Raw genomic sequence first — 108,031 nt, 5'->3', positions numbered from 1 at the left:
GATAGATAGATAGATAGATAGATAGATAGATAGATAGATAGATAGATAGATAGATACATACATACATACATACATACATACATGCATACATACATACATACATACATACATACATACATACATACATACATACATACATACATACATACATACATACATACATACATACATACATACATACATACATACATACATACATACATACATACATACATACATAGATGAAAAGACTGACTTGTTTGCTTTTGTGCAGGGCAAGAAGAGAAAAAGGATCAGGAACAAGGCTCCCAAAGAGACTGAAGGTACAGTAATATATCTTTAGTTCACAGTATGTACATGTGAAACTTGATGGAAACTGCATAAAACTTTTATCCAGAAAGGAATGACCACTACAAAATATAAGCAATCGCATGTCTGATCACAAATGTGAGGTACACAAAACAACAGAAAGAGAACATTAACATTGAGGTTAAAAAGTCCCTATAATCTTCAACAAAATACTTATTTGTGTATATTTTACAAAAAAGGGACAGGTATTGGGATATTTAATGGGTTAAAGGTGCAATATTTGATATTTGTTTCAAAAACTTAACTCCATGTCAGCTTATTAAGCAGCCTCCTATTTGAATGTATTGAGTTAGTCTCAGTGGACTGATCAGCATTATTCTGTGCGTGTGTTGCAGCATCTGCATATGGAGCCACGGAGGTTCCAAAGGAAACAATGAATCCGCAGTTGATGGTGCCTCCAGTCCCTCCAGTGACTGCCTCCCACATTTTCTCTCTGAACCCTCCATCGTTCAACCTTGTCCCTCCCCAACACCATCTCCAACCGTCTACTCACACTCATGATCCAGTGGTTCCCAAGCCATAGAAGATAACTTTTTGGCTAGGTTTCCTTGATGATAGAGCATTGAAGCACATTTCCAAACTATGCACCTGTATTTGCATTGATGTTATCTGAGTATTAAAGGCTTATCACTTTTGGAACTTATTTCAGATCTCAACAATGTTATTCCAAAGACATCCCCCGGCAAATCCTTTTTGTTTCTAATGTAACAAGGAAGACTACTGATGTAGATCAGGTGGTTGTACGTCCAGTACAGATCATGTAGGGGGAGGGAGAAGGGGGTGAAATGGAATTGGACCTTTTTTTAACATGCATGGAAACCACGAAATTAAAGGACCTTTATTCAATATTCTAGATAATCAACATTTTTTTTTGCTTAACACGTATATTGTTTTAGTTTTCATGTGCTTACTTTATGAACAAACATACAGCTGTAAATCTGAAATGATTCTGACCAGCCATATTAACACTAAAACTAAAAGCACAGCAACATTTTCAAATGCACATGATCCGACTGTATATTTTGTATTTCGAGTTTTATTTAATTGATCTAGCTCTTGTTAGCTAACTCGAATATGTCCACAGTTAGTATAGTACATATTTCTCTTTCTAACTAATAATGGATTGTAAAATGAGACTTACATATATTAAATGTGCATTTTTAAAGGTCATAATTGACCCAGGGAAAATAAATATTTGTGGTCAAAGACAAGATATTTAATGATTACCTGGAATATTAATAATAAAATTATAAAATATATATTTTTGAAGAGGTCGCATGAAACTCTCAGCCATACATGAAACAACATGAGTTTCTCAATTTGTATGTTTCAAATAATGTTTAAAAATGTCCATGTGGTTCATGAAAAAAAAATAAAAGAACAAAATACTCGTTTCCCTTTTTCCCCATTAATTTTAGTAATAAGGACGATCTATCTTTACACCTGTAAGAGTTGGTATGGGGGTTACATTTGAATAGTTAACAACTGATTCCATGAGGGAGCTAATAACAGTCTGCTTCTCATCCGCCAAATGAGAAGCAGATGTTCTGGTCAGAGCATAGTAGAACGTGGATAGCGTCGCCCAGGTAGGAAACTGTTATTTAGATTATGGACTGAAAAGACTTTCAAATAAATTAAAACTGAGGAAGAATGAAACCTGAAGGGGGCGGTAATGTAACACGTTGGATGCCAGCTGCCCTCAAAACCTCATAGAAGAAGAATGACAGCAGAGCTGCGGGTTCAGGGTTGACCATACATTCTGTAGGGAAGACAGATTCTCGAGACCTTCCGTTAACTGTCCGGTGCCACAGAACGGTAGGGGACACTGAAGAAGACGGGACCTGTCCTGTCTCTTTTCAGCTAATGTGAGACAAGTAAGACACAGTTCCCAGCAAACCGTACAGCTGACGTCGTCCTCCCGAAGCCGAAGGGGCCGGTTTAGTTTTGTGTTAGCAAAGGGCTAAAGGCTAGTTACACTAACAACAAGCAAATGAAACGAGCAGTTGAGGGTTTGTTTAAGCTGAGGTGTAGCAGAGCCTCCTGCTGCTGTCCTGGGCTATGCGCCTCCGCAGGTTGACTTCATGCTAATGTGAACAGCAGCTGCAGCAGTTATTGTTATTGTTGTTGTTGTATTGAGAATCATCATCACTATTTTGTTTCTGTAGTTAAACGTTGGAATACAGACAAAAATGAAGGACCTTTAAACTTCAACCGCTAGTGTATGTTGAGTTTAGTTCTCACTGATGTTTAATACTGTTTTTGATATTGATTTGATCAGTAAGGCCCACAATTATATCACGATATTATATTATGTTATCACAATAAATGTTAAGGCTATTGTTTATTTTTCCTTGATTTTAAACTCCTTTGTAGAAGCAGAGAGCATTTGATAAGCACCAACACATTTTACTCATCTGAAATAGATAAATTATATATTATAAGCACCATTTCGATATATTGAACTTTTGAAACTTTGATACAGATGTCATTATAATGTGTAATTGATATTGTTTTATTGCCCAGCCCTAATTCACTGGTTATGTAAGTCTTTTTTTTACCCCTCCACAGTCTTTTGATCAACTGTGGGTGGGACCTGTGCTCAAAATGATGGGCACTGATAAAAGGTAAGATATAAGTCATCCATTGTTTTTGCACAAACTCAAGGTGTTCTACAAATTTATGTCACTGGCGTTTTGATTCTAAGCGTCCGCACTGGCGGCATTAGGCATTATGCTTTCTGGCTTTTTCTGTGCCATTCTTAGACTCACAGACTAAGTGATTCGATTTTGATCGCCTCTCAAAGCCTGATATCCTCGAGTCTCTCCTTAGGGTACTATATTTCAGCAGACAAATGTCACAGTGACCACATATAAGTCTCGAAAAATAAATGTTTGTAGAATGAACCTGCACTGGGTGGTGGATGCATACAATCACATTGTGGTAATTATAGTTTTTTTCTTTTCCAGGCTGAGTCGGGGCGAACGAAGTGGTAGATATGGTCCAGATAATATGAGAGAAGACATGGATTGGAACGAAAGACGAAGCAGATACATGGAGAGGGATAATGATCGACGCAGAGTTGATGATAGACACAGAAAACACCTTGATGACTGCCAAGACAGTTCAGAGGTAATGAATTGGTACATTTTTGCCCCTGTTCAGACCTGGTATGAAAACTCGTCCTACGTGGGCTGATCACAAGTGGTCAGCCCTACATGCATGTCTGATCCCATCACTCCGACCCCATTCAGTCGTGGTTTGGGACGCATGTGGCCTCATTGTTTGAAAAGTGTGAACACGAATTCGTCCTGGGCCCCACATGAAGGACCGCCTACTCAGCTGAGGTGCTCTGAACCTCAACAATTTCACAAGGAATCAAACTTATTTTTGACCAGACGTTTATATTTTCCACTGCCACAATATCAACACCGACCAACACATCACGATTGATACTTTTCTTAAATTGGTCAAATAACTCTTCAAAGCAGAACTATACAGTACTTAAATAATTCAGTGCCTCTTGACAAGAGCTCGCCTTTTGTTTCTCTCTCTTTCTCTCACTTGTGCCACACACACAAAACCTTGTCATAGGACATATTTCCAAACTCAGACTGGGTAAAACCAACATAATTTGCTCTTCACGAACGTTAATAATGGACATGATTATTTGCATATAAAGTGGGGTAATGAGATCCAATCACAAGTGATCACAGGAGACTCATTCAGGACACATGTTAGTGCTAGGTATGAACAGGCAAACATAGAGCTGTCCACTTGTGAATGGATCTTTTTGGGCCGACGTCAATACCATGTCTGAACAGGGTCTCTTGATGTCATCTAACTTTCTCACCAGTAGCAGAATAAGGCAAAACTTCTTGCCTCTAAAGTCAATACTAACCGCTTTACTTTTTTGTTTTTTGTCTGCAACAGAAGGGCCAAAAACGACGCCACTGTGACAGTTCTGATGATGAATATGACAGGGATCGTCCAGACCAGAACCACAAAACACTGCCGAGTGAGAGGAACAGGCCTATTGTGCTAAGAGATCTACCTCCTAATATCACAGAGGAGGAAGTAAGCTCAAACTTTTCATTCAGTCTCATTCAGTCTTCTTCAGGGTAAAGACGCACTGAATGTTGTTATGGTGCATTCCCACCAAATGCAACGCAAATCTTTCGCCCCTTAACGCAAAATCAGCCCCACGGGGTCGACAAAGTTCATTTGAGTTAATAATTAACTCAAACAGTGAGTATTCTCCTGAGGACAATTCAAGAGTTTATTGTGATGTGCATACCGATTGCATTTAGCAGTCGCTGGCAATGAAGTGCTTGGATCACAGGCTCCCTTCTAGAAATGCTCAAAATATTACACAAGCAATACACTACAATGGTGTAGTCCTGTTGATGGAGAAGAGGTTGTGTTCTACTCCCTTATCTTCCTGCAGTCCACGATCCGCTCCTGGCACAAAGATGTCAGGGCTCTGACCTCCTCTCTGGAGGCCTTCTCATCGTCGCAGGTGATCAGGACTCTGATAGTCGTGTTTTCAGCAAATTTGATGATGGTGTTAGAGCTGTGGGTGGCCACGCAGTCATGCGTGAACAAGTAGTAAAGGAGAAGACTGAGCTTGCAGCCCTGGTAGGCATCGCTGTTGAGAGTCAGGGTGGAGGATGGGTGGCTGCCTATCCACACAGCTTGGGGGCTTCGCTTTCAGGAAGTTCAAGATCCAATCACAGAGGGCAATGCTGAGCCCAAGGTCTCTGAGCTTGGTGACAAGCTTCAGGGGCACGGTGGTATTGAACACTGAACTGTAGTCAATGAATAGCATTCTCACATATGTGTCCCTCTTGTCCAGGTGGGAGAGGGCAGTGTGTAGGGTGAGGGAGATGGTATCTGTAGTTGACTTATTTGCCTTTGGGCAATAACTAAAACTGCTGCAGTTAACATGTTGTGGAAATGCAGAAGAAGTCAGTGACATGTACTGAAGGCATAAACTTCGGGTTGATGTTCCGTTTTTGGTGTACGAGACTCTTAAATGGAAAGTTCTCAGAAAAATGAGAATTAAATCATTACCACTCACCACTATGCCGATGGAGGGGTGGGTGAAGAGTCCACAAAACGCTACCAGTCTCGGGGGCCAACATTCACAGTCACGTGAATTTGAACATCGCTATCTCTCTTCCAGATCCGCGCAGCACTCGAACAGTTGCAGGGGCCGCAGCCTGCGGGCATACATGTGTTCGGACCAAAGACAGGTGAGTTCTGCATTCCAGAAGTGTGTCTGCGTGCTTAAAGCCCACTTAACCTGCCTTATGGCTACTCCTAGAAAACATGCTTCATATCACAACCTTCCGAGTATCGTTTGTGTCTGATTTGATGACATGGTCAGGTACCATTTAAGTGGACATGATAAGCTATGCTAACGAAAATGCACTACCAGTGCACTACCATAGTCTACAAACCCATTTTAAGTTGGAATGTTGCATAAAAGCATTCTAACTAACACACCTCCAATCTATATTTGAATGCTGTCTCTAGGTAAAACCCAAGATTTCGCCCTCATGGAGTTTTATCACCGGCAAGATGCTACCCGATGGATGGAGACCAATCAGGTTGCCTCAACAATCACCAAGTTTTCGAATTATTCATTGAGATTAGAGCATTGATACCAGTTTAGAGCTGATATCTGTTTGTATTTAATTAGGGCATTCAAAACTATGATATCAGATGAAATGTTTTTTATGTCACAAGTGGTTGTTAACTTCGACTTTTTCAGCTGCTTTGTTACATAGTTTTACTTTGGATTAATAATTATAAATAGAGACATTATGAGGGCTATATTCAAGATATAAAACTCAGAATGTGTGTTGGGCCTCTTAATCATGATTAGACATTTTCTGTTGACTGAATGGCCCAAATGGTCTTTTTGAGTTCTGTCTGCCTTGTGGCTTCATAGCACCTTCTGCTCCAGCTCAGTCACTTGGATATTTTATCATCTCCATTTAAAACCTGAACAATTGGTGTTGCGAAGCAATGAGCTGGCAGCACTCCGGTCCCTAACACTTGGAACCATTTTTTTTTTTTTATGAGGACACGTTTTCCTCGTACACGGTACTGCATCTCTCGCTCTCTGAACTTCTCCTTCTGCCTCTGCTCCTTGAGACACTCAACACTAAGCTGCAAGTGTAAGCCTAGCCACTCTCTCCCATTCCAGCTGTTCTAACTCATGTGGTGGAGTGGTGGCAGGACCTCACCTGCTTATTTGGCTGAAACATGGCACAAATGACTGATGGCTTTTTTGATCTTTACAGAAGAAGTTGGTGATCCAGGGGAAATGCATTTCAGTGGAATACAGCCACAAAAGGGCCATGTATGAAAACTGGCTTTGCAATTCGGTGAGTGTTTTTTCCAACTACTCCTTGATACTTTGTTTATTTATTTTCTTAGACTATTGTAACTCACGATACACCTGTGGGAATCAGCAGAATGTACATATGTAAATAAAAGCCTATCCAGAACCCTCACCAAATGAAAAGAGAGAGCACATTAACCAAATTTGGGTGTCACTTCATTGGTTCCTGGTAAACCTGATTTTATTTTGTCCATAACATTTAAGGCCCATTCTGGAATCATACCCAATTACGTTTTTCTCTATAAATATAGTTTATTATATTAATTATTCCTATAATAGAAATAAGATATGGTCATTGTTTCTTTACAGTGTGGCCTGTGCAATTTTAAGAGAAGGCCCAGGTGTTTCAAATGTGGAGTTGGTGAGTTGTTTCCTCAGCAGACTTCTGGTTTTTTCTTCTCTACCAGAATCTTCTGTTTTCTTGTACTGACTCACATAGATTCTGTCACTGTGTCATTGCTGAGTATAGACGGAGGGTTCCCTGCAGGAGATAGTATTAATGTGGAACCTCAACAGGAAAGCAATGAAAATTCCGACAGTGAGTGTGTTTTTTACCATGTATTGAAATATTTCCACCATCTTGTACATGTTCTACACTTAGTCATGCCTCCTCGTTTTTTTTTGTCAACAGCATTAATTATGAGAAATCTGGCCCCGATTTCATCTATCGATGGGATTTTGAACATGTTGTCCCCCTATGCTAACGTGTCTGCGAGAAATGTCCGCCTCCTCAATCACTGGCAGACGGGAAATAACAAAAGCCTTGGCTTTGTCCAACTTTCAACTCCCTTGGTATGTATGTAGTCAGTATGTAAGTCACTGTGCTTTTTTGTGCGTGTGGTGGGGGGTGGGGGTTACATACGTGTGACAATGTTGTGTCTTCACTTCTGAAGGAGGCTTCTGAGCTGCTCACCATCCTCCAAGGCCTTCAGCCGCCTCTAAAACTGGATGGAAAAACAGTAGCTGTGGATTATGCCAAGACTGCTACTAAGTGAGTCATCACAAACATACGCACAAGCACACACAGAAGCACACACACACAGGGTTAGACTTCTTAGCTCTCTTTGAATAGAATATTGTACAAAAAAGCTCTTTGGGTCTATCTAGTGCACACATTTCAGGGAATTCTGTCTCCCACATCCTGCGCATATGGTTTATAAACCTGTTTTAGTTATATATCTAAAATAATGGAATATTTTCTTTCCGTGTTTGTTGCTAAATGATAGTTTTGCTACAATCACTCCGTGTCTTCTCCAGAAATGGAGCACAGCCTTGTGGTAAGCAAGCCCCTCATATCTCAGTTGCCAGCACAGCCATCGCTGCCGCCCATGGGTCATCCAGCCAGGTATTAGTTTTCCTCCATTTCACACCGGATAAGCAGAGTACAGTTGTATTTGTTATTTATGGATTTATACAGTGGCCAGAGAGAAAAACACATGGACAATATGGGATGGATCTTCTGTATTAGAAAGTGTTGACATTACTGTTATTTGTTTCATTCTCAATTTAAAAATACTTATTATTGGAACTTAATGAATTTTAATATTAGATTACATTTCGTTTAGTTGACACTTTTATCCAAAGCAACTTACAAGAAGTGCATTCAACCCTGAGGGTACAGACCCAGGACGACAAGAATCAAGAAAGTACAATTCCTTCAAAATAAAGCAAAACTACAAAGTGCTATATTCTGTATTTAAGCTACAGAGATAGTTTACTGAGTTATATTTGCAAATACATACAAGCATGTTTTAAGGAGGTTTTCTGTGTGTTGTCACTGACTTGCCTCACATGCCTGTCTTATCTGTTTAGTTACAACCAGGTTCAGATGCCACCTCTGATTATGTTACTCTTCCAACGGGCTCTTTGCAGCAGTCACAGGTCAGTTCACACTCGCACACTTTATGGTGACAAAGACATAGATTAGTTAAAGCGATTTACCAAACACTTTTTCTTGTAATATAGGAACAGCATTATCAGGTGTGGCAGCAGCAGCATCCGAAAGGATTGTCTCTTGTCAATGGAGATGGCTTCCCTGGAGGTAATATGAGGGTTCGATCTATCACTGATATTTTTGGATGTTTTTATACTTATTCTGAAACTGAACTAAAATCATCACTTGTTCAAGCTGCCCCAGGAACGAAGACTTCGCTACCTGCAGCCACGGGTGTGGTCATATACCAGACTGCTCAAATTTACCAACCTGTCGTTTTCAGCCAGACTGCCATACAGGTAGACAGTCTTGCAACATGGCGTCTACATACTGCAAACAGATCTAACAAATTGACTATTCAACTCTGTTTGTGATTCATTCAGAAGCTTATTATCCTGATCCCCCCTCTCTTCTCAGTCAAATCATGTAGCGAGGGCTGTCGATGCAGAGCAGCAGCAGCATCATCCTCAGCTGCATCAGCTGCATCAGCTGCATCAGCTGCATCAGCCGCATCAGCCGCATCAGCTGCATCAGCTGCATCAGCCGCATCAGCCGCATCAGCCGCATCAGCTGCATCAGCCGCATCAGCAGCATCAGCTGCATCAGCCGCATCAGCCGCATCAGCCGCATCAGCCGCATCAGCTGCATCAGCTGCATCAGCCGCATCAGCTGCATCAGCTGCATCAGCCGCATCAGCTGCATCAGCTGCATCAGCTGCATCAGCTGCATCAGCTGCATCAGCCGCATCAGCCGCATCAGCCGCATCAGCCGCATCAGCCGCAGCAGCAGAATCAGCAACAGCATCATCATCAGCTGCATCAGCCGCATCAGCCGCAGCAGCAGCATCAGCCGCATCAGCCGCATCAGCCGCATCAGCCGCATCAGCAGAATCAGCAACAGCATCATCATCAGCTGCATCAGCCGCATCAGCCGCAGCAGCATCATCAGCAGCATCAGCAGCAGCATCAGCCGCAGCAGCATCAACCGCAGCAGCATCAGCAGCAGAAGCAGCAGAAGCAGCAGCAGCCTGCAAGTGTTTCCACAGCACCACCAGTAACACCAGCTGCTTCTTCTGTTTCAACTACAGTTTCTACCTCCCCAACTATTAAAACATCAGGTGAGATGAGTGAGCCTCAGAACAAACTCAGAGCCCATCGGCTATTGTCTCACAACAAATTGCCCTCTGGGGGCAACGGACAATATTTTAGGGCTTCTGGTGTGACTGTCCAAGCTCCCCTGTATTTAATTATTCTCCACACAAAACTCAAAACAGCAATAAATTGTGTTGGTGTTTTAGCTCCTTGACAGTTTGGCTCATCTCTATTAAAAGGTATCTGAATATGAATGCACATACATTTGAAAGCCACCTGTGGGTCAATCTTTTCCACCTCTTTTGCAGTCTAAACTGATAGTTTACTTTCGGGCAACCGAAGTCTACTCAAAAGGGAGTAGACTTTGTCAAACTTGAAAAGGAAACCAATAAGACTTCCAGCCCCCAAATCTCGTCCCTTGCGTACATGTTCTACATATTCTTTTGCAGAACCTGTTTATAGAGATTAACAGAATATCTCCAATCTCTGTGTGTTTAAATGTGGTTAAGAACATGCTTTGTTTGACATTTGCTTCTCTTGGTGTATATAGCTGGCCCAGATATGTCCACATACCAGTATGACGAGGATTCAGGTTACTATTATGATCCTCAGACTCGTCTCTACTATGATCCCAGCAGCCAAGTATGTACACTTATTTTAGTTCAGTTATTACTTACAGGTATACAGATCAGTTATTTTAACCAGAATCGTTATTTAAAGCAGTGCTTCTTTTGTCATAAATAGTACTACTACAACTCAGGGACTCAGCAGTACCTCTACTGGGACAGTGAGAAACAGACGTACGTCCAGGCGACAGAAGACATGATGGCCGAACAAAGTTCAAGCAGTGAAGAGCCAAAAGGAAAGAAGAAACCAAAGACGAGGTCTTCACAGCAGGTAAATGTGACTAAATCATCTCTTCTAGTTATTAGCTATTATCTTTCCCTTGAACTTAAAAGTGATATCAGTCAAATTGCAGATTGCAGAGAACATGGAACGATGGGCAAAAAGCTTGAAGAGGCGAAAAGGGAGTACTAAGAGCAGTGTCCCAGATTTGGGACCGTCGAAGAAGGAAGATAAGAAATGCTCTGCAGCTGCTGATGCAGGTTTCTCCCTCTTCAAAGAGAAGGTAGTGTAGAAGTCATTGTAAGACCCATTAAATCAGTGTAGAAGAAACTGCTGATACAGACTTGAAGAAACAGATACACATGACTGAGAAAGTAGGAACACACTAACGTGATGCAGTTTCAGATACATATTTGATAATAACAAAATGTCAAGTAATTAGCTGTCACCACGACTGGGATCATCCTTTCCATAGCTACCCAAAACGAGGGACTGGCTTTCTCTTCTGGATGATTTAAAAATGATTGTTAATTATATGTTAATGAGATTATTGTCCTTTCAGCAAAGCAGAGATTTTGAGATGCCGTCACTCACGAATGAACAATTCAAGAGCCTGGAGCAGGAAACAGAGGTTTTCCTTTTGTCTTTCATTAAATTCTTAACAATTATTACTAAATACAACAGGAAGACACCTCCCAGAACACTCCAGTTTTATCTGCTTTCATTTTGCAGAGTGACCCGTTTGTTTCTTACAATGGCGACAATGAGCCAGAGGAGGGCGGCATGGATGGAACAGCGAACGTGGAGGGCAGAATAACAGACTGGAGGACGGGGGTTTGCCTGCTGTGTCAGCGGCGCTTCCCCACCAAAGACACTCTGCTGCGTCACCAGCAGTTCTCTGACCTCCACAAGGTGAGGATGATAAACCAGCAGGTGTTGAATCTGCGAGTGGCAAATATTCAGGGAGCTGCCATCTGTTCGATAATAAATATAAAGCTTCAATTCAAAGTGCAAATGATGTGATATATCTTAAACCTGTCTTGAATATAGATGTCAACTGGATATATTGTTGTTTGATTGGGATTCGTCATCTGACAACGTTTTTATGTTTTCCAACTGTTGAAGCAAAATTTGGAGATTCAGAGAAGATCAAGGATTTCAGTAGCCGATAAGGGGAAGAGAGACTCCGAGGTAATGTGAATCATTTCCACTTTTCTCCTCCTGTAGCTTCATGAATGTGCACACGATCACTACTGTTTCTTTGTCATTTTAACAGCTGGATTACAGAGACAGAGCTGCAGAGAGGAGGGAGAGATCTGATGCTTATCCACACAATAAGGGATTTTATCAACCGCCAGCGTATGTTCTGAAAGTTAAACTCACCCTGCAAAGCATTTTATCAGCATCTTTTTACATTTCCTTCCATCCACCTTTAACAGAAACTATGGCAAACCCACCAACAATGGCCTGACAAGCAATAACATTGGGAACAACATGTTTCAAGCTATGGGCTGGCAGAAGGGCAGTGATCTGGGGCACCACCAATAGGACATCACCTCTCCAATCTCGGTAACAATAATTCACATAACCTTTTTATTTAAAAAACAAACAAATACTCATCTCTATCCAAGACACGGTATTAAGGCCGTACTGAAGAAATATAGTTGTTATAGTGCAAGAATAGAGTCTTAATATTTAGAGAGAAAGAAAACCTTTTTCAGCAGGAAGGTGAACCCATGCTTATTCCACATCCTTCTGGATCCAAGACCTCGAAATGAAAATGAAAATCTCATTGTTTCTTGAGAAACTACGAAACCTCTTTGAGAGTCACATAGATGTATTGACAACTTTTTCCCCTTTAAGTAATCCTTATACTCCGTCATATCCTAGCAGCTCCCAACAGATGGAGTATGAATGTCTGTCTATTTCACTCTCAAAGTAATTAGCATCGTTACCTGCGGGGCACCTGTCTCCAATCTGTCTCCTCTAATAACTCGTCTTCTTTTCTTCCTCTTCTTTTCCCCGCAGGCTTCCTTTAGGACTCAGGGTACCTGCCTGGGTATTCAATCATACGAACTCTCACCATACGACAGCTACTGGGACACTGCTCATGGGGCCATGTTTGCACGCCTCAATGAGTTTGAGTGAACTGGAGAGAGTAAGGACATCACACTGAACTTTGAGTGCCCAATTTTGTGGCCAAATGTTCTCAATTTGAATAACTTCTTTCCCTGTACATATTTTTATATTTTTATGTTGTTTATGTATATAAAAAGTAGTTTTGTTTAAAATGTGTGTTCTGATGAACATGTCCAAGTGTTTGAATGGAAGTACATACGTTTACGTGGATCAGCTTTGGTTTTCTGTTTTTCGTGAGAATCTAAAATAATTGATAATTAAAACGGATCTTTGTGCTTACAAATACATCTGTGAAGTTTTCCTCACTTTGAAATAAATGTCCTATTATGAAGATCAATAACAGGACACAAGCAGTCAGGCAAAAATACAAGCTTAATAAGAGCATTAAAAAAAGAGTAGACCAAAATTACCTCATGATAATCAACACTGTGGCAAGAGGTGATGGGATCTGTCCTTATATCCTGCGGCGGGTGATCGCCTGGACGAGTAGGTGAGAGGAGCAGGAACCCAGGGTCACACTCAGACATCAGCACACACTAACAGGAAGAAGAAGCAGAGGAGAGGAGGTAAAAAAAAAACAAATCCTGCAATAACCAGGAGTCGTACCGGAAAATGGACAAAAAGCAACGGCAAGGTGTCTGACTGAATCTGACAATTTGAGTTTTAAGTTTTGGTAACTTTAGGAAAATAGAATAGAAAAGTGAAAGGACATTCGGTAGAATCCATACCTCCACCAAGGCCCCACATTTCCCTAATATAACCACATTCAATTTCACTAGATCCAGATTCATATTTTTCTCTGCACCAACTTCTCTCTTAGAAATCAATAAAATAATACATTGAAACAGTCCAATCTCCCAATGTTAGAGAAAGTGAAAACAACATATGTACACGTCTGTTATTCATTCACCCATACCACATCCTTCAATCAATTTTCATGGTATCTGTCCAGTCTTTAGTGTGTAATGCTCCTAATTCCCAGTCAGACAAAGGTTAAGCCTGGTTCCTCAGGGACTCAGAGGATTGACTCCTCTTCTTTAGAATGCCGTTTCAGTTTCACACTGTGCAGCTTCTGACTCCTCTGTTGATACCATTCATTTGATATTATCAGTGGAAGGTTTTTACCACACTGACAAATCAGCAGTGGTGCGGTGCTATTGAAAAATCCAAACTGTAAGTAAAAGGTGCAGGATATAACATTTAGTTTATCAACTACCAGTGGACATGTTGTCCGCCTTTCCTGCCAGACTCTCTCTGGCTGCCTTCATATCCTCTGTCCTGGGGCTCCGTGTTTGGCATATTTCACTAGCTCTCTCTTCAGTGGGAACGCCAGTGTTTTTTAGTTTTTTTGAAGATGCCCCAACAAAATGTTGCATTCCGTTCTCTTGCTATTTCCGTGAACTGAGAGAGAGTTTGAAGACAAAGTGTGAAACCACAAAGACACACACCACAGAGATGGAGCTGCTCTGACCGACCCTCAGCTGTTCCAGGATAAGCACCAGGAATGGGGTCGTTTAATCGATGTAGGGGAATTTATAATCATTTATGGTTTATTTTATACTTTCCAGAATTGGTTTTCATTGGAGGCTTATACAGACTTAATCTCCTTTTATTTAAAGTATTATGTAAATGCCTTTGTTGTTTGTTCAAAATATTGTAAGTGGAAAAATGTATTCTTATTTTGAACAATAGGGGGCAGTGTCATCTTTAGATCGTTCTTTTATCCTTCCTTGGCTATTTTAGAATTTGCCTTGTCTTTTTTTGATTGTTTGTTTTTACAACAAACATGCTCAATGAAGCTTATTTTACCGAATTAAATTCAAATAAATTGAGTGAATACAATTTGAGTTGTATCATCAAAATTACTCTATTAAATAAACCAATCACAAGTGAAAATTAAATTACAATGAAATTCACAAACCCTTAAAACTTCATCCTTTAACTTTTGAATCTCAATTAGACAATAAATATCTTAAATTTCTATGTTGTATATCAGTGATTTTGAATTAGTTTTTTCTGATTTGATGATTTATCTGTTATTTGTAACTAACTACTTGTCAGATGAATTAGTTTTTGTCTGCTGCGGTTAGGGTCTGTGCTGCTGCTTACATCAGCAGCCGTCCTCACGCTCACTGTCCCACAATGACATGATGATGTCCTCGCTGCTGCTACAGCACAGGGTGGGATTGGGATGGGTGAGGGATTAACCTCACTGGCATTGGGATCACGATTTAACACGCACAATGTTTCAGTGAGGTGTGAATTTGAATCGTTAAAATGTATTGTTTTACCCTGAAGAATTTCCCTCCCCGCCATCGCTTCTAGCAGGATCGCATGTGTCTCTCCAGGTGGCTTGGAGGGGAAGGATGCCAGAGTTTACCCAGGTCTCCTCTTGAGTGACAGGTTTACTGACCCTGTCGTAGCAGAATGACAGCTTTGATGTCCCCGTTGATTAACACAGCAGCACAAAGTGAACCACGCTCACTGTCACACAGGGACACTTGTGAATGCCTCCTCAGTTTTCAGCATGGCACCTGCTCAGCTTACCAGAATCTGTGTCAGTTGACTAAGCCGTTTTGCATAACGCTGTCAGAGGCCACACTTGGGCTGAATAATACTATCAGAGGATGAGGTTGACATATGTACATTATGTCCCCAATGTATCAAGAATATGTTGCAAATAGGATTTCAGCTCACAATCCCTTTATGGCCCAGAAACGGCGAATGTTTATTACTCTATATTCTATATTCTACACGCCATAGTTTATATTCCACATTCTATATTCAGGGTTCCTACGGTCAAGAAAAACCTGGAAAAGTCATGGAATTGTTAAATGTTTAGTTTCCAGGCGTGGAAAAGTGCTTGAAAAAAGTTTGGAGGGGAAGCAGGCGGGATAATGCACTATGCCAGGGAAGTGTAGATTTAACTGATTTAATAGAAAAGTACATGCCATGGGTTAAAACAGACAAATACCTCAATCAAACTATTGTCGCATTCATTTGTGTAATTTAAGGTATACTGTATGCTTTGAAATTCTCATTATTGGCTTAAATACTACATTTTGTAACTTTTTCATGTATTCACAGAGATCTCTCAAAATGTTTGGTCATGGACATTTTTTAGTTAGTTTAAAGTTATTGAAAAGTCATGAAAATCCATTGGTCAAAATGTGTATGAACCCTGTACTATGATACATGTATAGAAGTGTCCTAAATAATAAGTGCCTAGAAGTGTCTGGCTCATTCTGATTGGTCGGGACATTTCTAAGCATTTTGCTACTATAAGTGCCTTTAAGTGTCCCAAGTATTGCACTTCCGTAACCACTAGTGTGGGACATTTCTATCCATTTTGCTTTAATGTAAAGTGCCTACAAGTGTCCCACGTATTGTACTTCTCTAACACCAAGAGTGGGACACTTCTAGGCATTTTGCCTCAGTGATAAGTGCATAGAAGTGTCTGGCTCTTTCTGATTGTTCGGGACATTTCTAGGCATTTTGCCTCAATGATAGGCGCCAAGAAGTGTCTGGCTCATTCTGACTGGTCGGGACTTTTCTAGGCATTTTGCCTCAATGATAAGTATATTCTATATTCCATATTTGATAACCCCTATTCTTTAATAAATCGTATGTTCTACATTATACATATTTTCTCTTTTGCAATGTTTTACTGCAGTTTTTTATATTTTATCTCAGTAACAGTCTCCAATGCAACAAAGTAACAGACAGGATGGTTTTAATTAAAAAGAAACATAGATAACCTATAAAGGCATGAAGGCCCAACAGTCCTCTTATGAAATCAACTAAAAATTCAGTGGATTCCCCTAAACATGCCTGATTTCTTTGTATGTAGATTCAACTACAAACATGTAGTTTGCACATAAGTGTAATAGTACATGATAATGTAGTAACATGAGAATTGACCCTTTTGGGAGCTGCAGGAACTACATCTTCAAATTCTATTTCAATTTGAGTGGTTTTCATTGTTCTGTTGCATTATCACTTTGTAATGGTTTTACAGACTGCACACATTCACATGCGCGCGCCCGCGCGCACACTTACATCAGCACAAGCACACCAATCTTAATTCTTAATTTTTCCTTAAAACAAAATCACTCAAAAAACACTAGAGTTAACAGTATCTTCTCTCACCCGGGATGTAGGAAAATAATGACAAGTGGAAATAAACATAACAATAATAATGTCTGTGACCACAGAAGTATGAGGGAGACGGGAGGGGTTGAAAAGAAAATTAATATTTGAGCACAAACTTCTCTCCTCCCGTTATCTGATGCAAAGCTGGTGCTCAAGTCGTTCTTTTCATTTATCTGAGAGAATCTCTGCTGTGACCTTCTGACCCTCAGCTCATAACAACCAAATCTCCACATTTGTTATGTTGGTGTGAGCGCTCCTCTTTGTGACTTACAATCGATGGAAACACAACTATCTGTCGTGTTTGTACACAAACAGTTAGGGAGACTGAAGCAGGTGTTGTCCCTTTACACAGGGACCTGTGTGTGTCAGGTAGAGCGGGGTGACGCCGCATCCATCCATGGAGAAACAGTTAGGGAGACTGAAGCAGGTGTTGTCCCTTTACACAGGGACCTGTGTGTGTCAGGTAGAGCGGGGTGACGCCGCATCCATCCATGGAGGACATACCGTACAGTGTCGTGTTTGTCTACATCCGGCGTGTTTGTGTTTCTTACCGCAGGGATCAGAGAGGAAATACGTTTAAGACTACACTTGAAACAAGTCCACGACAACCAGAAGAAACCACACTGGTAAAAACACTTGTCTCATGCAGGCAAGTCGGGGCCAGCTGTCCAAACACAAGAGATGTGAATTCAATAACTGAGGAACTTGGGATCCGCACATTCATTTAGAGGGAGTTCTGCTGTATTATTACGTCTTAGCATTCATAAAATCAGGTATTTCTACTTTATTATTTACTTGTTATTCCCAAAAAAATGTTTGGATATTTCTCCCACGAGGCCTTAAATACAGCTCTCTGCTCAAAACTGTGGAGATTTGAGGTTTAGCTTCTGCATTGCCCCATTAGCCAGAATAGACCAGTATTATTCACAGGAAAATGATTGCATTACAAGTCAAACTTTTAACAATTATGTTTTCTCTCTCTCTCTCAAACTTACATTGCAAATTAACATTTATCTTTAAATGTTGTATATCTGTTGCATGAGCGTGTGCACTTTCAAACAAATTGAGTGGCCGATCGGGGGAGGTCATGCAGAGTTCATTACTGCAGCAGGAGACTGGGACTTATTTTTTTACATGAGCCCGCCTGCGCTCTCCTGCAGGTGCAGCCGGTTTGCGATGCATGTTTTCAATGTGGTGCAGCTTCATTAATTGAAGGGGACTGTTGAGCCTTGGCAGCGGAACATGCTCATGGTAAATTCTAGTTTGTGTAAGTTATTAAATAAAGCCAAGTATTTAAGCTATAGACATGATTGAGAACCCAAAGAGTCTGCAGCCATGCTTGCAGCTCTGTGAGGATGTGCTTCCAATAGATATAGTGGATAAAGTGTTCAGTTTACCATGTCATCATTTACTAAGTAGCATAATGCTGAGCAGAATAAAAAAATGTGTTTCAGGAATCATCTGTTAAAGTGACTGTTGAGACATTTTCCTTAAAACCACCAAAGGGAAAGTGGTGGAAGGAGAGAGAGGAGATGTTAGGGGCAGACAAGGATATATCATCTGGGGACCATGAATGCTTCTGTAAAAACATTTTGCCACTGCATTTAGATGTTAAGATATTTTACGGAATAGCTAAATGAAAATAACGTAACCTGTTGGTGGCTCATGACAAAAAATCTAATGTCAATCCATCCGATATGGTTGATAGAGACAAAGATTAAGCTTGGACCAAAATATAGAATTGACTAACACCATGACTATTTCGATCCATAAAGCCAAACAACCAGCATGAACTCAAAACACATGACACGATAGTGATCAGTAACTAATTTGTCGTCACTGACAAGTTCACATCATCAATTAACCGACCAAGGTCCAGATTGAGCAGAGATCTACAGGCAAACCTTCAAAGCACAATATCGTACAAAAGAACTTTTAAAAATGTTTTTTAACATACGTCGAGTTGTCTGAACACAGCAAAGTAGAAAACAAAGCATTAGCGCAAGTAATCTTGTAATGTAAAAATTGTTCCAGGACAATTACAAGCCAAATCAGAGAAGGATTTTTTGAAGCATTTATCCTAGATTATGATTCTGTTACCTCGTTGGGCCTCTGTGTTTCAGCTCCCTGCCGGAATGGCAAAGACTTCTCCTTCAGGGAATTCCTCCCACAGAGAGGAATAATGCTCAGGATACTCTGTGTCCTACAGAGTGTGCATGTGTGCGGGCGTGTGTGTGTCTTTGATGGTAAAAGAGAGGCATGGGCAGGTGGCCCAGCCATGTGTTTGTGTGAGTAGGAGAGGGGACACTTTGTGAACTTCTTCTGTAAAAACTTTCTCAGATGATTGAAGTCTGCAGAGAATAACAAACAGCGTCCTCTTGGTATGACAGATGTCTCCTCCTGATAAAAGCTTCAGAAACTCCCTGATTACTTGAGCTTGAGCTGCATTACGCAACATGTACAGTTGCTTACAATATGGCAGGGGGGGCTGTTTTGCTAATGTTCATCTTAAATCTTCTATTACATGAAATGGGACGTTCTCCTAATTGATTTTATATAAATCGATTTAATCTGTCTTGATCTTGATGACAGCTGCAGCCGATGTAACTTCTATCCATTAGTGAAGAGTGTAAGAAAACCTCCAGGAAAAGTGATCGCTGTCAACGATTGTCAACTACTGGGGATTGTGGAAGTGGCACTTTCTGTGTATTTGATTCTTTATCTATGTTAGGTTGTGATCAAATGTGAGTAATGTGTTCTTTTTAACTCTTATCATTTCTATCAAAGCGGTTATGTTTTCATTTAATGTGCTGGTCAGCAGGGTTATGCAAAAACTACAGGATGGTTTACCGTGAAAGTTGGTGGAATACTGTGGGTCAGGGGAGAACCTATTCAATTTTAGTCTTTCCTTAAGACCTTTTTTGACCATTCTAATGATTTAATTGTCGTTTGTTTGTTTGTTAGCAAGATTACGCCAAAACTACTGGATTGATTTCCAGGGGTAGAACATGCACCAAGGAAAAAGCCATTACATTTTTTTTTCTCAAGATGGTGTTAGCCTTGGTGGAGGAATGCCCTTTCGAAATGCACCTCTAGTTTGACTTAATTTGATTGTATAGTGACTAAAGTGACAATAAAAACTTTTAATTCAAACTGAAAGCTCAACTTAAAGGAATGAAGAAAAGAATCCTACTTCCATTTTTGCAATTCTGAAACTCAAAAGTTTCATTCAATTTAAGGCTACGTTTGAATTAGTTGATTTAAAAAGAATTGCGTTAGAATGCAATGAAATATTCTATCCTCTAGTGAAGCCACTGCTGACGTTTTCGGGTTAAAAAAACAAAACAATTGGTTAAAAGACTGTTAGGACATATATGTTGATGATGTAGATATATATATATATTCCTCTCTTCCTTATTGGTTATAATTTAAAAACACCTGATGGACTGAGCTGGTGCGTAGTTTTCTGTAACACCTACATGGTGACTCATGCGTGCGGCCCCCCCCCCGGGACACCACGTCCAGTATTGTCAGTGTTAACCGATGTTCACACAGCATGAATATGAGTCACCAGCACTCTCGATTCACAGGGCATTACCAAACTGCCTATAGTGTGACATAAAGCCCCAGCTCACTCAAACCGTCAGGCCTGTTGCGTAACCACCTAACTTCGACAACATGGCTGCATTACCTGCTCGTCCGTGAGTGGACCATGCTGCTTTGCATAATCACACAGTGTGACCGGCATCTCTTCCACAAGTGGAGGATTCACTGTGAGATCGACCTTAATTGAGTCTGATTACAGCCTCATCCAGCAGGGCTCAGCGAAACCAACTGAATGGGTTTGGTGGTCTGTGATGAGATCTTTTCTTCCTGTTCCCTGCTAATGATGTGCACGTCGGGGCTGTGGGGCTGCAGAGGGCGGACAGGAGGCAGCGCAGCTCTGTAGATGTGAGGTCATCTGTATTCAAAACTAGAAGGTTACTCCGAGAGCATACACCTCCGCCAAGGCCCTACAGTCCTCTCATCAAATAGCATTAAAATTCAAAAGATCCGGATTTTTATTTGGATCTGAACAGTCCCCGCAACATGACAGATGTTTTAATCAAGATCCATACATGATTCTCTGAGAAATCAAGGAAAATGTGGAATGAAATGTGGAATGAAATGCTCTTCTCTCTCACCTCTTTGGCGGTGTTGGAAACATTGGATTGCTAAAGTGAAGATTTCCCAGATTTTTGGTACAGGACAGTAACAGCCTCTGGAAAAATATAGGATATTTGAACAGATTGAAAATAATTGGCCTTTTTTTAATTCTTTCTTTTAGGTCTTTGATACGACTAAATCCACTTATGTATTTGCGAAGTCAGAGGTATTGAGCTTCACTCTGGTTTGCATGACCTCCCAGAAGTCACAGGCCCCCATTGTTTTCAAATACCCATTCAAAGCTGTTCAGAGGGCCGGACTGCTCTGATGATATAATACCTCAGGTTCAATTGTGCTCGAAGTGCAGTTGACTTGCAGCTTTCTTTTTCCAGGAATGTGCAGTAGTACATTCTTCTGGTGAGAGTAATCAAAGATTTAAACTATTTTAGATCGATAAATGATCAGATTTCAACCTGCGCCTAGGAAAGCGAACACTCTGTAGCTTGCTCAAGAAACAAACACCTTATAGCTGTGTCTTGATTCCGGGGTTTGCATCCCCCAGAAGACATATTACATCCCAGCGGGGAAACCGGGCAGTCCCATATCAAAGGGTCCTTCAACTTCAAATTCACTTCCACTCAACTGAACAGGTAAGTACAGGAGGTAAAAGTGGCATTCAAACGTTTGTCTTATGTCCAACTTCAGCCTGTTGCTAGGCAACAGCAACAAGGGTTGGACGAGCTGCTGACACTGATCACGGAAAGCCTCTGTGGACCAGACCATCTCCTTTCAGTTTGGCCTTCTGATCACAGAAAGCCAGTGTGGACCAGACCATCTCCTTTCGGTTTGGCCTTCTGATCACGGAAAGCCAGTGTGGACCAGACCATCTCCTTTCGGTTTGGCCTTCTGATCACTTAAAGCCTCTGTGGACCAGACCATCTCCTTTCGGTTTTGCCTTCTGATCACGGAAAGCCTCTATGGACCAGACCATCTCCTTTCGGTTTGGCCTTCTGATCACAGAAAGCCAGTGTGGACCAGACCATCTCCTTTCGGTTCGGCCTTCTGATCACGGAAAGCCTCTGTGGACCAGACCATCTCCTTTCGGTTTGGCCTTCTGATCACGGAAAGCCTCTATGGACCAGACCATCTCCTTTCGGTTTGGCCTTCTGATCACAGAAAGCCAGTGTGGACCAGACCATCTCCTTTCGGTTCGGCCTTCTGATCACGGAAAGCCTCTGTGGACCAGACCATCTCCTTTCGGTTCGGCCTTCTGATCACAGAAAGCCTCTTTGGACCAGACCATCTCCTTTCAGTTCGGCCCTCTGAGTTTAGGTGGCCCACGAAGGCTGTGTCCTTTGGAGGACGAGGTCTACCCAGCCCCTGAATTGGTACAAAGCTCTTGTGTATCCTTTGGAAAACACAGACCATCTTCTGTAACTTGCTGAAGAGTAAAAATATTGAAGTAGATGGTTTAAATGAATACTGGGGGTCTGCTAGGGCTTTTATTATTATTATTAGGGCCCGAGCAGCGAAATCGGTGTGAGGCCCTATTGTTTTTGTAATTGTTATTATTATATTTGCATATGTCTCATATATGAACATCTATGCATATGACATGTGGTAAGGATTTCGGTCATAACTACTATTACTACTATTGATTACTGTATATTCTATATTGTGCCTTCCTGTTCTGTGTTTGCTAAAATTTCTTAAGTTTATGACTTGCTTTTGTGTCTTAATTTTGAAATGAGTGTCCTAACCGGTTAAACTAGCCGGTTAACAGATGGTGAACACAGACCAGAGAAGGGGCCTTTCATTGAATGCTGCTGCAGACCTGTGCTACACCCAGTTTCTATGGATACACCTTGCAGTGCACGTGCTCCTGGCAGGCGTGAAGTCATCTGGAGCACTTCACACATGAATCACCACTTTGAAACTGACAGAGGTGAGGCTCATGCACACCATTAAAAGAAAAGGGAAAAGGGGGAGCTTTTCGCAGCTGAGTGAATATACTCTACCTCCAAAACCAGATGTCCCTCTGTCCTCGTCATTAGTTGATATGATGGCGGCTTAAATTAGCACACCGGCATGTTATCAACAACCAGGGGCCTGTGAATCAAAAGACAGATTGAAGCACACGGCTTCTTTCTGCCTTTGAACTGCATCTGTTGAGCTCCTCCACTGACCTGTGGCGTGCTCAAGCCACTTTCTCAGCATCTCTGGCCCTCTCTCCTCTCTGGGTAGCCATTCCCCACTGGCTCAGCCTCAGAGAAGATTCTGAGTTTATGGTTAAGCCAGAGGTTGAAGGTCCTCCTGCTTTCCACAAGGTCAGGTTTGCTGTGACAGCTTTAAAGGAAACTGTGGTTGGGAGGCCAATGCTTGTGTGTGTGTGTGTGTGACTATCTTATCCCTAAGAATATATAGGCCTACAGTACTGTAGGTGTGTGCGTGCGTGCGTGCGTGCGTGCGTGTCTTCCTTGGTGAACATGAGCTGCAGGAGAGAGAGACAAATGACGATACCAGGGGCGGTGTGACATCACAATGCTGATGACCTAGAAATAGAGCGTGTATATCCTGTGTGCGTAAGCACGTTAAGAAGAATTGGAAAAGCTTTCTTAAAGATATATTTTTGATATTTCTTATGCTTCTTTTATCTTTTTCTTTTGCTATTTATTTCAAAGGATGCGTCCTTAGTTCTCCTGCCTCTGATTCGAGATTTCTTGATGCTTTGTATTCTTGTTTTTGGCTGTTGTCCTATTAAGGTGCTGTATGACTGTAATATTATTATTATTATTTGTGGAGACAATTGTGCACGATGGTGAGTATGAGTGCGTGTGTGGTCTCCTCACATTCATTCAGTCTCTTTGTCTCATAACGCACGCACATACGACGGCGAATCCATAAACACGATGAGACACGCCGCACCATCAACCAGGCATCACACACGACACTTTAACAAACCGATCGCACCAATCCACCATTTCAACGCGATTAACGAAGGCGCGTGTCAGATACAGAGGGCTCTCTTGTGCCCCGCGCGCCAACGAACACACCAACAGTAATTTGATTGGGGGGGGGTCGCCGCGTGTGCGTCCGTGTGTGCGTGCGTGTGTGCGCGACGGTAGGCGGAACCCGGTCGCTCTTACTGTTTTTTTCAAAACATCCCACTTCACGGGAGATTACGAGGACGATTCAGTCCGTCAGCGGAGGGAACGCACGACATTGAACCCGTGCGCAGGGAAGGAGGACGGACGCATAGTGGGGCAGAGGCAGGACGACGGCAGCCGAGCACCGAGCGCAGGAACCAAGAGTGTGTGTGTGTGTGTGTGCGTGTGGAGATATTTGGAGTTGGAGGAGGACGTTGGTACTTTTTATGGTAAGACACCGACTCGCAGCTGTCTGTATGTCACCGTGCACCCTCATGTGCAGCCCCGGAGCATGTGCATGTTTTAACACTGAGAAATCCGATGGTATAGTTGAGGGCGCTCTTTGTGCGTGCAGCATCAGTATGCTCACCATGTGCAAAACCTTTCGCGTTTGCCATTGAAACTCAGCTCGAGATATTCTGTCCCTCAGGTTGTGTGATTCGTGCAACACGCACGGTCCCTGGCGCAGCTGTCGAGAGGTGACATTCCAAACGTGCACAGAGATTTCAGTTTGATAGATCACACAGATTCCTCACGTCCTTTCTTGGGCTTTGGGAGCAACAGATAGATGTTTGCGCTGCACCTCGGAGGATCGCTGAGTGACACCGTCTGATTAAAACTGCAGGATCGTGGTGGAGTGTGGCTTAGTGGGATCAAACTTGACCACTGGAGGGATCATGACCCTGTGGATTCCTGAACACTGAACGCTGAGAGCCCAAACCAGCTCTACACTGAACAGTCTTCACTGCATTTAGGATGTTTCAGGCGTAGTCATGTCTGTGAGATACATTGATGCTTAGATTATGCATATTCTCTATATCCTACATCTTACATTTCGGATGGCTTGTCATTTTTAAAAGGTTGCCTGTGTACGATTTAGGTTAAATGGATCCATTGGCAGAAATAGTAAAACTGGACCAGTTAAACACCTTTTGAGTTGTTATGTCAATTGAGGGCTACCACAGGTTCTCTTTCATGTTTGGGTGAGGGGTGTTCAGATGCAACATGCAGCTTCACCACTAGATCAACTCTAAACTCTACACACTGAACCTTTAAGTCGTGCTGCATGGCGAAGCATCCACAGCTGGTCTCAGCTCAGCGAAGCAGGTGCCATCTGATCTTCATGTTTGGTCTTGCTGATAGTCTGAGGGACATTTGCCAACAGACGGATTGCCAACTCTGAAATCCTAAATTACACTCATCTATATCTGGTCTTTATCTGATGTTGTTGGCAGATAATAATGCTTCTCCTTATACCAATTGATGTCCAATTAGTTTGAGTAGGATGCATAGGTCGACATTCAACAGATACATACTCCCAAAATGTCCTCGCATCTCTCCGAGTCCCCCGCAGCACTGATTCCCTCCTCCAAGATGAGTCACGTCAAGAGCTGGTGGGCAGAAGGGGAGACTGTGACCGCTGCACTTGACAGGCTGGAGCAGACGCGAGCTCCTGTCGGCCCCCGCTTGGCCTCTACTGTTAGAATGGACTGCCTCCCCCCCTCTCTCTCCGACTGGTCACTGGCCCACGTGCCGCCTCGCTCTCATACCCCGTCCCAGGACGAAATCACAGTGGGAGCAGACTGATCCAGCCTCAGCCGGTTTTCTGCGTGCTGTGTGATTAATCCCTGCACTTGTGTGTTTCGCGTTGTATTGAGATAGAACAAGCATGTGCAAATACAGTGTCTGTACACAGCTCATCAATTGGAATGGAGAGTGAAAGGACAGTGGGATATAAATGTCATCACTGTTTAGATTGGTCGGAGTATCGATTGACAGCAAAAGTGGGAAAGAGTGAGGAGTGCCATGAATTAAAGGTCGCAGCCCTCATTTAGTATAAATGCTTCTCTGTTCCAACAGGTAAATTGATAACACCACAGCAACACATCTCAGCCTGTAGCTATCAAATAGTCGCCTTTAAAACTCCTGTCAAGATTTGTTTTCTTCCTTTTTTTGGGTGGATGAGAAATGTCATCTTCTTTCCTTCACTTTGGGATCAGAGATTCACTGAGTTCCTATTTAAGTGGATCAAAGCCGTGTGTCTTGGTTTACACCTGCAGGAATGAAAAGGAAAACATGAAGGGCATGTTCAGTCTCATGAATACAATGCGGTTCGCTGGGAGAATAAAGCAACACCACGCTGTGACTTTGTTGACGGTACTAAACCAGGAAAGGACACAAGCCCCGGTCTGACCTCGGGGTATTGCAGGGGTTGGATTTTGGTCTTTTAAAATGTAAACTGAAGTGTTTGCTTAACCTCGTTCCCTCTCTGGAGTTACAAAAAGACAATGCCCTTTATTTACAGAGTCATAAATACAAAGTTTGGGATGATGTGATGTGTTTTGGGTGCATGTGCACTGCAGCTTCAGCTCGCATTTCAGACAATATCTGTTATAGGAGGAACTTCCTCTCTCAATGTACGCGTCGTGGAGGGTGCTATCAATTTGTATTCCAAAATGAATGGAGGCTTACGGAGCAGTAGCCCCCAATACGTTATGTTTGAAACAACTTTATGTTTTTTTAAATAACGCATGGGAACAATATAGATATAAATTCAGTATATTGGATACCTTTCTGTAAATATTTGTCATCCTACGCACAACTTGACACTTAATGCCATTTGCCAGTTCCTTCTTCTTCAGGTACTTGAGTTTTTGCTCATCACATTGCAGCACCTTCTTAGTGCAGTCTGGTTTAATGAAGGACCTGTGGTGTCTGAGGGCGTACAGAGGGGTCATACAAACTCCAGCTAGTAGAAGGTCATACCACTTAGGAGGAATGCAAGCCTATTGGTTAGATGAGCTCTGGGAGAAAAGTATCATACCCTGAACAGTATGCTGTCTAGTAATCAGCAGTAGGTTGAGAAGAGAGTGAAATCCTTTATGTCTTATGGGAACTGCTGTGGGATTAATTGAATTTTTACGCAGGCTGAAATCCTTGTCCTATGTTATCTGGGAAAGACAACTATTGCAATGTAAAATGTTGCAATACTCTCTGTTTTTTTGATGACTGATTAATACAAAGCAGCGTCGACATATACAGTTTGACGTAGAGGAGGTTTAACATATATAAATAATAAATATAAATAAATATGAAAACAAATATCACAGCAAACTAGAAATTGTTATGTGTGGCCCGGTGTTTATTTATAATCCAGACATGTCAGTACAAATTCTGATGGCAAAATAACAGGCTGTGTGAAAAAGCACTCACTATTTAGTAGCTATTTTGTTGTACTGTCCGAATGTATAGTGACATTTCTTGTACTCATATGCTGGACTCATTGTCTCCCACAATGCATCTTGAAAAGTAGTGCCCAACAGATCACTAGCTGAGCAATACATACCATCATGCATTGTGCTCAGGCGGAGAGGAGAGATAGGCTGCAGAAACACCCAGACCTGCCGTGATCTTGTTGTTCTCGTATGTCCTGCAATCCACTGTTGCATGTTTGAAATTGTCATGCTGACTTCTCACGTGGGCTCACTGAGACATTTTCAAGACAAAAATTCTGGAAAATGTCCAGTGCAACTTGGAAAACTTACGTTCTCACATTCAGCCTCTCTGAAATGTTTCAGGAGAAGCGTCCAGACTTCAGTGCTTGTCCGAGAGCAGCTTTGGTGACACTTGAGCAGGACAGACTGGAGAAAGTCTCTTAGGCCACCTCATGCCAAGTCAGAATACATTGCTTCTGATCTTCATGGAGAGCTGTATTTCTGCTCATTATCCATCACTGGCCTATTGTACTCAGTGCAATTCTTAGTTGTATGAGGGATTTTTTACTTAAGCCCTACATTGATCTGCTTATAGTGGGTGCCTGCTGTGCTCTGGAGTTCTGTCAGTGGATTGGGGATTTGGGCTTGTGTGGTGCTGTGGTATGTGACAGAGTCAGCAGAGCAGCATCCACCATGGTGGTCACACACTGCGTGAGTTGTACTTCAGGCTGAATGAATGCATTCGCCCCGATGATGCTCTCTTTCTTTTTCTCTGCTGCCATGTGATGAGGAGGAAACAGGAGGGAGTCTGGAGGTCGATGCCAGGAGAGGCTGGTCCTTTGTTGTGGGGCACATGATGGAGAGAGGACAGAGCTGGCTTTGAACAGTGGACTGTATGGGTGGACGAGCAGTTAGCTGATTGAACTCTGTACTATTGTTCAAACTAGTGTACAACTTGCGTAGTTTCCTCAAATTTTTGAAATCAATGCATTGTTTAAGTCATTTTAATGAACAATAATGTGAATATTTATTTTCTGCTTTTCTCACTTAAAAGTAAAAGTTTTGATGGTTTGAACTGTTAGAAAAAGGACACCTGCCCCTGATTATGTGATGTTCTGTAGTTTCGGTCCTTTCCATTAAAGTTACGTCAGTAGTGGATTTCAAGGAAGGAAAGTGCTGGTGTGTGTGTTGCTGTGTTCCTGTGCTGTGTTTGACATCACTGTGCGAGATCAGACAAGATTTTATTCAGTTTGAAGAATGTCAGCATTAGGTTAATATCCATGTCAGCCCTCATAATCCTGACTTGTTTCATAGTTATGTCCCAATGATGTCTATCAAATCTTATCAAGCAATGTAGTTATATACTATTTCATCTCTGTCTCAGTACTTTATACAAATATATGTATTTAGAAAATAGGCGTTTGTTAGTGTTGTTTTTATACTTTAATTATTTATCTTTCTGGCTTTGACCTTTCAGACATGATTCCCATCTGCAAATGGCAGCACCCAATCTGCTGTCTTTTACTTTGTTTTACCAGTTTCCAGTGTATATAAAATATGTGATGCAGTCAGCATTGCTTGTTAACAGTTCATTTGCAGTCTGTAGCATTGCACAGTGTCACTGTGTTGTGCACAGGGGTGATGAAGGCAGCTCATGAGCCACGGAGCCACATAATTTGTTATGAATATGCAGCAAGTCACTGAAACAGGTGTGGAGCTGTACAGCATCCAAAAAAGAATCTGTCCACTGTTTGAAGCAGCTCCTCATAAGAGCATCAGTGCACTTTGCATCCTTGCTGTAAAAAAGATTAGTATCCATGCTTGTGGCTTCATGAATTCGATTGAATGTTTCTATTTCTGATAGTATCTCAAGTAAACAAGTGATTCAAATCTATTACCTTCTCAAATACCCTAATTATATCCCTACCCTAATTATACTGTAAGTGCATGCTGCACCTGGATAAGCGTGAGTCAGATGTTGTGCATCAAACGTGCACGGCCGCCTGTGGACGAGGCAGATGCTGATGCAGTTAATGGAAGGGCTGTGCAAACGAGAGGAAGTCTGCTTGATTTAAAAACCCTCGGTGTATTCAATTAAAAAACAACATAAACCGAATCAACCAAATTTATAAAATATATAAATAGAGAACATGAACAGACAGCAGAGGAGTCGTAGTAATAATAAACCAGTTTTTGAGCGCCACACAAACAGGGGATGGAAAGTTTTGACTTTTTTAACTTGAACTGTCAACCGTTGCTACCAGGACGTCCTCTGAATCGTTTACTCTGCCTGCATCAACATCACTTGTTCCACCTTTTGCTTTCGATTACACTGGTAACACAATCCGAATGATAACATAAACAATCAAGTGAGAAGTTACTGAGGAGAAAGTGAGGATAACAATCAGGAAGGACTTCATTATTTGTTCATCATTATTGATTAGTCCTGTATTATATTTAACTGAGGACCATATTGGATAATGGTGCATTACTAGAGAACCAACTGGAAGATACCATATAATTTAAATAGATAATGAGTAGTTCATAATTATCTTTTTCATGTGTTTGAATTTGACCTTAAATATCATATTGATAACCTCATGATATTACCAATTACTAAGGGCGTATGGAGGGTCTTTTTGGGCTTGGATGATTCTATACAGTTGTTGTTGCCGTGGAGACAAACATAGTCAGCCGTTCTGGGGTGCGCCCCCCCACTCACCTCGGGAGCCCGGGCAATTGCCTCTTGTTTTGTCATCTGAAGCCACTGCTTTTTTTATTTTGATATGGAATGGATGAAATGAAGTGAAACAGAGGATCAGATGTGTGTCTTCAAATTCAGCAGAACATTGTTGGGGTTCATCCAATCTGGGAGCTTAACCCGAGACCTGACCTTCTTCCACACTCACCCCTGTATCATCTCAAACAGCCTGGGTGATACAAACTGTGTGACACATGGAAAACCAATCAACCAGTTTAATGAGACCAACTCTTGAACTGTTAAAATCCTAAACAAATCTATATGAAAACCCATCTAAAAACCTCCATTATACTTTCTGGAATGGTCCTAAATATATTGGGAAAAGTAAATAATCAGCGACCCTGTCAATAAGAGTTTTTTAAAATCAGGTCTGACTCACTGAGCACTCACATGTATTCTCAAATGTATGTGTTGACTGACTGCACATGAATGTGATTTGATTGGCTTCCATACTGAGTATTTGCTTAGACACAATTTGATTGGCTGGTGCAGTGGAAGCAACCACTAAGCAGTGTGTCAGAACATGAGGTGACCCAGTTCAAATGCATACAAGTTAGTGCTCGATTCTATGTGGCACATCATAAGGTTTTATGTGATGATGTTGTGAAGCCAGATAATCATTACAGTTACACACTGTCATTCCCTGGCCACTACAGTTGGCTACTTGTACCAGTCAGCATCCATTTGTAAAGATATGGGTTATCAAATGATCTGAGGAGATTTAAAGTCAAAACATTTTCAATCTTTTTTACCGCTGCATTGATTGTACAGAATAATCCAGATTAGATCCTCGGCCTGTAACACCTGACTCTCTGTGCGATAATACCTCCCACCTGATGGTGGATATTTAAACTGCTCTGCCGAGCACAGACCACCTCCTGCGCCACGTTAGAGTCTCTGACGTGTGCATCTCACAGCAGCTTATAGGAACCTTGAGATGAGGAGCATCTCAGAAGCTGAAATTAATCTCCTGTTTTTTCAATGTCGGCTGATTCTCAGGGCCTGTAGCACAGGGAGGGAGGGAGGATGATGGCAGGACACTGTAAGGAAAGAGAGGCAGAGGAAACACTGGTCTGTTGGGCAAAAATAATCTGCGATTACGAGGAGGAAGTAATAATTGTAGGTGTGTATGTGTTACAGGGGGAACATCAGAAACTCTGCTTGTTGCTTGTGTAAACTAAGGAATGTGGAGCATCTTGTTAAATTCTGTTTTAGTAGAGGAAAGATTGTTCAAGAAACTGGGTTTATTCTGAAGTGAGAAGCTCACAGACTTGGTGATGGAGGAAACAGTTGGTAGAGGTCGACTTTAAGACAACTGCTGGTTATATCTTTGTGATATTCAAAGAGGTTTTCCCTTATTCTCATGAGGTTATGACATGACTTTATGCTCAAAATCTCAGAATTATTTTCTTCATTATGGTCCTAATACAAAACAAAAAAGCAACTATCACTCTACCTATGAGAGAATCCTGTATTTTTCCCTCAGTTAATGAATTGCAGTTTCATTTGAGGGTCCCACACATCTTTGTAGGAACAGAAACCTTCAACCAGAGAATAACTGCAAACTCCTGTGTGGGTGAATAAGACCTTTGGTTAATCTCCTTAGAGTTCTCACTCACTGCTGGACAGTTTTGACTCTGTCTCTTTCAGGAACAAGCAGCAGTGTAAAGGGATTACAGTTTGAAATTGAGATACCGATCCCACTAATGCTCTGCTACTTTATCATATTGGGGCTCATTCACTGTCTATACACCTCTAATATCTACAAGGATCTCATTTCTACTCTGTGGGATTCTGCCCACTTTGAGGGTTTTATATGTTCTGCCCGCAGCTATATGGGATGTTTCCTTCTTTCAACAACATCATGGCAGCCTCATGGCATTTTCTCATTATAACACTTCATACGTGTGTGCACTGTGCAGTGTCTGTGTGTGTGTGTGTGATATAACAGGGTGTATTTACGTGCGTGTTCCCTCATGTGTGAAAAAAACACAATAGAGACAGATGGTTGTGGGATGTGTTGGCTGACTGTTTACAGCTTATTTAAGGCAGCCGCTGTTTCAGTGGCACATGCAGCAGCAGCCGCAGCAGCACTTAAAGGCAGCAGCTTCATGTGTGACATGATGTGGGGTTACAGCACGGCCGGCTCTTCACTCCTCTGCAGCTATTTTTATACAGGAGCAGGAGCAGTGTACGTGGTGACCTGAGCGGTTCGATCCTGACTTCCTGCCTGAGCGAGATGGGCCCTAATCGGGTCCACTCCATCTTCCTGACTGTCGGAGGTTTTAACGATGAAACCTTCACTGATAGATCTATTAGCTGCTCATCAGGGGGATAGTGGGCATATGTAATCTCTTAATCTGCAGGAAATCTCTTCCTGCTTATGAACACAGGGAGGATGAATTACATATTTAAGATGATTTTCTGTATATTTGTCCCCGACAGTGACTTTTAAAGTGACATCACACGTTTTGCAGCTGTGAAAACATACTAAATCTATAAGTAAGAGGTTTATGTAATAGTCACCTCTGTCCATTGTTTGGCCTGTTTGTTTGTTTGTCAAAGGGATTATGCTAAACTACTGGATTGATTTCTATCAAACTGGAATGTGGAAGGATGTGGTCTAATTCAGGGAATAACCAAATATATTTTGGTGCGGATGCGGACAAAGGGGTGGATCTGGGAATTTGGTCTCTTTCTTTAACATTGCAAGATATCTTCAGTTTTTTTTTTTTGACTCATGGTAATGCTTACGGTATATAATCTATAATCTAATCTATTAGTCAATGCAACGTTGTTCAGATCAAAAACAAACAGATAGCGTTTTTTGAATCTGGTTTCATATAAGGGTAAATCATCTCCTCGAACACTTTTGATCAAGGTGGCTAATCCAGGATAGTTTTTCCACTTAAAAAAGGTGAGAAAGGGAGTTGGCCTCGGGGAGTTCTGCACTCTCAGGGTGTTCTTCTAGTTAGGATAAGATTCGATTGAGATGACTTCACTATCTTTCAAATGACCTGCATGGACATGATGATGCTGCAGAAAATGTTAAGGGAAATTCATTTGAGGACAACAAGGTTCTTGTTGACATTAAAACGATTTCAGTTCTTCTTTTGCTGCACAGACGTGGACGTGGATGTGAGAGAGAGGAGAGTGAGAAACATCTAATGATTGTCCACAGATTAAGCATCTGTGAAAATGACACTGGAGACCCAATCAAGACAAGCTTATGCAGCCAGAGGCCTGGGAGGATGTCATTAAGTAGTCAGAGAGGAGGATGTGTCACAGCATAAACCGCACACGTTTGATTATTCACCAAAATGAACCACAAACCCAGATGCACGCATGCATAGCAATAGGTGAAGATGAATCAGCATGCACAGCCATATTTGGTTCAGGTCTCGGTTGCGGTTTAACAATCAGGGAAACGGCCTCCCTCTCTTTCTCGTCCTCCATGGCGTGACGTCTCTCGGCAGAGCGGCTCGCGTCAGAGGCGGCGGACTGAAGCCCATACGCTCGCTGTGTGTTGGCAAACTGAGGTGATGTTTTGGATGAGGGCTTGAATAAACATGGCCTCTGTTGTCACTGTGAAAAAAGACTCATTTACTCGCTCCAGGAGCATCACAAGCTGCCATTCACTCATTCTTAGGATTCAGATTGTTTGAATGTGAATGGAGAGACAGTGGATTTCTTAAGATAATCCCTTTTTTCCCATGCAGTGCTGCTGATCTGTTTCTCCAGCTGACTGGTTTATTTTCTGATAGAGGAAGCAGTGGTAGTAGTACAGTAGTGTTTAGCAGCAGTTGCAGTGTCTGCTCTGAGAATAATTAATTAAGTCAATTGATCTTTGTTGTACTGAGATGAAAAACCATTCAGAAAACAGAACTTCATTAGTGTGAAAATCCGAATATAACTAAAATATATCAAAATATCTATATGTCTCTCACACAAATGTTTTGGGAAATTAAATGCTGGAACCCATGCTGTTGTGAGATCAGGGTAAACTGTAAGTCGTCATGCAGACGGATGCACATGTGTGTTTTTTTGCGGTGACATCATGTCTGCAGATTACATCACATTTTTATTTCACTACAGAGCAGTTCAGTCTTGTTGCCTTGGCTTTCCCGGAACATGTTCTTATGTAAACACAGCACTGCCTCTGTTTCATACCACAATGGAGCTGTGGTAAGTGGGGGTTCAGTCTGTGGGGAATGGGGATGATGAATGCTTTTGTTTGTTATGCTCGTCCAAATTTTTATTCATTTTCATGATTGTGATGGCTGGCAGTGGATTGTTACTTTGATATAAACCAATTCTACTGTACCACTACTACTACAGTAGTACTATGGCGCTGTAACAAAAGATAGGGTTAGACATTTAGTCTGACCGTCCATCCATCCATCGGCCATACCGTTTATGCTCATTAATCCCAGCTGACTTTGGGAGAGGCAGGGTACAGCACTGTGCAGCCTGTCTTGAATTAGTTAATAATGGTTCATAACATAAATCTTTATAAAGCATATACCTGACATCAGAATCACTGTTTCTGCTGGAAAATCCATTGAAGGAGTAGTTTCCCTTAAGCATTTCAGCTTCCTTCAGTTGATTTAAACCTGTGGGGCAGGAAAACATGCTCTGAGTGAGTGTGTTTTCACTCAACTGTTTTCAAGGATGTGATTTCTTTTGTGATTAAACATCACGATTGTAGGAGCCACAACTGTCCACTCAGCTCTGCTGTATCAAGCTCCGCTGCTCTGGGCCATTCAAGAGGCACCGCTGTGGCCGCATGGCCCCTCGTGTATTGTCCACGGATGGCACCCCCAGCCTCCTCGTGATTTGTAGACGATCTGATTGGCAGCTCGGTTCTGTGCAGTGATTTGTCCCATGTGAGGGGCTCTGCCTCTGCCATTGCTACCGTCGCTGCAACTGTGCATGAATACAGAATCTTGGCATTTGCTGAATTTAAGGTAGCATCTTTTCAATTAGAGCCCAGTGAAATACCTTTTCAGCCTCTCGAGTGGCCTGGCGAACTGCAGCCAAGAGGGCCCCGGCGGTATAATGATCCCTGGCACAATAGTAGCACTGTTCTCAAACCCGTTCTCAGGAAACCGCACAACATGTGCCATTGTGCAGTGTGCTTTGCTGCCCAACCACGTTGCCTGGCTTTAGCCAGAGACACCGAGAGTCCAGGCTGCGCAGTGGGGCTCGCAGAGGACTGCTCGGTGTAGAACAGGCTTTATTCACCTCACACTACGTTTGATGTGTTAAAATAATATTACAAAAACAAAAAACACTACATTTAAAAGGGAAGAATGTGGAGCGGAAGGAGCCTTGGGGGAACAAAGAGAGTTGAGTGGTTGCCAGGAACGGACCTACAGACAACCCTAACCATTGTTGCCACGTTGAACCCTCCTTAATTAAAGAGGAAACGGAGGGTAAGTGACAAGCAGAAAAATGGAGGCACAAAGACTGCTAGATGGTTCCTAGCTGGTTATAGCTGGTTCTTCTCTTTTTGTCTTGGTGCTGCGGGTTCAACCATTTGTGTGTGTTCCTCCTCTGTGGCCTCCAACGGGCTCTCTATTATAGCCTCCGCTGCCGTTTATGCAGCAGAGCAAAGGACAGCATTCAGGACCGGCCAGAGAGGGGCCTCTGGTCAACAGCATCTAGGAGAAACAAGTCACAGGGGCCTTTTTAGGGACCCCACAAGCCAGCTGGTCAGCTGAGACACCACAGCAGGAAACCCAGGAAATAAAGGCTTGAAGCGAAGCCCAGTGTGTCACCGTCAACTGAAGGCTCTGCTTCCTCTGTACGTAGACCTGTCAGCTGATGTATCAATTATTCCTGAGATTTGCAAAAACATCTATTTAAACCACAAATATAATTATTATTTTAAGATGCTTAGTCTCGTAGTCACTTTGAGCTTGCTTATGTCATCTACTCAAAGTTGCGACAATTCTGCCAATCACAACAATGTAATTCCATCCATTCAACCACAGCAAACACCAACTCCAAAAATAAAACAATATTATCACGATACAATTTTGATCTCTAGCAATGTGACAAATGTTCAATGATAGATTTCGTCCCACATTAGCTGGTAGAACCAAAGTGTGAGGGAGATATTAGTCTTCACACAGAACCCTGGTCTCCATCAGTTGCTAAAATAGTGTGATTCAGCCTTAATGAATACAAATCACCTGTGTGGGTGTCAAAGAGTTTGCAGAGTCTCTAAGAGATGACACATTATAAAAAAAACTGTGAAAACATTTTAACATAATTTCTGTATTAAATAAGATCTGAGTAGTTTATATAAGGTTGGTATTTATAGTGGATGTTTGTGTTGTCACAGTGATCCATTGATTTAGTAACAAAAGGGAATGGAACCATCATATGAAGTGTTCAGATACACTGTATCTTTAAGACAAACATTTCTGAATAAAACCTTAAAATCCTCCTGATGTTTGGGCAAAAAAATGGTTTGAATTGTTAGGCGGAATTAATTATATACTTTTAATGTTGGAAGTTTAGTAGATGTTGGACAGGTATGAGATTTTTAGAAATGATGGTCAGATCCTGATAGCTGAATATGCAGCTCGACTGATTTCAGTCTCATACCCTCGTCTCTCTCCTCTTGTTTCCTGGCCTTGTACTTCCTGTTTTACAATGACATCAAGAAGAACATCCCTTAATCCAGCTCTGATATTGCAAAATATTTGAGTCCACATGGAGTCATGAAATGAAATGAGTGGTTGATGGAAGTGTCACTGCTCCTGTCTTATACTAGCACCATTAGTGAAAGGACATCGATCTTCCTGATTCATAACAAGGTGTCTGTTTTTTCTCTCTACCACAGATCCCTGGTGGAAAATATAAACCTCCCTCCCAACGCATTACAAAATATCGGATTATTACACACACGCAGATATGAGTGAAGATAAACCAACCGAGACTGTGGAAACGGCTCCTGCGGAGGGGAACGCTATTCCTAATGGGAAAGGCCATGACCCCGGTGAGGAGATCACCGCATCGGCCAAAAGCCAAGCAGCAGAGGACAGTGAAAAGTGAGTATATTCCTTCATAACACAGTGTCTCTGAATAAGGTTTTGAAATGAACTGCTATGAGATATCATTTTATTCTATTTTGTTGAGAAAAATCTGAGATATAGGCAGTGGAACCAAAATAATATGGCTACTTGGTCTCCAATTCCTAAATGCAACAGGGGGACGCATCAAATCTGTGCTAAACAACCTCTTTTCAATCAAATTCCATCCATTTCTCCTTTTTGGAATTGCTACTATTAAAGCCAGGCGGTTGGATTCGTGATTACTTGTCTTATCTGCCATCTACTGAAGACGTCGTTTCTCATACATCACGTCCCATTACAAGCTGTATGTCGTGAGCACAACAACAAATGTCATCGGGGTCGTGTGTTGCATGCGCCTGTTTCATTACTAATCGAGAGGTTGCTTTGACCAGCATGAGGAGGAACTGACCCTCACCTATAGGATTTGACTGTTGTTCTATACATGAGCTCCATGGATTAGTTAAATATCTGAATGAATCAGCGCTCACGATACATCAGTGACAGAGACACCACACGGCAGCTAATGGTGTGTGTGTAGTGATGATAGTGATCGTGTCATCCTGCTGCCTCCGGGCGGCAGCTCGGCCTCGTCACTTGTCACATAATTGCAGGGTTGCGGGGACAATTTGTGTAGCAGCAAATACTTAACGTCCATTCACTGCCTGTCGGAGTGCCTTTGAGCCAATTCTTAACCTCCTACCTGCTTATTCACTGTGAATTATAATTACTGAGGGACAATGGGATAAACTCGGTGTCTGACGATCATGTCACTGGTCATTTTGCAGTATTTTTTGTCTCATGATTGTCTGTATTGGGTGGGCGTGGCTCGTGAGGTAGAGCGGGTTGTCCACTAACCAGGAGGTTGGCGGGTCGATCGCAAAGTGTCCCTGGACAAGACACTGAACACCAAATTGCTCCTGTGTGATAGGTCTTGAGAGAGTGCTGCACATAGATGGACCTCATGAGTGTGTGTGAATGGTTGAAAGGCAAATCTCTACTTCAACGCCCTTTGTCATCTGGACTGGAGAAGTGCTCTATGTATTCAGACCGTTAACCATGTAATAGATGGTTTAATTAAAATGTCTCTCTCCACAACACAGATTTTAATTCATTGGTCCCTTCACTGTAATACTTGCCTCATTATATTATGACTGAGGGTGTTGTTTTTCCACTTTGTGCTCTCGTTGGGTGATGGATGGCCTCTCTACGCTGTGCCTGTAGAGAGACTGTACCCAATAGTACCATGAATGACAGGTATGTATGTTACAATAATAATAATGTGTCCAGTCTGTTTCTCTTGTATGGAAATTTGCACACCGATGAACAAAAAGGAACATTGTTGTGAAAGCGGAGCTGGCATGTTCTGTAACAAAGAAATGACATTGTTGGCTATGAGTATCTGTGTTTTTGTGAGTCGATGGTGACTCGATGTTCATGTGACCTTTTTTCTTCTCATCAGTCCTCCCAGAACTGAGAACAGTGCGGTCAACCTCCCCGAGAGCCAGGAGTTCTTATCCGAGGTGGAGGACAAAAATACCATACGCTTCACGGATGTAAGCTCCAACACAGCCAGCACGCCATTTTCATATTCTCCCTCATATACTGTATTTATATAGCAATGATTCCCAAGATGTTATAATCAAAGCCATAAGACCAAGAAACTCAAGCTAACTGAAGCTTTATATTTTACAGTTAAACCACAAACCTTATTACAGACACCTTCACACATCTAGGTACAAACAGGCCTTCATCAACAGTTCCCTTATGAAAACATTAAAATTCACTAGACCCAGATTTTTATTTTGATCTGCACCAAATTGCTCAGTCTTAACGAGGATCATTATGCTCATATGTCTCCTCTCTCTTGCTTTCGGTTGTAGTTTGAAGGAAAAACCTCGTTCGGGATGTCCGTCTTCAACCTGGGCAACGCCATCATGGGAAGTGGAATCCTGGGTCTGGCGTTCGCCATGGCCAACACAGGGGTCGTGCTGTTTCTGTAAGTTAGCCCGTGCATGTCTCTTCATGATGTCAGACTGTGTGCAAACTTACATCCCACTGATGCCGTGTGACTCATCCTCTTCCCACTGAGCTCTTCCCACTTGCCGGCCACATCACACAGAATAGCACCTAATTGTATTGTAATTGGCTCGTCAGCAGATCCTGTTTATAACACTGAAGACACATTCATCTGATTATAAAGGATCAGATCAACAGTCTAAGGGAAATAATTAGCTTGTGACATAAATGTGTGCAGCTGCAATTACTAATGCAGAAAATAACCACGTGTCTGTATGGTTGATTCTGTATGGATCTGAAGGGCTTATAGTTTGAAAGCCTCCGCAGCAGCGTTGTCTGTCAAGATTATGACGCAGAGGACTGCAGCTTGTAGCATTGATTATTTATGTTCATCCGTGTTTATAACTTTGAGTGTTTGTCAATATGGAATGATGAAGGAGAGAACCAGAGCTGTCAAGACACTTTGTTTATCCCCGGTTGAGGTAAACATATTGTAGCCTCGTTTCTGGCTCTACTCTGACATCGTTCATTAAGGTCTGTTCTCTACCAATGGGATCAGTCGACGTCAAACCGATCACTTTAAAATGTACCTCTGACAAACATGATTCATTTTTTTTTTACATGCTGTACTTTCTCGTTGTCGACAAATCCCATGATGAGACGAAAAGTCATCGTCGCAGAACAATTTTCGACCACTGAAGATGACAATTATTACAATCATATGTAATAATATGTAATCATATGTAGTTCCATTTGTTTTTCATTCTTTTTAAAAGGCTACGTTAAAAGAGTGCTTGCTAAGGCAGCTGGGCTCCGAAGCAAAGGCACTAGGGCTGACTCTTTTTTACATGATATTCAAACATTCATTCGATCAGGGGGGGGATACGTTCATGTTCAAACTTCAACAAACCGTTTGAATTCAAAAATCTCCGTCTCATTAGTTTTTAGATGTAAGGGCGTTCTACTAAAACACAACAGCAAAAAGACAGCGGTGTAATACTGGACCGATGTCTGTTTTGGTGTTTGGCAAAAGCCATCAGATTCGCTCGAGGGTTCTCTCAGCACATATCACGGACAGCATCAACACTTCCCCTCCTCGGCTTCCTCCTGCTGTTTTGACACCTCCTCCAGATGGTGCTAGCCTGTGACTGGCTGGTGCTAAAGTCAGTTTCATTTCGTGAAAATTGTTTTTTTAGGGCACTGCAGAAGAACATCGCTGGCAAAATCCAGGCAGTGCAGATTATTTGCAATATAACGTTGTTTTTCCCCCACTCTGTTTTTTTATTGAAGCTTTCTTGTGAAAAGTCAAAATCCACAAAAAAGGGACTTTTCATTTCCCACAGAAAACACTTACTGTGGTTCTAACAGGACATTGACTACATCCACCGTCCACCAGCTAGTTTGGCTTTGAATGGAATGTCAGAGCCGACGCCAATGTTACCCGGGCTACAGCAGAGCTCATGGCTGGTCAGGAATCCTCTGGGTTAGAGGCGGGATCTTCACCACACACGCTTGAAGAAGTTGACCAATCACAGGAGAGTGGACCTGCTGGCCAATCAGAACAGATTTGGTTTTACTGGGAGGTTGGCCAAATGGAAAAACTAAGAATTTCAGACAGAGGGCAAACAGAGGTGCTGCTGTAACGTACATTATGAGACAACTGCGTATTTTGAATATTACAGCATGTAAACCTATTCTATTAGACCCCAGAATAAACACCACTTTAAATAATTGCAATATGGGCACTCAGAATAAGTATCCCTGAATACAGAGCTCCATGGAGACCTGAAACAATGTGACCGCAAATTCATAATTCGTTAGCATTTAAGATTTAAACTCAGCGCTGCTTTTGAAGTCCATCTCTAAAATGGCAAGCAAGGACGTCATTTAAACTCGCTCCCTAGGCGGTCATGACCCAAAGGATTGTCCCTCGTGTTCAAGAAAGCTCCTTATTTTTGAGCTAAGTTCTTTTTTTCTTCAAGCTGTCTGATGTCTGGACCTGCTGAGCCTTGTGTCACTTAGACGGCTCAGAAATGAACTCTGTCGCTGATTTATTGCAAATTTTCACACTGATGAATTAATTTAATTGTGTGCAAATTAATGGTACGTGACCGAATGGAGCAGATGGGCGTATATATTAATCGGTCCATGCAGTAGTTGAAACACTGTGTCTTTTGTGTGTGTGTCTGTATGATCTTTTTATCAAACAATAGAGGAGCTACTGAGAAACACAGGCTGGGTCAGTGACATATTTGGCAAAGGGATACAGGCATGTTTTCCATGCTCCACATTTGACTCCAGGCTGACGATTGCCTCAAAAAACACGTCATCCCTTTCTGCCCGTCTGCCATGTAATGCTGAACCTTAAAGGTCCTTCTCCAAACGGGTACAGAGGAAAACATGTTTGCTCAAACTCAGACAGGGAAACAAAGGCTAAATATAGATCAAAGGCAAAAAATAGGCCTGTTGCACAATATTCGCATCACATAGGTTGTTTTCACGCTTGCAGGCAGATTCCGTACATTGAGCCTTAAACCTTCCATTCATCCGCTAATCTGAGGGAAAATGCGTCAGTTCACTCATTATACATATGAACATGTGTGCCTATTATAGCTGTAGCTATATAAATACCATGCACATATTATCAAAAGATAGAATGGCCTATATGGGCTGCATATATCCACCAGGTCCCAGCAGTCCTGTTTACCTGCACCAAATTTCAAAAATTGAGGAGTTGAGAAACGCTGCTGCAGACTTTTACAGCCACTTGCCAATTGGGTCTTTTTGGTCACGACATAGCCTTGGTCCATTCGTCAGACACTTATCACATTACGATCATGTGACATGTGTGTTCTGGTGTGTTAGTAAGGATGGGGGGAGACAAAATGTGCACAGATATTTTGAGTTTGAAAATGCTATTCACTAATGAAAACATGAATGTAGCTATATGGAATCAGTCCCCTAGATGTAACTGATTATTTTCCAGCGCGATTCAGGAATTATTGCAAAACTGTTGAGAAACGCCCTCTTAAGATTTGCCCCCTGAACCAACCAAGCAACAAAGGGACAGGGGTGAAAGCATAACCTCCCTGGTGGAGGTGATGCAAGTCAAGAGCTTGGCTTATTGTCAGGGATTAGCTGCACAGATTGTTCAATCCTATTTGCAGCTATAATATTTGAAGAATTCAGATGAAAGTGACGATAAAGTTGAGGTGAGGACAGCAGTGATGGCCACAACGTGACTCATAGACTTGCTGACCGTACTCCATTACTTATCATATCCACTGCATGATTGGGAAAGTCCTTTTTCTCCGTTTCCCTTGTGGCTCAGTGTTTCATATAACACAAGCTTTAGTTAGGGAGTCCTCAGTTGGTCAGTGGCCCCAGGCCTGGTAGGAATGCAACAGGGTGGAAAGCTGCGAGCAGGGCCACAGTGGCCCAAGCGTGTCAGTCCGTCTGACTGTCAGCAGATCTGTCCTCCCACTGCCACTCGACTGAAATCCTCAACGGCCAGTCTGCCCAGCATTCTTCCACACAGCCCGGAGAAAAGAGAAGCCAACCAATCAAAAAAAAACTATTAACTGGCCAAGAGTTGGAGTCGAGGTGAAAGACGGGATGTTTGGACTTTCCAAAAAGAAAGAGAGTGTGTGAGAGAAAGTTAATGTTGCCAACAGTAACGACAAAGTAGAGAGAAAATAGAAAATAGTTGGAATGAGGTGGACTGGGCCAGACAAATTGAGTGGATCAAGGCTCCATTCACAAAACTTCCTCATGCCAAGGATTCGTTCTGCTGGGGAATTCTGAATTCTAGCTTTAAAGTCAAAGGTTTTAACACATTCACCTCGTTAACCCGTAACACAGCATTAATGGAGAGTGTACACCCCCAGTGTCAAAGTGCATCAGTAGCAGTGTATCTAAACATAAATATACAGAGCTGCAGATACAGTGGAGAAGTCACTCATCAGACAAGTAGTCGATGTCTCGAGTGTCGTTTTTAATGTCTGTCTGTCCTCTTTCTTGTGAACATGTTATCTATCAGACATCCTGAGGGAAATTTTCAGTTTGACTAAAAAATGAAGTGATTCCATTTGGATTGATTTGTTGTTTATTCAGAACTTATTTAAAGAGGTTTTAGAACCAAAGCTTTATAATTTAAAATGCTGTTCAGACACAAAAAGATGTACAATAATGTTTCCTTAATAAAATACATTGTAAACATTTTGATTTGAATCAGGGACAACCTGATTAAGATTAAGATAATTTGTTACCCTTTTAAATTAATACAGAAATCTCCGATCCAAACTGACAGACATCACGTTTTGCCTCTTGGCCTCGTGTTTCTCAGCACATTCCATTCTGGAAGATTGGATACTTTTGAAATATAAACCTTGTTATAAATACAAGCACATACTTCAGAGGGATTCTAATGATAATAACAGTACAACAAGATTTAAGAGTAAATTGCTCATCTACATCTAAATAACATTGAGATTGTCTTGCTGCAAACTGAGGCACAGGCTGTCGTTGTGACTGAGTTGGATTATTCCCTCCGCTGACAAACTAAGAAGAACCAGATTAATGTTTGCCGAGGATCTCGACTCGCTGTGCCAATCTCAGCGCTGCATTGTAAATGTCTCTGTTGAAACCGTCCATCTGGAGCGTGTGTGTAGCGACTGGGGCCGAGGGCAGAGGGGCCGTGGGGGCAGCTGGAGTAACAGTCCAGTGTAAAGAGGATCCACAGGGATTCTCATCTTCCAACACAATCTATGTACATGGCATCCAGAAAATGTATGTCGGTGCTGCAGCTGTGTAAATGGCCCTCAGTGAAATGCGTGGTAATGTAACATATGAAGATGTGATACGTTGTGATAAATGTCGATGATGTGTGTGTTGTTCGTTGCAGGGTCCTTCTTACAGTGGTGGCCGGCCTTTCAGCATATTCCATCCATTTGCTGCTGAAGTGTTCTGGTATCGTGGGTACGTTACCGATTAGCAAACCTTTAAAATACATAAGGGATAAGATACATGTACACAATACAACAATTTGTCATGTATTATTAATTAGATTTGAAGTCTGTTTAAAGTCCAAGCCCTGGTTTGTGTGGATACTTCATTGTTTTTAATCTGGTGTGTGCTGCTCAGGTATTCGTGCGTATGAGCAGCTTGGCCAAAGAGCCTTCGGGACCCCGGGGAAAATGGCGGCAGGTATTGCCATCACACTGCAGAACATTGGAGGTGAGTCACACACCATCTGCCCTCCCACATGCACACGGCTTTCTTTTATTTTCCCTGACGTTTCTGGGATAATACTCACAAAATTCTGTTATTTTCTTTCCAGGGAATTTCATGTGCTCTGTGTGTGTATGTACATATATTCATATGTTAGAAATAACCCACTGGTATGTCTGTGTGTATATATCCTCTCCACAGCCATGTCCAGTTACCTGTACATAGTCAAGTCCGAGTTTCCTCTGGTCATCCAGGCCTTTCTGAATGTGGATAAACCTGCAGGGTGAGTAGTCAGTGATCTTATGTACGAAAACATTTGACTTCAGATCTATAAGGAACACTCCACCTTCTGACATTATCCAGAGATGAAGCTAAAACTTTCCAGAGTTTGCGCTGTAGGGGGAAGGATGGAGTCTGTCATTCATGATGTTTCACCTCATTTTTACATCTTCAATGAAATGAACACTACAACACACACCGGTGATCAGAACTAGCTAAAATGACGGAACCCATCTTTGAGAAAATGTGTGTTCGACATTTAGTTTGACTTTAAATTCGTCCCACGTCCCTTCCATTAATAGGGAGATGGTGGTATTAATGATTTATTCCGTAGCCCTCCATCAGGGGGCGATCAACATGCTTTGGCCTCACTTCTGGGGAGCTGTCTTGTCGCACACATCTTTAAAAACAGTCGATGCTATATACAGATATAAAGACCCAATTACAAGAAAAACTATGATTTTTTAGTTCTGTCTTCTATAGCTATCAAGTGTGCTATTGTGTGCTATAATGCTAAACAAGTGTGTGTGTGTGTGTGTGTGTGTGTGTGTGTGTGTGTGTGTGTGTATGGCAGTGTGGCCTGCGTTCAAACCTTTGTAATGTCACTTTATGAAATGCTGCAGAATCAGAAATGGATGAAGCATCATGACATAAAACTCTAAATATTGATCTCTACCGAAGTGTAGAGATCATATTGCAAGGGTCGAAATTCAGTAAATTCTGGAAAGACACTGTATTTGAAAAGATTCAATATTCATTTCCTCATAATGAGGAAAGAAACAGGCAGCGTGATGTTCTCTCACTCCTTCTTCGGGCTTCGTGTCAGCCTGTGCCAGTTATTGGCGAACCTGGCGCTGCAGCTCATGTGCTGAGCAGCTGGCCTGAGAACAGCTGTGATAGTGACCCCGGAGGAGCGGAGCAGCGCGGCCACCAGGAGAAATGTTCATATCAAAACACAGCGGCAGAAAACGTAAACCATGGGATATCACTGGCCGGTGCAGGTGGCCCCTTAGACAAACAACACATGTGTCCTTGGATGAGATTTCAGCGTGTGATGTCACCCCCCTTTACACGTTCACCCTTACCCCAGTTAGAGACTCTCCTCTCATGCACAGTGGTGAGAGAGGTGGGTGTAGGATGGAGGGGAGAAAATTGAGCATTTGCATGTTGGGTCTGCAACCTCAATATATTTGTGCCGAGTCTCATCGCAATTGCTGCAACCGAGGGGAATGTCCCCTCTTGTTAAAATATAGGGTGATGACATTTTACTCGATAAAACCACAAAGGAGAAAAGTGAGAAAACAAGTTCATGCACCTGCAGTGGTCACTATGACAACATAGTTTTCTCTTGCCAGCCCTGTTGTCTCCGTGCAGCGGGGCTCGACGCTGAGGGCCACGGCCAACAATCACTGTTTATCTGAAATGACGGACTAGATTGTCCTGGTGGCATCTTATCCTGTCAGAGGGTCGGTGTTTATATTGTACAAGGAGTAGGAGAAATACCAGGGCCACCTCGAAGTCCAATTCACCCAAGTACAACAACTCTGCAACATAGAGTGCTGCGTCAATGCTGCGTTTACTGGTTATATTTGTTTAGAATATTATGAGAGCGTTTCTAGATTTATTTAGGGTTAAGGTCCGGTGTGCTGGGCGATTGATTGGCCGAATGTCATTATGATATTTGTAATGTTAGTTTATAATATAAAATAACTTCTCTTTAATCACTTGACAGTGAGACCTTTAGTGAGACAGTGGCTCCTCCTCTTCCACAGAGTCCAGGATGTTGCACCGCCATGTTTCTACTGTAGGAAACTGTATCCCTTTATTTCAAAATATAGCTGTGTTTATTTATACAAAATTTTAAAGGAAATTAGATGAAGAACCTGTAAAATTGAAACTCCAAAATCAAATCATACGATCACTTTTTACAGAGGAAACACAGTGACTTGTTATGTTATCAATTTGAGGGACTCTTGACCATTATCAGAAGCTGATATAAATTTTCTCCTGTTCTTTTCTTCAATCTGTTACTGGATATTCAATGTGTATATGTGGTCTCCTCAGAGCACAAGAACGTTTGGTTCCATATTGGAACCCAAAAAATACAAGGATATCATCTCTATTGAAACTGATCTTCCTCTCCACAAAGGTCTGCACATTCTCTCCAAAAATCAGTAAAAAATGAAAAAGATAATTTGTGTAAACAGTGTCGGAGGTTTTAAATAGACTCTGGCGTAATTTCTCAGTCTGTATAAGCTGCTGTTGCACTGACACACTGTCAACATGTATTGTATTGTATTGTGTGTGTCAGGGGGTTTGGTTGTTTTGTCCACATTCTGCATTTGTCAATGCATGGATGTCTGGCTGTGGGTTTATTTTAATCTTATCGTAAACATGACCCTGGTCAGCCCTCACGTACAACCAATCGCAAGCGGGGTGTCTGTCTTTGTGTGTCTGTTGTTCTCTTTGTTAGATTATTGGTGATTGTGTATCTGTGTGTTTGAATATCTTTGGCCAAACGTCTGTATCAATGAGAGATCACGCTCGCGGTCCTCATGAGCCTCTTCTTGTTTGAGACGTGTGAAAGTAGAGTTGAGCCGCAACAGATGTTGAATCTCCGCAGACTAGAAATTAATCACTCCTACTGTGTTGGTCTAAATATAGCTCACAGATGTTTGTTTCCTGGATGTGTTTGTCGAGGTTATGACATGTGGTCGCTGGCGTCTGTTTGTCATTGGTTCTGCCAAACGTCCAGTTAGAGCCAGTGTTTACCCTCAACAATGGTTTCCACTTCACTCTGTGTCAGATTCCATGTGACTGTGAGTTCACAATAGATCAGATTATCCCAACAGTTTATGTATAGTAGTGTATGAATTGTTAGGACATTTGTTATCATGCGTGAAGAGGAAGAATGACAAATAATATGTTAATGTTTTAGGGTTTACAATATAAACTTTTAATCATCATGTTTACAATCTCTGAAATATCACTGATTGTATTAGACCAATGCATATGTGTGACTGCTCTTTGGACTTTATATAAACATAAAACATATTTCAATTTTCAATTATTTCATTTTTAGAATCAGCCAAACACAGTAATCACTATTTGGTTAATCAACTTATTTTACAGATACTCTCTAAAATACTCACATAATTTACTGTACTTCTATTTCTTAAAGAATGTCACTCTTTTTCTTGACAACCACAGAGTTCAATCTGTGTTTGAACTGCATCTGTTTAGCTGTGAATAAAAATAACATCTGCTTGACTAAGTTATCGAGAAATGAAATAACTTTTTCCTTTTCTCCTGTGTCTACTCTATCGATACTTGACTCAGTGCGAGCGCTCTGAGCCGATTAATTCACAATCAATACGTTTAATTCCCTCTTTGTGTTTTTGTCTCTTTGCAGTGAATGGTACATGAATGGAAACTACCTGGTCATCATTGTATCTATTGCCGTAATATTACCACTGGCTCTAATGAAACAGCTCGGTGAGTGTGTACTGTCATGTCCTTCTTACAGTGGGATACTCATCTCATCTGTGATTCAGTCTATTGTTCAGTTTTCTGTATGATGAAGTTAAAGTGAGAATCCTGAACAGTGGCCACTGCAAATGACAGTTATGGGATAAACTAGCATTAAGCTCAAATGTTAAGCAATTGTGAAAGAATGACAAGTGGCTATAAGTTACAAAATCTGTGACGTCTGTAATTCAGCAACATTAACTTTAACACTAGGCACCATAAACTAACGGTCACACCAGACCAAGTAAGGCTGTGACAGCAGAGGGTCTGTGTGTGTTGGACGGAACAATTGTTTGTGCTATTGCTAAAGAGTTCCACTTTTCATTTCAAATGAAGCATGTGTTGTTTTTCCTCTCCTTTAAACAACGGGTTCTTTAAGGCTATCCTTACAACTACAAGTACCCTGTAAGCCTCTGTGGCCTTCCTGTCACCTGCTATATAACAACCGTTGCCGTATCTCATATTAAAATATATTCAGTTGGAGTCTACACAGGTTTCAGACACATAGAGGGTTTTTTGTACCCTGAGGGGCTGATATTTATGATTGTGTGCAGTTTGGTGAAGGTTCAAGTGAAAATCTGGTTCCAGTGAATTTAATTGTGGTTTCATAAGGGGACTGTCCTTGCCGGAGGTATACGCTCTGTGTGCCATTCTAGTTTTGTAAATATTTTTTCCCTGACAGAGAGTATTTTTCAGAGCAAAGTGAAGCTGCTGTGCTTTTCCCGTCCTCTCTTCGTCTTTCACGAGCATTTCCCTTGCTGTCCTCTTAAAACGCCCCATGTTGCACTGCTTACGCCTCTGCTTGTTCAAATGCTGCCATGCCTGATAATTCTCAACTCACATAGATTGACAAAAGCAACATCCCTCTGTTGACACAAACACACACCCAGTGTGTTTTGGGCGGTTGGAGTGTGTCACGCAGTCTCTCTGCATCACAGCTCTCCGTGAAAAGAGGCAAAAGGCAGGAAAAGCCAGTCTGGAAGTCAGTATCTGGGGCATATCGGCCGACCTCTTGTTAGAAGTCCATCTCCTGCCGAGACATGGAGGACAAACAGAGCCAGGCAGTGCAGGGACGTCACTAATAAGCTCTCCCTCTGTGCACATTAATCAATTTGTGCACCTCAAAGGCATTAAGAAGAACAGGCGGTAGAGAAACACAGGTCACCCAACAGGAAAATTCTGCTTTACCTCACTAGTGATTAGTTATTAGGGTTAAGCGTTAAACAAACTAGCATTATCCATGGGCTCTTTTTGTGTAACATATGTCATATTAAGTGTGACTTTGCAGACAAATACCAATCATCCTTCTTCCTCAGGATACCTGGGATACACGAGCGGCTTCTCCCTGGGCTGCATGGTTTTCTTCCTCGTTTCGGTGAGTTCCTCTGATTGTACGTGGGAGCTCGATATCGTGCGTCATGCTTCTTGTTTCTTGCCTTTTGGCAGCGACATCAAGGCTGCATATTTCAGATGCACTGGGATCAGCTTGTAATATTTCTTCTTTTCACCTTCCCACCACCTCTTTGATATTCCCCACTGTCTCTACTCATTGCCACGCTGTAGTGTTTGCATGCTGCAGTTCCAGGCCGTGTTGGTTCTCTGTCTTTGTCTGACCTAGTTTTTGGTGTGCGAGCTGTAATCCACGCACGTCTCTCTCTCTCTCTCTCTCTCTCTCTCTCTCCCTCAGGGTCGTGTTTTCCCCCACCCTGTACGCTAACTGTGATCCAGAGCCTTTGTTCCTGGTTAATGGCGCCCTCTTCTCCCCTGCACAGGTCATCTACAAGAAGTTCAACATCCCTTGTCCGTTTGTGGACTTTGTATTCAACGGAACCGCCAGCGTCCTGAACATCACTGCTATGGACCCTGGCGGGGAGGAAAACCCTGCTTGTATTCCCAAAATGGCCAACCTCAACTCGCAAGTAGGTGTCACGCATGGCACTCAGTCTGAACATCCACCTTCACTGCAATGGCCACTGACAAGCACCCACTGACATCTAAAGCATGTTGCTAGTGCCGGATCATAATCCAAGCATGGAAGTCACCCTTGGTTTGAAGCACTTGGATGCACCCAGGAGCAGATCAGGCCCTTTTTCTTTTCTTTTTTAATCAAGCTGTTAATTGTGAGACAAAAGTCTGTGATTAGTTCAAGGCTCAGAGATGGAGAGCAACCGCTCCCAGCTCCCGTCATCTCAGGAGTAAAAACGGCTTTGGCATTCGCCCGCACCTCAAGTCTGCCCTTTGTCGGACAAAAAGAAAAGTAATGAGTGAAATGGGAAAGACCTAACATTTCTCTGAGTGTGTTTACCTTTTACCCAGAGTACATACCTTCACAGCAGGAGTAGATTCTTGAAAGACTCCCAGGTTACATCCACACTTTAATGCTTTTAATTGAACACGCATCAACTCTGCTATGGACAGGCCAGGCGTCCAATCTACTCTGGAGCTTTAGATCTGCTAAAACGCAAACGTTTGACAACTCTGAAATGTTTGAAACGATGACTATAACACACCGCTTACTAATTAACCTCGGCTACCAGTGTACGGTCTACTATGTATAATCAGTTACTCAATTGTATTATAATAGTAATTCAATGAAGCATTGCTGACCCTGTTGTCTTTGCTAACAACTGTTGCAGTCAAATTCTGCATTTTACAATAATACAACTGTTTACATGTGTAGGAGATGAGCTGTTTTCGGAGCGATCTGTGTCTATTGGGACACACAAGCTTGTTAACACCAGCTCGTGTATATAATCAGCGTATGTGACTGGGCATGTTATTAGTTTTATCCCGGGGTGTTTTAGTATGAACAGGTATTCAAACTGATACAGAGTCAAAAAGGCCTGTTTGAGATGTTTTGTTTAAAAAGCCGTAAAATGGATGCAGTCTTAATCACCTTAATTAGTTTGGTTTTGACATTACATTGCCTTACTTTATCAAAACCACGTAAATACTGACTATTTATTCTGGATTATTATTATTAATCATCTCCTCATTTCCAACATCTAAATATCTATGAGTCTTACTAACCCAGTCTAGCCCGATTCCTCCTGCTTAGCAACTCACATGTTGGCATTCTTAAACAGGCTGAAGCTGGTCTGTGGCCAGGCCCTAGTTAATCACAGGAAAACAATTAGCTCTCTGTGATGTGTCGAGGGAGTAATGGGCAGTAAAGCACAAGGTTGGTGGTAAGACGTCTGGGATGGCGTGGCTGTATCTATGGTGATTTGTTGGGATTCATTTTCAGACGGCCTACACCATCCCCATCCTGGCGTTCGCCTTTGTGTGCCACCCTGAGGTCCTGCCCATCTACACCGAGCTGCGCAAGTATGTTCTTACCACGGAAAACTCCTGCTAAGTTCTGGACAAAGAAAGAGATTCAGCTGCATAACAAAGAGGAAAAGCTACAGTCTGCTTTGTGCTTGGCTGATCATAACCCAGTCACATGCACTGCTTTCACTTTTTTTTTAAATGACTTGGCACTGCTTGTGTTATGTAGCATGATGTAGATTGAATTTGTCATCCTGCTTTGAGCCACTGTTGCTTGCTCTGATTAGTTTGAATGTATTTCATATTTTGGTAGCTCCACAGTTTCAGATATAATTTACAGTAACTGAGCAAAATGCTTCATGTTTGTCGTTTGATGGTGGATGTCCTGATGCTATGAGTGTGTTTGCTTGTGTGTGTGCGTGTGTGACATCACATGGCTATATCTTCTAATTCCAGTGCCACCAAGAAAAAGATGCAGCATGTGGCCAACATCTCCATTGCAGTCATGTACATCATGTACTTCCTGGCTGCTCTATTTGGATACCTAACTTTCTATGGTGAGGCCTGGTCCTCTGTCTGTCTGTCTGTCTGTCTATCTCTCTATATATCTATCTATCTATCTATCTATCTATCTATCTATCTATCTATCTATCTATCTATCTATCTATCTATCTATCTATCTATCTATCTATCTATCTATCTATCTATCTATCTATCTATCCATCTATCCATCTATCTATCTATCTATCGATCATCTGTCTGTCTGTCTGTCTGTCTGTCTGTCTGTCTGTCTGTCTGTCTGTCTGTCTGTCTGTCTGTCTGTCTGTCTGTCTGTCTGTCTGTCTATCTATCTATCTATCTATCTATCTATCTATCTATCTATCCATCCATCCATCCATCCATCCATCCATCTATCTAGCTATCCAATTATCGATCTATCTTATAAATACAAAATATTATATTCTGTTATAACAACAGGAGGGGCTGAAAACCATAATGCAATCCCGCCCTCTAGTGGTCATACTATAAAATATTCATTGCACTGTTCCTGTTAACAACTTTATTAGTTAAAGTAGCATGATTGTGTTTTTTTTCCTACCGATTATGTAATGTATTGAAATTAATACTATGAAGTCTTTTCATGTATTCATATTTGTAATACAGTTGATGTTTAGTTATTTGGTTTGGGAGGAGTTCATCACCCTTAGATCTATTTTCCTCTCTTTGCTTGTTTTCCAGGTGAGGTGGAGTCTGAGCTGCTTCACACCTACAGCCGCATCGACCCGTACGACAATCTGATTCTGTGTGTGCGTGTGGCCGTGCTCACTGCTGTCACACTCACTGTACCCATCGTCCTCTTCCCTGTGTGTAACGTTTTAGCACCTATATTTCACACCTAGATACATCGTGCAGCCACTCGACATAGTGAAATGACTGAAAATGGCCTTTTCATCTGATAATGCACAGGTCCGGAGAGCCCTTCAGCAGATGATGTTTCCCAACAAGACCTTCAACTGGCCTCGCCACATCGTCATCGCCATCATTCTGCTCACGTGCATCAACCTGCTTGTCATCTTTGCCCCGAGCATCCTGGGCATCTTTGGGATCATTGGTAGGTTTGAGCAACCCTGGAACAGGAATGAACACTTGGAAGGTTGGAAAGAAAAATAATGTGTCAGATGAGAACCACCATCACATTTGTAGTTTCACCATTTACTTAAGATAAGAGGGAATCCAACAGGCTCACTCAAGTTTAAAACATTGAATCCCAAAGCTTGATATCATCTTTTGATGATCAAAATGAATGCGAGCTCTTTCTTTTCCCCCTCTCTGTATTTTCCTACAGTGCTGTCAGACCTGCAGCAGCTGTGTAATGAAAAGTGAAGGGGCAGAGAATTTATGGAGAGTTGGTTTCATGAATGATTTTGTTTGTGTCTGCTCTCCAGGTGCCACATCTGCCCCCTGTCTCATCTTCATCTTCCCTGCTGTCTTCTACATCCGTATTGTTCCCAAAGAAGAGGAGCCGCTGAGCTCGTGGCCCAAAATCCTGGTGAGAACATTATATTCAGAATACATTCATTTTCGGTTAGGTTAAGTTAAGTTAAATTAGCTCAGGTCAAGTTGGGTTTGGGTTTTGTTATCCCTCTCAGGATAGGTGTGTGTGTGTGTGTGTGTGTGTGTGTGTGTGTGTGTGTGTGTGTGTGTGTGTGTGTGTGTGTGTGTGTGTGTCTATATCTATAGTTAACCCCGTTAACGTCATTTTAATGTTGTGAGGTTCTTTTTGCTGGTCCTTACATATTCAATGGGCTGTTTGAGGGTAAACACTTGGTTTTAGGGTTAGGTTTAGGTTAGGGTGAGGCATTTATTTGTATTGCTTAGGGTTGGGGTACGGGGCTAGAGGAGTTATTATTTTTTTTATGTTAAATATCATACTTAGTATAAATGTTGGAACACCAGACTAAAAATTGCAGTCTGTTGCTGTTTTCTCAGGTTTACCTCCGGATGATATCGTGAAAGAATAAGAAGCACTTATTGGTCGATAACTTCACAGTAATTCTCAAATACTGATTCCAGTATAAACCTTAAAATAGTCCAGTAATGTGTGGTTGCCGGAGGTAGAATAACACGAAAAATGTTAACCCTACTAGTGAAGTTACAATGTTCTTTCTGTCTCCTGTTTCCTGACACTCTCATTACTCCCCCTCTCTTCCAGGCTTTCATTTTCGCTGGGATCGGCTTCCTGTTTATGATAATGAGCCTCAGCTCTATCATCATTGATTGGACATCGGGTTCCAGTAATGCCAGCAGTGGCCACTAGGCAGCACATTCCCTCCTCCTTTTTTTCAGGTTTTATATTGTTGATTTAGACCTGTGTTGTAATGTTACCGTGTTTTCTCTGGATCATGTGTGGTGTTGAAGATGCCCTCTGTGTTTTCCGTCAGAGACGTTTAGAGTCGTGAGCTCAGGGACGAATCTCTGTCCCTCCGCAAACGCTCCGGCTCTGATTACGTTGAGTCGTACTGTAACATCCTGCCAAACAGTGCACCTCCAGGCTGGTAAACTTTCTCGGAAAGCTGAAGGTGAATTCACTGAGAGGCCGGGTGCGGAGTGATTGGTGTTGACACATTGGAGGCTGTGCCTTGTGAAATGGATGTAAAAACAAAAAACAAAAAAAAAGCTCAGTAATAATGTAGAATGCTGCTGTCTGTATACACCTCCCCTTGCTGTCCGTGCATCATTGATTTGTTAACTGCTCCTCAGATCAGAAAACAATTGAATAATAGAAAATTCATATATGATTGCTATGTCTATTAATAGTTTTTTGAATAACTGTATATTTGCCATTCTCTGCAACTGCCGAGGGAAGTGATACTAAAAGCTGATGCACAGATTAAAAGATGAATTAAAGGAATAGTTCAAAATGTCTGCTTTATCAGCTTGACACCAGGCTTCCTTAGCTTAGTATGAAAACGGGAAAATGTTTGAACTATTCCTTTAATGTCTGCAGCCCTCATCTCCAGCTCCACTAACTTGTGCTGTTGTTGTTTATTTAAAAGCATTTAAGAGTCTCACGTCTTACAGAGCAGGGTGCAGAACCACTGAGAGCCCATGGTGTGGCGCTGCAAGCACATTTATCAACACATTCCTAAACAATATATATCTACATATATATTTTTTTTAATAATACCAGTCTCTACTTGATTGAAACCTCAGACGATGCAGTATGGACTGATCAATGTAGGAGAGGCAGGTTTCAGGTGACAGATCTCCATATACAATAAGGCTTGTAGTGTGCAGAGAGATTCTTCTTTTTCAGTATAACTGCACTAATGACAGTAATAAACGGTACCAGAGACCAAAGGTGGATTATAAACTGATGAATTAAATGAAAAGAAGAAAGTTCCTCTTCATCCTCAGGCGGGACGAGGAGGAACTGGAAGATCGGTTTGGCTTGTTCCTGAAAATGCACTGGAGGTAGTCAGAGATAAAACAACAACAGGGTCACTTCATGAAGTGGTTAACAGCAGTGTGGGATCTGTAAATAGTTCTGCGTCCGGCCCAAGCTCGATCCCTCTTCAACAGAGAGGACCGACATGGGATTGACCGTCTCTTTTACGATCTTGAAATGTTGGTGGTTAGAAATAGCACTGTCCTTTGAAAAGCACAAAATTCTTGTAGCCGTTTAAACAGCAAATAATTTGTAAGAGATTTTGCTCACATAAACTAGATGATATTTCATTGAATATCCCTTTGTATGACTAAATCTGTCAATTGAATTAATCAATCTAATGTAGATTCAGAGGATATTATCAATGTATCAATGATATAATATGGATGTCTTCTCGAACATTACTTGAACTGATGTTGTTACCTATAGCATTTCCTGTGAGCCCCCGTGACCACCAGCGCCATCCTCTGGTCTGTTTTGTAGACGCGACGACAAACTAGGTGGATGGACTGTTGGAGGTTTTTAAGTGTCCGTGCTGTTTTAAAAAACGAAAACATTGCTCCACTGTATTTTAACTATAGTACCTGTATGCATTTGTCTTGTAAACCTGGACCTATGACCCGATCAGAAGAATTAATATAATTCATAGCCTTGATATATTAACTGTTGTTTTAAACTTCACGTTTAATGTTTATTCGGCGTATCAGTTGAATCTGAAAAAGTGATGAAATGCAAGATGCGAAACCTGTCAATGATTGTCTTCTCTTGTATTTTTTTATTAAACCAGTTATCATCAGCGGTTTGGATTAGGTCTTTCCTCGCCGCTCGTTGGCAGACATTAACCTACTAACTCAGAGTTGTTAGTGAGCTGGTGTACAGGTTAAAATCTTCTTCCACCTGACTACAGTGAGTGCTGTATGGGTAACTGAGTGTCGTCCTGTCCGTTTATCACACAACAAACCTCTTCTAATCAATTTGTATTTGATTGTATCCAGACCTTTGGCTGTCCTTGTGTATCTGTTTGCAGAGGGAAACATCTGAATCAGCCACATTGGTGTTAGCAAGTGTTACTAAGCCAATGAGTGTGTTCTATCTATCCCCAACTTCCTGTTTTTGCCTATGATGAAGCCATTTGGCAAATTAAGTCAAATACACAACTCACACCCACACACACATACACTTCAAAACCCCACAACATGCAAAAAAAATTGAACTCAAGGCAAAGAAGTGAAGGGAAACGCTAGTGGCTGATAAAAGATGATCTTTGGGGACCTGTATTCAGATCTCAGTGATGTCAGTCTCCCTCTTTTTGTGTGATTTATTGAAACGTGTGTGATTGAATAGCGACAAAAAGTGTCGACACCGGCCAGCAATTATAAATAATGTATATAAATGTATACCCTTTATATATTCTATATGCATATCTAGTTTGTATAATGTAAATAGTAATTAAACGTTTTAGTCCAATTAAAATATAAATGTAATCATTTTCAAAGTGCTTTTAAACCTTTTGGTCCTTCGATTCCTGTCTATTTTCTTGTATCTCTATATATTTTAATATGTTTCTGGCAGTTATTGTACTGTAAACAATGTTGCAATAAAGATAAAGAGGTAACATAAAGTGCATCCGTTATCGTCTCTCAGATATGATCATTGGGAAATTATTTTATATAGCTCTGGACAGGAGAAGTATATATTATGTCTTGTGGCTAATAATGTAGAATAAAAACAGATTTAAATGGGCGACAGTAGCCAACCACAGTTCAACCTGACCTTTAGGCAACGGTAAAAAGACATTGATAATACAGTATGAATTTAATGGACTGTAATCTTATAACGTTTTACAGATGCATATAACTCGATTCTATCTTATGAATCATCTTATGGTCTCTTTTAAGCCGATTTTTTTAAGCCAAAAAAATCTGTTTTTCGTTGGACTGTAGTAAAAACACAGTGTAATAAATCAAAAAGAGAAAAAATAAAGAAAAGAAAACGCTCTGAGGTTTCTCCAGAGATAATTCTTCTTAAATCCACGAGGTGGCACCGTAGAGCTGTGGACTGAATGCTCTAATTGACCATTAAGTACTGTGACAGTGTCAGAGTAATATTCAGGATTTTCTTTTAGCTTAATTTTTCCACGTTGTATCTAAGTCATTTTAGACCAGTTTATAAAAAAATATATACACGGATTCTATAGATGTAAGTTACCTGGCGTCTTGGGAAATGAAAGTAACAGACATGGAAAATAATTGTGTGCTGTCGGGCCTGTAGATCAGTAAAACATCTGAGGGACCATTCAGTCCAGTGAGTAAAAGACACAAACAATGGTTTTCATGGTCAATACGTCACCTGGACGTTTGACCTCGAGGATGTTGTGAGTATGTTCAAAGTTTGACGCTAGAGGGAAACATTCTTCTGATGGAAGAGCAAAGTTCGACTGAGCTCTCGCCTAAATTTTAAAGCTGTTTTTTTTCTGCTTGTATGCTTTGTGACATCACAACTAGTTTGTACTCCAATACTGTTTTTTTGTTAAGACACATGCCCACTTTACATGGTGATGCAGGACACATCTTGTATCGCCCACTTACATCACAAAATTGTTTTGGCCCAGATTTGTCCCACATCCCACATTCGGCCCACACATCGCGTGGAATGATGGCACTTTGGGCGGTCCGCTTCCGTTTGCCAGATCCGGGCCACAAGTGAGCCAATACTTCATGTCCAATTTGTTTAGTGCTATTTGGAAAGTATTCACCATTTTAGGCTCACATTTGTTTCAGGATATTCGGGCTACATTCGCTATGTTACACGGTGGGCCACAAAAAGGCCAGAAGTGCTGCATCATTACCTGAAGTGGCCCTCATCCGTAGGCTGAGTGCACTAATTCAACTTTTGAAATGAAAAGTGATTTTATGGACTGACTTTAATGCAATTGGAGGGAACGATTGAATTGTTTTGAAAAACTATAATAAAAAAAACACACTGAACCTTTAAGTGAAACAAACAATCGCAGAGCAGGTAGGTCTACTTGTGATGGTGGGTTTTTTTTGTCATTTGAGAATACGTAGTGTGAAACAGTAATGCGACCTATTACTTTCTGAACATCAAAAACACTCTTATCCGTTTTAGTTCGCACTCGGGGGACTCGTTTCAAACGAATTCCATTTCCTATCGCAGGTTTCGACAGTACTTCTCGAAGGATACGCAACACCCCCCCCCTCTCTATTTGACTACATTTCCCATGAAGCAGTGGGAGTGGGCGTTTCCCAGCCTGAAGGTTGGCCCCTGCTGCTGCTGCTGCTGCACTCGGAGGTGACGGAGCTGTCTCGCTGTTTGTCGGACGGAGGGGAACTTCGCGGCCACTACGGGTGTGGCTTCAAACGTGATAAATCTCAACGCGGGGTGAAGAATGTCCAACGGCGACAGGAACTGAGGCAAGTGAAGAGAGAGAGAACAAGATTTTCAACAAACAAAAAAAAGGCAAAGAGAAAGAGAAGCAGAGAGTGAGCCGGACTGACACAGAGGAATCCGTGTGCTCGCCCTTTAACAGCTGGAATACCTTTCCCCCCCTTTCCTATCCTCTCTTGGCTGAACTTCGTGGGTCGTTTTGCGTGCGCGTGTGTGACCCGCGCCCCATGCTCTGCGGGAGGAAGTAGACCCGGCTCGACCGAATCCAAAAGTTGATTTCCCGACCGTTGGACAACTTCTCTACGCTCTCGAGAAAAGCACCGATGCTGACCGAGTGACCGAAACCACCAGCGACACTTGGGGAATTTCCGCAACCCCCCCCCCCCCCCAAAAAAAACCATAACTTGGTCGTCTCCGTGGATGAGAGGACTCCGCCGCCACTCTTGAAGAAGAAGGGGGAAAAAGGAACAAACTTCAACTCCAACCCTTATTTTTTTTATAAGGGTGTTCGGACTGTGCCCTTACACCTTTTTTTTTCTCCGGTGATAGTTGCCCACTCAACAGCAGACCTGAAGCGCGCACTGGGAACCATGGGGTGCACGGTCAGCCAGGAAGATAAAGCCGCGGCCGAGAGGTCTAAAATGATCGATAAAAACCTGCGGGACGATGGAGAGAAGGCGGCGAGGGAAGTGAAACTGCTGCTGCTCGGTGAGTTTGGTCCGTCGCGACTCTTTGACACATGACGCAACGGCGTGACATGCTTGAAACAAACATGCCACTGGGATATCAAAGGCAAGAGGTCACAGGGGAGGGACAGGTTTTTGGAGCTGTGTCTCTCTGGGGGCCTTTGTGCACCCTCACCTCTGAATTGTTTGGGGTAGAGGGTTTCCTCCACACTCCCTTGACATGTATATGACACAGGAAGATCAAAGGCAAAAAAAGTTCCTGAGCATGTACATATATTTTTTTTAAGGTTTGTCTTTAGCTCTCAAAAAACATCGCCCTCAGTCCACCCTCACCTCCCTGCGTGGTTTGAGGCTGTTCCGTCACTCACCTCCTGAGGTGACAAACGTGGCAGCAGCAAAGCCACCAGCAATACGTGTGTTTGTGTTTGCGTGCAGCAGTGGCACTCGTGTGAACTTTACCTTCCACCACCCCACTTCACACGTTATCATACAAAAAGTAGCATGTCATTATTCATACTTTGACATCAGCACATGGGCTTTACTGAAAGATGTTTTGAAAAGTTTGCAGATGAAACAGAAAATCATAGAGCACGTGTCTTCATCCAGCAACGTGTTTATGTGGAGTGTGTGAGCCAAGCACAGTCCAAATTGCCAGTTTTAAGTTTGCAGTGGTTTCCTCCAAGTACGACAGGAAAGACTGGGTTACGCATGGCATAGTCTGGTTGATAATGATTGGGTCTGCTGTTTGGATAGAGGGTGAACAGCCCTGACTGTTCCCAGGTACACAGACACACACGCATACACACACACACACACACACACACACACACACACACACACACACACACACAAACACACACCTGTATGGCTTAGAAAATCATTCCTGGCTCTCCCTATCTGCCTCATACAGGACACATTGCTGTTGAGTTAAGTTTCTTAGCTCTTTCCTGAATGTCTTAGATATTGAAGACATGCTGACTTATCACCTTTGCTTCCCACATTCATTTTTCTACTGACATGCATTTCAGGGCGATGAAAAGGGGGGAAGCAGCGACTCTTAAAACCATTTTGAGACATGTCGCTTTTAGGAGCCAGGACAGGACTACGAATATCCCTGCTGAAAACAGTGTTTTTTTCCCCAGTACTTTTGCATCCATGCTAGAAATGTCATCAACTACCCACTTGCACGCTGTGAATTTTCTGAGATTGGTCTGCTGTAGTCTCAGATGGACTCACTCTGACGTTTCCCACACATTTGACTGAGTGACTGGCAGGAAAAGTGCTGGAAAATGTCTGAACCAACCGACTTGGACATTTGTTTTCCCACAGCCTGTCCAGAGAATTTCAGGAAAAAATATGCAGACTTTAGTGCATGTCTGAAAGCATCTTAAGTAACAGAGCTACAGGACACATTGCTGTTGAGTGATGTTTATGTTGGCTCTTTCCTTAAAGTTTTGATATTGAAACCACACTGACAAATCATCTGTGGGTTTATTTCCCCCATTCTCACCCATTTTTATATTAAGCTACCATTTTCATCTGATGTACCGTTCATGGCTATACAAAGAAAGGAAGCAGCTCTTCTTTGTTGCTGCAAGACCAGTAATTCATATGAATTAAAGTTGAGATCAGTTCGCTCCTGCACCAGTGATTTATTTGGTCTCTTGCTCATTGATTTACTCTCCAGAAGCTTTTGCCTCAAGGGATTTTGTAATTTTCTAAACTAACACTGAGTCACTTTGTTATCATAGACAGTGATTTTATTGAGGACAGCTTGCTGAACATATGCTTAGGTTGAAAATGATATTGATCTTGTTGAGGAGATGAATCCAAGGGAACTAGGGCGATGTTCTCAGATGGTGTTCTCTGAATCATTAAAATTATGGTCTATCACAATTTGATGTGACAGATTGTTAATTTACACCTAGGCAGTACATTGTTAGGGGCATGATCTCAGAGGAACTTGCACGAGGACTTTTAATAGACAATTTGTAAGTGAAATATTTTAGAATATGATCTATTTCCTTTATATAGTGTGTCTGAATCTGCATTTCTTTTAATGTATATAATTTCTAGTAACAGTCTAATGAGCGGATTCGTCATCTTCATTTCTGACAGAAAATTCAGCATAAATTGATGAGATACACAAACTGTGTTATTTTTCTCTCTCCTGGCTCTTTAAAGAGACGGCTGGTTGTTAGGTTCTGCCTCTGTTTGAAGACTAATAACATACTCCGCTCTGTACAGCAGATCTCGGATCAGTAATTACACCCTGGTTCTGCGTGTGAGGTTTGAGAGGAATTATAGGAGAGGTCTGAATCTGCGCCGTGGGTTCGTGAATTTGTGCGTAAAGGCTCGCGTCATGCAAGCGAGAGTTTTCCCTTAGCTTGTGCCGTTTGAAAAACACGTCACAGCCTGTGAAGCCTGGATCCAGATATACATCTGGAATGCCCTGTAGAGGATTTCTGCTCTCGTAAAAAGTTCGATTTAAATTCCAGTGAACTAAATGGTAAATGCAGTCGTGTATTCATAATACCCTCAACATTTAAAACGCATGTCATTTCGACACAGATTTTGTACACTCTCGTTTCTTACAATCGTGATTTCTTGGAAAATATAATCTGTTGAATAAAAGTGCAGCAGTGTAGTCTGTTGACTAGCTGCATTTGTGTCTGAGGTGTCCCTCCAGAGGTGCTACCTCACACCTCCAGGTCTGCGTTTCAGCACTCGCATCTTCCTCTGTAATATGTGTTGGTACAGCTGGGAGAGAAAATTCGCACCGCTTCCTTCATGACGCACCGGTGAAGCAGTCAGTCCAATGTAGCATGGCCTCTAAATGTAGGTCCCTGTTTCCTTACTAAAGAAAAACTCTAGAGACCCAGAGACAATTTGTGGGGTTTAGGTGGAAGGACGAGCCTTGTTTCTACTTCCAGGCATAGGCAGAAATGATGGATCCCTTTTCAAATCAACTCTGAATCACTGCCTTCCTGCAACAAGCCGAGGATTTCTAATCACACACAGCTTAATCAAAATGCAATGGTATTTCATCTATTACCTGGTTTGAACAAATTCAATCAGGAATCTCCCAGGTTGCAGTCTTTGTCTCATCAAGCCTCACAAAAAACAGAGGCTGTATCACATTTTTTTGTCTTGTTAGTTCTCCCTGGAGAAATCCATTAGTTAATGCAGCAGAGGGGACTTCATACGGCTGAGGCTTAAACATTCATTAACAGGAAGCACTCTTTCACAGGCTTCACTGCCGATTCTTTGACTGACATTTAATCTCTTTCCTGTCACCAGGCAAAATTTTGCAGCTCTCTTTATGATTGTTGATTTTATTTAGCTCAGTAACCTTTTTTTTCCAGCTTAGCACGTTTTAAAACGAATCACTTTAACTGTGTTTTCCCCTGGCATCAATACTTCTTCAGGTCTACTAGACTAAGTTTACACGCTGTAATGGTCAAAATATGCATTATTAATTGAATACATTGGTGCCAAGCATATTTTTACAATCAGTTTTAATTGCTTTAGTTTTTAGCTTTCGGCCCGCCGCCAATTCTTCTGTGATTGGGCAACTGTCCCATTCTTTTGTGGTTGGTCATCCTCTTAGAGTTAGTCAGAAATGTCACGTGCCTTACCCAAAGGCGTACTGGGCAGCTGTGAATGTCGCTGTAGCCAAGGTAACAAAGGAGTTTGCTTTGCTCTACTAGCTGGTAGAAGTGCGTTTCGTTTTTTTGAGGGGGACATCAACGATGGATGTCCAGTGCTTCTGTGCTCTTCTTAAACTCTCAGAACTAGTAGTAGGAAAAATCTCTGCATGAATATGATTCACTGTCAACACACACACACACATATTTGTACATCTTCTTAGTGAGGACACTCATTGACATAATGTCTTCCCTAGCCCTTTACCATCACAAGTAAATGCCTAACCCTAAACTAAACTGAATTCTAACCCTAAAACCAAGTCTTAACCCTGAAACATCCCACTAAAGTTGCGTCAGAAAGCAAAGACTGACCCAAATGTCCTCACTCTGTAGGTTCTAGGCTCAAAATGGTCCTCACAAAGATCTCTATACCAGCACACACACACACACGTTAATTCTATATAAACCCATTCACTCGGAGGGTTGACAGGCAATTATGTTATGTAAATGTTGGCATACTAAATGCACGCATGCATCCAATGGCACTACTTCTTGAACACATGAAAAGACATTTTACTGAGAATATCTTTGAAATATATGTTGAAGGTAAATGGCAGCACTGTTTCAGTTCCACAGAGGATAGCAGATGTGTTATTGTTTTATGATATATATATATCTATATATAGATATATATATATAGATATATATATTAAAGCATGTGCTGCACTACTCAATTTAACACTTGGTCGTTGCTATAGTGTTGAAATTACTTGGATTCCTTTACATAGCTCCCCGTGGTTACTGCAGTAAGGCTGCTACATGTAACACTGTAAGGCTGACGTACTGTTTTGCCTCCAGCTGGCTTTTTTTTTTTTTTTCCATGATCAAAGCATCAGATGGTTAACCTTAAATGAAGGTGGCAGTCACATTACACTGCTCATGCCATGGAATGGGAATCTGTTGTTAATGTTTTCAGGCTAAGAATATATTAAATATGTGTGGAGAGAGGATCTCATGTTATTATTTAACTTAACCTTGATAGTTGACATTTTCTTTCAAAATCGCTGTTCGTTATTATGAACCAACATCTACTTTTGTTTTGACCACAGACGAGGAAAAGACACATGATGGTAAAGTCGTTTTCTCTTCCTGTTTTAAATCTGGAGTCTTGTGAGTTAGGTTGATTGCTCATTAATCTGCATGCTTTGCTCAAGCCTTGGGCAGGAAGGAGGAAAAAGGGACTTCCAGTGAATGTAGGAGCTGTTTTGGGATACATGGACTCTCAACAAAAATAAAATCATGAACTAATTTATAAAATGGATGTTATTATTATTATCCTTGTCATGGGGTTATGCTTTTGCCCCTGTCTGTCTGTAGGATTTCAGATAAATACCATGAAAACGGGGCAAGTAAGAGCCCATTTAATAGCCCATTTAATTTGGGGAGAGTTCCAGGGAGGATATTTTCAGGATCCAGAACATGTTCACCAATTTCAAGGAAATAATTCATGGATCTTGATGGATACAATCAGGCATATTTAGAATACTGTTTTCTACTAGTGTGTGCATATTGGTGCAGCTTGATTAAATTTAAAGGGACTGTTGGGTCTTGGCAGAGGGATGTGCTCTACTATGTGCCATTTTTGTTTTCAATGCTTCTGGGGTTGGAAACACTTAGTAGTATCTTACATCTACTCTGAAATTAAGCCCGTCATTCAGTTACCTTCATTTTTCTGAAATGCTTTGATTCAGTATCCCTCTTATAAACCTGGCACTGCTGACTCATCACTGATCAGAGAGAAAAGGGACCTCTCCTGACTAGCCAAGTCACTGCTACCAGTTGAGGAAGCCATCCATCTGAACTAAACCTACTATGATAGTATGGTAGGAGGCACAGAGAGCTGGATCCTCTCTCTGATCCGACCTCATTAATATCACTTTGCCAGTTGATTAGAGGGAAAAATGCTTGCAATTTAAGTTTCTGCTGTCAAACCCAATTTCTTCTGATCAGAAACTGGGAACAAGCCCATTTTTTAAGAATCTCCTTCTAAAATGAAAGAGTTGCTGCACATTGTTGCCCGAACTTGAAATCTCCAGCACAGTCGTCTATTTACTGTAGATAGTCATGTTTGATGACTACACAAGGTCAGCCGATGTGGTCAGTACTGCACAGACACTGAGCTCCTCCCTCTTATTAAAGTCAGTAGAGGCATTTTAGTGGGTGTCATGTGTAATTACTGCAGGCTGATTATGGCGACCTGCTTATCTCTGGAGATTCAAACTGACCTGGTCCAGAGCAACGTCTGTGTGCCTGCTCTGGCACCAGAGGACACTTTCACAGCTCCACAGGAGATCTCATTCGAGCATCAGATACTCAGCAGCTGCATTGTAACTGATATTTAAAACCATGGGCAAAATGTGCCAGTTCTCTGAGATTTATCAAATGAGCTGCTGTCTCATGTTTTTGGTGACTTGACCTTGTTTGCTCAACAGTCTGCACCACAGTGCTGCCCAATTAGCTATGTGACTCACTGGACTGCAGACCCGCGATTTTGTGTGTATGTGAACAGTCTGGATATCCTGCAATTACAGGGAAAGCTCTTAAGATAAAGCCTGCTCCTGCAGTCTGTGAGTGTCAGTGCAAGTCCACAGGGACCAGGCTGCACTATCCTCTCTGCCCTGAAGGTACCGATAGCTTCGAAAAAATCCCCCTCCACTGCATGAATTCCCACCTTTGCACAGACCTCATATCTATGCTTTAGTCTGAAACTATTCCTGTTGTTATAAAACACTGTGCATTCATAGATACACAACAGTAGCAAAAATATCAATATTTTAGAGAGGAAAGGTGGAAGATCGCCATGCGGGTGTGTAGTAACTGTGATGAATGCATCCCTCACGTTTCACCTTGGCTTTGTTGACCACAGACTGTATGAACACAGCACTACATCATGAGTATGATTCAGTGTGAACGCCCTTTGCCTCCGATAATGTGTTCGGGAAGTAGACACTGCAACATGCAGACTTGCAGACAGCCCTGCACAGACACAGGAACTGTTGCAAAATGCAAAGTTATCTGACTGAGAGATGAGAAGGATGTAAGCGGAGTGAAAGAACATATAATACTGTGTTTGTACGCTTGTATAGCATGAATGATTTGACCACAGAGTAGTGTATTCAGTCTTTCTTCAATAACGCACCCTAGGGACAGAAATGTGATTGATATAATTCTGTAAAAGCTACACAATGCTCCCTGTAATGCTGCTTTTTCAGCTATTATCCTGAAAATACACAATTCTCTCTTCAAGTTCATGACCCCCCCCAATAGCATCACCAGAAATGTCAAAGTTCCCCTCTTTATATTGTTAACATGTCCAAGTGCCTTTGTGGAGCGAGGCACGCTGGGTAGGTGCTCTCTTTGTCTGACCATGTCATTAAAAACACATACAGTAAACTATTATCCCCTCTCCTCTCCCACAATCCATTTCCTTCTGGTTTCCATTATAGGAAATTAGCTCACTTCAGTTCCCCTCTATCCTTGTAGGGTTATCCTGTCATTTGTTCTGCACTGGTTCGGTGGCTGCTCATCGGATCTTTTAGGTTGCAGCCTGTATATGTTCAAAGAAGCGTAAATACAAATGTCAAAATGTTAGAGACTGAAAGAAAATGCCTATGGAGGCTTTGACTCCATGGCACACCGTACCCTATGGCAGTCTTTGATGGGGGACGTGTGCAGCGCTGCAGGTGGGGATGAAAAGAGAAGAAAGGAGTGGGTTAAATATGGAACAGAAAGCGCATGAGATAATAAGTAAGGAAGGGAGCAGAGGGTGGGTCACAATTCATATAGAGTGGAAGATGAGCATGTCCATCAGATAAGCAGGATAGATTCACACAACCAATGCCATCAATTCTTCCCAGGGTTTGACCCTCCCCATGTCTTTATATATCCTCTTTTAATGTACTGGCTGTTTTAAATGTGTTCTAGTGGTAGGGAAAATGAGCACAAAGGAGAAAAGATTATTTCTACCTGAAGAGAAGGAAAAGCCAAATCAGAGATTTCATCTTGCACAATATCTCTGTTCCGGCCCAAATGACGGTGGGCTGCTTGGATCTGAAATGCCGATTTAGTGAAGCTGTCAAACAGCAGACAGAAGTGCTGCTCACTCAGATGCAGAGTTGAAATGCCTTATATCTTTCCCCAGCACTGTCCTACCTCACTCCTCCAAAGTTTTCCCATTACCAGACCTAGGACCTGACTGTCTCTGTATCAGTGCTGGCTTTTAGCTGCTGCCTGCTTCTGTTGGTGTTCATCTGAGTTGCGTGCTGTGGAGAAAGTACACTGGCTGAGGTGCCTAACATAACGTGAACAGCAGGACCTGTCTTAAGGCGATAGATGGTGGGGATGGTTAGATTTCACACTTGGTGAGGGTGTGTTTTTCTTTCCCAGGGTGCTAAGGGTGACATTGTTGTGACAGCTGTGCTATCAAGACTGTAATTGAGAGGTCAATTTGTTTCAGCCTGTTCTCAGTTCTCCCCTGTGACAACTGAACAAAAAAAATCCATACACTTCATGACACACACTAATCTAGAGTTTTTCTCTTCAGAATTATATACTCTGAACTTTTGTCTGTCGTGTTCTTTTGTCATATTCTCTCTATGAAACCTAAATTAAAGTCAAACACCAGTTCAGTTGTAAGGTCACTTGGAGATTTGTGGACGCTGAAATGTATGTGCTAAGAATTTTAGAAACATATTGTTTTTTATTCTTGTTAAGCTTAATCCTAGATGATGTTCTCATTTACATCTTGCAGTATTCAAATACAGTTTGTTTTAGCTAATTTAGATAAAACCTTACTGCCCACGTAGTTTGGGTTTATGAAAAGAAACAACAAGTTCATCTAGAACCGTGTCAGCTTCTCAATATTGGTCATATGTTCACTGGATCACTATACTGGTCTTCTTTAGCCTTTAACGTATTGATTAGGAGCAGTTTACTATTACTCCTCTCCCAGCAGCTACAACTTGTATGGCATTCAGACAAACCCAATCAGAAACTCACAGTAATGTGGGTGTGATCATGTTAAGGTTGATAATTTTTTTCTAAAAAGGGAACCAAAGCTTATTTACCAACCATTAACTGGCAACATGAATTAGTATCTGTAATACTTAAAAATAAATACCAACACAACATTGTGATATTCACATATCACACAGACCGGGCCTAGACACCCTGTTATCCATTAATTATCTAGACGGTGTCAGCTCTCCATAGTCTTTATTTGTCCTGCCACAGTTTCATAGTGAACCAAATTGTGTGAACCAATATGACCTCTAAGTCAGTATTAAAAAGTTGTTAGTTAATGTTTTGTACAAAACTTCATCACAGAGCCATGCACCGAGCTTTTAATTTCTCTTCCCCCCCCCCCCTCTTCCCCCCTCTTTCTCTTACATTATTACACATTGACCTATGTGTCAAAGTCAGACCAGCTATTGGCAGCACTTGGAGGAAACATGCCATGGCCCAATGATCTGTCGAACATCCATAAAGTTTTTACTGTTCTTGGGAGGCAAGCAGAACTTGGCTAAATACCTGGCCTCTCTTGTCACTGTGGTGTCCCCTCATAAACAGGCCAGGCCAAACTCAGCCCCCAGCCCAAGCGGACAGATTGTCAACTGGTCTTTTCTTATTCAGAAATAGCAATATGTCGTCATGTTGTGGGTTTAGCCTTGTTAACAGTTTGTTAACTATCAGATCTGTGGCTTTTTAGTGCTAAGTATTATTGCGCCAGCAACACTTGCTTCTGAATGACCTCAGCTAATGGCACAAAAAGACATGTGTTGGTGCTCTGAAATTGATTCATGCCAAAAAATTTGACTCGGGTTGTGAAGAAAATATAGTATTTCTTCCTGACAAATTGTGTTACTTCAAAAACGCTGTGTTCGCCTTCCAAAATCAATCAGTTTCCTTCTGTTCAGCACATTATGATTCTCTGTGGATGTGAGTGATTTCACGCTTTTCAAATAAGAAAGGCCCACATGGAGCGGAGATTGAGACCACAACCACACTTTCTTTAGCTCATTTTCATCATTGGGTTTTCTCATATCTTTCTTACTGTAGTACTCTGCTCTCCTCTCTCTGTTGCCATTTTATGGTTGCCGATTGTGTTGCAGATAGGATTGACATCATTTCCTGTTTCACCAACCCCCACCCTCTCTTTCTCTCCTTAAGCTGTCACTTCCTCTTTCAGATGGCTGCATGTAAAAGAGAAGTAGATTTGTGTCTTTTGTTCAGTGGTTTGAGGATATATGCCACCCATCCTGTGTCACTGATGTCTGGCTCTGATCCTCAGTATGTTGGCACCACTATCTGTCACGTGCGACAATGAAGCCCTTTAACAAGTCCACCACAAAGATTTTGTACATTTAATACTGTGTACTCGGAAGGTCGTCCACCCTCCTCTTTCTTTACTGTTCGTTACTGTTTTGATGGCAGTATGAACAATGCCAGTGACAGATTTCACAGTAAGGGAAAAACACATGAAAATGACTTAAGCTTTACACACTAATTAATTGGCTAAGTGTAAGCCATGACACTTGTAGTAATAACTCATCTTTTACTCATAATACACAGTCAGCATTGGTATATGTCTGAACACACCCCTCGAGCTGAGAGGGATTTGTTAAAAGAATGTTGTAGAGCCATAAAATATGTTTGTACTTTGGTGTGTTGTTTTGTTTTCCACCCCATTAAATAAAGAACCCCTAAAGCTGCAGGGACCAGTAGAGAAGTGTGTGTGGGACCCCATACCAAGATGTTAAATAAAAATAACACTTGTAATTTTTTGGGTGGTGGTGTTTTATGGAGGGGCTTTCGTGTGTAAAATTTGGCATGTGGAAGGCCGGCGGACATTAAATACAACATAAATGAATTCTACTAAAATGAGCTCAGAAACTTTCCCATGAGGGATTAGTAGGCATGTTGAAATGCATGGTGGTCGGAAGACAATAGAGCAACTTAATAATGTAACGTTTACGATTATATTCTCTGTAGCTGTGAGATGAAAAAGGGAATCAGTCAACATGTGCTGCTGACTTAACAGTGTACAAATAACAGCTAATGGTATATCTATTAGTAGCCGGTGGTCTAAATGACTGCTAAAACATTCTGGAGTAAAATAAAATTACAAGGGGGCATTTAAATGTGTTGCACAAGACAGGTAACATAATAATCAATTTACAAAATGTCAACCTATGGGGAAAGCTTATCTTGAGTCTGAAGAAAAGACCAATTCACTGTGTTTTCCCTCAAAGCAATTATTTGAATCCATTTATTTGTGAATGAGTTTCATTTGAAACCTTTTATGATGTTTGTCACTGACATATTGGCAACAGTATTTATTTTTGCAGGAACACAAACTAACCCATACCCACGCAACACCAGGCACGCCTAATTTTGGTGGAAGCGATTGAGATAGGGAGAGAACCTTTAACAAGAAATGCATTCTAAAGCAAGTTTTCATCTGAGTTTTCAAGTTTAAGGGAAAGGGGGAGAAAAAGCTGAGTCAGCACCTGCCAGTGGCTCCAATATGGTTTTAATCAGAGCTGCTGGTAAAGTGAGAGTTGCTTTTTCAGAGGAAATGCCTTATGTCTCCCAGAATAGACCAAGGCCAGTCTGAGCAACCTGGGTGAAGAATGTGTGCATTACACCTGGGTCAGTGTGAATATCAATAGTCTTTTTTTAAGTGAATATCAACAAAATAAATCTACATTTTTCACTCTTGTATTTTTCTTATTCCCCTACCTCTCACATTGCGCTGTGGCTGTACCCCAATATACTCACTTGCTCAGGCTGGGTGGCTCCTCTTCATCTATCTGCTGTTTCAGATAAAAAATCCTGCAGAATCATCCATTTGTGACTTCACAACATTGCAGAGGTTGCACTAAGATGCATGTAGTGAAAATACTGTGGGGTGAGTCGTAACAGCTCATCTCAGCTGTAACTGGTCACAGAAGAGTATGCGTAAAAGCCCATGTGTACATATAAAAAAAAAGAAGCTCTTTAAGCCCATAATGAAAACAACTTCAATACCGAGGTTAAGTTTTGTCCTGTTCAATATTCAGCTTAAAATCCAACAAGCTCACAACTGTGGGAAATTCCCAGAGGAGGAATGGGGAATTAGTTTATTGGTTCTCCTCAGAGTTAGTTTCCATGGATTGATCTCACCAGTAAAGTTAAACACTTTGTTACCAAGCCAAACTAAACAGCTTGACACTTAATACTGTTTTCATAGGCTCTTAAGAATTTCAATACAACTAATTAGATTAGATTATTCACCGCAAATCCTTTATAAATAAGAAACTACATCAATTCCCACTTTTGCATCATTCCCACTACATTTTTTGGATTTTGACTCTGGATGTTAAACTGTTTTTGCACTTTCCACTTAAATAACTCAAATTGCAACAACTGTGCCAATGGCTCGAGGAGCTGTGTGCCTTCCATTCCTACCAGAGTTGACGAATGTTGGTGAGCCGGAGGTTAGGAAAACTAATAAGTAGAGCATATGGGGGTCTTATACACATTATTAAGAATTCCTTCCCACAAACAGGCGAGTTCCTCGTGGTTGGGGTGATAGCCAACTTGTGCCGGGGTAATCACAGTCCATACACTGACAAAAGGGAAATAACAGTAACAGCCCAGGAGATATCAGTCAGTGTGTGCCCACCATCTGGAAGTGAGTAGTGAGAAAAATAGAAATTGTGTTAAAGATGCCACACTTCTCTTTCTTCTCTCAGATGTAGACACAAGTTGTTTCCAGACATGGACTGTTAACTTCTCTTTACTGAAGAACGCAGCAGGAGATTGTCGGGGTCACAAAGGGGATGTGATGTGGTGGAGCCCTGGTAGAAAATGGGAGGCAGTGCATGACATCTCTGCTGCGGAGAGCTGAGTGTTTTTGTTTACAGCACATCAACAACAGCCCTTATTGACAAAAGCTCAAGGATCCTGTTGTCTTTACTAGGAAGGAAAAAATTCTGGATAATGTCTTCAATACGTGTCTATAAACCACCACAATGGCTCAGCTCGCTATGGTCTGATTCACAGGTTATTAAAAGTCACAACAACACAAAACTCACCCATCCATTTTTATGACTTTCCTTTCCTTTTCAACCTTTGAGCTTCAGGGGCAAGATCTGTAGTTGTAGACAAACTGGATAATGATATGGAACTGTGACAGGTGCCGACAGGTAGATTTCACTGAAGTAGAGGGGTGACAGTCAAAGAAACCGACTTTAGCTGATTGTTTATGCTTCAGGATTGTGTTTTGTCTTCGGTTAGACAATAAACTATTAAAGGCGCTGAGATTTTACTTTTATCTTCACAGCATTAATGTGGAAACTACTGAATTAATCAATAAAATAAGGCTCATCCTTAAATGACCTACAACCTCACCAGTGTGTGTGTGTGTGTGTGTGTGTGTGTGTGTGTGTGTGTGTTTTTTAATGGTTTAATTTTTAATTTTTCAGTTGACCGTATCTTTAAAACATAACATACAACAGAGTGTTTTTTGTTGATATCATTGCCCCAAGTTACAGATTTTATCAGCAGTTCCACTGCAGCTCTGGATACTCGACTCAGTTACCGAGGGCAAAGTTAGATGTTATCGTTTTCAGTCAAACCAACAATGAAACAAAAAAGAGTCCAACTTGTATGTGTCTCTGAAGCCCCTCACATTGATCTTTTAGTGTGGCCAGCTTATAGGTCAATAACACTTTCACTTTATTATTTGGAGCAATAATTAATAGTGCCCTTGCCGTTAACTCAGAACAATTAGCATGGAGGTTTCAGACAAGTAGCTCTCTCTTTAAGTGACTCTAATGTCAGGCCACCACTGATACCCTGAGGGAATAATTGAACCATAATTAACTTTTACTCGCTGGAGAGATTTACTCCTTTCATTTCAGCTTAATGATTGGCTTAGTTTTGTTTGCTCAAAGCTGAAGCTTTAGCTCTGTATTAGACTGCATAGGCCTTTATTGCTCTGGCACAATTCCTTGGCCAATAAAAGCAAATTTTTGTCTTTGTAGTCAGAGCTTGCTCAAAAAGTAAACTAATTATACTCAGTTTGGTTTTACTTGTGTTGAGCGCACGTCTGTGTAACTGTGTGATGCGAGTTATGATTGTAGCAATTATAAACGGATTACTTGAGCAGTAAGCAAGTTCTGCTTTATACATTATTAAACTGCATAACTGTGCAGTTCTCAGCAAATAATCTGAGAAAAACCAGTCTACACTAGTGTCCTGAGTTGTTTTTATAGTAAATCTTTCTGAAAAAACAACAGTAATATTCTTGGGTTGGGTACAGTTGACATTTGAGCTAATGTTTTACTGTCCCCAACAGTACATCTTTGGCTCTTTGGTTTCTCTGTAGTTGTAACTTTATAAATTGAGTTTTGTCAATACAGCATTTTCAATTAAAATAATATTTACCCTATATTAAGGTGTCAAAAGTAATGGTGTAATTCCGTTGGTACTCTTAATATGACCATGTTTGATAGCCAGGCCCAATGATTCTTACTGATTACCATACGGGAGTTCATGAGTGGTCAGAGAGGTAGCGTTGTAGATCGACAGATCTCTAGCCGGTAGTATGAATTCTAAGTCAATTGCTCAAGGCCTTTAGTTGTGTTAGTCAGTGGTGAGTCTTTATCTGCACCAGAAAATCTGCTCTTGTTGCATCAGGATTCTGCTGACCTGCCTAAAGAAGCAATACTTAAAACCTCCTAAATTGACCATCTAGTGTGGATAGCATTTGAAGTTGAAATCAGGTGTAAACAGACTCTTTTCCATTTTCGCTTTGCTTGAGAGAAGTGATGAAAAGCGTATGCAGTGATTAAATTAGTTGTTGCAAACTTGCAAGAAAAAGAGGAAGTGGCGGAAAAATAGTCTGTAATGCAGCAGCGGCAAGAAAAAGAGCGGTGCCGGAGGGAAACAGGGCTCGAGTTAGCAGACTGAAAAATGTTTAAAGACGGAGGGCCTGTAAGCAAAGTCCTCAAGTTGGAGCAGACCAGAGTGCAGCTGAGCCTCTGGCAGGGACACAGCACTGAGGGCTTTATTGTGATTTGTAATTATGTGGTTTTCAGTGGGGCCTCAGTTTGGTGCGCTCCCACACTAAGGTTCTTTTTAGCCAGGGAATACTGAGTAGGAGAACAGAGAGAGGGTGGGGCTGGGGTCTCTATTTCTGCTCAACCAAGAATGAGCAGACATGGCTTGAGCTTCTCTGGAGTGTTGAATTGGAGCCACGCAGACTCCGTCAGATTACATTTATTTGCGTACTTGTGGAAAAAAGAATTTGCAGCTTTCGTTTTCCTCACCATTTCCCTTTTGGGATCAAGATGTCTAAGGTTATTATGATGTTTAAACTGGACAACTGCACATTTGTAGAAAATTGAGTTATAATTCATGAGCTGAATGAATGATTGAGATCCGTGGAAGAAAAGTGAGCCAGTATGGGTAAAAAAGGGCACAATATCCTACTGGTTTCTGAAGAGGAACACGCATTAACATAAAAAAGAAAGATGTGAAATAGAAGGGAAGTGACAGGTTTAGGCTGCACACGAATAGGAAAGAAAATGGGTGATTGACAGGGTGATAAATGAAGGAGGTTGACGAGAGAGCAAAGGTGATAACAAAGTGTAAGAGTGTTGCATATTTTGCTGTCAGTCAGGGGCCCGAGCTGTACTGAGATCAGTTTCAGAACTGGGCAGGAGGAGCACAGCTTCATCAGAAGGCTCTCTCTCTCTCCTGTTTATGCCCGCATGCTCCTTTTGATTGCTGAATTCTGAACTATCCTCTAGTGTTTGTTATGACTTGTTTTATATCTGACCTACTTTTTCAAAAGAAAATCCTTTTAAAAGAGCTGTTGTTAGTTTTAGTTTCAAGTCAAACGTGCTGTGTATAGACAGTGACTCAGAGCCTTTCTGTGCATCAGTTTATCTACTCAGAGTCAGCCCTTAAAAGCAGACAGAGTCAAAGACGGTAGGCAGTGCATTGACTCAAACTTGACCACAAGCGCTTGCCAGTTGTGGCAGGTTGATGTCCTGTTTTCTGCTTTGTTTTTACCTTCATGAAGCACTGCACACATTTAGACCTACAGCACTCAGTTCATCCACACACAAAGAAATCTCAAATCAGATTCAGAAGGAAAGTTTCCGTTCAGCTCTCCACATCCCCAGTGCATACTTTTGTTCCATTTGGCTCTGTTTTTTTTTTTTTAGATATCCGTTCCTCAGGCATGAAAAATGGCCTGCCTGTTACACTCCGGGTTGATTAAAGACTGTGGTGAAATGAGGCTTCAAGACAATGGAGGATTCAGTGCTGCATTGCTGTGGGGGATGGCCTCCCTTCTTTTTCCAGTGGACCCTAAATACAGCTTTCCCCCATCTTTACTTGAGAACTCTTTTGTTAACATTGTCACTTCTCAATTACAGTCCAGCTCAGCCCAGGCACATGTTTAATCCTGATGTTTTCCAAGCTCGGTGTCTCACTGTTTTCTTTGGCCCGGTCTTGTGTAGTGGTTCAGGCGCAAAGACGAGGTAATTTGGGTTTGCAGTCTGGGAAACGCAGGGCACAGCAGGGCTTGTTATGAGCTGCAATGTCTAATTTTCCAAAGATTGTCTTAACATGGTTTTAAAGCTGGTTTTGCAGATGCTACACATTTTACGGTGAAATGATCCAGAGCAGTGTGTTATTGGTTTGATGGATGTTTCAGTCAAGCAAGATGATGATGTTGAAGAAGCAGTCTTCAACTAGGGCAGACACTTTTGTGTGTGTGTGAAGACAAGCAGGGGGGAACAGGAAGGGCAGGGCAGGGGCTGTTCAGCATGTTTCCTGTGAGGCAGGAAGTGAGCAGAGTCAGACCACAGAAGCACTATGAGTTGTTGCTCTGAACTGCTGCTGCCAAGGTCCAAAATAAACAATATATTGGAGCATCACTCCTCCCTCTGATTTCATTCTTGGATATGATTTGACTAGCTCATTCAGTTTTGTCTTACTGGCCAGTCAGCACAACCACTTACGGCTGCATGAAGCCTTATGTCATTGTCTTTTTTCTTTTCTCCTGAGACCTTAACAATGTCATAAATGACAATGGTGACTGGAATCACCTGTGTTCAGGTTGCTCTTGCCACAGAAGGGTCTTAACAACATAACAAAGTAAAAGGAACATAAAAGGAAAACCGACATTTGTAGGATCTCGAACGTTATACATTTTTTATTTAACGAGCAGAAAAAATGGTGGAAGATGGACCTCCTGGTAAGAGATGGACAAAACCCATCACCACCCTTCTCTGTAGGGTCCCCTGTTAATTTCCAGCAGAGAGAACTAAAGAAACCAGTTTTTGTAGCACACATTAGTTATTTTAAACTATACAGTGCACATTGTATATTACTGAACAGGCAGAATGTCCCCCAAAGGCTTAGCATCCTAGAATGAGCAGCATCCTTTTATTTGGCAGATAAGGGCTAATATCTGGGCATGAAATTTGATGACAGCTGGGTTCACTCTTCCCCAGATTCTTCATGAAAGTGCTTGAGACGCTCTGACTGCTGCAGGTGCTGTAAAAGGCTCTGTAGTAGATCTTTAATATTTCTCTCCAGATTAACTTCACTTCTGATGTTGTTCACTTTCACAGGACCTTTTTGCTGGGCTTCATGAAGGGTTAGGGCTGTCGAATATTTTCAAATCATGCATGATAAAAAGGTTTAGGAGGTCATAGAGTTTGTGGAAAACTTAAACCTCCCTGTGTCTTCTGTTTGACCTTTACAAGGGCAAGTTACGCTCTCAGCTCTGACTTCCTGTCAACAGTGCCAGAAAGACAAGGGAGATGAGCTGTGTCATTGTAAAGATGTCTTCTTTTCTGATTCCTGTTTTTTCCTTTGACACAAACTTCCCAGAATTAGCACTGTGCCACCAGCATTTTTTTTCTCCTTAGGGCTGAAAGACAGGGAACATGTTAATAATAAAAAAAGTACTTGCTACGATGGTGACACAAATATCTAACAAGCATTTAAGTTACCACTGTGGAGGTGACCTTGAGCAAGGCAGTGAGTTACTGACCCCTCCACTGGTGACGTTCGGTGGATCCAACTGTGGTTGTTTTTTTGGCAGGGGAGCAGGGGCAGGAGCACAGCTTTCATTCTTTGTGAATCTATGTTTGGTAAATAAGGGTAAAAAAGGCGGAAAAAGGGCTCAGTTGTATGTACTCAGCAAAGAGACCTTATCTCTGCCTTTCTCTCGGCCATGTAGCCACAGGGCTCTGTCGCCTGGCTGCACTGTCAAGGTAATGATTTCGTTGTTGACAGTCAACTGTGAGGTTTTACTCCTCGGTGTTATAGTGTTAATGAAATAATCTCCCTTGTCTACTCATATTCGACCCAATGTTTAATGACAGTCGTCTGCATGTCAGCTTCAACGAACTGCAATTGTTAATGTGTGGAAAGGTCCAGATAGCTTATGGTTTCAGCTCTCTCCGGTTACTATGGTGATTATCACTGGAGCAGAGTGTGTTTTGAAAGCAAACAGGTCTGTTTTGGCACCAGAACCAGCTGGGAGGATGTCACTGACAGCAGTGACGGTCACTGCATGTGCCTGTTTGTGTGTGTTTTTAAAAGAATGTCTTGTTATCTGGGTAGGTTTGTCTTTGATGTAGGGTTGTGACATAAATCATGGTGCTCGTTTTATGAGGATGACTCTTCATTTTCCCACTAGTTCCACAAATGCTGCAGACATAAAATACTAATGACACTGGTCACATTTAATGGGTCTCATAGGCACAGTTTCTGCAGGGGTTTTAAACTGCCCCAAAAAGTCTTAAATTGAATCACCTGAATTTTAAAATTATATTAAATACGTTAAAATAAATGGCTACTTGGAGGGGACTTTCAGTTCAAAAGGCCCGTTTACTGAACGAATGCAGCGGGTCCACAGGCAGAACTTATTTGTGTTCATGTGGGTCTCAAAATCTGAGGAGCAACTCTAGCGAAAGACTGGACGTGCAGTAGGCTGGTGGTCAGTTTGAAGACCCTTCCTCATCATTTAGGTCTGCTGTGTGGCAACACTTCAGTTCATACAAAAAGAGAAACATTTTGGCAGCATGCATAGTTTGTCACGACTTTTAGCAAACTGTAATAAAACTACAAACAAGACCAACATGGAACCGATGACTACACACGGCTCGACTGTGGGAAAGACCAGATAACGTAGGTTAACGAGGTCCTCTACATAGCTACTTCAAATAATTGCCAATTATGGGGAAGTATATGTAATTCTTTGACCCTGATATTACCGCAGAGGTCGACTTAGATCTCCAATTTCATTCCTGTAACTTAAACTGATTATGGTCTGCATTTCCATCTGTCCCCATAATGGTGGAATAAAGCACTGTATGCCAATCAGATATCAGGGAAATTCTCAAAGGAAAAAACGAGTGTGTAAAAGGTTTTGGTACCTTTACCCTGCAGCCAGTAAGAGTCGCTCCTTTCACTGTGGATTTCTGTCAATAACTGTTAAACCTGAAGTCAGAGTATCAATGTGCCTCTTCAGTTACAAACCCTTTTGCTAAAGTACTGTCGAAAAGAAATGTTCAGCAGTAAGTGGACAAATAAAATAAACTGCCTGTTGGCTCAGAACTTGTGGGTTGCATTTAAAACATCCCAGGTTGGACAACATCATTTTATTTTTCAATTAGTATTTTTTTATATCACGTTGGTTCATTTCAATCATAAATGTTGGTGATTGAATGTCTCTGAGATCTTATCTATGTCAGTTACGTAGGCCCATTCTAAACCCGACTCACTAGACAGAGCATTTTTCTGTCTGTCAGCCTGTCCATCCATCCGTCTGTCCTTCACCGTCTCTGACTGTGTCTCTTTCGCTCCCTCTTTTAAGAGTCCAGGGCCATCTCTCTGGTCAGCTGCAGAGAGACACGCCTGAAAGGAAGTAGCATAAACAAAAGGAAAGCAAGCCCAACAAAGCTGCAACGAGGCTTTGGTGGACTTGCTGGTTCAGGGGCGACGTGCTCACACAAAGAGCCCTCTGTGAGAGTGGTGGTGCTCCGTATTCTTGTGGAGTACTCGCTCAGTCACACACGCACACACATTTGCTTCACTATCCCTGTGGGGACAATTCATCGACATAATGCATTCCAGGGCCCTACCCCGACCATAACCATCCTAACTAAATGTCTAACCTTGACCCCTAGTATTAAACCTAACATAACACTAACCCCCAAACCAATCCTTCACCCTCATAAAAGTAGTCTGGGCCAATAGGGGCCTCCTTTTCTATGCACAGGAGTGATATAAAAACAAGTACACACACACAGCATAGTACACAGTGACAGGTAACATAAGCCCACAATTCTAGTGTTTCGCACAAACAGCATAGTACACAGTGACAGGTAACATAAGCCCACAATTCTAGTGTTTCACACACATGGTTTTTATGGCACATTAACTTTGCTGATTATGTCAGTAAATATCTTAAATCGCTGCTATGAATTACCTAGACAGCTCTAGGGTCTAGACCCCCTAATGTGTCCTGCCACAGTTGCATATTGAATTTAAATGTCCCTTTCACGCCACACAATAACTTAAATGATCTATAATAAAGTGTTTTGTGCCGTTGCTTTATACTAAATCTATATGCAGCACATCGATTCGTTGAGCTCCTTCCTGTCTCTCTCTTTCTCGCTCCCTCTAACACACACACTGGCGCCCCTCTTAGGATAATGCTGCGCTTAGTCATTGACGCTGTAAATCTCTTGCTTATAATACAAAAGACCAGCATATGGTAAATAACAGATGGTAGCCAATGCATATTACTCATGTAGCGTACATATGTATATGTTATATATAGTCTGTACCATATTATGGTCATGTAATCCATGATTTGAGTAAACCATGAGACAGTTGAAGGACAGAATAAGGTCAGTTACAGGTCAGTCACAGAACAGGAAATCTCAGTGTACATGAGTTGTAAAAAAAGGTATGATAATGAATGTGTGTGTAAGAGTAAACATGTTTACAGTCACATGGCTGGTGAGAAGGGTACAAATTTAATCCTTGGTCAATTTGTCAATTCATTTTCCCCACTGACCACTCTGTGCTCCTAAGTTGAAAAAGTGTATAAAGAAGTTTTGGGACGCAGTGAGAGTGTATCAAATAAAGTGTTTTTCCTTAATGATGATAAGCAAGGAGACATTTAGAAGCAACATTATCTCCTTTGAATGGAACAAGTAAAGTTGTTTGTTAGCTATTTTTGCTTTAAACTGTATTAATTAGTGAGTTTAATAGTGAGTTTTTCCGCCCTGATCTCTGTTGTGTGGTATTTAGTATCTTCTGATACTCAGTCCTATTTAATCCTTAAATGATGATTTAAACTGTCAGTGTATCCAACACAGCTGTGGACTACTTCATCTCACACTGCTTATTTGTTTTGAGCTTCTTGGTTTTAATCGGGTGCTGAAAGTATGACGTTTCTGATACTGATAAGATGTAAATGAAAATTCAGTTTGCACAAATCCACCCCTGACAGCGATAAGACCATCCAGTTAAAAGATGATGTCTCACTCTGTTGGATTCGTTGAATCACTCATCTCACTCAGTGCTGTAACAAAGTGGAGGTTGTTCTCAACAGGTACTGACAAGCGGCGTGCAGAAACACAAACCGACAGCAGATGTAGACAGCAGCCGAGTTGATGTAGTGACAGCTGATATGACAAGCTGCTGACAGCGTTGTTTTAAGAGACGACAGCAACACTTAAGGTTTAAAAAAGAAGCTACAGCTGAATGCTTTCTAAACTGATTGGATAATGATTATTATCGTTGGAGCTCAGAGAACCTGTGTATTTTTATAATGTCAGTATCTGAAGTCGGTGACTCACCACTGATGCCAAATGTTTTACATTCGCCATTTCACTGGCTTATGCAGCAGGTTGCTGAACTGTAGAGATCACTTCCACCAAAACAAGTGCTCAGACCCTTTAGAGGAACAGGATGTCACAGGTCCAGCTGTTCTGTAAGCAGGTCGTCAGGCAGCAGTCCACGTGAAGTCACATTTAAAACCAGCCGCTGAAAAAAAGAGAAGCTGCTTTTGCGGAATTTCGTGATACGTTTCACAGCGGTGCTCCTAAGTGTATTTCTCAGCCGCAAAAAGTATTTTTAGTCAACAGGGAAAACTGTCGCGCTGTCGAGCCTTGTTCAGTTATTTTCCTGCCTATAGTATGGCCCAATAATGCAGATTACACACGTAATATGCATTTTTCACAGCCCAAGCCTCAAAGTGAAGAGGAACTGTTGATACTATGTAGCAAGCCTAAAATACTAATAATACACATTAACTTATGGTTGTTACAGCGCAGAGTTTGGTACTAAACCAAATTTTCATGTTGAAGTTGGTGTGAGGGAATTATGAAGGGATGGAAAATGTCTGTTCGACATTTCAAACGGAGATAATCACGTTGTCAAAGAGAATTGACAGAAATAAAGTGCAACTGTCTGTCACCTCGACTCTCGACTGAATGATTGAAACAGCAGAGAACTGTTTATGAATCTGCCGAAGAGAGACTCTGGTTGGGGACCTGCTCAGACAGTTGTTCCTTTAACGCAGATCCTGCGATATTTCCCTTAGAAGACCCCTGCAGTTAGTGTCCCGTCATCATAAGAGCTAATGAGTGACTAATGGTTTGCATACCTTCAGTTCAGAGGTTTGAAGAAATAAGAAGGGGCATTGGGTCTGTTCCATGTGAATGCCCAACATCTTACTAAAACACATTTTCGTTTACTTGTCACCTGTCTTTAGAAGTGTTTTTAATTCAATTTCAGTTTGTGCCAAGGCTCTTAGGTGTGACGGACCCATTCCAGGGTTTCATTCTGTTATCTGCACAGAAACTAATATAGCATTAGATATTTTACTTTGCATTACAGGCTGGATATCATACCTGTAAACATCCATTGCTCTTTCATAAAAATTGTCTTTTAATTTTGAATTTTCTCCGATGAGATAAACATTTACTCGCACGTACACTGGTTGGGGCAGGAAGCGGCAGCTCATTGAATCTGCTCAGGGCAACAAAAGTTTCTTGGTTTGTCGAATTTGACACCTGTCTACACTTTCCATAGCTAAGGCCTCCACACTCGAGCAACTGATTACTTCACAGATTTTGACACAAATGTTTTAGGTTTTTACAATATATTGCAAATATACCCTCCCAGTCAAAACGTAGAATATCATCAGCACTCTCCTACAGAGCTTCCATCATGATTTCGATTTCATTTCCTCCTCTTGTACAGTATATTCAAAGTCCCACGTGAGTTTCAATGTTGGAACTAGGAACTCTGCAATTACATTTGACTTCATGATATAACGAGTCGGCTTGAAGTCTTTCATGCAGTGAAAAGTGTCGGCAAAGGGAGTTTCAGCCTGTGTGCTCTCAGGAAAACGTGTAAACTGTTCAGAAACCTCCCATTTCACCCCCCCCCCCCCCCCCTCCCCCTTTTCATTTCCTGTGCCCTTATTCATCTTGCAAGTTGAGGTTGCTATAGTGACACAGAGAAGGAATAAACTTCCTGTCTGCTTCCTGTGGTTAATTGAGGCCTTATTTATTCTTTAGAATCACTGGCACACATCAAATTATCATCATCCACACTTCACTCCATCAATTTGCTTGTTGAGCTGAGCTAATATTCACAACCTTCGTTTTAAATGTGAATTATTTAATTAATGCGTTTCCAGGTTGACAAAAATGAATATGTCAGGACTTGAGAAAAAGAGAGTGCTTCATTAATGAGCTGACATCCTCCAGCTTTTAGAGTCATGCAGCATACTGCTCTCTATATAGAAGTGGCTGCACAGTGAGTCTAATATTAAATCAGAATGTGTTTTTCATTATTCATGAGTTAAATCTTAAAAACACTCTACTTCCCTAAAACCTTTGGGCAGTTCACTTCATGAACGTGGCGTTTCTCTGCTACGTTAAAGAAGTCAGCTCCAGGATTACACATCTAGTCTATATGGGTGGATAATAGGTTTATTCAAACATTTCAGAATCCATTTTATTTTTTCAGATACAAATTTAGCCAAAAACGGTTGCTGAACTGAAGGAGAAACAGATTATAGTTCAAGCAAGTATTTTGAAACTGCATCTTTGGTCATTGATTGTAAATGACATTTAGCTTTAACTGAAGAGAAACACCTTGTCTAGTTTCTTGGACTCTGCTCATACGAATATCGTAAAATCCGTGTCAAAAATGAAAATTGTATAATTATCTTTATTTAATTTACTATTTGGCTTTAAAGTTTACTTTGAGAGAGAGCGGGTTTTATACTCAAGTTAAAGTTGGTTTCAAAGTCGGAGAGTGTCATTTAAATGTAATGCTGAGCGATGATGTTTGCTCTGACCATGTCAGGTGCACTGGTCTGGTCGCACCCTTCATGTCTGCAGGCTTCAAGGCCACGGCAGCCTCTGATTCGGGGCTGGGAGAAGGCCAGTCTTCACAGGCAGCCTTGGTCGCCTCGTCTGCTCTTTGATCGATGGCCTTTTAGTTCAGAGTAATTATCACGGGCCAGACCAAGAGGCTGCTGATTTTATTTGGCTGCCGTGTCCACACAAACGTATATGAATCTAAAAAAGTAGGATAACATGTGGACGGGACTAGTATTCAAAGTAGAGTTTTCAGATTACATGCAAAAGGTTAATTGACTTGATTAATTGAATTGGTGAAACTTAAAGCTTAAACTGAAACGCTGCTCATTGGCATTGAGTGATGTTATGTTTTGCAGAATTACATTGTGCTTCTGTTGCATGGCGTTGCTCGCTCAAGTTTTCATGTAGCAGCGGAGACAACTGCCAATCAAGTCACTTCAATTACAAGGAAGACGCAGAGTCAGCTGGTGAACCTGGTGTGTGTTCATCTGGTTATTGTCTGTGTTCTTCTCTAGCATCGCATCAACAGCTAGCATGACACTATCGCATGAGAGCCCGCAACCTTACCAAGGGAAGGTTCAAGCATTAATTTAGTACATAAATGTGAGTTCAGCGTAAGTTCAGTGGGGGAGACCAGTATGCTTTTCAATTAAATTCTAACTGTAAAAGAATGATCCTGAATCATTCTCAAGGTTTCTGTTATTGGAATCTCATCAAAGGCAAGATTTGTCACTCTAACTTTACCTTCATCAAAAAAGCAGTTCCACATTCTTTGTCTCTGAAAGAGTTGCACAGATATTGTATATTCACCTCAGCTTCATTTGACTTCTTATTTTTGAGAGTTTCATTTCCTCACCACCTATAGCTTTGTTTTTTTGCCAAGTGTTTATACTCTGCTTCTCCCACAGGTCATTGCTTATATTGCGAGGCCCTAATCCATAATTCATCGGGCCCTTTTCTTCCATCTCTGTGTGCCTGTACATGTGAATGTGTGTCTGAGTACAAAGGTTAGTGCAGGAGGGGGGCAGGTAATGGATGTATGTATAATGCATCAGCAGCACATTACCTAGTCGCCCATTGCCCATGATGCAGCAGATGCCTCCAGTGAGTTAGGACCATCGCTGTGTTGCCATTTGAAGGTGAATAAGAAAGGGTTATCCAGCAATGTACAGTGAAAGAGCAGCAGGACAAACTCATGCTGTGAGGTTTTTCATTGTGTGACTGTGTAGCAAGTGAAAGTTGCTCAACCTCCTGGTTTTGTTTCATTGTTTGGACTGAATCTTAAAGGGATAGTTTACCAGAAAAATTAAATTTCACTATCTACTCACCACTATGCAGATGAATGGGTGGTTGAGGCGTTTGTGCCCAAAAAACACTCATTCACTCCACACTTCACCCACCGCTCCATCGGCAGAGTGGTGAGTAAATAAAGAGTGAATTTAAATGTTTCGTGTGTGTGGTCCTTCCTGTGGGAGTAGTACAAGTGTCACATGGATCTCAGACACAGAACAGAACAGTGTGAGACAGTACAGATCATTAGGGTGCAGGGACCTTCTTCAATTACAGTATATGTTCCAGATTATTTGGTGTTGATGCAAAACTCAATTACAGTCCCAGGGCTGCCAGATTCAGTGCTGTGCTTTTCTGTATGGTCACACTGTGTTCAGATTTATTTTTCTATGGTCGTCTCCACGGGAGGGGCCACCTGACAGATTCTGGGGGCCCAGAATTGGGCAAGGGGCCAGAAATATTCCAGCTATGTATTATATTTGTCGGAGCTGTGGATCAGGTTTTTACTGTTGTATTCAGATGATACATTGGTGATTTTGAACGTTTACCGTTAAGTATAAAGGATCTTCAAAAAAAGAAAGAAGAGAAAGCTCATCATATTATCAGTTGGTTATAATAAATCAAAATTTAAGTGGAAACACATATTTGAAACATTTATCACATGTACACATTCTGCTACACAATAAATCACACACTAAACAGCCAAACAGAAGAGGAATGTGATGTACAATAAGGGAAATAATCCACAAACTGTACCAAGCCAACAAACTCATTCCACATTGGATTTGAGTGCAATGAACAAAGCTGTGTGCTTCTTTATCCTTCCAAAGAAGCGCTGTGTAGTTTCTCTTCATCCTCACAGGTTGAACATCTGTCTGATTTAAATCTGTGTTTGACCATGGTTCAATCCCATAACGATTGTGTGTCTGTATGTGCAACAGGATTGTCTTTCCAGGCCTTTGTCTTTAGCCGGGGCTGCAGCGCCGTTTCAGGGGTCATGTAACACAATCCTTACACTGACCCCACCAGATGCCTGCGAGACGTAAGCTCTGATTAAACCACATATATGAAAGTAGGTGTCAAAGTCAGAGAGTGGATGAACAGATGAATATAACTACAAATTCTTGCTATTTCTGCATTTTTCTGTCTGATATTAGTACAAAAATATCTTCCTGTCACACAACAGCTGTGGTAGGAAAAATGTATAGAGAAAGTCCGATAGTCTCCATCATGCCAAGATTTTAATTTCTAAAGTGTTAATATGTCTTTGTAGATCAGGGTGGTTGGTGTTGCTTAGATCACCAAAATCGTAAGCAACACCAACTTGCACATATCTTATATGATACACAAAAGAATGGATTAAAAACGCCTGGCTATTTCCATCACTTGACTTAATATAAGATCATTTTTTCTCTTTAGTTGCAGCACAGGGGAATATGTTGGTAGAAATGTGTGTTTTGGAGCTCGTTCTTTATTGTAAAATAGATTTTCTTGCTTATTTGCATTGTAGTAGCATAATGTCAGAGGGAGTTCTCTCCAGATGTTGCAGCACATCAGAAAATCTTGAGGGCTGCAGCTTTTAAGCACCGTTCTTCTTGGCGCTCCCTCATCCTTGCATACTGTTTGAAAATCAACATCAATTATGAATTCATTCCATCTGGTGGACTGTGATTACCGCTCCTGGCGCTGAGGCGTGCCTGATAGCTCGCCGCTCCGTCAAACGGATTCACTACAAAAATTCAGAGCCGATGAAATGAGGTGGGGGAGCGACACTCGGATGAAAGCCATGACAGAAATGAGAGAGAGAGAGATCTCACCAATATTTTTATTTTTAATTGATCATCGGGATTTAAGCGGCATGAGTCATCTGTATTAAATATTGACCGATTCAAATAGGTGCCTGATCGACTGTAGCTGCCCTGTTAAGGCTTTGAGCTTTAATCTACTGCTGAGTGGGAGTCAAGGTTGTCAATCATTGGCAGTTAAGGCCGGGGACCGGCCAGTTAATGTGTCATCCTCACGGTGGGCCCGACATTAAGTGTCAGATCAGGGTTGCTAACCGCAGCACATCTGTTTCTCTCCTCCTCCTGTCCTCTCTTTACCTTTGACTTACCTCAGCTGATCCTCTCTCCTGTCGGCTACAATCAACGTTTGCCATACCGCTTATCTCAGTGTTCCAAATAATTCCTCTCAAACCAATTTTCCTATTTTGGAATGATTAAAAATTATCGTCATCTCCCAAAGCTCTCTTATCTTTCCCAGTTGACATCTGCGTCTGCTTCTTCTTCGAATCGCTTTGTCATACTGAGATGTTTGTATTCTTCCAGTTCTATGTCTGTTGTGTTTTTAAACCATCAACATGCCCACTCGCACGCTGTGAATTCCTGTGATTTCCTTTTTGAATTCTCACATGGGCTTAGTCTGACATTTTCCAGGCATTTTTACTCGAGGCCTGGCAGGACAGGCCCAGAAAATGTCCAGAGTTACTGACATTAATGTTCTCACATCCCAGCCCCTCTGGAAATTTTCTGGAAAAAGACGTATGTCTGAAAGCAGTGGTCCCAGTTCCCTGACGGTGCATTTAATCTCTTACACTTTCAAAGATGACAGAATCCTAAGCTCCTGTGAGCTATGGTATAATTTTTTTGTTTTTTCATATACGCATTTCCAACATGATACCTTCTCCTTTATTTGCGTTTCCCTCTTTCACTAGCTCTCCACGTTTCACTCTTCTATTGATGGAAGGAGCATCTGTCTGTGCAGCATCATCGACAGTTTATTGCTGGTGGCAATTTGTGTCTCACTGTTGACTGAGAAATTAATCTATGGCCTTCAATCTCATGCAAAAATTATAAGTTGTATATAAACGCCACCAAATTCTGGTGCTTTTTAACAAAACTTCTTATTAAGTTTACTTTCAATTTATTCTTCTAATCTGAATAGGTTTGTTTCCTCTTCTTCCTTGATTTCTCCTGATATGCATCAGGTAATCTTTACCACCGCTAATTGCTCAGGAGGTGTGTTGACCATGTGGTTTACATTTTCACTCATAAAATGCACCTAGAGCTCCGAGCTCCACTGCTGTATGTTTATGGTCCCTCAATCAAACTCGGTTCATACGAGTGTAAGTCTTGCTTATATTTTTATGACTCCAGAATTGGTGAGGTTAATGATTCATTGATAATAAACATGATGAGGGGTTTTCCATACACAGTAAAGCAAGTGGCAGCTCAACAAGTCCTAATTGTCACATACTGCTCCTTTCAGCCCTGCATCTCATTAGCTCTGGCTGCTTTACCATCGAGGAAATGCCTTCTTAAAACTGTAAAGGCTTGTCAGGATTTATGGATTATTGATATTTTACTCTGGCCTGTAATTTGTCAAGGGAGTGTGCATCCTTAAGGAGACTCGTCATCGAATGGCTTATGTGAAGGAAATGAAAATACTCTTTCCTTCCACCACCATCATCAGTATTGCCTCGCATGCACTCGATATACATAAAGATGGAAGACTTCTCGTCGTCTTATTCCTCTCTGCTTTGGCAGCAGTTGCGACTCTGCTGTCCAGACTTGCTCGTTGCCCGAGGCGCGGTAACCATCTGTTGGAGGAGACTGAATCCGTCCGTCGCTGTCTTTCAAACAGACAGATATGTCAGTGAATGTGTATGCATGTGTCTTTGCATTCACGAGTGTACACATGTTCTTGCAAGCTGCTTCTATTTCCTCCTTGATTGGATCTGAGAATAGGAAGTGGCACATGTGTCTCTCTGAGGACCTCTGGTCTAGGGTCTGGGTTGGCACATTTCTCAACACTTTGCGAGGGGACAGGCGCTTTCGGACCGCTCACGTTCGGTGTGGAGGCAGGCGTTCGAGGAGAGTTTGAGAGAGACTCGGAAGGAATGATGGAAAATGTAATTAATTAGATTATAGAATAAAGAGAGTGAGGCCCAGGGGAGATGGGAAAGTGATGAAGGCAGTTTTGTTATGTAAGAGATGTGTCCGAAAGTTCAGTGTGTTGAGGCTGTGTCCTCTCTTTGGATCCTCCTACAGGAAGAGTTGCCGTCTCAGCACTTGTATTGTTATTTTTTCCCCTCTAACATTGCCCCCCTCTTCTCTACCTTTTGTTTTCTTATATTCCCATTGCTTCCAATTAGGTTCTCATCTTGGCGTGAAAACCGCCCTATCACTTTTCCACTCTATGCTTAGTGTACTGTATATTAGTGGGAAGAATTCAAGCGTCTCATTGTTTTATTTAGTGGAGTCTCAATGTGTCTCAGGCTGCCGTGAGTGAGAAAAGAGACCGTGAGGACGAGGAGTCTCAAGTGGGTGAGAAACGATGTCTAACAATAAGACGAGCCTTTCTTGCACTGTGACTCATATTTATCTGTACTCAGAAAAAATCAAGTTAAAGTGGACTTAACAGCATTAACTCTCTGTGTCTCTGAGTGGATATTGATTTGAAACCTTATGACATCCAATGTTTGCCTCTATTGGCCTCGGAGTTCAACTTGAAAGCCAGTTCATATTTGATATTCATGGGGCGGCCTGTCACCACTGAGGTCACACATTGATTTATTTATCAGGTCTGCACTGAAGTGGAGACCAGAGGGCCGTTTCATTATAGATTTAGTAGTTGGCGGAATATTCTCCTGCTCTTGACGATGTTTTATTCAACTTTCGCTTTGTTTGCAACTCAGTTATTGGCAGCTTAGGACTAACTTAAATAATTGTCTCATTAAAGCATGTGACATTCATTTTTCACACAGCCGAGCCAAAAGTTCTAATAATTTTTCAGTAAAATGACTGCATGCCTGATGGTGCAGTGCAAATGGCTCCACAATTACAACACAGTAATTACTCAGAGGCCGGCAGTGTTATTTAGGATATTTTGTGTAGCTTGTACAAGCATGTTTGAAAGAGGAGTGCATGCAACACATTGAGGGAGAGGAATGAAACAGCCCACTCCTCCCTATTGTACACAATACATGAACACAAACAGTGTGCAGTTAGTGGAATGTAGGACAATATCTCTGCAAGAAGACACGATTGTTGAAATGGATTATTTTATATTGTGTTTGAGTTATTGTGCCCACACTCTGTTTAAGGCCAAGCTGTTACTGAACGCGTATCAGCCAGGGAGCGAGAAATGGCCTCAATCTGAGAGGGAAGAAATCTTAATGAAACCTGAGGCTTCTGTACATATTGTCTCAGTACTAGTCTGTGGATACCCAACTGGGCCAGGTCTGGACAAACATTTTTGCAATGACTGCTCGGTTCTGGTTTTTAAGCTGCACATAAAACAACAGGGAAAACATTGGTCTCTGGTTGGGTTCTGACACAAAACGCAGAAAGACTGTCAGGTTCTGGTCAGGCTCGGCAATTTTCTCTCTCGGGCTCGGTTGAGTTCCGAATCCCACTCTAGTCTGTGGGATTGGTTGATCGTCTCCTGTAATTGAAATCAGGACACCCCCTGAAACTGATGTGTTGTCTAAAAATCACCCTCAAATGTCAAAGTGTCCTCCTTCCAGTCTTCTTTTTATATTATCGTCATTGAGTTTATGCCTTAAAACAGTTTGTCAGAATCATCAGCACTGAGAGCCCTCTCAGCACTGGTTTTGTTATTTAAGTATTTATTGTTTTAATGTATTTCCCAGTTCAACACATGTTCCTCTCATCTGCAGTGAAATGAAGCTTCCTCAGTCATACCCCCACAAGCGTTTCATTTACTCTTTGCTAGTGGCCATAAAGTGATGTGCTGCGGGTGGCGAGGTCAGTTGTCAGGCTGACTGAAAGGAGGTGGAGCAGTGTGAGTTACTCGTTTGAGCTATAGCTCAGATTGGAACGGTTCAGGTCTAAGCATCAACAGCGGCCCTGTGTTCTCAGCTTGCAGGCACCCACACTGCTGCCTTTGTGTCTTGTTCCCAGTCCCACCAGGATGGGTCACACTTGCTCCAAACACATGCACACTTATTCACACAGAGTATAGCTTTAACACAAGTGGAGTTGGACTGTTCCATTTTAAACTAGATGAAGCTGTGGATGCAGGATGCTGATGCAATGTGTCGGCACTGCAGGACGATAACAGTCGTTTTCAGGTGTTGACTGTCAGTCTTGACACAGGACAGTGGGAAGGACCTTTTGAAATGTCTTCTTTTTGTATCTGGACTTGTCATTTTCATCATGCTTAACTGGATAACAAATCTCTGGAGACTGTGTGAGCATGTCAGGAGTCCTCACAGAGGAGCAGGCCGGCACATTTCTTTGTCTCATTTAATTCCATCACTCGTTAAATGTGGGAGTAGATAAAGCTCTGTCAGAACTTTCTGTTAATCTCTCCTTCAAAGAAAACTCAAATTCCTCTTTAGGACGTAATTTTCAGATATTCAATCAGTGAAAATTGCTGAATAAAGCAGATCTTCAGGAATTTGTCTCTTGACCTTTGACCCCAAGTTTGCCAAGAAAACATCTTGATGTGGAGATATTTAACCTCGAGACCAATCAGGCAACAAGGTTTTTCTTATGTCTGATAAAGCAGAGGTAGAAAACTGTAATGCTCACACCAGACTCCTGAACACTGAACGGAGTAAGTGGGTTCTTTGTCTGGGAAGTCAGAGATTAAAATGATTGTGCAGTAAATCAGATAATGTGAAGTCTTGTCAGCCACAAGAATATGTTTTATTCTCAAGGCCGACAACATCAAATGTATCTTCCCTTCCACTGAAATAACTGTCAAATAACTTTACAGTCAGCAAACTAGCTATTACATCAAAATAGAACACATAGATAAAAGTGGTTCTTGGTGAACACTCAGTCGCTCTGCTGCTGGTAAAATTATTGTAAAGTATTAACCTTTGAAAGCCACAAGCTAGGCACATCCTTGCTGGGCAAACACATTGAAAGGTGCAGGATCTCATACTGGATAATTGTACCCAAGCACAAAAACCACCTGCACAGTCGGAACGTAGCGATTTCCCCTGGTACAACAATGATAATTGTTTTTCATACCAAGGGGCCCCTCGGCAGCGACCTGCACTTCCTCAAACAAAGCTAGACACCCAATTACAACTCATTTGAGTCCAAATGAAGCCCCAGCTAAAATCTGTGGGTCCCATGTCGTCTATAAATACAGGCAAGGGTTATTTCCCTCATCTGCTCTCTAACAATTAAATTAATGAAAGTGCCGCGTACACCACTGCAACAACACACTTTGTGGGAGCAGTGCATTCTCTCCTTTTATGAAAGTACGGTTTGCTTTAGTCGTGTGTGTGGTCATGTGGGACTTGATTAGAACTGTTCCTGTTTGTATTTGCTGTCGTCATGTGCAGAGGAAAGGAAAACCTCAGAGTGACACTCACCACCTGTGAATACAGTCTGTCCATCATGGGTTAGACACCCGGCCCCGTCCTGCTGCAGGTGGACCCCAGTCAATCGTGATGGTACTGGTTCCCCCTGGCACCCGTCTCCATGTTGGTCCTCCCCATCATTAATCAGTAATTTCCTGACTGTTGCAGAGAGATTAACAATTTCTCTGCTGCTTTGTTCTATATTTACTATATAATATGTCTCCATGGTTATTCTTCCTTCTCCTAGTATATTTTCTCCTTCAGAGCATATAAAACAAAGCTTAGTCTGCTACTACCCCTACTCTGTGAGATCTGACGATGATGGTATGTGTACTCAGTCATATTTTTCCCCAAAAAGGTCAGTTTCATAGCAGATATTTTGATCTCGTTGTAGGAAAATCAAAGATGATAATAATGTGCGTGCATGCAAGTGTGCAGGTGTGCGTGCGCGCCTCTGCAGTCCTGTTTGTTCAGCTAAGATATTATTAGTTAAAACAAAGTGTGTCCACCCCTGCAGGGATTCTGAAAACATTCTTACTAAAGTAAATGTGCTTGTACAGTTGGTGGCAGCCTTTAATACCGGCTAGCAACTATAAAATATTCAAGACAAATATTGCACCACAGGCCTGCACTTCCTCTGTATGTGTCTATATACGTTGTTGAACTACGAGTACTGCAGCATTAGTAAATTGCTGTACAAATAATATCCTAGTATATTCCCTAATTTATTGTGCTCTACATTTCTTTGGCGTTTAGTATTCTCACATAAAAGTTTCTGTCAGAGGCAGATGAACAGAGTGTTTTTTTTAGCAGGCCTATCATTTGCTCCGGACAGATTCCACACGGACATGCTTGAATGCTGAGAACACACAGTCTGCCTGGAGATGATCTGTATTTGTGTTTGTGTTGTGCAGTGAAAAGAGCTGCTACCTTTTTGTTTAATCAAACCAGCAGCAGCACCGAGAAATGTGCCAAACTTCACTGCTCGCTTCTAACTGTTATTAGCTTCAGATTCACTGGACAAACTCCAAAGGGCATGTTTACTACTATCAGGAGAGCTTGCGTTTGTGTGTGTTTGTGTCAGCACACAAGTCTAATATGCTCTCCCAGTTTGAAACCAGACATGGCACATGGCTCTTGGGACAAATTTGGCCAACCCTCTTTTGCTGTGTTGTCCTCCTGATATTTAATGCAAAATTATTAATATCCTTTATTAGTTCTTAAACCTAAGACACAGTTAGATGCAGCGTAAGTGTGAAGAGGTTTAAGAAGAAACAGTTTGACCGCCTTTTGTAGTTTTAACCAGCTTAAGTAGAAGTAGAAGGCTGATCAGAGAGTGCATACCTCTGTCAAGGCTAATGCTCTATTTCACCTTGTTATAAATAAGTTGTGGGTTAACCCATTTAACCGGATCCGCTCCCAGCGTGAATTGTTTTTTCCCGCCTCGATCAATGGGATTGGCTCCAGCTCTCCTTACGACCCTTTAATTAAAATGTCCTTACATAATTGACCTATGGATGGATGGATATTTTTCTGTAATGTTGCTGATGAACAAAGATAATAAGATGAAACATGGCTTCCATGGTAATGGTGCTCATTGGACACATATGATAAATCCATCCATCAGTTTGACTGCTTATCATTTGAGGGTTGCGGGGGAAGCAGGATTTACGCGCTGCTAAATATTGAATTTGCTTTATATCAAATGTAGGGCAATCTCCACAATGTTTTTGTTTTGTTTCTTATTTTCTAAGAAGTAATGTTTACACTTTTAATTCATATCCAATGTATACAGTGCAGCCAGAGAGAGCATTTCTTTCCCACCTTCCCTCCGGTGTAACACTATTGTCCACAGACTGTGCGGCAGATGGACGTGCGCTTCATCACAGTTTGATTTGCAGATTACTTGGTCGGAGACTCCAGAACCATGTGGTGGATGCAAAATGGAGAATGTCACAATGCCTCTGCGTGAAAACAGAAAATCACTTTCACCCTAGTGTCCTGGCCCCACACGCTCAGGCCCCGGACACAAACATTACATCTCTGACCACATAGCACACCACTAATGACACCTTTAGGCTCTGGGATATCTATTAAAACTGTCTTCATTTCAAGGCAAACTGTTTGTTCTGCTTGATTAGCCAGTCTGAGCTCATTGACCATGCAGGAGCAGGAGCTGACAGCTGTCTATGGAAACTATCTTTGCCCATTACTACCCGGGGGGCTTCTCAGTGCATGTGAGTGCTGCATGCTGTGTAGTAGTGTATTTTGAGGGTCATCCCAGAGAGACTTCACCCTGGGCGAGTTCGAATGGAGAGTGCACTGACAGGCACCCCTGGGTGTATGTGTCTGTATGTCTGTAGTGTTAAATTCCTTGTGGCAGATGAGCTCTCCCTGGTAGCCTCAGGCTGGTAGAATAAACATAGCACTGGATAAGAAGAAAAAAAAGGCCCCATACCCTGTCAGACATTTCAATTAAAATGTAGACCACGATAAAGTGACTTGTCTTGAAGAAGAGGAGGATAGGGTGGCAGGTGGGTTTCGTTGCTTCAGAGGTTCAAAGTGTCTCTGATGTTTCCACTGTGAACTAAAGACTTTGCTTCATTGCCATTTCAACTCAGACTACAGTTGGAAATGTCTGGGTTATAGCTGTAGAGGCACGATCCCTGTTGGTTCACGGTGAGAGGAAAGAGTAGACTGGTTCAGGATGGAAGTGAGAGATGGAGAGGGGGGAGCTCCAGATGTGAAGCGGCCAAGCTGGCTGCCTGTTTACATGTCTGGTCTAACGGGAGTGTATTTTTAACCTCTGCCTGTTTTTGTTCTCTCTGCAGGTGCTGGCGAGTCAGGGAAGAGCACCATTGTGAAGCAGATGAAGTGAGTGACTGCTAATTGTTTTGCTTTTCCACCCAACAGGTCTGACAAAAAACAACAACAGTGATTTGAAGATCAGTAGTAACTGCATGATCAAATAGAAGAATTATAGCAGCGCAATAATTTGTGGATACTAGAACAAACATATGGCAAAGATTTCTCCCTGGGACTTTCTTGGGTTTGAATCCCACACTGGACTCACATATATGTGCACTTGGTGTCGGCGAGAACGTCTTAACGACAGTAATCACAGTAACAACTTAGTCAGCTCTCATGCCACGCAGTTCGGCTAAGTATTCAAACTGAATGAGCAGCGTTTCAGCTGATTCCTTCAACCCTTATGTGTAAACCAGATCCTTTTCTGTGAAGTGATTGCACGACATAATGATATATTTATTGGCTTCCATGTTCCCAAGAATTATCATCTATATTTAGAAATGGGTCAAAATGTAGAAAATGCGAAGCTCAAATATGCAGAATGTGACTAAATGCACTGAAGATACTGCTCAGTGGTATGAATGAATGAATGAGTGAGTCATCATCTTACTTCCTGTCTTCCTGAGACACTTCCTAAGACACTTTGCTGTGACAGCACAAGAGAAAGTCGCAGTGAAGGAAACCCCTGTGTCAGATATCTGGCTTGTATTAGCTACGCTTTTAGTCGCATTGAGGCCCTAATATAAAGATTGTTATTATTATGTACAGTGTTATCTATCGGGACTGTTAACTGTTGTTCTGTCACGGAAAAAGGCATGCGACACAAGACAGGACGGAAGATGTCTGAAATAGATCATATGTGGGAGGGTTTATCTCAGCCCTACACCAGTTTAACAGTTGGATCAGCTGGAAACCGACTAAACCGACTAGGTTATTTCACACATAATCTACAGAAAATGTAAATCATTTTCATGCCTATTTTTTTTATTCAAATTTAAGGAAAGAAGGTATATCCACTAAATGTGGTCTTGCAATGTAGTTTCCATTGGGAAACAGTCTACTGTCTCTCTCACACACTACACACACGCACACACACACACGAGCTGCATCTGCCTCTGCGCTGCAGCGTTTTTTATACAGGGGTTTTTCTCGTCTGATAAGTGGAATCTTCCTGCTCACTGATATGGTGACTAATGTAAAGAGTTAGACACCCCGTGGCTCAAAGGCAACATGCTGGAAATAGGACATTAGAAGTCAATGCCGCATGAACATTATCACAAGCCCTATGGAGGTAAGAAACAATTGTTAAGGGATTCATTAAATCAGCGGAGGAGTCATCGAGTCACTGTGCAGAATGCAGATACAGTATGTCAGTACACTTGACTGGTTCCAGGGTACATCACTGGTTCATTTTTAATTTTTGAATGTTACTTCACATTAGAGATGCACCATATTAGATTTTGGCCGATATGCCGATACAAATATGAACCAACTTATTCCTATACCCTGACCGTATGTTGTTTGGCTGAGAGTGTCAGCTGATAGACATATTGGGATCATTGTTTGCCAATATGCACAAATATTAAAATGTTTAAATATTTGTTTTATTTTCTTAATTTAAGTTCAGTATATGTGGATGCTTTTTTTATTTAGTTAAACTATAAAATATCATGCTTCAATTTCTTTATCACAAGGGTTTGATAATTTAATTTGAGGAATAATAGATATATTTTAGAATTTGAATGTTTGTAATTGAATAGACATTTTTATTTGCCATTGAGTTCACATACCATGGCCCTAGATCTTTACTTAAATTAATTTCCGCAGTTCTTGACACCTGTGGTTTTCCTGCTATGACATTATAAATGTCAGTCATTTAGAATGCATGTAGACAACACTCAAATACATTTACTTGAGTATTTGATCTTTCTTTTGCACGACCTCTTCTGTAACATGGTGAAATTACAGATCTCAGAGATGAAATGCGAAGGATTTTCCTTTTCCTAATTTTAAACAAAAGGATAAATGCTTCACAAACCATGTGAGTATCACAGGAAACTCAACCTGTTCCAATGTTCAAAAAATCCTCTGACTATAATATATTGTTATGAAGAAAGGATGAAATGTGCCTCGAAGAAAAGTGACAGCCACAGGAAAGCATTAATGACGGGTTTTCAATTCATCCAGGTTTAGAGTTATATTGAAAATGTGCAGTGACAGAGACAGGAAGTGACGTATTTACTCCGCTGCGGAGATCACATGATTTTATTGACAACACACAGACACCGGTGTCAGTTCTTATCCCTACAAACTCTCTTGACTTCTTCGTCTGTGTCCTCTGGTGTGTCTGCTGTATCCCGAGATCAGACAACCAACCCTCTGATAAGCGGACGACCCGCTCTACCCCTGAGCCGCAGCCACTCCCTAATAAGGGTGTCGCTTTAAATGACCTCAGGATTAGGTGTTATTGTAAAATTTAGAATCTGGCTTAAAAAATATGTTTCCATGTTTTTTAACAGCCTCTCCTTTTTATCTCTCTCTCTCCGAAATCAGGATCATTCACGAGGATGGATACTCAGAAGATGAGTGTAAGCAGTACAGAGCTGTGGTCTACAGCAACACAATCCAGTCCATTATGGCCATCATCAAAGCCATGGCAAACCTGAAGATCGACTATGAAGAAGCTTCCAGAGCGGTAGGTCTCTAACAGTAAAGTAGACACTGAAATGCATAAACATTATCCATGGTCACCCTCTGATAAACCAGGATGTGAATACCATGTCCCGACACAGAAAGTCTGTCCAAGCTTAAAAGCAAAAAGGAGAATACTGGATTAAACTTATACCCTAAAAACTACAATTTAATCTTACTATCAGTTAAAGATTATAAACTTTAAAGTACTCCATATTTTGTCATAATAAAATGTATTCAGGTCCATTATTTCTGAACATTGTAAGAAACAAGGAGAATATTGCCAACGTGGAATCAAGCTTCTTCCTACAGTGTTGTGCTTAACAGCTTTGTCTCATGTAGATATATAAATCATTTTTCAGGCTTCATACTATTATGACTGCATATGTGAGTTTATTTGTGTCTTTCTTTCCTTGCCAGGACGATGCTCGCCAACTGTTTGCCCTGTCCGCAGCAGCGGAGGAGCAGGGCATGCTGCCTGAAGACCTGGCCAACGTCATCCAACGACTCTGGGCCGACAGCGGCGTCCAGATCTGCTTCACACGGGCCCGAGAGTACCAGCTCAACGACTCCGCCGCCTAGTGAGTGATTTAATAACACAGAATTACATCAAGATCCTGCTGTGGATTAATGTGTCTCATCTTAAAATACTGCACACAGTTGTGCTAGGATCTACAGTCAAATCAATGGCCCTTTATTACCTTTGGAGTCAAGACTGCTGTGTTGTAAGTTTACACCGGGGGGGTGATGCAGAAAGGAGCCTGAGATGTGTGATATCAGGGTTAGGGTTAGGGTTAAAATAATAACTGAAATTATTGTTTCCCAAACTCATCAAATGTTGTTTAAGAGTAAAATAATGTTAAAACTACTTGGAATACTTAATATTTAGGGTTAGCTACTCAACAAGTGAATTATCTGTGTGCATTCAAAGTGTCATATTGGAGCTAAACACATATAATCACTTGATACAACACAAACAGTAGCTTGTTAAAATGTTATGCAGATCTGCACTTTCCCTGCTAACTGGACTTGAGTGATGTCATGACACTTTACTCCACTCTAGAGAGAACATTAAGAGTACAGTTAAATAAATTGTTATTGTTCACAAATAATCATAGCCTTAATAGACTTTCAACCTCCTCCAGAATATCTTTTCATCGTTACTTTTCATCTCCTCTTCCATCTCCTCATCCACATCTGCCTCTCCTCTCTGCCTCGAACGTTTTCTCTGTGCTGGATTGTGTCTCAGTCATTTCTCACGTCGTTAATATGTCAACACACTACTTTTCTCTGCCTCCTCACATTAACCAGTGAGGAGAAATCCACAGAGAGCAGCTACAGTCATTAATAGAGAGGACGTTACTGTTTTGTTTAACCGCTGACTTTTACTTTTGAGACCTGTCGTGCTGCTAATCTGCAGCAATGTGGCCGCCGTCAGCCGCAGGTTGTTAATTACCTCAATTACCCTCTTCTCTGAGTGCTGCATTTGTTGGCCGTGCTTTTTTCTAATGCACCAGCATAATAACAGGGAGAGAATGAGGTAACTGATGGGAGGAGGTGAGGGCTGGGGATCACTCTGATCTCCGACCGGCTCGGCGTCGTCCACTGCTCACAAACAACGGCAGGACCTTACTGCTCTTAATGTGTAATACACAAGGTCTTTGACAATACAATGACACCTCCAGGTTGTGCTTTAAACTGTCAGGTGGGTGTTTCTCGAATCATTACTTTGCAGTCAAGGCGGCTTTTTATTTCCAAGGGGAGCGATATTGCTGTGTTTGTTTTCAGCCACTATAATCACAACATGCCAGAGAGAAGAAGGGAGAGATAAAGATAGAGTGAGAAGGCACAACTCACATTAACAGAGATCTCTCCTCTCATTCTCTAGCTTTGATAGAGGGGGACCTGCACTGTACACGGTGAAAAGAAAGGATCCTGCTGACATTATTTAAGTAAACGTTCAAAACCATTTCGTGTGTGTGTGTGTGTGTGTGTGTGTGTGTGTGTGTGTGTGTGTGTGTGTGTGTGTGTGTGTGTGTGTGTGTGTGTGTGTGTGTGTGTGTGTGTGTGTGTGTGTGTGTGTGTGTGTGTGTGTGTGTGTGTGTGTGTGTGTGTGTGTGTGTGTGTGTGTGTGTAAAAAGAAAACAAATTTTTTGTATGCAACAATATTCACTGCTCATGGCTTGCACACGTCTACTCTAGTTTCCCTCTACCTTTTGGGTACATGTTGTCTCCAGTGGACTGACAGGGTTTGTAGTCGACCTTCACGTTCTCTCTTCTTCTTTTGAGAGTGTAAGCTGTCAAAATTCAATTAACCGTCAAGGCTTATAAAGCCGACGGCCAAATCAAGCGGAGTCCTAGAATCTGATGTGTAGAGTGGGCGACAAAAGCTGCCTAAATCTCCTTCTCTCCGTTGGGAGAGGGATTATGATTAAACTGGCTCGAAGTAGTGATGTGAAGGCTCTGATATCTACACTGTTTGGCTTGAGTGGGATTACACTCAGCACCAACACTTTGTTACACAACAGACTTTATATCCAGTTGATTATGTTGAAAATATGGTCAAAAGCTCTCATTGTCTCTCCAACTCCAAAATCTTCGTTGGCGTCTTCTACGTGTATGGCACCGCTTTTTCATCCTCAGATATTTATGTGTTTTTCAGTTTTGCATTTGTGACGTGTGAAAAACATTATCGACTCGCCCTCTGTGAATTTTCCTGCTGTATTCTCCAATGTGCTCACTCTGACACTTACTTACCAGGAAGTTGCCAGGAAAACCTCTGGAAAATGTTCGGAGCAACTGACTCAGACATTTGTTTTCTCACGTCCAGCATCTTCCCTTATTGCAGGAGAACAATGTATTATTATTGTATTAATATTTTACAACTGATTCCTGTGTTCTGGCTGTCCACTACACTGTTTTCTGTCTCCAAAGCCACATTAGGTGATTTAAGTATTTTGCTCATAAGCATTTTAAGTCTCTACTCGGCATGATTTAGTGATTACATCATCAACAATATTACATAAATTTGTGGTTGTCGACAAGGATCACTAATGAAATTATACACTGCTACTACCAGAACGGCTTTCACGTGTTTCCACTGGCAGAAGTTTCTGAGGATAATTCTAGTTTTTAAACAAATACACAGACTCACTCAAATCACTTAAGACCTATTTAAGACTCCTTAATATTTAAAAATGAGATGGGGTGGTGATTTTAAACTAAGATGACACAGGGTGGCTGTGTGAGCTGTCATGGAGTCAGCAGAGGTAAATAAACAGTCTTGTAATGCTCTATGACTCTGACACCCCATGTAATGTGATTATAAACTGACAGGGGTGAGGCGACTCAGAGCGCCGTCATCAGACCACTTCCAGTGTGACGGAGCAGTTGAGACTTTGACCCTGAGGCGACCTTCCCTCATACCTTATCTTAACAACAACTGCAGCTTTGGATCTTTTTCCCCTTGTGAGAGTAGAGGATGACAGAGTTCATTCCACACTTCTGTGATATGTTTGTGTCGTCCCATCAGTTACCTAAATGACCTGGAGAGGATAGCCAAGACGGATTACATCCCCACACAGCAGGACGTGCTGCGGACTCGGGTCAAGACCACCGGCATCGTGGAAACACATTTCACCTTCAAGGACCTGCACTTCAAGTAAGACGTCTCCTCTTCCCGGTGTTTCCATCTACTTACGCTTGACTTCAGAAACACAACTTGTGTTATTGGAGGTTCAATCACCGCATCTGGTCACACTTTGAAGCTCACACTTTAATTTCACCTACAAAAGTCCACAACTGACTTATTCTCTCACTTAAATTACCCATGTGTCCCTAACCTGACCAAGTGATGTGTAAAACAACCAACACTTTTACTGCATGTAGCAACCACCTCCGCTCATATGTTTCATAGTGAAGCAGCTGTTTAGACATCACAAAGCTAAAGTGGAGTGAGGATGAGGACGAGGTCAGGCTCCGCTCAGCTCAGCAGGGGGCGGCAGCCATTTAATCAGGCTTCTGATCATCTGCTGAAATTCATCATCGGGTCGGAAAGGTTCTGACAGTTTTCTGGAACATGTCCCACATAAGGATATACACAATTAACAGGTTTTTAAAGGCATCACTGTGTTTTAAATCAATGTCCCACAAACATGAAATCATTCAAATCTCAAATTTTATAATGAATAAATGGCTGCTCATGCTGTTGCCTTGTATTCTCTATGATAACAACAATACTTCAAAATGAGGGTAATTGTAGAATTTTGCCATCCAAGATTATCTGAGGTAAATTGATCGGTACATGTACACATATTTATAAATTTACTTAAGTTGTAACAGGTAAGTAACTTTCTCTTTTTGGAAAGTCCTTCAATAAAACTTTCCTTGTTACTCGACATCAGCCTCTGTATCAGCAGCTGAGCTTGAGTTGCATTTACCCTAAACAGCTCATTCTTCCCCTGCATAAGAGGAACAACAGGAAGTTCTTCTGTAAAGTTTTTACAGCAGGATTAAAATCATCAGTTACTTTAAAAATGTATTTGGGGATACAACCTCTGATTATTATAACCCTCTTCAAATGTTCCTCACAGTGGAAATGTTTTTGTGTTCATGTGCTAGTAACAGTGTTAAACATTGGTAAAATACAATCTGATGGTTGTAGTCCCCCTCCAGACACACACAGACACACAGTGACACACACAGACTCACACATACACAAACAGCCACACATGTCAGTTGGACACAATATCCATAACTAATGCTAGCAAAGGAAATTGTTTGGAAAGATATTTCTTGAAAAAAGCTTTTACTTAGACTTCACTCTAAGTTCATTACATGAGTCAGTTGAAATGATAATGTGTAATAAAAAAGTCTATTGAGTGTCTGCGTGTAGTATCAGTCTCCTAATTACCTCTTGATATATCTTATTTCTTTGTGGAAGACATAAACCCCATCCAGCATATGTTTACCTCCAGCAGTCTCCTCAGCTCTGTGCAGCTGTGGTATATCTCACTTATGTAAGCAGCTCTGGATCACAGTGTAGAAGTAAACAGTCTGATCTATGCACTGTTCTAATGAGCTCTGCTTACTCAGCCCAAAGCTGCGCTGTCCGTGAGAGTCGAGGTTCGTCTCTAATGAACCAAACACTCTGAAATGCTCGGCAGGAAGAAAGAAGTTTCACTGCTGGTGGACGCTTTCAGTATTAGACAGAGATCATGTTCAATCTGGCTGCAGCTGGATTGAGCTCATCCATCTAGGTTCCCTCCTTCTTCATGAATAAGTCACATAGGATCTGAGTGAAAGCCCGGTCGCCGCCATGTCTTAAGCCCGCCTGTTACCACAGCAACTGCAGTGTACTCAAATGCAGGCAGATGCCAGGAAAGTGATGAGACCTGTGCAGCGAGCTCCCTGCCCAGAAGAGAGGAAGCAGCAGAGTTGTATTCACAGGAAACGGGGGGGAGAGAGCGCACACATTTCCTTCAAGCTGCTTGGCACGGCTGTCATATTGAAAAGTGTTTTCCTCCTGTGCATACTCCCATCCGCCCTCTCTCATAAAAACTGTGTTTTTGTGTGTGTTTGTAGGATGTTTGATGTTGGTGGCCAGCGGTCAGAAAGGAAGAAGTGGATCCACTGCTTCGAGGGAGTCACAGCCATTATCTTCTGTGTCGCCATGAGTGCTTACGACCTGGTCCTGGCCGAGGATGAGGAAATGGTGACTTAAAATGCTTCTTCTCTTTCGATTTCAAATCAATAGCTTCCCACTCAAGCCCGCTTCCAGGATAATTCTCAAATGGGGCGGGAGTTTGGCGTCTGAGCAAACTCATTTCCTTTATGTGGCCTAGTTGTGCCGTTCAATAATCTCTTCATCTCTGTTCATTTGCGCGCGTCCCACCCAGAACCGGATGCACGAGAGCATGAAGCTGTTTGACTCCATCTGCAACAACAAGTGGTTCACGGAGACGTCCATCATCCTGTTCCTCAACAAGAAGGATCTGTTCGAGGAGAAGATTGCCCACAGCCCTATGACCATCTGTTTCCCTGAGTACACTGGTACTGTATCAAAGACTCAATTCACACAGAGGCCATAGCTGTCTGATTTACAAAGCTTCCGTTCATGTTGGTGTTTTTACAACAGCTTCATTGATTTGAAAATGCAATTTTCAGTCTGAGCAAACTCGAATTATACCTTAAAATATCGTTTTTAAACTCGAGGGAAATATTCTGTTAAACGGCTGCGATACTTTTGTTTGTTACCAGTTCTTTGTTCCTGAAATCACAGTCACAAATCTTATGTCTAGTCTCTGTTAGTGCGTCTCATGTATTAGAAGTAAATACACTTTGTATAGATATGGATGACATGGCTCTACTTCCCACAAGGTTGAAGCCGAAACCCAGAGGTCCCGCCGATACACTCGCTGGACCAATTACATGCCGGTCTCAGCTGTCAATCATGATATTGTGCCCAAGTTTTATAGCATCAAAAAACGTATTAAAACCAAATATACCAATTAAACATATTCCTTTGTGATGAAACTAACTTAGATGCCAAGAAACTTCTTTTTAACGTCAACATCTATTATGGACTAGGTGGGATTTATAACCTATCCTGTACCCGGCCACCAGGAGGGATGAAGATGATTCAGCTTCACTCCTGATCCACACTCTGTGATTAGCAGCATCAAAGTGACAGAGTTAAGCTTGTTTGGAAATAATTCTGCAACAGAGTCACCACGTGATCCAAAAGCTTTAAAATCCTTTGAATCGTGAAACAAACAGTATTCTTTCATCCAGATGGTCAGAACAGACTTTGAGGAATTTGGAAATGCTTTAGTTGTTAAATTTGGGTTTCCAAGTATTAGTGATTAATATTTTGTTCAGTGAAAATTGTGGCTCATATGAAATGGTCATATGCGTGATACACAAACCTGAAATGGGTCTATATAGGTTAGAAACAAAGTGAAACTGCCTCTTTATTTTGTATTCTTTTTCATTGGGCTCTTTTCACTCCATTGTTTCCTCTCAGGTCCCAACAAGTACGAGGAGGCCCAGGCTTACATCCAGACCAAATTCGAGGACCTGAACAAGAAGAAGGACACCAAGGAAATCTACACCCACTTCACCTGCGCCACCGACACCAAGAACGTGCAGTTTGTGTTTGATGCCGTCACCGACGTCATCATCAAGAACAACCTGAAGGACTGTGGCCTCTTCTAATAACACAGCTGAGAAAGTCAAGGTGCGCTCTGAGAAAATACTCTGACAGGGATTCAGTTCTCTAGCATGTCACAAAATAGATCTTGTGTGAAAATGACTGACTTGTTTGTGTCTTTTTTTGTGTTTCATTAGATTACTTGAACAGTTCTAACAACCACGACGGGGGAACCCACACACACATCATGAATGACTGCACTGGCCAACCACGATTCCTGCTTTGATCTGCTTTTTGATAAAAACACCTAAGAGACTGATAACTCGACGGGCCTCGCAGAATTTCAACAGTTGCTGATTCAGTCACTCGTATCGTTAACTCTTTGGGCTTTGACCACAGAAAAGAATCAACGTTTATTTTCTATTTTTGTTCTTTTTTCTGTTTTTTTCTTCTTCTTTATTTTTAATTACTAGAGGAGGCAAAGGAAAACTTTTTTTATATAAATGAATTCATTTAACTTTTAGAGATTCTGATGTGCAAATTATTAAACTTTTAATCACATGAAGCTTATTTTTTAAGACATGAAGCACAGGCAGGGACAGAAAATATGATTGATAGAGGAAAAGTGCTGTTTTTTTTATGTTTACATAAGTTCATCATTCATAGGCAGACCGCATTTTGTTCTGCATGACTCAACATGGCAAATAGTAGCTCTGTAATCTGCACAAATATCTAACATTCCTACAAAATAAAATAAAAAATAAAAAAAGTAAAAAAAATAAAAAAAACATGGCTTCACATGCAGGCAGAAATGAAATCCTAACTGATATTTAAAGTATGTGTGTACCTAACATTCTTTCACTTTTTTATAGTACCATTACCATGTCTGTTGCAGTATGTTTGTGCCTTGACTTCTGTTTACAACCGAATCCTAGATATGCTTTCAGTACTGTCTGACCACCTGTGCGCCGATAGGTTTTCTGTTTGTTTCTCTGCCTAGCACCCTCTGAATATATAGTGATTATTAATGACAGACGAAAATCTAATTCAGAAAAAAAAGGTTAGTGTTTTCTTGGTAAATATTAAAATGCTTTAAAAGTCCTATATGATTTAATTTAAATAAAAGTAGAGATCACCTGACTCTTGTACACTTGTTCTTCCTCTCTGTTTTTATGCTTTATGTCTTTTATTGCAGTATTTTCTTTTTGTGTTGGGTTAGGGTTGAAACACACTGACACTCTCACACGTTAGTTTGTGTTGTCGTTACACAGGGGGATTAGATTGCACACACAACTACAATGTGGTTACAGTTGGTTAAAAAAACTTTCCAAAAACAAAAAGGTATTATTATGCTCATAAGGAGTCTGGCAGTTTTCTACCATTTAAGTAAATCGAGGCTGGAGAGGGAGCAGATTTCAGCCGTTCCATCTTCAGCCGTGCAGGAAGGAACACGTCATATAAACAGCCCTGGTGTTTGGTCCCAATAATAAAAGATGTTATTCACTTGAATGTCAGGTTCACTTGGTTTGGAGGCTGTTCTCAAACACAAGTAGAGAGCTGTGCGATGAGTTCCTCCTCAAGTTGTCTTCAGGTGAAGCTTTTTCTTATAAGGCCCTTGTCACTGGTGTTTGAGCCTAGAGAACAACATGAATCTAAAATTGCAAAGGAGCCAGTGTCCATTACATTTTCCAAACACTCCAATAATAACAATCATTATGTATAGCAGTATTTACGATGCTCTAAAACACTTACCACGGGTTACAAAAACAGAGAAAGCAAATAAAGGCAAACTACTAGACATAAAAAATATATTAAAAAACAATACCAGCGGTTGAAACATTTAACCAGTCTAATGGTGTAACTTCAGACATTTCTTAAATGCATATTTAGATAATTCAGTTTTATCATCTCAACACAAGTCAACTTCAATCATAACTTTCTATTGAAGTTTTTAGACGAGCTGTGGGCGCCCTCTAGTGGACACTTTAATTACAACGCATAAGTTGCTTGGAAAAGCCTCATTTTAGCTCCGTTAACTTCAACAAAGAGACTAAGTTACAGGACAGTACAATGTAAACAACGAGTCAGGAACCACTGATTTTTACCTACACATGAATTATAACTGCTGCTCTATCTGCAGTTCTTCTGTTAAATGAACAGCTGCTGTGTGTCAGTGACTGAGGAGCAAACTACTGTCTTCTGTCAGTGCAGCTGCTTCCAGAGTCTTTCCCACCTCAGTGGTCAGGGACAAAGACAGAGGGACACCATCGGTGAATAACACGTGATGAGGGACGAACAATCAAACAGGAATTCTATCAGATCAAGTTTAATGTTTTGATCAGGGGAATGGAGAGAAGGAGAGCAGCTGACTAACTGTACACCGAATGAGCCCAACCTCTCTAAGTGTATAATGTTATCTGCAGACACATCTGTTCACAACTTACCTCAAAATAGCTTAATGTCATTACCTAATGAACAGAGTGTATTGAGCTCAGTGGGCTTTTGTGTTCACAGGACAGTCAATATGCCTGAGAACATTTGTTGAGGGCAACACATACACACACACACAGGTCTGCGCCTCTATCCTTATTAGGACTTGGCATTAACTTTCGTTCATCGTGAACAGCCTTATCAAAATGTTATCCCTTAAGTTCACCATGACCAGTTCATGCCTCACCCCAACCTTAACCTGACCATAGTTCACCTCGTACCACTACCATTGAGCAACACCTCAGGAATGATGTTTTGCCTCATTTAGACATTTGGTCTCTATGTGGTCCACTGATCCTGATGAGGTCAGTGTTAATGCTGGAAAAGAAAAAACACACACACACACACAAACACACGTTTTGCCCCCAAATTGATATACCATGACTCAAAACTCCAAATATGCCAAATATTAATAAATGAATGTAGGGACATTATGTAATTTATACTAAAAACAAACCACTACTTGTAAATACTGTAAAACAATACAAAGA

General features: G+C 41.6%; 3 protein-coding genes across 4 annotated transcripts; all 3 read left to right on the top strand.

Moving 5' to 3' along the window:
• The first annotated feature begins 2,081 nt into the window (after positions 1–2,081).
• LOC133966172 (RNA-binding protein 5-like) lies at positions 2,082–13,051 on the top strand. The gene is made up of 25 exons (XM_062400961.1): positions 2,082–2,222; positions 2,917–2,972; positions 3,315–3,477; positions 4,279–4,422; positions 5,531–5,600; positions 5,884–5,957; positions 6,657–6,740; positions 7,067–7,118; positions 7,227–7,295; positions 7,389–7,549; positions 7,651–7,748; positions 8,015–8,102; positions 8,570–8,638; positions 8,723–8,798; positions 8,886–8,989; positions 9,108–9,807; positions 10,332–10,423; positions 10,526–10,678; positions 10,761–10,910; positions 11,190–11,258; positions 11,360–11,539; positions 11,753–11,818; positions 11,904–11,986; positions 12,067–12,196; positions 12,656–13,051. The coding sequence occupies exons 2-24, from the start codon at positions 2,953–2,955 to the stop codon at positions 12,173–12,175; spliced, it is 2,874 nt and encodes a 957-aa protein (XP_062256945.1). The 5' UTR covers positions 2,082–2,222; positions 2,917–2,952; the 3' UTR covers positions 12,176–12,196; positions 12,656–13,051.
• Positions 13,052–24,199: 11,148 nt separating this feature from the next.
• Positions 24,200–57,163, top strand: LOC133966158 (sodium-coupled neutral amino acid transporter 3-like). 2 transcript variants are annotated; one of them, XM_062400942.1, is made up of 17 exons: positions 24,200–24,440; positions 37,040–37,247; positions 38,511–38,525; positions 38,731–38,824; positions 39,152–39,267; positions 44,191–44,264; positions 44,430–44,522; positions 44,718–44,799; positions 48,208–48,290; positions 49,640–49,698; positions 50,096–50,242; positions 51,571–51,650; positions 52,050–52,150; positions 52,833–52,957; positions 53,061–53,205; positions 53,540–53,643; positions 54,307–57,163. In XM_062400942.1, exons 2-17 carry the CDS (start codon positions 37,111–37,113, stop codon positions 54,409–54,411), a joined length of 1,560 nt encoding a protein of 519 aa, XP_062256926.1. In that variant the 5' UTR covers positions 24,200–24,440; positions 37,040–37,110; the 3' UTR covers positions 54,412–57,163. The 2 variants fall into 2 exon arrangements, with proteins under 2 accessions (XP_062256926.1, XP_062256933.1); XM_062400949.1 differs by lacking the exon at positions 38,511–38,525 and having other exon boundaries at positions 24,201–24,440.
• Positions 57,164–58,844: 1,681 nt separating this feature from the next.
• LOC133966150 (guanine nucleotide-binding protein G(i) subunit alpha-2-like) lies at positions 58,845–106,190 on the top strand. The gene is made up of 9 exons (XM_062400929.1): positions 58,845–59,658; positions 95,233–95,275; positions 97,763–97,904; positions 98,321–98,481; positions 101,433–101,561; positions 103,484–103,613; positions 103,798–103,951; positions 104,925–105,137; positions 105,248–106,190. The coding sequence occupies exons 1-8, from the start codon at positions 59,541–59,543 to the stop codon at positions 105,113–105,115; spliced, it is 1,068 nt and encodes a 355-aa protein (XP_062256913.1). The 5' UTR covers positions 58,845–59,540; the 3' UTR covers positions 105,116–105,137; positions 105,248–106,190.
• Positions 106,191–108,031: the final 1,841 nt, after the last annotated feature.

This window comes from Platichthys flesus, chromosome 2 (genome assembly GCF_949316205.1).
Source record: "Platichthys flesus chromosome 2, fPlaFle2.1, whole genome shotgun sequence".
NCBI classification, from domain to species: Eukaryota; Metazoa; Chordata; class Actinopteri; order Pleuronectiformes; family Pleuronectidae; genus Platichthys; species Platichthys flesus.
Note: the sequence above shows the minus strand (reverse complement) of the source record. Positions and strands in the feature narration are given on the sequence as shown.

What these genes read in the sequence shown, in the direction of transcription:
- LOC133966172 (XM_062400961.1), top strand. Translation starts at nt 2,953, where the DNA reads ATGATGGGCACTGATAAAAG. An exon ending in TGTGTTCGGACCAAAGACAG is followed by an intron (nt 5,601 to 5,883) that starts GTGAGTTCTGCA and finishes TGCTGTCTCTAG; the next exon opens with GTAAAACCCAAGATTTCGCC. An exon ending in GCTCTTTGCAGCAGTCACAG is followed by an intron (nt 8,639 to 8,722) that starts GTCAGTTCACAC and finishes CTTGTAATATAG; the next exon opens with GAACAGCATTATCAGGTGTG.
- LOC133966158 (XM_062400942.1), top strand. Translation starts at nt 37,111, where the DNA reads ATGAGTGAAGATAAACCAACCGAGACTGTGGAAACGGCTCCTGCGGAG. An exon ending in TGGTTTTCTTCCTCGTTTCG is followed by an intron (nt 49,699 to 50,095) that starts GTGAGTTCCTCT and finishes TCCCCTGCACAG; the next exon opens with GTCATCTACAAGAAGTTCAA. An exon ending in GCTCGTGGCCCAAAATCCTG is followed by an intron (nt 53,644 to 54,306) that starts GTGAGAACATTA and finishes CCTCTCTTCCAG; the next exon opens with GCTTTCATTTTCGCTGGGAT.
- LOC133966150 (XM_062400929.1), top strand. Translation starts at nt 59,541, where the DNA reads ATGGGGTGCACGGTCAGCCAGGAAGATAAAGCCGCGGCCGAGAGGTCT. An exon ending in AGTGAAACTGCTGCTGCTCG is followed by an intron (nt 59,659 to 95,232) that starts GTGAGTTTGGTC and finishes TTCTCTCTGCAG; the next exon opens with GTGCTGGCGAGTCAGGGAAG. An exon ending in TGGCCGAGGATGAGGAAATG is followed by an intron (nt 103,614 to 103,797) that starts GTGACTTAAAAT and finishes CGTCCCACCCAG; the next exon opens with AACCGGATGCACGAGAGCAT.